Below are 144179 nucleotides of genomic sequence, written 5' to 3' on the forward strand. Positions count from 1 at the left end.
CAGGAAATGAACGCGTGCCATATTTTAAGCAGGCATGTTGTTTAACGCTGAAAATTAAAAATATCACAGGCCTACTATTACGAGGCGAGGAATATTTTGCCTCTTCAACATGTTAGTATGTTAAATACAAATTCCAATTTTCCTTTACATTTTCTTTCTAGTTTCCGTTTCCCTAAAATAATCGAAGACTTAGTTTTAGGGCCGATATATTTGAGATCCAACATTGACACAGCTGTTAAGTCTGGTTATATATTGTAACTCATAATAATACATCGGTTTACTTCAGTTTAGACTTGGTTGTCGTCATATCCAATTCTTAATCTCCTGAAATAGTTATTTTTCCAACTTCCTAGTTAGGAAATCGTCCAAAAGAACACCTACTTCACGTCAAAAGTCACAGCGAAACAAACTTAATAACCAGTTAAATACAATATGTTATTCAATAAACTTGAGAAATTCATTAGAAGATTTAAAAAATTAATTGTCCCAGCTGTAGTTGATATAAAAAATTTGCAAAAATTTATTTTGGTTCTGTTAAAATTAACTTACGTTTAACTGAGTTTTAAGGTTATAAAAAACCAGAAGGATTTTATAGAGATGTCTATTATTTGTAAGCTAAAACAATATGAAAAAATCAATGGCTAGATTTATCTATTTTTAAAGTTCAAGCTTTTAGGGTTAGTATTATATCCTGTTCAACGTCGTCAGATATGTACAATTGGTTATTGTTATAGTATATCATCTCAAACCACAGTTTTTTGTATTAAATACTTTAAATTACACAGTTATATATAAAACCAAAATCAATTTGATTAAATTTAATATAAATAAAAATCAGTATTTGACACGTTAACAACAACGAAGCTTAAAAATAAAACCAATGTAATAAAGTATTCTATTAAGATAGGCTTAAAGAAAGTTTAAATTAATTGCAGTATGTTTTTTTTCATTTTTTATAATTAAAGTTATGTTTAAAAGCCAGCCTCGACTATATCAAAAGGTAGATTTTTTAAGGGTGTTATTTTTAACTAGCGAGAAATCTATCTTAATTTAGAATTTTTTATAAAATCCATGGAATAAATAACTTATTAAAATATGAAAATAAAGAGTGACACGCATGGATCTAATTAAATTTATTGGGGTGAATAGAATCTAATACTTTAAACACTGAGATTTTCACCCGAAAATGTTTGCCAACAACATAACATTAAAAACGACAACAAACTATTTAAATACATCAATCATACACTGTAAATATAATCTGAAAGCATGCACAAAATTCCAAATTATTAACTATTACAACAAAAGAAATTACTGAAGAGAAGACCCAACTCTTTTTCTCTATTGCTGTTTTTAATACAGATATTGGTTATTGATCATTCCGCAACATTTCGCATCCTCAAACCCATTATTAAGATTAATCGGTTTGATAGTAGCATTATTAATCTAAACAGATTCTACGAAACGGCGTTTAAACAAATTACCCTCTTTATACAAAATTTCCGGTTCTTCAAAAATCAACATGCAATCATTATTAGAACTCCAAATATGTACAGCCAGGCCATTTTCAATATTTCCTGTTTTTATACAATATTTATGGCCCTCAAATCTTTTCCATAATGGGCGCTTTGTTTCAGTTATACACCACTGATCGATTATCTAATATGTAAATATTATGTCTTTTTGGTTAGCAAGCCCGTCCGAAAATACGTTTTATATTTACACCACCTCTATTAATTAGAGTAACATTTATAATAATAATCAGCTAAGCTAATACCCAAGGCACCACCTTAGGCCTAAGTCATCAAGTGACATTAATGTTTTCCTTGCAATCTAGACACTTTTTAACTTACATTTTCAAAATACGGTAACACTAGTGTGGGATTCATTTCCTTATTCGTGGGTATACAATTTTTATTAATTTTCTCATAAAAAATATTTTCTACTACTTAAGATAGGTAACCTGAATTTATTAGTTGATCTTTAATCACGTTCTTATCACTTATAGGGTTGTCCGAAATAGACTCTATTCTATGTTTAAGGACTTCACAACACATATTTTCATTGGTTTTATTATATTTACAGTGTATGATTGATGTATTTATTTAGTTTGTGATCGTTTTTAATGTTTAGTTGGGTTGAAAGCTCAGTTTTTAAAGTATTGGGTTTTACTGACCCCAAATAAATTTAATTTGATCCATGCGTGTCTCTCTTAATTTTCAAATCAAAATTTTAGTTAAATCTATATAGATGCTTTGACGCCATCTCTCGGTGGCAATGGAAAATTACATACAAAATACCGAAAGTATAAAGCATTTTCAAAATTATTTTTGTTACAATATATTTATAGTATGTACGTATTGCAATAGCCATGCAAAGGGGTAACGCTGCTTCTATTTTAAGCACGTTTCCTCCGGGAGCTTCGTTGGCGGTCTACATAGATCCTCTATTTTAATGTAATTTTCTTTTTTAAGTTAAAATAAAGTGTATATACTTGAATGAATAAGGGTATTTGAAATAACTTCATACAAAAAAAAACATTACTTAACACACTGAAAGCAGAATAATTTATATGGAATATTATTTATTTATTAATTACATTAGGTTCTTATTAAAAATAAAATACAGACACCTTTAAGGCAAGCAAATATAGCTATCATGTTTATACTCAGAAAAGTATTTTCTGTATTTATGTATTGAAGAATCCAAAAATATAAAAACAACGTCTAATGCCTCTTTCACACTACCCGCTTTGTCAGCTGACCTGGTCCATATGACAAGTCAGGCAATATGAACGTTCTACCTGACCTGATTCAAGTCGTCCCGACAAAAATCAGGAAAGGCGATTTCCAATGAGTGAATGGAAATTGACACGCGGCTGACCAACATGATAAAAAAATAATTTGTTTTTGTTTACCGTGCAGGGTCAAAGGCTTGGCTTTGGCATCGAAGAAAGCATCGGCATTCTTTTCGGTATTGGTCCATTTGATCGATAAATATGTGATCGACAGTCGATCATTATACGTTGCAATTGATCGAATCCCATTTGTCATTTGTTTCATAAGATCGAACCTTCAAATGATCGAATACTATTCGATCGAATTCAAAAGTATTTATAGTACCAGTTGCTATGTTTTTATTTTACCGAAAGTCAATATGAAGTGCAGAAGGAATAATGATGGAATAATTCATTGCTTAAGAGCAGAAGGAATAATGATGGAATAATTCATTTCTTTAACCATATTAAGCCACAAAGATGAAGAGATTTTTACTTTATACACTATATTGTAACGACTACTCCGCCACGAGAATTGTGCAGCAACCAATTCCCCGAGGTCCGCGCTCCCGGCCACCAGCCTACACCGCCACGAGGATCGTGCAGCAGCCAATTTCCTGAAGTCCACGCTGCCGGTATAAATAGGAGAGACACAGCCACAATTGGACAAGTCGAGCCGAGCTCTCTCGCCGTTCCAGTTCTACCACAACTCGTTCCCGCTCTGCCGTCAGCCGTCGTTCCCGCTCTGCCGTCCGCCGCCGTTCCCGCTCTGCCGTCAGCCGCCGTTCCAGCTTCGCCGCCAACCGCCGTTGCTGTTTCGCCGCGCCTCTCCGCTCCCGCTCTGCCGCAGCCGTCGACGCCTACCGATGAACGGTACCATCTCCGGCCAAGGACCGTCCAGCCGAATTACAAAGTTTAACTGATTGTAAATAAGTTATTCCGAATAAATAATTTGAATTAAAACCAGTCGTTTCACTGGTGGAGGCGCCGGCTCGAAACCAGTGTAACCATGTCGCTCCCGCTGCCGCCGTTCAAGGGAAAACCGTCCGAAGATATCGACGCCTGGTTAAAAAGATTAAGTCGCATCGCTACATTATCTAAATGGGAAGCAGCTAGTTGGCCAACGTATCTTGCCCTCAACCTCGACGGCATCGCATCTATCTACTGGGATAATATTCTCGATACTAATCCACCTGCAACATGGGACGCCGCCAAGGCCCTCCTTTCGGCCACGTTCGGGAAACCCGTCGATGTTGCCGAGATTGAAAGGCGTCTCTTCACTCGTCGCCAAGGCCCATCGGAACTGTACGAGCTATATTGCGCCGACGTTCTTAATCTATGCAGCAAACTTGGCCGTGTCGTCGATGAACAGGAGAAAATCCGTTGCTTACCTCGTGGACTTATTCCTAATCTTGTTCAAGGGGCGATCCAGTCCGAGCCGGTGACCGTCGACGAACTCAATGCTACCATCAAGTTGCTCATCACCGCCAGAGACGCCGCTGCCCGCAGTCGGGCTGCCGCGAAGCAAGCCCAAGCATCGGCGGAACGTCCTGATGCCACCCGGATGCTCAATTTCCAGCCGAGAAACGTTCAAATGCCGGCTTTACAACAAACGGGCCCCGCTTTACCGTATCACGCTGCTTTACCTGTTCAATACCAGCCACGACCCGCCGCTTCGTATTCTCAACGTCTTGCTTTGATGCCACGCCGACAGCCACAGCAGCAGCATTCCGTACCGACGCCACTGTGACGCTCCGATCAGATGCGCACTCCAGAAGGTCGTCCAGTGTGCTTCAACTGTAACCAGATCGGCCATGTTGCCAAATAGTGCGTGATCCCACAAGCCTTGCCGTTCCACTCTGCGGTTCCGGGAAACTACTCCCAGCGGCCGTAGACGAAGAGGGCACGCCCGCTGACCATTTATCAACCACCTCTTCCAACAACACCTTGATTCGACGACAGTGCCAAGTTAATGGTGCTCCAGCCACAGCGTTAATTGATCCAGGAGCTGCCGTTTCCGCCATCAGCCAGCAGTTCATCGACGCGCGTCCCATGCCGGTGCAGTCTTATCATATGCCGATAAAGTCTGCCAGTGGTCACGTAACTTTCTCGTCGGGTCGGGTACAGGCGGAGATCATTCTCGACGGCAATACGACAACTACTTCAGCTCTCATTCTACCCAATTTACCAGCGGATGTTCTGCTGGGTATTGACTGGTGCCGGCACACTAAACTCGTTTTAGACTTCGATTCTGACGATGTTTTGCATTTTCCGCCCGCAACGCCAGAGCCTGTTTATCCAGATGCAACTTTCCTCGAAGATCTACCAGGCAATCAACCCAACTTCGAAGATGCTCCTGTCGTGGCCTTCCTGGATATCGATTCACCCATGACGCTGAAGCCTTGGTCCGAGATACTTCTCCCTATCAAACTCGCAAAGTCCGTCGACTACGATGATGCTTACTTACGCCTAGCCGCGAACTGAGTCGCAAAACTGGCCTCTCCGCGCCTTATGCCATTCTTCCGTTAAAAGCTGATATCGTCACCGCCGTCGGAAATCTTTCTTTCGAAGATAAGATTATTCAGCCAAAGATGAAAATTGGTACCATTGAAAATTTTTGCCGATCTGTCGCTGCCGTTTCGCAAGTAAATCACATGACTGTTTCCGATCCTGATGCATGGCAACGTTCCACCATAAGCGATACATTGCGAAACACCGAACTAACCACCGTCCAATCAGTCCTGAAAGAATTCGGACATTGTTTCAAGAAAGCCGAAGACCCTCTCCGCCGTTCTCGATTACCACCGCATATCATCGACACGCAGGGCCACCTCCCTGTTCATTTACCACCGAGGCGCACGTCCTTCGCAGAGCGGGACATTATTTGCGAGGAAGTCCGTAAGATGATGCACGACAAAATCATTCGACCACCCTCCAGTCCCTGGTCTGCTCGGGTCCGCCTAGTCGCCAAGAAAGATGGTTCTCCCCGATTTTGTATCGACTTTCGCCGCCGTAACGACCTGACGAAACGGGACGTGTACCCGCTGCCAAGGATTGACGATGCTCTTGATAGACTACACGGTGCTAAATATTTCAGCACAATGGACCTCGCCAAGGGATACTGGCAAATCCCCCTCGCCGAAACGGACAAGGAGAAAACGGCTTTCTGCACGCCGGATGGTCTCTTTGAATTCAATGTCTTGCCGATGGGTCTTGCAAATGCTGCCGCTACATTTCAACGTACTATGGATGTCGTCCTCGCCGGGTTGAAATGGAATACTTGTCTAGTTTATCTTGACGACATCGTGGTATTCTCAGAGACATTCGACACCCATATAGGCCGCCTCCGCCAAGTCGAATTAGCGAAGCCGGTCTCTCGTTGAACGCCGAAAAATGCCGATTTGCATGCAGCTCTATGACGTATCTTGGGCACATCATTTCCGAGAAGGGCGTTATGCCGGATCCAGCGAAGACTAAAGCCGTCGATAACTTCCCATCTCCATCCAATCGTCGCGATTTGCAATCATTCCTGGGGCTTTGCTCATATTATCGCCGCTTTGTCAAGAGTTTTGCGAAGATTGCTCGCCCATTAACAGAACTGACGAGCCCTTCTGCCGTTTTCCAATGGGGTTCATCACAGCAACGAGCATTCGAGGCATTGAAAGAGAAACTCACACAACCACCCATATTGTGCCACTTTGATCCCCAGCTGCCCACCGAAATCCATCCCGACGCATCAAACAAAGGAATCTGAGCTGTCTTATCGCAACGTAAAGATGGGATCGACCATGTCGTAGCCTACGCTAGTCGATCATTAACAAGTCCCGAGATCAACTACAGCACAACGGAGAAGGAATGTTTCGCACTAATTTGGGCCTTGAAACAATTTCGCCCTTAGATATACGGACGACGTGTACTCATTATCACCGACCATCACGCGCTTTGTTGGTTACAATCTCTGAAGGATCCTCATGGGCGTCTAGCTCGATGGTCACTACAAGTACAGGAACAAGATATGGAAATAATCCACCGTAGCGGACGACGCCACTCCAATGCCGATTGTCTCAGCCGACTTGTAGTTGATGAGACGACGGATGCCGGTCCAATAAACTCCTTGTCGATCTGCCCGATGTACCTTCCTTGCAAAAAGCCGATCCAGTTTATGGTCCTATAATTACACATCTTCAAGATCCTTCTTCGTCAGTCTCGGACGCACTCCAGCCCTCGGGCGGCTAAATATATTCTGACTGACGACGTCCTCTATCGCAAAGCCCAGAAACGACCTTTACTGGCTGTTCCAGAAACTCTGCGCACTGATGTCCTCCACGCGGCTCACGATCAGCCTTCAGCCGGCCATATGGGATTTTTCAAGACGTTCCGGCGAATATCAGAACGCTATTACTGGCCGAAGTTACAGAAGTCCGTCGAACGCTACGTCCGCACATGTGCACTTTGTCAGAGCCGTAAATCTCCAACAACCGGCCCGATAGGACGGCTTCAACCTCTACCTTGCCCGGAACAACCATTCGAACGAGTCGGGATGGACTTTCTGGGGCCTTTCCCTCAATCACGGCAAGGCAACACCTTCATATTGGTCTGCACAGACTACCTAACGAAGTGGGCCGAAATCATTTTTCATAGACCAAGTCGTTTTTCGCCATGGTTGCCCGAAAGAACTTTTAACAGACAGAGGAACTCAGTTCATGGCAAAGTTGACGGCAGAAATTCTCCGTCAGGTTGGGACTCGGCACCTTCGCACCACCGCGTATCACCCACAGACGAATGGTCTCACTGAACGCCTGAACAAAACGTTGGCCGACATGCTGTCCATGTACGTCGACGAAGATCACCGTAATTGGGATGATGCGATACCTGGCGTCACGTTCGCCTACAACACAGCAGTTCAAGAGTCAACGAGAGCCAGCCCATTTTCACTCGTCTACGGTCGCGACCCGTTCACCCCATTAGATCGCACTTTACCGATAGCCGAAGTTCTTCCATCCGTTGAAACTACCGTTCAAGAAGCTCGAGACATCGCACGTATTAACGCCGAAGCAGCGCAAATACGCCAAGCCGCCCATTACGACGACCGCCGACATGACGACGCCTTCACTCCAGGGCAATGGGTTTACGTACAGAAGCCGACTAGGAAGAGAGGCCGTGCCGAGAAGCTCCTACATCAATTCCACGGACCGTATCAAATTATTCGACGTTGTGGTCCAGTTACCGTTTCCGTCGAAACAATCCTGGTCGCCGCCGTCCCATCGAAACCATCCATGTGTCACGGATGAAGCCAGCATATTTGCGGGATACCGATGACAACAGACCCGGGTCGGGTCTTCTGGAGAGGGGGAGTAATGTAACGACTACTCCGCCACGAGGATTGTGCAGCAACCAATTCCCCGAGGTCCGCGCTCCCGGCCACCAGCCTACACCGCCACGAGGATCGTGCAGCAGCCAATTCCCCGAAGTCCGCGCTGCCGGTATAAATAGGAGAGACACATCCACAATTGGACAAGTCGAGCCGAGTTCTTTCGCCGTTCCAGTTCTACCACACCTCGTTCCCGCTCTGCCGTCAGCCGTCGTTCCCGCTCTGCCGTCCGCCGCCGTTCCCGCTCTGCCGTCCGCCGCCGTTCCCGCTCTGCCGTCCGCCGCCGTTCCCGCTCTGCCGTCAGCTGCCGTTCCAGCTTCGCCGCGCCTCTCCGCTCCCGCTCTGCCGCAGCCGTCGACGCCTACTGATGAACGGTACCATCTCCGGCCAAGGACCGTCCAGCCGAATTACAAAGTTTAACTGATTGTAAATAAGTTATCCCGAATAAATACTTTGAATTAAAACCAGTTGTTTCAATATGATGGAATTGTTTATGACATCGACGATAACGGCCCGTTGTTTTTGATATATATAAATAGGGTCAGGTCAGGTTAGGTTGATGTACGCGCGCCGTAGGCGCGTATGTACCGTTGTATACGAGGGGTCTGACCTCATTCACGGCCCTTCTATTGCTAAAAATTAGGTACAGCGTTCGTTTTTTTAATAGGTCTTTCTATTAATTATGTCCGAGATAATATTTTGTTTTCTACGTCACTGCGCTCAGGTTTTTTTCTGTATATTATTTTTTTAATTTTTGTTGTTAAATTGTAAACAAATTAATTAATTTATTAAATTTGAATATGCATATTTCTGTTGTTTGTTTTAGTTTCTTATTATGGAAAAGTACTATGGTTATCTTTCTTTAGTCCAGTTTAAAGAAATAATTATTATTCATAGAGTCTACTGTATCTCATTCTGACTAGATGTTGCCTTTTCGATTTACTCCCAAAAACTAGTAGTTTTGCCCTACAGTAGCGTTCGATCATTTGGGAATCGATCAAATAGATTCAAACCTTCTTTTCCTTTTTGAATAAATGTTTTCATCCTTAAGATAATCGTTAGAGTTTCGTTACGGAGTTCGCGTTAGCCTAACGAGAAAAGTATGGAATATGACCCCAGGGATCGAATCTAGCTTCTCGTCCTGCGAAGCGAAAGAGCTTACCACTCTCCCACCCACCGCGCGATATACTCCATTAATGAAATTGTCGGCCGAAATAGGCACCAGGAAACCGGCAGCTTTCTTGGTTCAAAGTTTCAAACTTTTTAGGCAATTTTAGTGAATATTATGGATGTTAAAGAGGCTGAAATATTCTTCGAAAATTTCTACCCCGTTTATCGAAAACTGGACTGGTTGTCAAAAATGTTACTTTACATGTACAACGATAATAATAGAAAGAGTGTTAGTTTAGATTATCAAAGCCAAGGATAAATAAGCTACTACTGATTTGGATATGAACAATCTCCGGACCAGTTTGGAAGGGAAAATTGACACAAAAGATCGAATTTCACAAAGATAAGAACTATCAGAAAATTTACATTTGTAAAGTTTTATTTTTATTATCCCGTGTCTCTTGAAGAAATAGAACGGTTTTGAATATATATTTCGTTTAGTTGAAAGCGAAACTTTTGGCACTCAATGTGCTGCTAAATCTGTTAAGATGTTTCCCCAACTTGTCTTTGAGAAGTTTTGCAACGGTACACTATGGGTAAGGAATAATAATAATTATGTATCCTTATAAATTTCCAAATCCTATAATAGTAATGTTTATTAAGACATTTTAGTAATATAGCGATTTTTAAACCATTTTCTATTTGAATTTAATTTTTTTTGTATAAATATTCTGCTTTACGAATAATGAACCTGATTTTACAAAATATTTTATCGACAGAGGAGGCCGTTTGGAGTTATTATTCACAACGCGTTGCAGGTTTGGAGCAGATTTACGGTCGTGAAAATTATTGTAGTAGTAGAAACGGGGAGCTGTTAGCAGCAATGTCGTATTGGTGACTAGTCGAGGAATACGCGATGTTCTTTTAGTTTAAAAACTATTCGGTATTGTTTTAAACAGTTTTTAAAATGGCTAACGTTCTGCAAAACATCTGTAATTCGACGTTTTGGGTAAGATTGCGTATTTAAACTTTTTATTTTATAGTCGTAGAAACAATAATAAGACTAAAACTACTAAGAGTTATTTCAAAATCTTTTTTTAATTTTATCAGACTTCTTTATATAAACGAAATCTCTCGGGTTAATAAGAATTTTTTTCCAAAACGCATGTTGATATAAACATGTTAGCTTAATTAGATAAATACTTTAAGCCATAGTTGACATTTTACCCCGATATTTTAATTTCGTGACATGACTTAAGGATTTTCTAAGAAATTTAAACATTTCTCAAACTAGACTTACATATTAAACTTATTATTTACCATGGTGAATATTAGTAGAAATTATGTTTAATTCAGAGAAAACGGCATGGTATTAGAAGATAAAACTTATTTTATACAAGACGTTTCGAGCCGAGGCTCTTCTTCAGTCGTTCGAAACGTCTTGTATAAAATAAGTTTTATCTTCTAATACCATGCCGTTTTCTCTGAATTAAACATAATTTCTACTAACTTACATGTTTTTTCAAAAAGATTTAAAAAAAGGTATTTCCATTAAAAAGTAACGAAAATTTGTTTAGATAAAATATTTTTTGGCCGAGTGCTTCTTAATATTATGTTATAAATTGGCTCTCATATATAACTAGAAAGGGCTTTTTCTCTTACCCATACGATAATGTTAAAAACATAAGACTAGAATAAGTACATCCCTAAACTGCTTGTTTTGTGAAACGTATCATTAAGTTGTGTATTTCTTTGACCGTGGAATATGGTTTATAACGTTGCAAATGTCACTACGCAGTTTTGTTTCTACAATTTACCCGTACTTTGAAGTAGTAACGACGTCAAAACATGTGCACATCCAAGGGTAGTCGGCGTATTCGCTCCCATTGAAATGGGCCCTGTTGATGTCTCAAAGGAAACCTAGCCACTAATTAGGTTAATTGTATTAACTATAAAATTACTATATAAAAAATTGGACAACACATTAAAGTAGATATAAAACGTCTGCTAACCAAGAACACGGCGGAAAATTGTGTAAAAGGGAAGCGCCGTTACCGCGTTGCACTGCAATTGAGATCCGTTGGGTAAAGTATTCGGTTGCGCAGGGCTCGCCTGATACTCCGCGAAATCTTTGCCCTATAAGGTGAACCAAGGCACGGCCGCCTTTCCAAAAAGAGCTGAGAGTCTCGATATTCACGGCCTTCAACCCAGTATATATGACATCCTTCTCCGTTTCAGCCTGGGTTGCTAACTAGAGAGTGGCGTTGGAAGAAGAAGCTTAATAAGATGGCGCTAGAGGGTCGGTACAAGTAAAATCCCAAACGAGAGATTTCCCGACGGACCAAGGGACGAGCGACATTCCGTCGGGTCACTTTCCATCATCGTTTTAAAATTACATTGACCGCACTGTGACGGGAGTGCCGGCCCGAGCTCTTTTTGCAGCTCAACCCATGAGTGCGGTGGGAATCAACGGCATTTCTGAATACGCACGTGTGTGGGAAACATATTTGGGCACCTAGCCGAATACCGACGGCGATACGAAACGAGTCGTTGTCCAAATGGGTACCGAGACATGGCGATGGAAGAGCGTTCAAACAAGCGCCAGACTCCTTGGATTTTACCGACAGCAGGCGTGGCTAGACAGTAGACAGTAGACATGGCGTGGTCGGACAAACGCGCGATAGTTTGGTCAGCCCTAGGATTCTCACACGCACTTTGATATATCCTAACGTCAGTAAACAGAGCTGTGGACCCCGAGCAAAGATGCCACTGGTCGAGGGTGGCGCGAAAGACAGGGTCGACAGGATCCGCGAAAATGGGGGGAGGAGGTCACGCAGCGGAGCTGGTAAAAGATAACAAGAAAGCTGGGAGGGTAAGCTTCGACGCGTATCCCAGCCCTGCTCCGGACACGGGTAGAGATGACAGCCCATGGTTCCTCTTCCATCAGCGTTTTAGTGACGTGCTGAAACGCCATACGGAGAGTGTTGTCGAATGCCTAAATACCAGCCTCGCATTTCTAGATTGGGGCGCAGCGAAGAAGGTACGAAAGCTTTGGAATTGCCATGGAATTTCTCAGCAAGAAACTTTTCCGCAATGGCCTCTTCTGAGAGTGGCGCACCCAAAAGCGTGAAGCTGGCATGAGCGATGATTTTAACTCAAGGGGCCGCCGCGTCGAACATAAAAGTTAGGTGAGCTTCATCGAAGGCGCCCGAATTAAGGATTAGAAGCTCGCATTTAGATGAATTCAGCTCGAGGCCTATATCAGCGGGAAGTTCTTGGAGGAGAGTCAAGTCACGAAGTACGATGTCCGGACGGTAACCGAGGGTGGAGTCGTCAAGATACCAAATGTTGAGTTCGGAAGAGATACGAGAGGCCACCTTTTGAGCTATGAGACAAAATAGTGCCGGATCTAGAGGGTCGTCTTGTTGGGCACCACGCTCGGAAGATATTACGGAGTTATCGAAGGTGAGGAAGGATGCGTTCATATAGCATTGGCGTAGGAAAAGATAGAGTTGCGGCGAATGATGTTGAACCAGCATGCGGGTAATTGGCATAGCGGTGAGCGGCATGAGCTGCTGTCTAGGCTCCACCTCGAGTGCCGAAACCCAACTGCGTAGGTCGAAAGACGGGACCGATATTTGGTATGACTTAGGAGCAGGCCACCTTGGCGACCAGACGACGAAGCGTACAACCCACAGCTATATGCCGAACCCCGCCGTCTATCTTCAGTAGAGTGCACAAACTAGCGCCATACAAAACCGGGCAGAGTTCAGAAGGGACCTGACCACTAAGAGATATATTTAAGGAGAAATAAAAATGAGACGTCCTCATTGGATGACATTTTCGTAATAACATATATCTATTTGAATTTCCAGAACAAGATTGGTACCAACCAGCGTGATTTTAATTTTATTATTTTGTGTAATTATCATTTTTTGAAACCAAATTTCTTTATTCACGTTGATTATTTTTCTGCCTGAAATCATTAAACTTGACGTGAAAACTCATGATACATTTTAAATTTCAGAATTACAATTTAACATCCCCTGTAGCATTAGGGTGTCGGTCAAGAGTCGGATATGGGTCTAAAAGTCGTTTTCAGGTCGCCGACTGTATGCCGACTCAAATTGTTCAATTTTATTAAACCCCAAAAATTACAAATTTCCATTTTGAGACTTTATAAAGTCGGCAAGTCGACTTTAATGTACAGTCGATATGCCGACTTGATAAGGACCACACAAGTATTTTTTTCATATTTTTAAAATAATTGTATTTTATTGTATAATTATACTTGAAGTTAATTTTTACTAATTATGATTAATTAATTTTTAGAAATTAATTTGCATAAGAAGTTACTTCCCCTGTAGCAAATTAGAGTCGGGCCGACGTCGGCAAAAGGTACTAAACACTAAAGTCGGCCGACCTTTGGATTGAGGGTCGAAATGTCGTAGGGGTAAAATGGTAAAACGTCGACTCTTTAACGCCAATTAGCCTAATAGACCTAAGAACCGACTCCGAAACGACGTCGGGCCGACTTTATATTAATGCTTATTTCCGACCCAAAACTGATCTCATTATTAGATTTTCGAATACAAATAAGTTTGAAGAAGAAATAAAAGTGAAAAAAAATTCATCATCATCAAATAGTCAGAAAATAATTAAAATATCCCCTTTCCTAAATAAATATGGTCGGTTTCATAAAGTTAATGTCGAATCCAATAATTAAATGTAAGGTCTATTTTAAGTTGGATAATGGTCGGCATACCGACTATAAATAGTCCCAAAAAAGGATTTACGGTTTTAGTGTCGAAAAACGTTTCGACGTTTTTAGGTCGGCATTTGGTCGTCGACTATAAACCATTGAATTGGGAATAATACTGGTAGAATTAAAATTACGATTCCAGTTGCCATGGTTACGCGGGACCTAAAATGATAAGACTGTACGAAATTCATCTTTATAATTAGGTGGTAGCGCCATCTATATTTTGTAAAGTTATATGGCTAAAAATAAATAATGATTAGCTAACTCACCGTAACTTTAGTTAAAAAGAATCGTGTTGACAGAATAAAATTGTTTTTAAACAACTTCAAGGGTTTGTTTGTTACGAGAAATCATAGATTTCAATTTCGCAAAAAAAAAAATCAATTGCAATAGTTGCCACCAATAGAGACAGATGCCCCCACGGTAGAACGATAAAGTTGATAAAGTCTCCTTATGGAACGAAATTGGTTCCGCCCCAGCCAGATTTAGTTGTACCTCTATTTATTCCCAGCTCAATGCTATAAATCGACTTTTTAACCGTACCCCGACTCTAAACCAAAGACTAAATAGATTGGCGTGATCAATGGCTCAACCTGCATTCGATAGCAGACGGCGACGCTGGTCAAAATTTTCCCCGCGCTTCAGAGTGTTGCTAGTGGCGCCTCTAACGGCTGGTCAAAGGCTTCTCCCGTGTTTCGAAAGTGTTAATAGGTTTTTTGTATGGAGACGCCTGTCTAGTAAGCGAAGCGTATATAGTCTTTGCTCTAAACCAACTTCATGTGTTACAGGGGTTTGCGATTTACGATATTATTTCAAAATATTAATTCCTGATTTTTATTGATATTGATTAATTATACTCTAAATAGATTAAAAAATTTAAAATGTATTAATAAATAGGCTTATTGATACGAGCACAAACGTTTTTCAAACGCTTCATAGTTTAAAAAATTCAAAAGCACGAGTTAATACTTTCGCAGCGCCATCTCCGGACTAGCAGCATGTTAGAAGTTTATTGGCGAACTCGCTTGATATGAGAGGTGTAATTGTTGACTTGTGCGCTTAATTTTATATTCTAAATTAATGGAAAAATCATTGAAATCTTGAGAAATACATTAAATCTAAACTAACAAAGTAAGTTTTTCAATAATATATCTATATAATATAATATCTATATCAATTAATTATAGCTTTGTGAACAATGTTTTGCATGAGCTGTTAGGCCTTGGCAATTACAAGGTCATGTGTTTTATAAATAACATATAAAATAGACTACAACATCAAAAGATAATGATATTTGATAAAAGTATTTGAATTGTAATTGTGTTTACGTATTAAAATCTAGAAGCTTAATTAAAATGTTTCTTTTCTATATCACTACTATATTAATTCTATGTACTTCGCCAAAAGATTTTCAGACTTGTATATTGTTTGGATTAGTTCTATTAATATAAATAGCTAATTTTTATTGAAAATTATTATCGATTCAATCTCAGCTAAATTACTGTTAAGGCATCAAATTGGTATTAAGTGGGAGTTCCGAAGAGCGATTTAATTTGACGTCGGCACAACGTCGTTTCACAGTCGGAATTGTATGTTTATGAAGTCGGCTCATAGTCATTTCTGAGTCGGCCCATAGTCCTTTCTGAGTCGGCCCATAGTCCTTTCTGAGTCGGCCCATAGTCCTTTCTGAGTCGGCCCATAGTCCTTTCTGAGTCGGCCCATAGTCCTTTCTGAGTCGGCCCATAGTCCTTTCTGAGTCGGCCCATAGTCCTTTCTGAGTCGGCCCATAGTCCTTTCTGAGTCGGCCCATAGTCATTTCTGAGTCGGCCCATAGTCATTTCTGAGTCGGTTCATAGTCATTTCTGAGTCGGCCCATAGTCCTTTCTGAGTCGGTCCATAGTCCTTTCTGAGTAGGACATACATCGGAAGTGAGTCGAATTTTTTTGTCGATCGACGGTCGGCCGACTACTTTTCTACTAGGACATTTCGACCTTTCAGAGTGGGGTGGCCCGACAGTAGGTCGACCTTTCTGTTTTAAGACACTAGCCGACGTCGGCCCGACTCTTAAATGCTACAGGGGATGGTACACAAACAATCCCGATTTCACGCCGTGTTTTCAAAACACTGTGTTGGCTTGGGTTCCATGTTTTTTTCTGTGGCTTTTTATCGTTTTCGAAGTTCTGTCATTCAGGAAGTCATTTAGTATGGACATACCTTGGTCCTACCTTAATCTAACCAAAATGGTAAGTAAAAACGTAGAAATCATTTTAAAATATGTAATTTGTTTTAGTATTCGACATTCGAATCTCAGATAGCAATTAAAAGTTTATGTAATAGTATGAAATAGTTTATGAAGTTAAACTTACGTCAGATATGATTTTATTTTCATATATAGTGTAGATATTATTACTGTCGGAATTCAGAAATATTGGGGAACGTGTTTATTAACATCAATGTATTTTGTAATAAATTTGTGTTAATAAGTATATAAAAATCAATATATTATGTAAGAATTTTATTTATAATAATTTATTTAATATTATTTTAATATAAAATACCGTCTTGGCCAGGAATTGAACCCGGATCATAATCATAGCTGGCGGATCATTAACAGATGAGTCATTCATTGTCACATCTTCAAATTGAAAATAAATATTATCATGGAGAAATAACAGGATAAGTTTAAACTTTCCAAGCTATTTAGCATCTACTTTCAAAATTAATTTACTTAGCCCAAAGGCTGAGTCGGCCCTCCTGTTATTTTTCCATGGACCAACTCTTCTGAGGAGAGGTAATATTACGTCCTTGGCCGATTCGTTCAATCTTAAAACCTTCCAGTGGTAATTTTGCTTAGTTACACCAAAAATTAGGATTGAAATGACTGTAGTAATATCCTACGGAAACTTGTTGCATCTCATTTATCCTCAATTGCACTCCGTGACAGTAGAGTAAATTTGGTTCTTGAAAACTTCAATTAATTTTTATCTATTTTGGGCTCCTTCTTTAAAAAAGTTGATGACACTCTTTGGTACTCTCACATTTTGAAATTATAATATTTTTCATTTTTAGGGAATAACAACTGTCGTTATAGCTTTAAGTGTTGTCAAAATAGCCTTCAAGACACGCCTTGAAAAGATATCAGCGGAAGTTTTGGCAGAATTAGTCAAATGCGCAACATATGTAAGTACAAATTTCAATTGTATATCGTTGTACAAATTCCATCTAAAATCTTTTTTTTGGCGTCTCGTTAGTTGTTAAAACAATAAAAATAATTACTTAAATACTAAAAAGTTTGCCATACTTAAACTAACAAGAACTTACCAGAAATTTCAAAATTCACAAAGAGATAAAGTATAATGTGAATTCATTTTGCTCAAGCATTTCAAAATATTGATATATAATTTGAAAAGAACATGTTCTAAAATTTCGTACTGGTATGGCACGCCAAACAGGACAAAATTGAGTTCATTTCTTGTGATAAACTTTTTTGTCTTGTGAGAAACATTTTTGTCTTGGGAGAAACATATTTTGTCTTGGGAGAAACATTTTTGTCTTGGGAGAAACATTTTTTGGTCTTGGGAGAAACTTTTTTGGGTCTTGTGAGAAACTTTTTTGGGTCTTGTGAGAAACTTTTTTGGGTCTTGTGAGAAACTTTTTTGGGTCTTGGGAGAAACTTTTTTGGGTCTTGTGAGAAACATTTTTTGGTCTTGGGAGAAACTTTTTTGGGTCTTGGGAGAAACATTTTTTGGTCTTGGGAGAAACTTTTTTGGGTCTTGTGAGAAACTTTTTTGGGTCTTGGGAGAAACTTTTTTGGGTCTTGTGAGAAACATTTTTTGGTCTTGGGAGAAACTTTTTTGGGTCTTGTGAGAAACTTTTTTGTCTTGGGAGAATCATTTTTTGTCTTGGGAGAAACATATTTTGTCTTGTGAGAAACTTTTTTGTCTTGGGAGAAACATTTTTTGTCTTGGGAGAAACACTTTATGGTCTTGGGAGAAACTTTTTTTCGTCTTGTGAGGAACATTTTTTGGTCTTGGGAGAAACACTTTATGGTCTTGGGAGAAACTTTTTTGGGTCTTGTGAGAAACATTTTTTGGTCTTGGGATAAACTTTTTTTCGTCGTGGGAGAAACTTTTTTTCGTCTTAGGAGATAACTTGAATTTGCTGGGATAAAATCATTTCGGGCCGCACGGAGAAAGAGAGGGAAGCCGCGTGGAGAGAACGTTAGTAGCCGCACGGGGCGAGAAAGCGTAGCGCATGCGTTGAAACATTTATCTCCTCTTGGAGAACTTTTTGGCGTCGCGTCTTGTAAAACTTTTTCGCCTCTTGGATAACTTTTTAAGGCCTCTCCCCTCCCCTCTCTCGAAAATAAGGCGGTAAATTTGAATTTTAGGATTTCTCTTATCGTACTAAATATTATTCACGTTATATTATTAGTAATTAAAATATTTAAATCCATAGCAAATAATTAATGTTACTAAGTTCGGGTTAAATATTGAATTAATTTAAACGATTAAATATAGTTCTTATAATCAAATCGCGATTAATTGTAAAAGTTTCAATAAATAATTACAAAAAGTACACAAGACCACACCGAAGGTAAGTTAATTTCGATGATTAAGTTTGCACACTTGGTCGGTTAAAAACGATTAAATCATGATTAAAATGATTAAATGAACTAAATCGTGACAAAATCAAGTTAGTTATTCAATTGTTTAAATCTCGATTAAGCGGATTACATTTCGATTAAGCCGATTAAATCTCGATTAAACCGATTAAATCTGATTAACTCACGATTAATTATATTGCTATACTCCTGCCATTTTGAATAGACAGCTATGGGCCTGTTGCAAAAGCCCTAGCGAAAGTGCTAACCAATAGAATTTAACAAATGCGATTCTAGCAAAGCAGACTGTTGCAACAGGTCCTAAGCATCAGAATCTTTTCACAGACGTTATTCCGCCGCAAGGTGGGCGGAATGGTTTTCAAAAACAAAATTAATTTTTAGATGGAGGAGAACTCGCGACGGAACGATCTAAATTATACACTACACTAAATAATATCCAAACGCTTCTAGATAGCGAAAAAACACGAAAACATCAAATTATATCTTAAAACAAAAATCAATAAGTAGTAAAATTAGTTGGTGGAATTTAAAATTATTAGCATAATACACATTTAAACCAAACTTTCATATTTTGATAAAATAGTGGGATATATAAAATAAGTGATTTATCAAAATACATATCTTAATCTACATTAATAAGTGTAATCAGAAGCCTATAATAAGAGAAACCTCTAACTCCCTATACCACCAACGTAAAACTTTTGAAACGTCTTGTTTTCGACAATGAGCAAAGAAGGTTAACGCGGCCTAGGATTAGCAAATCTCGTGAACGCTACATTTAGTCTTTGTAGCGAAAAAGTAGTTTGCTCTCCAAATCTGAAACGTATCCTTGGTTTAAAATTTTAAACGAAAAAGACGGGCAAGGCTTAACGTTTTTCAAAACTTATTGATAAAATTATAGGGTGATATCGCCTTCAGAATTACGACTATTGTTAATTAGTATGAATATTTATTATTGCAAATAATAGTTCTAACATTTATTACCTTTATAATGGATAAATTACCAAGTTCAATCAAAACGAGGCGAGTCTCAACATTTAAAATCCCTAGCAAAATCCTATTAACTTCAGATTTCAAGTGATTTCAATATTTATTTGATTAAAGTTACTAATGCTACTAAATTTACGTTGATTGCACAACCGAAGTCCCTCGGTATGAATATATCGAAAGGACTATATTTTCTGGCCACATATCGGCTTAACAAATCTGTATCCCTCCGTATACCTCTAGTTCGAAAACGAGAATTTTGAGCGAGTTAGAGGCTTCTCTTATTATAGGCTTCTGGTGTAATTGACCTGGGGGCGGCTATAATCATTGAGGTATATACATTTCAATATCGAAAACATTTATACAAAACGTTCATACTTCGATTCGCAGAATACGTATGATTAAAACATCAAGAAATTAACATTTCAATCTACTTTAATAAGCGTAATTAACAAGATAAAAATTGGCCGGGGGGTGCCTATATTTAATGAAATATATGCATTTCAAATATCGAAAAATGTGTTGGTTATTTCTGTTAGAGATCGCTGTATCCTAGGATTTTTATTTTATATTTTCTAGCAGTCCTGCCTTTGCATCTCATGCTAATAAACGCATATTCTATTGTTCCTAACTTGATTAGACTTTTACTTCTTATTTCCAGTTATAATAATTTCCCTTGCAACAAAATGGGGGGGGGTTACACTGATAATAGAAAAGGTTCATTTGAAAGTTCAATTTAAAAAAAGTTTCAGTATTGAACAAATTAAGGTCCATATTATACATACAACAGGGCCGTCTTTCCCATTGGGCAAAAAGGACACAACCTTAGGCAGGAGCGGATCCAGGCCATCAAGTAAGGAGGGGCGATCATGGGCATTCAAAAGTCCTCTGCTATTTCTTCACAAATTTAGTTGGCAAGTATTAAAGTAGATGGCGCTATCGTTTCTAAGCTCGAAGCCTATATTGAGCGTGAAAATGTAACGTGGAGCTCTCATTTTCGTTTGCTTAAACGAAGTACTTTCTACAACTAGAAAGTCTAGTATACTCTAGTATCTATAAATATATTTCAATAACTTCAAAAATTGTTATGTTTTTTCAAGTATAAACCATCGGACGGTCATTGTTCAAAAAAGGGGTAATTAAAGTTCAAAAATTAACTATCGGAGGTTCCTACTCCAACCAAGGTTCAAAGGGAGTTCAAAAATTAATCATACCCTAGCAGCGCAAAGAAATCGGCCCGACGGTGTCATTTTTCCGTCGGTCCTACTTGCCCAAAAGCCGTCCACTATCTGCTCGAAATATGACCGTCAGCCGACTGCACGTTTAATAGTCCAGATTTAGCCGTCCGCGGTGTACTACCCTAGTAGCAAAAAAGTGCTAGCTCAGCCAAAGAGTATAAAAACTACGTAACCTAGAGATATAATAACGGTCGAAAGCAGTAAAGGAAGTTGTAGCAACCGGGGGGGAAGGCACTCAGTGAATTTGCACTTCAAATTTCGGTACCGCAGCGCCACTACGGCACGGCAGTATTTAGTACAATAAATAATAAAACCGTAGAAAAATGGCAGTTACGGTGTTGCGGAGGTGCTAAATTTGGCATTTTGGATATTTAATTGTCTAATATCTGTCAATTCAAAAAAGTGACAGTAATTGGTTACTGTTTCGTGATTTTTTTAGTTAGAATTTGTGGATTCGTTGTTTCGGTGTTTATTTTCAAAAAGTGAAGAATAAGGCGTTTGTTCTCTAACGTTGCCAAGTCCTAAAGGTAATCAATTCCTTAAGGAATTTTCAAGAATGTTGAACTAAATTAAAATGATTGCCACTTAAAACTGCCGTAGTGGCGCTGCGGTACCGAAATTTGAAGTGCAAATTCACTGAGTGACTTCCCCCCCGGTTGCTACAACTTCCTTTACTGCTTTCGACCGTCATTATATCTCTAGGTTACGTAGTTTTTATACTCTTTGGCTCAGCGCTGTCGAAAAGGCACCGGAGATTACTGCCGGCCAACTGTGAATTAGAGTGGGAGGCATGAAGTACCCGGCCAACACCACGTTTTAGTGATAGCTATCTTTAGGCGGCCCAGCACTCATCCGATCTGTAGCCACCATTAATAGGACCAGTTTGCCTACACAATTTCACATGCCACGCTTTATAAGCACGCGTATGTTAAAAATAACTAAAACACTAAACTAACAAGGAGACGACCCGAGGTGTAACACACCGATTTCGTTCAAACTCGGGAGTTTGGTAGACTTTCATGTAACTTGAAAAACCCTAAAGGGAAATCTCTCCATAGGTAACCGTTTCGCCATGGCAACCAGAAATGTTTTTGACAACACAAAATGGCAATTTTCCCATTGAAAATAACATGGGAATCTGACCAAATTTAAGGGTACCCCCTGTCACAATTTTGAAAAAATAAAAAAAAATTGAAAATGCTAAAAAATAAAAAATTTAATATGGAGAAGCTGAAGAGGGGAATCAGCGATTGTGCTGCCTTGGCAGACAAAGTTAGTGTTAGAGCTTCAAAGCTCAACAACCCTAGGGTTATCCTTTATGGTGTTGATGAGGACATCGTAAAGGAAGAAATTGTTGCTAAGCTTATAAGCAACAATAAGCTCTCCTGCAAGGAGACGGATATTGTCCCTAAGTTCTCGCTGAGGAACAGGAAGGGTGGTGTTAACTGGGTGCTGGAGGGGCCTCCAGCCCTGCTTAATTCGTGGAAGGCGAAAAAGAAGCTCAATTTGGGCTACTCTGTGGTTGGAGTCAAAAGTTATGTGTATCTTCCAAGATGCTTTAAGTGCATGAAGATTGGACACATAGAAGGTGGGTGCATTGAGAATAGAAGGTATTGTTCCCTATGCTCAGAGGATCACAGCTACAAGGATTGTAAGAGTGATCTTAAAACTTGCAGAAACTGTGCCCTGAGTAATAGGGACAAGAATACCAAACACAACACTGCGCATTCAGCCCTGGATGGCCAGTGTCCTGTGTATAAGAAGGAGTTGGAGTTTCTAAAGAGTAGAACCAACTATGGAGGTGAGTAGGAAGCTAAGCTGTCTGCAGGTCAACTTAGGCAAGGGCAAAACTGCAACCTCTGCGCTTAGGCAGTCTTGCCAGGAAGGCTCTATAGACATTGCCTTACTACAGGAACCATATGCAATTAACGGTCGGGTAATAGGTTTACCCATGGGAACAAGGATCGTATGTTCCCAGGACAATCCAAAGGCAGCTGTAGCTGTCTTCAACCCTCAGGCACAAGTGATCGTGCTCTACGAAGACTCTCACATGGTTGTGGTGGACGTGCTTTTGGGGAATCTAAGCTTATGCCTGTTCTCCATTTACATACCACCAAATGATGACATTGAATTCCATATCGATAAGATTGCGAATCAATTGGAAGTACAGAGTGGAAAAAAGGTTATCTCGTGTGGTGACTTTAACGCCCATCACGCGCTTTGGGGATCAAAGCATCACGATGAGAGGGGTAGGTTGTTAATCGACTTGTTCAACTCGTTTGATTTGAATGTCGAGAACGATCCGGGTAGCGGCCCGACGTTCTGGACCGTTAATGGTAAGAGTTGGGTGGATCTTACGGTATCCAGTATGGCAATTGCGAGTAGAGTAATTGAATGGCGTGTCAGCAACGAGGAAACATGCAGTGATCACAAATACATTTTCTTTGAAATTGGTGATCTTGTCCTGGAGAATGACTCGAATGCAATTCGTGTCAAGGATATCGATCTTGAAAGGTTACAAGATATTATCGTGCCTGACTTGGAGAGGTTGATGGAGTCTCCACTCAACAATGAGGTTGAGGTCGAGGCATGCGCGGTGGAGATTAATAATCTCATTATTGAGCGTTCGAAAGAATGTTCAAGGTTGCGTAAGAATAAGGGGTACAAGTCCACTCCCTGGTGGACGAGCGAACTCAGTGAGAAGAGGAAGGAGTTACGAACGCTCAGGAGGAGGTTCCAAAGAACCAGGGACCATGCAGCCCGGGAGGCGCTAAAGGTCGAGTACCGTCGTGAGTCAAAAAGCTATAAAGCACTTATAGCGGACTCAAAGCTTAAGTCCTGGCAGGATTTCTGCACTAGGGTTTCAAGGGAGGATCCTTTCTCCCTACCCTATAAGTTGGCCACAAAGAAGGTCAAATGTAAGAATGCATTAAATTGCATCAAGAAACCGAATGGTTCTTTGACCTCAGGTATTGAGGAGACGTGGTCTACTCTGATGGATACTCTTTTTAAAGAGGACTCCTTAAATGATGATGAGGAGGTTCATACGACAATAAGGGAGTCATTGCACGAAGACTTCATGAGTCAGAATGATGAGCCATTTACGAGTGATGAGGTCTTGGAGACTATCAACTCTTTTAAGAAGGGCAAGGCTCCTGGTGAGGATGGTATCACCATCGAGCTCTTCAAGATATTTTTCTTAGCTTGCCCAGCGTTGTTTGTCAGGCTTTTCAACACTTGCCTCAGTATGGGATACTTCCCAAAACTTTGGAAGGTTGCTAAGTTAGTTTTTCTTTATAAAGAAGGCAGAGACAGGCAGGACGCTAAGGCCTACAGGCCAATCTCGCTTCTTCCGGTGGTAGGGAAGGTGCTTGATAAGCTGTTGTCAAGAAGGTTGTATTACTTTCTCCACAGCAACAAATTGCTTAGCGATAAGCAATTTGGGTTTAGACATAGTCGATCCACGACTCACTGTCTAACCAATATGGTGAACCAAATCAGGGATAACAAAGAAAATAATTGTCACACCAGTCTGATATCTCTAGATATCGAGGGTGCTTTTGACAATGTGTGGATTCCAGGAATCCTACACGGTTTAAGGAACTTTAAGTGTCCGAAGAACATATATGAGACATATGTTAACTATCTAAAGGATAGAGTTGCAGTGGTGAGGGCAGGTAGTACCTGTGTACGGAGAGTACTGACCCGCGGCTGCCCTCAGGGTTCATGCAGTGGACCTCTGCTATTCAATGTGGTTATGGATAGCGCACTGAGGATTGAGTATCCAGAGGATTCTCTAATCCAAGCCTTCGCGGATGACTTGCAGTCATTATTTTGGGGCACGTCCAGGCGTGCTCTCGAAACCACGGGTAAGGTGATCGTGGATAAATTGACTAAGTGGAGCCAAGTCTATAAGCTGAGTTTTTCCATTAAAAAGTCGGCGGCTATCACCTTCGCCGCAAAATCCATAATGAAAAGGCTCCCAATCTATAAGATGGGAGCCGTCAACATTGCAAATGTTGACAAGTTGAAAGTTGTCGGTGTCACCATCGACAGCAAGCTTTCCTTTCTTCCTCATCTCGAGGAAGTAAGTGTCCGGGTGACGAAGCTGGTGCAAAGCATTGCTTGTTTTGCAAAGGTTGAGTGGGGCCTCGACCATAAAGCGTTAAGGACTATCTACAATGGGTGTATTGTGAGAGTAGTGGCTTACGCTTGCGGTGCTTGGTGGAAGAGCACGCAAAATAGTGTGATGGTGAGGAAGTTGAGCTCAATTCAGAGAATTGCGGCCCTTCGTATTACTTGTGCTTACCGGACTGTCTCGAGCGATGCGCTGCGGATCCTTGCTGGTATTCAACCGTTAGACCTGGTGGTGAGTCAGGAAGCTGCTGTGTTCAGGTCCTTTTCTTTTAGGGAAGACAGTAAGCATTGTGGGGTGGAGTTACGTGGTGGTAACTACCTCTACCCAGGCGACCCATGGGAGGACCACCCAGCGGTCAGTAGCAGTATAAACATCACAGAGCAACTACCCAATGGCAATGGGATAGAGGTGTTTACTGACGGTTCGTTATCCGGTCGGGGTGCCGGAGTGGCATTTGCTGTGTACAGAGATGGTGTGGAAGTGTACAATGAGGTCACTCGCATTAATGGTAAGGTGGATGCGTTTTCTCTTGAGCTGTTAGCAATACACGAGGGTATTTGCTGGTTAAGGACGCATGGTCAACGTCCTGGTGATGGTGCAACGGTTTTTACAGATTGTCTTTTTGCTATTAACGCATTAAGCAATCATAAAAACAATCATGGTTTATGCCATGATATCCGTAAGGTGTTAAAACGGATGGAGACTCAAGTCAACTTTACTTGGATAAAGTCGCACACTGGGTGTGTAGGGAATGAAAGGGCTGACTTTCTTGCAAAATCAGCAACCGATCTTCCCGAGGAGAAGGAGATGAAGCCAACTAAGTTGGTGATTAAAAGGTGGCTCAATGAGGTGACGACTCAAAGGTGGCAGGAGTCATGGGATGAGAGTGAGAAGGGAAAGGTAACTAAGAGGTACTTTCCTAAGGTCAATGGTAGCTTCAATACGAATTACTATTTGACGCAAATCCTAAGTGGACATGGTAAGTTCCCACTCTACCTGTTCAACTTGGGTCATATTGCATCGCCCAAATGCATATGCGGTGCTCTGGAAGCAGACTCAGAGCACTATGTTCGTAATTGTCCTAGAACGAACCATTTGTTAAGGAGACCAATCCGCGAGAATGGTCTCCACAATCTGGATAACGAAACGATCAACGATCTTGAACGCGTAATGCGTTATATCGTTGTGAATTTTGACGAACTCACGAGTGAGTCGTGAGTAGGAGATGCAGGTATACGGGTGTATACCGTTGTGTGTATGTATTTTAGGAAGCATTTCCTATCTTTGTATACAGGTCGACGGCTCGGCCGGGACAGATGATGAGTAACCCCTGTAATGCTTTGGCGGTGCACGGGGTATATAAATACAACAATCTGATGTCACAATTTTGAAAAAATAAAAAAAAATTGAAAATGCTAAAAAATAAAAAATTTAAATAAAAAATAATGAAAAGTTCGAAATTTATCAAAATTGTGACAGGGGGTATCCTCAAAATTGGTCAAATTCCCATGTCATTTTCAATGGGAAAATTTCCATTTTGTGTTGGCAAAACGGTTGCCTATGGAGAAATTTCCCTTTAGAGTTTTTCAAGTTACATGAAGGTCTACCAAACCCCCGAGTTTGAACCAAATCGGTGTGTTACACCTCGGGTCGTCTCCTTTGTAAGTGTCGCTATGATAAAAGAGTAAGAAAAACACTATAATCCCCGTTACGTGGTTTTCCCTGGACACTTCACAGGCTGCTTTTCATTTTACGCTTTTGTTCCGTAGCAACTATAATTCGCCATTATCTCATAAGCGCGCCCTGCCTTCGACTTCAGGGGCAAATAAAACGTCACGTGACCACGGAATCTCCACGTGTATTTAAACAAGCCAGCGTGCGTTTTTCTAACGGTCTATTAGCGATTTAAACAGTAAGTATTTAAAAACCCTTTACACAGAGCATAATATAAAATGTATAAATATTTCTCGAGAGAGCAAACAATATTTTTATTTTTAATAGTTCCAAAAATCGCGAAAAAGAGGGCAACCGTGTTTCGCGAGTCATCACTTGTCTTGCCACTAAAGAGTAAATTTTTACCCCCGAACGTGGGTCTTCTCCCTAGTTCAGTAATTCGTCCATGGTGAAACCCATTGAGAAAAGATTCGTAAATAATTCACAAACTATTTACTTAATAAATAAATATAAAAAATGTAAACCAAAAAAATATACTGTATATCATACAATTAACAATCCCTATAAATAAATTTAAGTTCGTTTTTGGAAATTTCACATCATACAAATCAATAATATTCAAGGTCATAATTGTTTATGTAATATGATTTCGAACAACATTTTGACTAAAACTTCTTAAATATAGCCGCTCCAGGACAATTCTTTGCTTATGAATAAAGAATTAAATGAGAATTACTTTGAATTTAATTCTTGATGGGTTTCACCAGACGGATTTTGAGAAATCACGTATTTATTATGACCACCTATTATTTCGAAATATGGACGTTTTGTATAAATGTGTGCGATACTGAAATGCATAGCCCCTAGGCCAATTTTTGTCTTATAAATTACGCTTATTTATGTAAATTAAGATGTTAAATTTTTGATGGGTTTCACCAGGCGGATTTTGGGAAACCACGTAGCCTATTTAATATTTTATCGAAAGAACGACATTTTGTTTAAATGTGTAATATGTTAATCATTTTAAATTCCACCAACTAATTTTAATTACTAATTGCTTTTAATCTTAAGATATAATTTACTTGATCGTGGTTTTCGTGTTTTTTCGCTATCTAGAAGCGTTTGGATATTATTTAGTATAGTGTATAATTTAGATCGTTCCGTCGCGAGTTCTCCTCCATCTAAAAATTAATTTTGTTTTTGAAAACCATTCCGCCCACCTTGCGGCGGAATAACGTCTGTGAAAAGATTCTGATGCTTAGGACCTGTTGCAACAGTCTGCTTTGCTAGAATCGCATTTGTTAAATTCTATTGGTTAGCACTTTCGCTAGGGCTTTTGCAACAGGCCCATAGCTGTCTATTCAAAATGGCCGGAGTATAGCAATATAATTAATCGTGAGTTAATCAGATTTAATCGGTTTAATCGAGATTTAATCGGCTTAATCGAAATGTAATCCGCTTAATCGAGATTTAAACAATTGAATAACTAACTTGATTTTGTCACGATTTAGTTCATTTAATCATTTTAATCATGATTTAATCGTTTTTAACCGACCAAGTGTGCAAACTTAATCATCGAAATTAACTTACCTTCGGTGTGGTCTTGTGTACTTTTTGTAATTATTTATTGAAACTTTTACAATAAATCGCGATTTGATTATAAGAACTATATTTAATCGTTTAAATTAATTCAATATTTAACCCGAACTTAGTAACATTAATTATTTGCTATGGATTTAAATATTTTAATTACTAATAATATAACGTGAATAATATTTAGTACGATAAGAGAAATCCTAAAATTCAAATTTACCGCCTTATTTTCGAGAGAGGGGAGGGGAGAGGCCTTAAAAAGTTATCCAAGAGGCGAAAAAGTTTTACAAGACGCGACGCCAAAAAGTTCTCCAAGAGGAGATAAATGTTTCAACGCATGCGCTACGCTTTCTCGCCCCGTGCGGCTACTAACGTTCTCTCCACGCGGCTTCCCTCTCTTTCTCCGTGCGGCCCGAAATGATTTTATCCCAGCAAATTCAAGTTATCTCCTAAGACGAAAAAAAGTTTCTCCCACGACGAAAAAAAGTTTCTCCCAAGACCAAAAAATGTTTCTCACAAGACCCAAAAAAGTTTCTCCCAAGACCATAAAGTGTTTCTCCCAAGACCAAAAAATGTTTCTACCAAGACGAAAAAATGTTTCTCCCAAGACGAAAAAATGTTTCTCCCAAGACCATAAAGTGTTTCTCCCAAGACGAAAAAATGTTTCTCCCAAGACGAAAAAAAGTTTCTCTCAAGACCAAAAAATGTTTCTCACAAGACCCAAAAAAGTTTCTCCCAAGACCATAAAGTGTTTCTCCCAAGACCAAAAAATGTTTCTACCAAGACGAAAAAATGTTTCTCCCAAGACCATAAAGTGTTTCTCCCAAGACGAAAAAAAGTTTCTCCCAAGACCATAAAGTGTTTCTCCCAAGACCAAAAAATGTTTCTCACAAGACCCAAAAAAGTTTCTCCCAAGACCAAAAAAATTTTTCTCACAAGACCCAAAAAAGTTTCTCCCAAGACCATAAAGTGTTTCTCCCAAGACAAAAAATGTTTCTCCCAAGACAAAAAAGTTTCTCCCAAGACAAAAAAGTTTCTCACAAGACAAAATATGTTTCTCCCAAGACAAAAAATGATTCTCCCAAGACAAAAAAGTTTCTCACAAGACCCAAAAAAGTTTCTCCCAAGACCAAAAAATGTTTCTCCCAAGACAAAAATGTTTCTCCCAAAACAAAAAAGTTTCTCCCAAGACAAAATATGTTTCTCCCAAGACAAAAATGTTTCTCACAAGACAAAAAAGTTTCTCACAAGAAATGAACTCAATTTTGTCCTGTTTGGCGTGCCATATACTGGAGATAATTTGAAAAGAATTTTATAAATCTCAGAAAATAGGTGTAATTTTGGTAAAACTCGAATACCTAATGAAAAGTGAAGCATGGCCTGAAAAACAAATTAAGGAAAACACTAGTATGTGCACAATTAAGTTAAAGGGACTTTCAAGGAAGGTGTAAAGGGTCTATTATTATTTTTATTTTCATTAGTCATCTGATTGGTTAAAAGGCTTTTAATATCCCTGTTTATTCCACTATCCGCTTAAGCGATAAGAGAAATCAGATGAATAAGAAACTTTGATTAGTCGAGAAAATCGTTTTTGGTGTTATAGACACGTGCAAAAGTAATCAGGTTAACCCGAGACTTGATTTCATCGTTGTTAAATTTTATTCAACCCTTTCTGGCACTTCTTGGTATTTGACCATCTACAGCTATTCCAAAGCAAGTGACAGATCAGTTTGGTTTTTGAAAAGTACGAAACAATATGGAAAAGCCAAACTGTTACTTAAGCTTCTGAAAATCGCCGAGCTTAATTTTTAATATGCACCGTATATAAATGTCGTGTTTAAAATTGTATTAGCTATTTTGAGTTTACCTACACTTTGAGATTCTCAAATATGAAGATCGGGTTTATTATTTTATCACAAATAGACTTGTAAAATTATATAAAACTTTTGATGTTCAAGAAATAATTTACATCGAATGTTTGAATTTTCTTTAAAACATGATATGATTTTGTAGCGAGATAATGATTGGAGAGTGTTTAAGGATACTTTACCAATTCTACATGAAAGTGCATTTCAAAGCTTTGGTTAAAGAAAATTTTATTTTTAATAAGGTAAACATAAATAATGATTGTTTGTAGTCCTAAATAAGGCTTTTGAAACAACAAGATAGAGTTGGAATAAAATAAAGAAATCCCCATGTTTGAAAAAAAGGGATAATATATTTCCAAACCCTCTCGGAAAATTCTAAATATATTGATAAACGAATGAAAAATCCATGGCGAAAAATAATAAAAAAAATTATTTTATTTAAAAAAATAAATAAATTGATAATTTAGAAAGCATTTTGAAAAGTTAAAATTTATTTTAATGAAATACATAAATTTGGTATTTTAGTATTTCGTATCACGTGTCCCCCGTCCCGCATCACGCATCAGGCGTCACACGTCACATTTCATATTTATGTGGAATTCAGAAGATTAATGGAATTTCACAAGACAATTGATCAATTACAAAAGCTATTCACATATGTTTATTTGATGGCATATTTTGCTAATTGTATTCGATGTTTTATTTTTTAATGATCTAAAAACAATTTGCATTTAGTTACAACATTTAACTGTAAGATATTTTTTATTATTATTAAATTATTTAAAAATACTGAAAATGGCGGCGACGCAAACGTCTGACTGTTGAGGACTTAGATCATATTTTTCTTAAGCCAAAACATCCCCCAGTGCCAATTTTCAGCTTATTAGCCAATATGTTGGATTTAAAATTTTAAGTTCCTAGCATAAGGCCTATAAAGAACTTTAGTTACGAAACATTTTAGGGTTGAAAAACTATTTCAATCACCATGGCAAAACAAAGAACAAACACTGCCCTTTTTAATATTTTATCGTTATATATTATATCTCTGCCGAGCTTCAACAAGCGCGATAAAAGTCACATTGAAATATCAGTTAAGTGATGATAATAAAGAACTGAACGGGAACGCGATATAAATGGAAAATGAGCGAACATGATGTATCTGCGCACTAATTTGGAAATCGTCCAAGAGAGTTTATATTTATAAGTATTGTTCATATTGGAATCATGATAATTTACGGTTTATGAAAATATTTTATTTGTAATATATCTTTATATTGAACCCTTCCTTTTTACTATTAATCGACTCGTTAAAAACATGTTTTACTTTTAAGGTTTTAGTGTTGATATTGCATTTTTTGGGAAAGAAATATGGAGTTCGACGTTCAGGAATTCAAATTATATTTTGGTGTTTTTCATTAATATCCGTACTCATCACGTTAAGATCTTTCTTGATGACACACGACTATGTGGTAAGTACCGGTAGATGCCCATATTAATAGTTTTAATCACATAAAATATTAGATTCATATTTATTGCAATTGTTTTTATTTAGCCATGCGCAGCCTCTGTTAAAATCTATAAGGTCTTGAACAGTTGTTTAGATTGAAATTGACCACGCTCTTTGCTTTAATTACTGATATCTGTGTGTACATTCTATTAAGGATTCTGGGTACGATGAAAACCAATACGATTACAATCTTCAACAGAATTTCCCAATTAAAAATTTAAATGACAGTTTGGTTTAAAATATATTTGGGTACCCAAAAGCACGGGTCCTAAAAGATGCTATGGCGCTTTTATGCCAAGACCTTGAATTTAAGATTGTATAATTCAATTTTCCACAACTTTTCCACATTGGTGTCGGAAAAAATGTTTTTAAGAAGAACTGAAAAGATACTTTTTCAATGTTAAATTAAATTTTTGGGCGCATTAGTACTGTGAAGGAATCTAAGCTATCTTAAGTCATAAGGAGGACTAATATACTAAAACAGAGGCGTATTATACAGGCTAATCGAATTATTTTAATGACATAAGGAATGTTCTTCTCTTTTAAAATGATGTTTGAAAATACTAGTTGTCCACTTAGTTAATTAAGATTTGGGTTTCATAGAATAAGACTAACCAAACTTTATAAGTTTTTGTAAGATTTTAAAAATTTCGATTAGATTGTATTTTGTGATAAAGAAAACCGTGGAAAGTGTTAATATATTAGTTCTGAGCACGGGAAAAAAATACCGGATTTTACGGATAAGTATGTCACTTATTTTAGGGCGTGTTCTTTAGGTCATTGAGTCAAAAATGTCCGAAGAACGTGGGTCCTAAAATGCTTTGAAACAGTTTAAGGCCCACCAAAACCCGGCCCAGATCAAAGATATAGCCAGTAATGTATAGTTCGGTGTCCTGTCTTGAACTCAATAGTTATAAACACCAAAACAAACGCCAAAATTGCATTAGTGAACTAGCAGAAGTGCGCTAAATCCAACAAAGATTTTGTTAATGCCAAGTTCCATTATTTTAAAGAATCGAGTTTAAACGACACATGTTTAAAATTTTTTGAAACAAGCAACTTGCACGAGGCGAATATGAATTCAAAGTATTTTACCCGAATGAATCCTGGGATAGTGTTTCTTTTTTAGAAAGCGCACGAAAACGAAATACGAGTGTTAAAGAAGGTGAATGGCACATGCAAATAATTTCAATTCCTTCCATTTAGTAAGATTTCATTTGATTTTAATGGCGAAACAATATGTCATTAATAGACTAGTATTAAGTGTCGTTCGTCTTTCATTGGATTAAATAACACTTAGATGAAGTTTTTAAAGAATTGACATAAATGTAAATTATTTAAAATTGAATTAATAAATGCAAAATTATTTTATTTAAAACATTAAAAAAATTGTTCAAAATGGAAACCTCCGGCTCTAAAACAAGAAATGATTCAGAACACTTTCATAGATACCAACTGTGTTGCAAATAGTTTCAAATTCGTCAATTACCCATTGGCTCCAGTCACCATTGTCCCGAACTTCAGTCTTGTATACTGAGTAATTAGAGGCTTGCACCGCCATTAAACGTCACGGCCACCGATAATTTTGAACGCGCCAATCGCACCGCCACCGATTGTTCGAAAATTGGAGCAGGCCGCCGCCGCCGCCATCGCCGCCGTTTCTTTTTTTCTTTATACACTTTCATTTTTGGTTTTTTAAGCTCGGTTTTCATTTACGCGAAAATAATTGCATTTGAACACCACGTCGAACGTCAAATTTTGGTTTTCGGATTTCGGTCGACACAGAGTAATAGCATTTTCACTTACATTGTTAGCGTCAATATATTCCAGCATTGATATCTGGACTATAGAGAGTCACTAATATAACCAAGGCTTATCCACATTTCAATTATCTTTTTATTTAAATGTTGCTTGGTTTATCGATATGTTTTCTAAAATTGCATTATAATAATTAGTGGCGGACTGGGTCTAATATTTTTTGGTTGCTAGGAGACTAAGGGTCCTAGCCTTAACAACTATAACGCTACCATGTTTACGGAGGCCCACTTCATGAACGGTCCATGGGATCCACGCCATCGTGCAGGTTATCTCATTGGCCAATCCGTGACTGATAATAATTTTTTACTTTAATTCAATAAATGAAGCATTTGTTATACTGCATTTTAGACGTCCAATACGTTTATAAAATCACATCAAAATACCTTAAATTATATTTAAATGGAAAATAACATATCGAAATAGCAATATGTATGTTCACCGTGCGATGATAACCTTCGGCAGCAAAAATGATATTATTCGTAACTTAGATTTATTTCTACTTGTAAGGCTCAGAGCGTCAGTGGCGTAGCCAGAAATTCGTCAAAGGGCGTCCAAGAATGTTAATATTAAGAGGGGTGTCGAGAAGGGGGTGTCAATTTAGTATAGTCAAGGTAGGCCCAGGGGGTTGACATTGAACCCTTCTTGTCTACGCCACTGCAGAGCGTTATCGTGGAGCACGACCAAAAAAATAAAAAGCCAATATCGAGCCTTCAACTGAATTTCGACCCGGCACAACTGCGAATAATTTTGGTTGTAATTTGACGTCAGTCCACAGTCCAGTGACCTACCTCGGAAGGACCATGGACTGATCAATGTACTTCGCATATTAAAACAAACGTTTTACAAATTGAGCCAGTCCAATGTGTTTTCCATACATTTGTATTTTCCCTCCCCTCACCCCTTTTCCTTCTTCCACGGTTATCATTAGTTAGTTAGTTCCCATCTCCGCCACCAGAGCGCACATTTAACAATCGCCCGAAGCAAATATTCGGGAACGGGGCGTCCCTGTGCGAAGTACATTAATAAGTCCATGGAAGGACTAGTACGAGTTGGTATTTGACCTTGCCATTCTGGTCGCATGTTTTTTAAACTGTCGCTACAAGAAATAGCTCTTAAATTTATACAAACGCCAGTGTACGCCGCCGCCGCTGGTCATTTTGGCCACGCCGAAGACGCCTAAATGGCGGCGTAAGCCGCTGCCGCCGTCGTATATTGGGTCAAACGCCGCCGCCGACCCATATAAAATCGGCGCAGGCCTCTACTGAGTAATAATCAGCTAGGCCCTACCTTAGGCCCAAATCGTCAAGCTACTTTAAATGCCTTTAAACAGGTGGCCGGGTTCAATATGTAGGAGGGTGGTGGCATGCCCTTCATGCATAAAAAAAGAGGAAACCGAAAATCTCTGAGGAAATCCCATTTATTCAGTGGAGTGAAAACTTGCAAACTCAACGCAGAATAAGTGTTTCCAAGTTTTCACCCAGTGCCACATTCTGAAATTGAACCTGGCTCCTCTTGCTGCGAGGCGAAAGTGCTAACCACTCCATAACCCCATAAGAGGAAAACGTACCATGGGTTTAAATCGGGAGATCGTGCTGACCTCACAACTGGTCCTTCACGCCCAATCGACCCCAAAGAAAAAAGAGTTCTTGCGCCGCGCCTAAACTGGAGTGGAGAGACCACATGAGCCTTCTCGTTTCTATTGGCACGTCTTCGATTAGTATACCTGACCAATTGAACTGGGTGGAAGAAAAAAAACCAAGTATATGGTTAACAAAAATATCACACAGACCAATTAGGCATAGCTGCACTTGATGAGATCTAAAATAGCCCCTTGGGGTGTTTTCTTGAATGTTCTGGTGACTGTTGTGCAAATTGAGTATACCGTCATGGGAAATTGGCTTGTTGGGCTGTTAACACAAAACTCGACCTTTGTCAACTTACAACAGGGAAAATACAACTCATCCAGTATAGTGTGCGTCGTTCAGAGCTTGAAACCTTTCAAGGTGGTACGTGTGAGATTGATGACCAAATAGAATTCGGACAACCATAACGTGATTAATATACAATTGTCTCCCAACTCGCCAGGTACTTGTTCCTGGATCATTGTTCTCAATGGTAAGAACCTTAAGTAATTACTATTTAAATTCAGGTCGCTTAAGTTATTTACTTAATTTAAAGGTTAGAAGAGCCATATTTATCAAAAACTAGTTTAACTAAATTGGTAAAGGAAACTGTTCCTCAATGTCTTCTGATACGTTGTGCACTCTCTTACGAGTTGGTCCTGGTTGAATTTGTCCGTGTTCTCTCAAACGTCTGTCAACAGCGGCAATGTATCGATCTGGTAACGGTTTTTGAGGGGACTGTACTCGGAACAATCTTAGGGCTTCTAATATTTTACCAAGAGCGCACTGGCACATTAGGTACTTGGAAATAGTAAAATGCGCCAAACGTTTCTTAAATTTTGATACAAAATTATGAATTTTCGCTACAGCGCTTTATTTTGCTCTTTTAAAAGCACTCTACCTTTAATAGTAAAGAACAAAGTCTAAAGGGCCTAACTGACTTCCTGAAAAGCAAATAACAAAATCATTTTAATCCTCCTGACCTTGTGCGTTCCGAGGGGATAAAGTTAGATAATGTCTACACAACTTGTCATAAATCTCAATTATTACAGCTTTGGAAAAACGTTCCGTGTGGTATTGTTTGTGTAATTGTTTTCTTTCGCCTAGGCTTAATCGTCACACTTTACGCAAATTATCAAACTGTATCCGTACCATTCCGTGTCTTCAACAGTTCCCTCAAATCTAGTATTTCTATCTCGTATGCAGGGCCACCGAGAGTGGGCTCGGGCCCCGGTAAAATATATATAATCTCTTGGTCCCAAAAGCGCCGTTTTAACTGGAGATATATTTACTTTAAGAAGACAACCAAGTGGGTTTAAACACGGAGCCCCGAGGCTTCACTGCCCCAGGGTATTTGTACCGGCTTCCCCCATCTCTTGACGGGCCTGCTCGTAGGTTTTCAAAAATAAGAAGCACTTTACCAGCGTCAATCACGGTAAATAATTTGAATTGGCCATTCAACTCGTCCAAGTTGCTTATTTACAACTGGCCATGTTTAACAGTGTCGATTGTAACGGGATTTTTTTTATCCCATTAATAATTTATTGATGCTCCGGGTACTCGCATAACTGACACTATTGGGGTTAGCGAGTTAATAACTTTTACTTGGCTTAACTTCGAAGGAAATAAAACTATTCATTGAGAATTGCCATAGGTAAAATTTAATAGTTGACTCCAGTAATTAATTTCATTAAACAAAACAAGAAATGGCACAAAGGCCGTGAAAAGGTAATACACTGTAATACATAACAAATTAACCCGTAGAGTTAATGTCAGAGGCATATAAAAATGGTAACTTGACCAAAATAATAAAATAGAATAATTATTAAAACTACACTAACAATGTTCTACGCCCGAAGGCCATTGAAAGTTTTTGGGAGCTGTATTATCGGCTTATACCCGATTACGCACCGCTAAACATAGTTTGTGGTTAACGCGGAAGTAGCGACGAATCGCCATTATGAGTTAAAATTATACTCAAGTGAAATAAAAGGCAGCGTCCAACGAGGTAGTCCGTCGAGATGGAGGATCGTTGGTTCCTGTTATCGCGGACCGCACATAGTTAGAGTTGGCGGAGAGGAACCGCTAACGAGAAGCACCGGTGAACATTTCGATGTCTTTATTTTAACTTTATTTTGGAGCGGTTGGTCGGTCTCTCTTGGAGAGAGAAACTCCAACTTCAGTTCTAGTTGTCGTTCGTTCTCGTTCGGTTTCTCTAAATCACTGATTTCCGGTTTTAATCAAAAGGGGGCCGTGACCTATTTCATCCGGGTCGGATATAGTGTCACTTGGACCCAATAACCTCTTGGCATCCATATTTGAATTGCCTAATAGGCCGAGGTGGGATGTGCCAAGTCTAATGACCAAGGGGGCACTTAGTCTTGATTACCCCCAGGGTAAGAGGTCGGGACACTTTCGCTGGAAGTCGGTAAGGCCCGCACACCTCGCGCAAGATCCAAGGTCAGAGACCATAAATAAAAATAAATAACCACTTTAATTTTGACACATTCAATTTTTAAAAGCAATATAACAAAAAAATACTTTAACATGAAAGCATCGATACCGATGCACACATTTCTGGTTTTATGGCAATTCTCAATTCTTGGAATAAGAGTTCGAAATGAATAATGAAACTATGAAACTTTATGGGACTAACATTTGGGAACGGGCGGCTTATGACATTGCCTCAAAATAAAAAAAGAGGAAGAACTATCGGACCAAGGACAAAAAAGGGGTCGGGTAATAGACTATGCGCACTAGTCTTCAAAACCAATTTAGGGACGACTCTGCTACAGTGCCTGGGGGAACCTTCGGGGAGGCCAATTGAGAATATAACAATCGTCAGAAAGAACGGCCAGCATTCAAACTCAGGAAAGATATTTTAAACGAAACTTAAGGGGGGAGAAGCGTGAGAGCAATTTATTACAAAACTTAATATTTGGGCATTACACGATTAAACTCGATTCCTTGAAATAATATAACTTGGCAATTATAAAATCATTGTAGGACTAGCAGGTCTTTTGGCAGTGTTATATTGTGTTTATCGCTTCACTGTTAAAAACAAAGTAATAAATGGAAACCATTATGTTCAAGGCAGAATACCGATTTTTACATTATTGGCAATTTCATTGTTTTGGGGCAGGGTGATTGTGGGCCTAAAACTCTGAAACAAAGCATTTTAGGTCACATGTCCATAGGACATGTTTGACATACTATCATCCAAGGAACACGGCCTAAAATTCTAGATATACTCATGCGTAACATCCTGTATAGTTTAAATGAATGCTGTGATAAGAGAATTTTCTAAATAAAAATTTAAAATATATTATTTTACAGTAAATAAAATTAATCGATAAATGTTTATTTATCTTAATACATAAATGTTTTATTTATACTTACGGAGAATGAATTTGTTGGGACGATCCATCATGGCTTATTTTCCCACCGGCCTGAAAGGGGGAAGGAAAAATTTCATCAAAGTGTGCTTCAGTCGGAAACTTGAGTTTTAGAGAACCAAAGAAAAAATGGTCTGATCTTATTAGGGTAAACAAATTTACTCTTCGATCAGGAAAAGGTTTTAGCCGACGCCCAATTTTGATTAGATAATATAATTTAAGACGATTTCAAAAGTAAATACTAAGATCATAATATAAACTAAATATTTTGAATTTATCTTAAGTGAATAATGTTAACTTCTATGAGTTGTGTTTTATCCATACCAAAGAGCTTACTGATACTTTCTTGCAATTGTTTTGAGAAGAGGATCTTTGGGAGAAAGTCTTTTCTTTTGAATAGTTATCAAAAACACTTTTTGACAGATCAACACTATCAAATTATAACTGTCGTCACAGGAAATTAAACGAGCACCGCTACAAAGTATGTTGATTAGGTCCTGTCGATATCAGAGTATGATTGTGGACAGAGCAATTGATATCCATCTAGTTAGAAAGAAAATCTTGGCGTTGTTGAGAACAGCTGGTGATCTATGTAGAGCGAATACAGGTTGTTTGAAAAGGTTAAGCAAAACTTTTACGGAGTTGAAGGGGTGAGTTGAGAAGTATGCCGGTTTTTTCCCATTTTGATTCGATGAGTTAAAAGAGCGCCATTTAACTTCAAAATGTGGCCTACTAGCCCCTGGAAGTAGACTGACACAAGCACAAAACTAAGCAGCAGGTAAATGCGAACACTAGGGATTGGGTTGGTGTGATAGGTAGAAAATGACTTTGTAAACAAATCAAGGTAACCAGCGTAAATAAAGTAAACTTAAATACTATTGAAAGTCCCCGCTGCTTGGTTTTGTGTTTATTGCAGCCTACTTCCAGTAGCTAGCAGACTACACTTTAAAGCTCTCTGGCGCTCTTTTAACTCGTCGTAGGAAAATGGGCATACTTCTCAACTCACCCCTACAACTCCGTAAAATTTTGCTAAACTATTTGTAACACCCTATATACATGTAGATCAATTATATAAGTACAAGAAGGTGCATATCTTTCAGAGGTTTGGTTTTTAGAATTTATAAAGGAACTGGTAGCGATAATCATGTGATTTCAAATGAAATTACATTCCTTTCTAGGATTTTACGGATGAGCCATTTGATTTAATTTTTCACATTGTTCAACTTGCTTCTATAGTTCTTCTTTTCTTTTTATCATTACTAAACGATAAAGAAGCCAGGTATTTAAAGCCCATCGAGCAGGATGGAAACTATCTTCAACCAAAGGTATTACTTTTCTTCATTCCTGAATATGAATAGAAATGTTTAAATTATACATTTTTGTAATATAAATGTTGAAAGGGGTTTTCAACTTAACCTGCTTTTCCAAGAACTAAATATGATACTTTTAGATGCTTGTGTCAGGTGAATTATAGTCTAGAAAAATCATTAAATATTTTAAAAACTTCAAACAATTCATACCCTAAAATTTAATGGAAATCATTAAAATGTTTAAAAAATATTACATTATGGTGAAAGATTTATTAAGATTATCTGGAGAGTTTAGAATAAGGGTCTATTTAAAATTTTCATCAATCCCCTCTTCCGTTTCTCCAAATCGGATTAAAATAATATTTCTTAAAATCATCACTTCGGCTTCTTCCGTGGAAGATATTTTATAAGCAAATTTTGAGCATATTTCCGAAGGGTAGTGTGGACACCAGAATAAAACTCGTGAAAATTAGCAGTAATATAAAATTCGGCGGTGCACTTTTTGCCCTATATTAAACCTCATACATGATACTTCAGATTATCCCACATTTCAAGCGTAGTTCAGGCTATTCAAGTAGTTCCGGTTGAGCATAGGTTCAATTGGGTTAGGTTTGGTGGCTGCCGCAAGCTTAGGCTGGACATGCATCAGATTTAGGGCCCAGTGTACCGGTAAGATTTAAACCACACCACCGGAGGTCCGTCATCATTATGCCCTACACCAGCGTCCGCAAGCCCGGACAGGTGTAAAAACCAGCATGGGTCGACCATCAGTGGGAATAAGAGCGTATGCTCTGGCAACGCCAGCCGACACCCCACCTAGAAAGGTAGGGAGCCAAGCCCTTTGGAAAGAGCACCTAAAGGGGAACGGCGGGCACACAGCAGCCCGCATAACCCGGCACAGCTGGCACCGGATATCCCGGCGGAGCTCCAAAAGGCCGGGAGGAGGGTCCGCCGTGCCCTCATACGGAGGCCCGCAGCCCCACAGCAGGCAACCCAATCCGCCGAGGCAGCCAGTTTGCCCGCCCACCCTCCGTTAGCCTGGGCCGAAGCTCCGTTACCAGCCCACACCGGACCGAAGTCGGAGGTGGAGATAGGACCATTTGGACAGAGCTAACATCTCCCAGTGCGCCACCGCCCGTGATGGGTTACAAGAGCCGGACCCCGACTCCCCGGTAAAGCCACCAGTTATTGCACACTCCGACCCCTCGTGGGCCCGCAAGCTTAGGCTGGGTAAGGTAAGATGGCTGCCGCCGGATTAAGCTAAGCAGATTCCATTTTTCCATCTTAATCGAACGGCCGAGAAGCTACGATTCGCTGTTAAACTGGAAATATATTTCTATGATAGTTAGTCGATCAACGATATTTCACTGAGGAAAACATCCAAATCATTGGTAATAACAGCGCGACAGGACCTTTATCGTACGCTCGCAGTTCCCGTGGATGCTAGATAAGATTATTTAATAAAAAACCCACAAACAACCCTTTTTCCAGGAAAAATGGCTTAATACGCAATATTTACGTCATCGCTTAATATACAATATTTACGTCATCAGAAGCCGCGCAAATGGAAACTTGGGAAATGGGAGCCGCAAAAATGGGAGCCGCGAAAATGGGATTTGTGCAAATGGGAGCCGCAAAAATGGGAACTGTGCAAATGGAAGCCGAAAAATGGGAACTGTGCAAATGGGAGCCGTGAAAATGGGAACTGCGCATTCGAACCACAATGTGGCCACGCATCAGAATTTAATGTTACAGAAAACATTCCAATGGACTTTTCGCGGAGCTAATATCTGTTAGAGTTGGATAGACAAAAGTTTAGTTTGATAACTCAGTCATTTGCGAGGCGAGACACATGGGTGGGGCATACGTGTTTAGGAATTTCAGCATGGCTTTTCTAGCTTCATCAGATCTAATAATTGGCTGTTGATGAACAATCGTAACTAGAAAAAACACATTCTAGATAACAATTTATCACGATAAAAACCACCTTTTACCTATACTCCTAACAAAGACGTAAAATACTTTCTGGCCAGTAAAATGAGTCTTTCTTTTCTGTTCCGAATCTTTTATTTATGTAGCACTGTGTCCAAATGTGTCATACTTATGTTTATTGTTTTACTCACGGTGTTGTTATATAGTACTTTTATTTTTAATATTTTATAAATTTGCAGAATGCACCTTCATTTCAAGACATTCATCTTATGTCACAAGTAACCTATACTTGGTTAAATAGGTAAATGTAATTTCTTTTTTCTTATAGTGTAATTAAATATTAGTCTATTCCAATTTTTGTTTTTTAAAAAGAGTATATTTTAAAACACGTAAACAAAAGATTTTATATAAATAATGAATAATTATGTGGCAAAAATGGTCGAAACAATTATTTGGCCGCTCAGGATAGAGAAAGAAATATTTTCCAGCAAAATAACTGTATTCCTTTAAGCGTGCGCCCTTGTTAAATATTAATTAATTTATGTAAATTCTACTTTAAAATAGAAACATCACTTAAGTCCCACTAGCAAAGTAGTTTTTATTAATATTTTGTGAAAATAAAAAAATGTTTTTACATGTATGAATTTGTTAAAGAAAAGTATTCGAAAAGACTAGTGTTATTTGCGTGAAACAAATACAGGGATTTTCTAAGTACATTTCGGAAAAAATAGTGACGTGCAAATAAATCGTATTAAGGCTTCCTAAAAATATTTTCTTTGAAAAAGAATGGTTTGTGAAGAATTAAAAATCCAAAAGAAATAAAAATGTTACAACGATCGCTTTGTTTTTATCCGTGAAATGGTGAATGCTTCCGGGGTTCGGGGGAAAAATGCATTTCATTCCAGCCTGCGAAGATATATATTCATTATACTTTATTTAATACTAAGTTCCAAATCCAAATATTTTTCAACCAAATAATAGTTGTTGTACTTGAAGTAATTATATAAAAAGTAGTTAGGTTTTTTTATAATCGTTCAAATTAGAAAAATTGTGTTTTGCTATAGTGCCTGAGCAAAACTTCCACAGGTAATGGTAAATATTTTGGAGTCTGTTTATTTATATTATTTTGGTAAGTAAAGGTACCTTATAGCCATATTGCCCTTTACAGTGGAGTCCCTGGTTTTTTGGCTCCTGGAATTTATGTTAAGTAAATCTTTATAGCCGATTTCAACTTCACCCGTAATGGCGGGCCACTTTAAGTAGTATCGGTCATCCGCAATTTTTCGTAAGTGCCTGAGCGAAATGTTGATATTTTGGGGCCATCCTAGAAATTGCTCATTAGATTAAAGCCGTTTCAATAGATGGGCAATAAACATTTATCCTGAGCTTTATGACTGTTTGGGCCCTGGGGGCGCCCGTTAATAAGGGCCCTTCGTTTCTTAGAAAACACTGAGTGACAAATAAGCTACGTTCGCGGTAGAAAATGGTTTGAATCAATAATAATAAAATTTAAATTCTAAAAATTTAAATTAACGGCACTTGTACATTAAAATAGAATAAAAAAGGGAGAAAAAGCCAATATATGTACAAAAATTATAGTTTATTTAAACTAGACGACTAGTTTCGCTACCCATTCGGGTACATATAGTGGCTTTTTCTTCCTTTTTTATTCTATGGTTTGAATCAGTTTAAAAGATTGAGCCTGGTTTACGCAACTCCTTAGAAACGTTTTGATTCAATTTGAATCGATAACGAACGAAGTGTGAACGCGGCTATATAAACGTAGGGAAATAGGTTAAATGAAATCGTTCTTGCTCGCTTGACCTTAAGTTTCCCTTTAATTTGGCTCCTAAGTTATCAGCAGCGCTTAAATGATAAGTATAAACGATACGTGGATACACGGATTATGTTAGGTATGGAAAGCTTTGGTTACTAAATTGCAGAAAAATCGAACGATTTTGTGCCGTTTTGGAATTTTTTTTTCACCGGTAGGTGTCACGCAAAATGTTTCAATAGAAAAGTTGTAGGGCATAGTCGAAAGTGTAAAAATAATTTTGGTTCGGTTGAAAAAGACCTATTTTTCACTGAGTTTGGAGGTCGGGGGAAAAACAAGGTGTGCTAGCCAGCAATAGCCTTTAACGAATTGTAGGTAACATGCATTTCAGTTATAATATTTCGAAAAATAAACAAATAATAATTAGCCCAAGTGACAAATGTTTTTTAATGACTTCTACAAAATGTTTTCAAAAATGCCACCTTCTGATGCAATGCACAAATATGCACGATGTTGCATATTGCGAAATGCTCCCCGAACCATTTCTGGAGTCAGCCGGCGAAATGCTTCGATGATTCTTTGTCGTAAATCTTCAACGCTCGTCACAGGTGTTTGGTATACGTAGTCCTTTACGAATCCCCAAAGAAAAAGGTCGAGTGGTGTTAGATCAGGGGATCTTGCAGGCCAACGAACAGGACCAGTTCTTCCGATCCATCTTCCAGGAAACTCGTCGTTTAGATATGCAACCACGTCACGATATTGGTGAGGTGGCACCCCATCTTGCTGGAACCAGATGCGTCTGTACTCGGCCAGAGGAATGTCTTCCAACACGTTGGATATTTCATTTTGAAGGAACTCCAAGTAGTTTTGACCGTTCAGACGATTTGGCAGGAAGAACGGGCCAATAATTCTGTCACCTAACAGACCAGCCCACACATTTAAGCGAAACTGCACTTGGTGGTGGTGAGGAAATCCCCAGTGTGGATTCTCGTAGTCCCACATATGTTGGTTTTGACGGTTGAAAGGCCCATCTCTTCCGAATGAACATTCGTCGGACATCAGTAGTTGATCGTGAAAATCCTGGTGTGCGTCAGCCATGTGGCAAAACCAATTGCAAAAGTTGAGTCGGCGCTGTCTATCACCGTCATGCAGTCCTTGGTGAAGTGTTGCTCGAAAAGGATAAAAATGGTGTCTTCTGAGTGTTTTCCAAACGTATTTTCGATCCAACCCTTGGTCAAAGCTGGCAGTCCTGACGCTCGCTCGAGGATAGGCGACGAAGTAGACAAGTATGTTGTTTTCCATGTCGATGTCCTGGAGACCACGACCACGAAACCTCGGATTGATATTACCCCAGTTGTCGAAGTCGCGGACCACTCTAAAGACTTGGTCTACAATTGGGAAATCTTCGTCTAAATAACTGACTTACTAGAGTAGCATTACGACGACCTTCTCCGTAAAATAATTCTAGCATATGAGCGCGCTGATCTCGAGTGTAAAGAGGAATACTGGACAACAATCGGCCAAGCTGAGATAATGTTTTAACTTTGAAATGTAAACGCTTTAAATACTACTCGGACAATTGATATTTCACGTTAAAAAACAACAAAAGAAAAATAAGCGTAATTTATGGTCTACAAATCTTGGATTGATGATCTTACTCGTAACCACGTCGAAATGGAAGACGCGGTCTTTGTCTTCTCTGTCTAATTAGGTGTTGAACGTAATAACTTTCTTCCCTAAAATAAATGTACATGTGTGTTGTGATTATGTACGATTGTTTACGTTAAAGGCTATTGTCTGCTAGTACAACTTGTTTTTCCCCCGACCTCCAAACTCAGTGAAAAATAGGTCTTTTTCAACTGGATCAAAATTATTTTTACACTTTCGACTATGCCCTACAACTTTTCTATTGAAACATTTTGCGTGACACCTACCGGTGAAAAAATAAATTTTCCAAAACAGCACAAAATCGTTCGATTTTTCTGAAATTTAGTAACCAAAGCCTTCCATACCTATCAAATAAACCCTGAAAATTTCAGAACCCTAGCATAAATACATTTTGAGAAAAATGGCCTGATCGAGCAAATTGAGACACCCTGTATAGGAAAAGAAAACCATTCGTGGTCACAAATTCAATTTGACAAATAGGGACCGAGATATTTGGCCATTGAATACACAAACGTCGATACACAATTTTATATATTTATTCTATATTTCTTATTAAAAATATGAAAACCATCACACTGATCTGCTAATATCACCAGTGCGTCGTGAAAAAATAAAAAATTACTTTTAGAAAAGCTATTCTAAGATAAGGTTTTAATCTTAACATTCAGTTTCATCCATTCCATATGAAAGCAATTCATCAATTATAAATTTTGTTTTCAAATGAATAACATATAAATATATGTAAGTATATATACTCCCAATAGTTTATTGAAGAAAGGATTTAACAATCAACTTAGCATTTCTGATTTGCCAATTTTGAAAGCGGATTTAAGGGCAGAACGAAACAGTTCACTTCTCGAGAAATATCTCTATCCAACTTCACTCTCCAGAGAGAATCATAAGTAAGTTTACGTTTATTTATTTAAAAATATGTTATCTTAAGTCTCCATAGTCAGTTACATCATGATTTTATTAAGTCACAGTTACTCGCTACAGACTTAAATTTGAGATTTTTAAAAACTATTAAACTCAAGGCAAGCGTCACAATTAATTAAACTAAATAATTTTAATTTAAGGGATGACAAAAAGTATGGTTTGATTAGCGGTTTTTACGCATCACGACAACTACTTTTGGTTAATCCATCTTCAAAACTGTCGATTTAAAATTGGCCATCAGCAGTTGTCCCAATAAAGAAAGCCGATTATATTCCCCGATAGCATATGTTTATGATTTTGTAGAAGGCTCACTTGGCCCTTGATAACGCAACACGCTAGTTGATTTTTGGCACGCTCTCGTTTTCTCGGCATATGCCTTTAAATGAAGCTGGGATCCCTGGCCTTTGCAAATGGTTTATTTTCCTATCAAGTGCGAACGGGCCTCTGGTCTTACTCCTAGTTATTGTCGAGCCGAATCTTAATTAATGTATTTTCCAACTCAAAAATGACTTCACTTGTTGTTAATAAATTAGTCATCTCGAATTCTTGAAAATCGAGCTCTAAGCAAAAGAAATTCTAATTTTCCCTCTTTTAATACCCGCATTTTTGAGAGGGAAAATTAAGTTATTCAACATGATCTTCCCGAAACACAATAGGTAAAAACAAGAAAAATGGTCTGATGGAATTTGTAAATAACATCAATTTAAACCAGAGAATATTTAAAAAAAATAATTTGTATTAGATAAATATCTAATAGAATTTTTTTTGAAATTCATTACAGGGGATAAGTCCATAAAGAAAAGGGATAATTAAGCTTAACCCTAAACAAATTTGAAAAACCTACTAATAGCTCGTACCGATAGGTCTTCGAGCAAACAAAAACGCGAAACTCTGACTTATTCGCGAATTTTATCATCCTTTACATTGCAGTCCATAGGTGGTTCCTTTTAACTTAACATTACGTAAATTCATTACAGTTGGCCTTGAACGTTAAACGTGTATTGATGATAAAAGTTTCGCCTTTTTCACAGCAGAAGTGGTCTAAGCTCGGTTTAACAGTCTTTCTCGATCTACTTTTTATCGAAGCATACACCTTTGATGTTCACTAACTTCACGTCATTAAGAGCAAATAACTCAGATTATTTGGTTCTGGACCAAAAAGGTTTCTAAAGCACAATTTAAATTTAGTAGCAAATAAATTGTCTGACTATATTTTGGACCAGAAATGAATGAGTTTAATAAAATAAATTCAAATTAAAAGTATTCAACTAACAGGTTTGACTTTGTAATAACATTCTTCCATTTAAAAAAATGGGGCTTAAAACCAAAATGACATAAATGCAAATTGCTCGGTTAGTTTTTAAGAGTCCGTTAGTTGAGAGATCTTTGTAGCTATTTAAGTACAGTCATTTACAATTTTGACCTCGAAAATGGAAGACCGACAGCCCAGTTTACGAACCTGATGAGTACTCTGACCAATTAAGAATTCGAAGGTAAAATCGAATAATAGCTTATAAGGAAATGTATATTATTTTCGTGGTTTTTTAAACACACCCTACTTTATGATTACTACAATTTTATTCAATTTGAAACAAACCGTTCAATAAATTTATATTAAGTATCATCACCTTCTATATTCTTTAGAAAATTTAAACCAGAAGAGCGAATGGATTTTCTTAAAGAGCCGCCTCAACGGAAAATTGATGTAAAATCTGCGCTCATAAAGGCTTTTGGGTTGGGGTTGATTTTGAGGCTTATGTCTCAACCTGTTGCGAGCTTACTAACTTTCGTATCTCCATTTATTATCAAGTACGTATTGTTGTATAAAAGTATTTGTATAGAAATAAAATTATCATACAAATTTGATTTAATTTGAAAATGTTTAAAGATGGTTAACCAAATTCAATAAAATGTCCCCCTATAGCCGAAGTTAATATTGTAATATCGAGGGGTGTGTAAAGCCCTGTATTTTGTCGTGTCATTTACTATGTTAATCAAAATGGTTAATGAGTTATATCAAAACGTGGCGGTTGTATTCCTGGATCATTAATAAATTCTACTGCTTGAAATACTCGCGTGAGTTTGACAGAGTAAACAATTTAATTATTTTAGATCATTATTTTTAAGGATTCTGATTGAGTTTTCAACTAACGATGAGCCACTTTGGAAAGGCGTGCTGTACGCTTTCATTCTCTTTGTCGTTGACATAATGATAGTATTTATTCAAGAATATCGATTTTTAAGCACACTTAATGCTACCACTCGCCTTCGAACATCACTGTCAACTGTTCTTTATAAAAAAGTGCGTATTATATTTATAACCATTTTATATTTTAAAAACTAGATTTTATTATTTATATCTCAAATGCCACACTTTCATAAATTTCCCAGAACAGAGTGCCTCTTTTTATCTTTTATTATAATTTGGTTGATATCCTTCCCGCGGGGCCATTATTATTAACGATTTAACAACCAAACTAAACAAAATTATCAAAAATTCTTGAAAGCAAACTTCACAAAAACTATAAATGACAAAGCTTCACAACAGAGAATTTTCTCCGAGTTCACGAAAGCCTTTTCTCTGTCGTCTCTGTTAAAAAGTCGTGATTTACCGCGAAAATAGGACTGTCCTATTGGTTATAAAGTGGGCGGGGCGTAATTATGGCTTGAATTATTTTGGCTACATCTTATTTTGCTAGATCTCGCTAATTGACCTAGCCGATGGGCTAAAAATTTTGCTAGGATTTTTTCTCGTATACTTATGGATCGTACGTTACACATCATTCTCAGCTTAATACTCGCGGGTACTTTTACTTTTGGTTGTACGCTACAGAGTCATTCTTATGCATATGTTACTTATGATTTTACGTTACTTCGCTGTTTTTCTCGTGTGCTTTCGTGGCGTCGTCTGTTTAACGAAGATGCATTTTAGTCTCCGTCGCGTTTATCGAAGATTTTAATTCAATTTATCGACGATGGATAAAAATTATTGTTGCGGGTTTTGTTCTAAAGAATTTAATACTAGATCGTCTTTAACCAGTCATTTGAAAAGAGTTCATACCTCAATAATATCTAACAGTTTAGGAAGGACTAATAAAAATTATATGTACAGAATCATGTCTTAAAAATTTAGCATTTTCCGCTATTAGCGGACTTCTTCAATTTCAAATTTATATTGTAGCTAAATTTCTATTTCAAGGGTGAAAATGTCTAGAAAATAAAGTCGGTAAACTGTGAGTTTGTGACAGTGTAGGGAAGACTAAATTGCTATAATATTTACAGATATTATGAAAATATAAAATAATTTTTAATATATTGCATTTTCCACTATTAGCGACTTAGTCAATTTCAAACAAATTTAGGAAAGTTTTAAATACAGGGTTGGACATTTTGTAAAATAGATTAGTAAACTGTGACAGTTAAAGACTAAAAAATGAAAATTTACAGATATTTTAACATCATTATCACAGTTTTAAATAGTACATCTACACTAGCCTATTAGCGTCTTCATCAATTTCAAAACTAAATATAGCAAATAGTTTTTAGAGTTTTAAATTTTATTGACATGAACTTATTAAAGTCAAAAATTATCACATTTCGTAAAGTTAGTAAACATCAGATTTGGTTGATCCTTTGATACGAATAAGAAAATCGGCTATGATACTATAATAAACAGAAAAATAAAGTTGAATATTCATGAGAAAATTTTAATGATGTTTAAGATATTAACACGTCAAGTTCTTATACATTCAAGATAAAAACGTGTTTTTAAAAAATCGTTTATATAACCACAAAAAGCAGACGACGTCACGAAAGCAGACGAGAAAAACAGCGAATCAGAGATGCGTACAGGATCGGGATTGAGACACTCGTTCTGTAACACAGCTTTCAATAGTGTCTACTTTTTGAAATTTTTACCTATGATTTAACATAAAAACACGGCTCACAGCTTCATAAAGTGCCCTTTATATGTATACAGTTTTTCGTTACACAGCTTTATTTAGCGTCACACTTATGGATATTGTAACTTATGATTGTCCTTGCATGTTACGAGTTATTGCTTTGGCAGGCAGATACAACATAAAATCTTCCACCTAATTCTAAGCTATCTGCTTCTCAAAACGTTGCAACGTTTCTAAACAAATCCTTTGTTGGTTTCAGTTTCGTTTTAAGCCCTAGTTATTAAAGTAGGACCCCCAAACCAGGCGCTTCAAAGGCGGGGAGTAGTTTAAATAAAGTCATAATTATAATTTTACGAAACGTAATCAATAGCCTGAAATTTGAGAGATCGTCGTTCAAATTATTTGAATTCTTTCAAGGATTCCAACTGTATTTCGGAAAGTTTCACCAAGGATTCTATATTTTTAGAAGGATAGGAAGTGACTTGGTTCCCCTGTATAAACGGCCTGGAGGGAAGAGCGTTTAGTTTTACAAAAGAGTGACGTCACTTTTACCGCTTTTACTCACCCCCAAGGCCAAATCGTTCGACGGCGAAATGGGCTTTGGCGCCTTCACGGTAGCGATATTTGACCTTGGCTGGATAATTTTTGGAAAGAGCTAATGCGCAGTCGCGCGTTTTCTTCCCGGCGCGAAAAGCGCCATCACTTCCTATCCTTCTAAAAATATAGAATCTTTGGTCTCACATCAAATTTTCGTTGACGCAGGACGTCAACGTACCAAACTACAGCCTTGTAAACTAAGTCTTAAAGATAGCCCCAGAGTAATCAGTCACGTGTTTAAAAATCGGGAGATAAAGCTGGCCACACAAATGGTCCACCACGACTTATCAACCTTAAAGGAAAAGTCGCGTCAAGATAAGCTTAAACGACACGGTTTAAATGGGGTAGAACTTCATCGTGTAAAAACCGCATCCGATTTCTCGTTTCTAACGGCATGTCTTCGAGAAGCTCCGGTAAATTATCTTGCTGAAATTGTAATTATCCCGAAATATTTAACCGAGGAGCCGAGGAGGACGGAAAAAGGACTCACTAAATGGTCACCAACAACACCACATCAAACATTTAGGTTAAACTGCACTCGATGACATCTAACACTAGTCGCGTGGCGATTATCTTGACTTCACTGGTGAGTGTTCTTCAAGAAGAGTACGGAAAAAAATTTACTTTATCGGCTGTTAACCGAATACTACAAAACGAGATAATTTGCCAACAAACCACTCAGAAAAGTCAACTCGCCCAGGATAGTCTGCGTCGTTCAGAGCTCGAAACGTTTGAAGGTGATACGGCTGAGACTGATGAATACCCATGATTTGCCAAACCATAACGTGATTTACACCTAATTATCTCCCAACTCGCAGGGTTCTTTTTCCAGGATCAATTTCGGCAATAGTAAGAACTTAAGTAATAATGGTTTAAATCAACTTTGGTTTAGTAATTAACTTGGTACAAGTACCTGTTCCTCAAGGGCTTCTGAAACGTTTTGCACTCTCTCACTAGTTTGTCCTAGTTAAATTTGTCGATAAAGCGCGTTATTTTGTTCTTTAAAAAGTACCCTACCTTTAATAGTACAGAACAAATTCTAAAAGGCCTAACTGACTTTCTTTAAGGCAAATAACGAAACTATTTTTATCCTCTTGACCTAATGCGTTCAGAGGAGATAATGCCACACAAATTGTGTCAAATCTCATAAATTACAGTTTATAGGAAAATAACGTTCCGTGTGCATGTATTGTGAGAATATTTTTTCCTTCGCCTAAGCTTAATCGTAACACTTTACGCAAATCAAACTGAATCAGTACCATTCCGTGTCTACAACAGTTTCCTTTGTATTAATTGACATTCAAAAAACCATTGTAGGATAACGCACACTGCGACTAGTTTAATAACGCACTTTTGGCATTTGTTATTGTGGTAATCGCTTTAACGTCAATAAACAAATAGAAACTAATGGGTTCAAGGCAAAACATCGAACTTCAAATCAACAGCTATTTGTTTGTTTTGGGCCCGGTATTTTTTGGGCTAAAACTCTGAAACAAAGCTTTTTAGGACCTATGTTCATTGAATATTTTTCACTCATTAGGACCCAAAGAACACGCCCGTATATTTATGACCTACTTATCCCTGTTTAGTTTAGAATTTTGAAAATAAAAATCTAACTTATGATTTTCCATAAACCCTTAAATTATATATGTATCTCAGCTGGCTCTATCTATTTAAGTAGGTGTTTTAGGGGTGGTAAAAAACAATCAGTAAATTCGTTGTACAGTAACTAGTTGCGTGACGACCCTTGGGCTACTTCGTCACCGTTGCGGATGTGTCCACACTGTACCGTTCCTGAAACGGAAGTTCTGCGCAAGACCTGGATATAAATTAGTTGAACTAACGATGTGAGGAAAACAAATTAAGACCTTAGTGGTGGTAGCCGGCTCGATTTAATCACAGAGCACATCTAATTGGAAGCAATTTGAAAATATCATTTTGTCTTAACGAAACCACATTTAATGGTATTTTCCTCATTTAATAGAAACAGTGTTAGGTATTTTAAGAGTCGGCAATTAATCTATAAGTAGGGAACGCACCCTGATAAAGAAAAGTCGAAATACCGAACTTTTCAATTTTTAACACGAAACCAATAAACACTTTTAAGGTCCTCTTTTTGTCGTGGACATGCACCCAACGGTTCGACAACAGTCCTCCCCTTAACCAACTCCCGCGTGCTACAGGTAGAACGTAAAGACGAACCATTTATCAAAACAAAAAATATATACAGATTGTATAAATACTTTTTACTAAATTATCTATTGATTAACACAAACCTTAATGCAACCTACATTAAGTATAAATAATAGTGACCAAATTCGCCAAAAGAGCCTGCACCCTAGGTTTAATCGATATGTTTTACCAATGAGCTGCAGAAACCACGACTTACCTCTCACTTGAATTGTAAAATGGCTTTTGAGGGATATTTGTTATGAAGTTGTAATGAATAGTCACATTTAAATTGGTCATTTAAAGTATTAAATTTCGCTGTTTCTTTATGTCTATGCGAAAAATTTGCGGAAATTATATTGAATAGAGGTTTTACGCGCTTATTAGCATTACTTTTACCTAATTAACGCCTTTAAACAAGTTAGCTTAGTGAAAGTGAAACTAATGAATTTGTTATGCAATTTTGTTTTTTTTCTAGATATTTCGACTGTCATTCGCGGGAAAACGGCATCTCTCAACTGGCACAATGCTCAACTGCGTTTCAATCGACGTACAACAATTTAGAAATTTTATAATACTGTCTTTTTCGATCGTAACAGCACCTGTAGTGATAGCAGTCGGAAGTTATCTTTTGTGGGATTTATTAGGGATATCGGCTTTGATTGGTGTTCTAATAATTACGATTTCACTTCCTCTCAATATATTTTTAACCAAGATATATAAAAAATACCAGGTGATATTTTTTGTTTTTCATATATTTGATGTTTCTTAACAATCGTGACAGAAAAGAAGCCGTGTATACTCATTTTAATTTATGTTTATAGCAAGAGCTCATGAACTGGAAAGATAAACGCCTGAAAATAATGAACGAAATATTGACTGGAGTGAGAGTTCTAAAATTTTACGCGTGGGAAAATTCATATCAGTCTTTAGTGGAAAATCTAAGGAATCGAGAGGCGCTGCTTTTAAAAAAATTAGCATTAATCCAAGCGATCAACTCTTCATTATGGCACATCATCCCCGCTTTGGTAATTTTTATTTAACTTATAATTTTGATAATTGGGAGTTAAAGTACGGCACTTTAAGGAATGAACTGCGTTTTGCCGATTACGATTTTTACCTCTCCGAGGGGACTATGTCCCCTAGGAGGGGTTATACAACCACCGGGTCTGTCTGTCAGGCCTGCGAAAGCGTTCGCATTTTCGGTGCAAAGTGTAATCACTGCGTACGCAGTTTCTCGAAGGGTTGGCAAAACCACCGTGTGACGGTGAGCGTTAACGGATTGATTTGTGGTTGGATTTGGTTGGTCTTTTTTCGTCAACGCTTACCGGATATTTCGTTATTGTTATGTTGTAGGTCTTGAATGTTGAGTTCGTGTTGTGATTGTTGTGGATGTTGAGTTCGTGTTATGACGGTTGTGAGTGTTGAGTTGGTGTTATGATGGTTGTGCATGTTGAGTCTGTTGTGTTTGTATGGGCGTTTTCTCTCCAACTTCTTCTTAATGACTTTGGGACGGACCGAGTGCTGAGTGTTATGCTACCTCTCAACGTCCAATGGCAGGGTTTCCACCAGTTGTACACGGTATTCGTCTTAGTATCATTTTGCGATTTTTTGGCGCCGGCCGGGAATCGAACCCGGGTCTGCCTCGTGAAAGAGATGTACTCTATGAACTCAGCCACCAACGCTTGTTAATTTACGGTGTTTTTTTTTAAAACAGCTTTGGCAAATGTCCTTTACAAAGTTATAACGTTAGGTACTATAATTTATTTTACATCATTTTAAATATATATAAATTATATTAATCTTATATTTAATTAAATATTTATAAATTATATTAATCTTAAATTTAATTAAATATTTATAAATTATATTTATCTTATATTTAATTAAATATTTATAAATGATATTAATCTTATATTTAATTAAATATTTATAGATTTAATTAATCTTATATTTATTTAAATATTTTAGTATTTTAATGTAAAATTGGATCGCGATCAGGAATTGAACTCGGGTCACATTGTTACAATGCGGATAGTTCACCGCCGAGCCATTGACTTCCTTAGGGAAAATATTCAAGTAAAGGAACAATTATGATTATGAACCAAACGGATTAATACAATATCTGTATATATTGTTTATTGAATGATAATTAATCAAAACTCCCGCGGAAACTATATCAAAGTAATAATATAGCGCCACCGTATGGAGAACTATCAATCAAACCAGGTAAAAAATATAATCTCTTCTATTTTCGAACTTTAGTCAAATCTTGACGGGTCTAAAAAACGCCAAATTAACGTATATAAAGCCGTTGCCGTCAATAAAGAAGATTTAGTCTTTCTTAGTTCTTGGCTGTCAGACGAACTACTACAGGACGGGGTTTTGGTGTCGGTCAAAAGTTATGAGGTAACTTTGCGGTTTTAATTAGTATGTTCGGTCTTCGGTCAAGAAAAGAGTTAAATTGTGTTTCGCGTTTGGATCGTGAGTGAATGGACAGTGCGTGTTTAAGACTGAAAGTGTTGAAGTAATTGTGAACTAACTCAAGTCAGCTGTAAGATAAAATTGATTGTTTTTATTTTTTGAATTGGAATAACCTAATTATACCCTTGAAATTATCAACTGAACCTGTGAGGCTAATTAAGTAGATTGGAAGTAATTAGTAGCGAACAGCCTTCAGCTGTTAATTAAGGCAAGAGTTTATAGTAAGGTAGTTTGAATTTAGTTAAAATTACTCAGTATAATTTATGATATTTACTTAAGTGTAAGTATGTTTTGGTTTATTTTTCAATCACGATGAACTAAGACAAATCTAGTCTTAGACACTTGAGAACCAGTTCTGTACAATTACGTAGGAGGGATATATATTGTTGGGTTATTGATGAAAGTTAAATCTAGAACGTTTCCATAGACTGTTTTGAATAAAAATAAACATTTATAATTTCGCATAATTCTGGTTGCCATTTTATTTTCTAATCACTCGCCCACAACATTACAGTTCTGGCAATCCCGAATCAACTAAATTTTTGATATAACGGCGACGGGAAATTTTTATCGTAAATTTATCGCGCGGCCTTAGGGAATATTCTTTTAACTATCGTTTAATTAAAATCGGCCCGATTCCGTTAAAATTATAAACCAAAAAGCGAGCGGTCGTTATAATACCCTCTGTAGATATTTCTTTCATTAAAATTTGCTTTGTATTGTCACGCTTATAATTTACGAGACGTTTGTTGAAAATAGAAATGGTTTTTATTTACACTTTATTTACAGAATGGTTTAATTGAAATAAGTCAAGAGCGCGGCGGTGAAACGGGGTTTCTCTCGTTAGGGATAATTTCCTCACGAGGCGCAGCTTTTACAGCTATATAATCCCCGTGAAGGAAATTGGCGTCCAGGGCGAGCTTTTGCAGCCTTTCCTCCAGATCACCAAACCTGTAGTAGGCTGGACTTTTCAGTCTTAAGATCCCACTACAGGCGGCCGAGAGATACTCTAAAAACCTCACCGAAGCGCGGCTTTTATACCCGCCGGAGTTGACAACAGCGCTACTAGTGGTAGCGTCTGACGCTTGTGGCTTGCCTGACAGTCTTATGATTGTGAATGATTAATGTGTGGTCCGTCCGCGACAGCTCCCCCTTAAGGAAAAAGCCGTCCCGGCGTAGATGATGGAAACTGAAAGAAAATTAATGGTTAATGATGGAGCCCGAGGTGATCTCCTTCAGAATGCGGCGACGAGTAGTCTGAACATCGATAGGAGCGTCGATACTCGTGAATCCCCGAAGGTAGCGGTCAACCCAAGTGCAAACGTAAATTCCACTGTCCGCACTGTGTTGCGGCACAACTAAGGATGAGATCCGTAGAGAGAAAGAGTCTGCATCGAAATCCAAAATTCCACGGAGAGCAGCCTCGGTGGTCAGATACTGTTTGAGTAAATCCAGCGTTTTGGTGATTAGGTGCGATCGTAGAGTCCCAATAGATTATGGTGGAGCGGGAAAAATCGACAAGCACTAGAGCCCAGTGGTGGTGGTCATAATAAGGTATGATCGAAAATTGGTACCCAAAGAACTCCGGTTCCGAGGAAGTGAAATGCACCGCCTCAGAAGGTGGATTTGTGGTTAAAAAGGTAGAAAACGACACGGGATAGGAGAAAGCTGTGTTGGCTGGTTCGACGGAAAGACGATTCTGCATGAAAAAATTCATCACCGATGCTGTTTGAGCGTATGTCGACAGATCGTGGGAGTCCATGGGTGGTATCTTTAGGCAGGCCAATTCGCTTGGCGTAAGAGAAATTCCGAATTTCTCCTGACCCAGAGTTTGAGTAGAGTTCTGGCGGGAAATGTGATGAACGACGGCGGCCGCCGACGGTGAAGGTGGCGGAAACGCTAATGCCGACGGACGGCGTTGAAGACGGCGTTCATTCCGTCGATTCTGTTTCTCCACAAGGCGAAGAACGGATGGATGAAGAGGTTCCTGTACTTTGAGAGCCTTTGTCTTAGCCTGATATCGATGGCGGCGTTGTTGATGGGATGGTTTCATCGTAAACAGTTTTGTTTAGTTTCGTCTTTTTTGTTTTTGTTTATTTGTAGTGAGCGTGTCTGTGGTTCCGGACTGAAGGAGCGAGAAGTGAAAAATAGATTTGGCGCCAATTTTCTCGTTACAACAACAAATGCGTGGCAGCCGTGAACTTCCATTGGTCAAAACGTAAAGCGATCGGGGCTTACTCGTTGGCGACTCGAGCGACGAAGTTCCTTTTGGCTAGACGCGGGCGAGTCCATCTGAGAAGGTAGTTTCGGGGGTGTACGTGTACAATAGGAATTAGATCGAGGGGATTTGTTGAGCTCAGTCGGGGGATCGTCGAATGATTAACGGATGATCTTGGGGTTTGGTTGAAAAGAAACCCGTAAGGTGGCAGAAGGTGTTTGGAGCTTTAAAAAATCTTTTCGCGGGAAATATGGTTTTAGGCGCTCCACAGACACAAGGTCAGTTTTTGTTCCTTCGGAGTTGCGTATTTCGTAATTATTGGTGGCAGTTTGGCGAATTATTTGATATGGTCCGGCATATGGACTCAGCAATTTTTCGCAAAGTCCTGGAACTCGGCGAGGAGATTTGAGATAGACCAAGTCACCCTGTTGATACGTGTATTCTCGGCGTGTCTTATCAAAGCGTTCCTTGTCCTTTTGTTGAGCTATGGCGTGACGAGAGGCTGCTAAATCCCGAGCGCGTTGAGCGTACAGGATGTTCTCAAATCCAAACTGGCTTTTAACGGTGGTGGCTATTAACTGCAAAGTAGCATCGAGGCGAAGGTCGGCTTCGTAACCATGAAGAAGAAAAAATGGAGTGTATTTCGTCACGGCATGTAAAGAGGTGTTATAAGCGAACACTAAAAATGGCAGGAAACGGTCCCAATCGCGATGATTGCTGGAAACGTATTGGGCCATCATGTCAGCCAGAGTTTTGTTGAATCGTTCTGTCTGGCCGTTCGTACGGGGGTGGTACGCGGTAGTTCGTCGGTGTTCGATGGTAAAAAGCTTGTTGATTTCTTCCACAAGTTTATTTACATTTTCTGTCCCTCTATCCGTGATTAGTTCACGTGGGGCGCCGTAGTGCAGAATTACATCTTTAGTGAGAAATTGAGCAGTTTCTTCTGCGGTACCTCGTGGGATTGCCTTGGCGACCACGGTTCGAGTGCAATAGTCTGTGCATACCAAAACGTGAACGTTACCATCGTGGGATTGTGGGAAGGGCCCCAGTTTGTCAAGTCCAACGCGCGCGAAGGGTTTGCTGGTTGGCGGTATCGGTTGTAGAAGTCCGGCTGGTTTGAAGGGGTAGGTTTTTTGTTTTTGGCAAGAGTCACACGACTGGACATAGCTGGTGACGTGAGCCAACATTTTCGGCCAGAAAAACCGATTTCGAACACGCTCCCAGGTACGTTGGAGCCCCAAGTGACCACAGGTGACATCGTCGTGAAGGGCGAAGAGAACTGCGGTCCGAATTTCCTTAGGGGCAACTAGAACCAATTTGATTTCGTTTTCTGTTCTGATCTTGCGGTACAGGAGATCGTCCATCATCTCGAAACAACGTGCGGCGCGTATGAGTGGTTTCGGAGCTCTCACAGGGTGGCTTTCCAAGAACTCAATGATAGCCGCCGTGTACTGATCTTTGCGCTGTAGTGCAGCAATGTCAAACTGGTTGAGGTCCAGATTATCGGGGGTCGTTGCGGATGAAGTGAGCAAGGTAGCGTGTATTTGTGGCGCTGGTTCAAACGGTGCCCGTGATAGAGCGTCAGCGTCGAGATGTTTACGTCCATCTTTGTACTTTATAACTGGATTGTATTCTTGCAATGTGAGCGACCAACGGGCCAAACGACCGTTTGGATTTTTGACCGAAGTAAGCCAACAAAGACCGTGGTGATCGGTGACGACTGAGAGTGAACGTCCGTAAAAGTATGGACGAAATTTTTTAACCCCAAAGATAATTGCGAGGCATTCTCTTTCGGTTGGGCTATAATTACGTTCAGCGGAATTGAGAAGGCGACTTGTGTACGCAACAACCCTTTCTTGTCCTTTTATTCGCTGCTTAAGAATAGCCGAAATACCATAAGCTGAGGCGTCAGTGTGGATTTCAAACGGTTCTTCCCAACGAGGATGTTGAACAATGGGGAAGGAGATTAAATGATTACGCAGCAGCTGGAAGGAATCGTCTTCGGCTGTACCCCATTCGAATACTTTGTCTTTTTTGGTAAGTTCGGTGAGTGGTCGAGCTATCTGGGCGAAGTCTTTGATGAATCGCCGGTAGTACCCTGAAAGGCCAAGAAACTGCTGAACTTGTTTGACGGTTTTTGGCGTTGGGAACTTGGCTACGGCTTCGAGATTGCGGGGATCTGGGGAAATTCCATTGCCGTCGATGACGTGTCCAAGGTAAACAATGCGCGGTTTTGCAAATGAACATTTTGTAGGTTTTATCTTGAGATTCGCCGTGCGGAGGCAAGTGAGGACTTGATCGAGATGAGACAGATGGGATGTAAAATCTCGAGAAAACACTACAATGTCGTCAAGGTAGGCCATGGTGATTTTCCACATGAGGCTACCAAGAGTTTTATACATGAGGCGCTGGAATGTTGCGGGCGCATTGCAGAGCCCCATACCAAGGACATTGAACTCTTATTGGCCGTCGGGTGTTACAAAGGCGGTTTTCTCTCTGTCAGCTTCGTCGATTTCGACCTGGAAGTAACCAGAGGCCAAATCTAATGTTGTGAATAGGGATGCCCCGGCCAGGCGATCCAGGGTGTCATCGATCCGTGGAAGAGGGTGAACGTCCTTTTTGGTCACCAGGTTTAATTTTCTCCAGTCGACGCAAAAACGCCAAGAGCCATCACGCTTCTTGATAAGGACAACTGGTGAAGCCCATGGACTACAAGATTCACGGATAGTTCCGTTGGCGAGCAATTTGTCGACCTCTCCCTGCAAGACTTCACGTTCCTTCAATGACTTTCGGTACGGATGTGAGCGAACTGGGGACGCATCACCAGTGTGAATTTGATGGTGAATCAGAGACGTACGGCCTAAGTCGCCTTCGAACTTTGAAAAAACAGTGGAGTGTGTACGAAGAAGGTTTATTAATTGCTGGCGGTGAGTTTCAGGTAATTTTGTGCCAATGTCCAGATGGGGAGGAAGGTCGCAAGTTTCGTTGGTAGAATCGGAGGAATCCAGATAACGGAGGTAGATGATATCATGGGCTCGAGCGAGTGTGGCATTTCGGTTGAGAATAATGGGCCGGTGATGTGGGTTAGCGACACGAACTAAAGCACGCCCATTGCGAAAGTTAGCGAGAGTCTTGCAAACTAAGAGGCCGTAGCGATTAAAAGTAGTTGATAAAGGCTCAACCATCAGCGTTCCAGATGCAACAGCAACTGAGACTTCGAGCGGCATTTCGGAATGGGCGGGAACAGTGACGTCCCGAGTGTTTCGAACGAGATGAGAGTGTTCGAAGATGACATCAGGAAGTGGAAAGTCCTCGTTCCCGATGATGACCGAGCGGGTACGGAAACTGATTTCGACCTCGTTTGTGTCGCAAAGCTCTAATCCAAGTAGCAAGTCATAGTCGAAGTTTTGTATCAGCAAAGCCTCAATGCGATGAGTTGTGGTGCCGATAGTGACATCCAGAGTGGTAGCACCCAAGGGTTAAATCAATGAGCCATCTGCAACACGTAGTTGAAGCGAACCGGCGGTTCGAATAGGAAGACCCAGAGTACGCGCTAAAGTTGGGTTGATGATGTTCTTAGTGCTTCCGGAATCTATTATTACTTGGATTTTGGTGTTGCTGACGGTAGCATTGAGGGATACTAATTTGTTGGCAGGGCTTAGCAGTAGAGGGAAAGAGACTGGACTGGACGGTGGAATACCCTCTACTACTACCGTCGAAAGTCGTTTCCCTGGTAGCGAGAATGAGGATGAGGGGATGGACTGCGTCCGCGATTCAAAGAGGAAGATGATTGACTTTGTTGAAAAGGAGATGGAGAACGAGGTCGAATGGTGTTGGTTTCTGGGCGATACGGCGAACGACTACGGGTATCCCGATTTGGAGTGGTCTCGCGGCAGTAAGAGGCAAAATGGTCACGCCGACCGCAGTTATAACAGGATATAGTACTGTCTCGGCGCTGGGTTTGGGGACTAGGCTCTCGCTGATGGCGACCGAGTTGAAGACGTTCCATGTCACGACGGAGTTCTCGAACTTCTCGACGAAGGGCATCGAAGTCACTTCCCGTAGATGGTTGAAGAAGCGTAGTTGCAATGGGTGATGATTCGAGTTTGGCAGTCCTGGTGGCAAGCGTGGTCAGTATTTCCAGTATTTTACCCTCGGTCGGGCTAGGTGAAGCTTGTGACGGGAGGGAACTGACGGTACGGAGTTTATCCAGGAAGTCAGACGCGGACGTGGGATTCATCAGGATGAGTTTATCTTTCAAGTCGGGAAGAAGGCCGTTAAGAAGGAAATTGACTTTTTCCGACTCGGGCATGGTAGGGTTGGCTAGAGAACATAAGCTGATAGCTTGCCTATAATACTGTACGGGATCACCGCCTGGCAACTGACGGTGAGCCAATAAGTCGGTGAAAACGGCGCGGGATGATCGACCAAATTCACTGACTAAAGCGTCTTTCCATTGAGTCCAGGTAGTGCGAGGTGCAGCGGTGTGGCTACGAATCTGTGCAGAATACCAAGGCAAAGCGGTACCGATTAGAATGGATGTCAAAAGAGCTAAACGGTCAGCATCGGTTTTTCCTACAGTCCTTTCTTCAAAAACCGTAATGAAATCATGGACGTCCTGCGTAGCTGGATCGAATTTTGGAGTGTTTTGGTGGAGGTTTAACGCAGAGAGGGCGGCTGAAACTGCCGCGGCGATGTCGGCAGCTGTGGCCATGGCTGGAGAAGATGGTGATCGATGATTGCGAGTTGGTAGGACGAGACCCAAAAAATCTGGCTCCAAATGAAGAGCCCGACGAGAAAAACGACGAGGCTTTGGGTCGCGCGGAAGCGGCGTAGCCGGGAGAGCGTGAGATGCACCGGTCGACGCGTCGAGCAGCCGAGGCGAGACCGGGAGGTAATACTCCGTATCAGCAGATGAAAATGAGTGCGTCGGCGAGGGTGAAGGGCCTTTGCTCATAAGCCAGTAGAGTAACGGTATACGGGAACGAAACCGGCGCCTCCACCAGTTGTCACGCTTATAATTTACGAGACGTTTGTTGAAAATAGAAATGGTTTTTATTTACACTTTATTTACAGAATGGTTTAATTGAAATAAGTCAAGAGCGCGGCGGTGAAACGGGGTTTCTCTCGTTAGGGATAATTTCCTCACGAGGCGCAGCTTTTACAGCTATATAATCCCCGTGAAGGAAATTGGCGTCCAGGGCGAGCTTTTGCAGCCTTTCCTCCAGATCACCAAACCTGTAGTAGGCTGGACTTTTCAGTCTTAAGATCCCACTACAGGCGGCCGAGAGATACTCTAAAAACCTCACCGAAGCGCGGCTTTTATACCCGCCGGAGTTGACAACAGCGCTACTAGTGGTAGCGTCTGACGCTTGTGGCTTGCCTGACAGTCTTATGATTGTGAATGATTAATGTGTGGTCCGTCCGCGACAGTATTATATTCAACTGACAAACTTGTACTGTAAAAAGGGTTGAATTCAATTGTGCATTGATATAGTACGTCTAACTCACTGTTGTAACTACTTAACTAATGATATTCTGAATAAATTAAAATTGGTCATTTCGTCTCAATTATTTTAATTAAAATTTTATACCGGGCGGGATAGAACTGGGATAACATTTTTAACAAATTACTCTAAATTGCGGAGATATATCTTTAAGGGTTATCTCGAGAAATTAATACCACTAGGGACAATTCTTCCGAGGAGAGGTATATTTTGGCTTGCCAACTTGTTCAATATCATTTGAGCAATCTTTTTCTTAATATTGCTTAACAAATATTGTTTCAAACAGATTTGCGCAAGAAAATATAATGAAACACACAGTATAACTGATTTATTTTAATACCTGACCCAATATCTTCTTGAAAATGTGGGGATATTTCAGTTCCCGAGTAATAAGTGGTATTTGGATTAAATTGAATCTTCGATGAATTAATAAATCTTAACGAGCTCCGTAGAGGATTCACCCTAAAACTGCGTAATATTCAATAAGACAAACTACTAAAGAGCACGCGGTCTTTTTTATAGCTCAATGTAGCCCAAGGGCGTGGTCGGTTGTTAATCTTCCAATAAGCGAGGGTTTTGGTAGGAAAGGAGTTTTATTTTACTAGTAAAATACGAATAATATTTAAAAAACTTACAACGGAAACATAGTAATTATTTGCAGATAGACTTGTTAAAAATTAAATTCATGCCCCATTTTTTTGTATATAAAATAATTAACATGTGTCTAATTGTGTACGTTTAAAATTGTTATTAAGTGTATAATTGTGATTTGTGTAAATTTATTAACTTGTGTATTTTATTCTTGTAATTGTATTTATTTAGTTTTATATTTTTCGAGTTTCATTTCATTGTTATAATTTGTATTTTTGGCACTAACTGCCATATTGTTGGGGTCCTAATCCCTTCCGACGTCACGAGTTTGGAATGTTTGGGGAAATTTTGAATGGGTCTTGACCAATGGGAGTGGGGAGTGGGGAGTAGCCTCGCTGCCCAAGATCCGGGTTTTTGTGGAAAAATTGGCCTCGTTTTTCTGGCCGTTGAAGAGGCAGTTGTAATTTTGAAAGAAGGAAGAGCGGCGGTTAAAAATTCTTTAGCTACCTTTATTTTGTGCGCCTTTGTTCGGTAGTTAGAGGTTTTGAAAATAAATGGTTTTGGTTTGAATTAACTTAACGTGTTCATCATTTCAATTCTTGATCACCCCTTAAGAGTCTCTCGTTTTTCAGTCGGCGAGTGACTTTAGTGTACTTTATTAATTGCTCTCCCCCCCTGTTGCGTTTAAGCTTTTTCGCAACATTTTTTGGTGCCTGGAAACCCGGGAACGGTGATCGAGTGACGAAGTGGTGAGTCGAACGTGCGGTTAAATTAATTTGTGAAGCGGTATTAATATTAGTTAGAGCTATGTCGAGTGAAGAGAAAAAACTAGCGCGCCTAGTTAGCCAGCGGGGCTCGGTAAAAACGTGGATAACTAAAACATTAGACAAGGTCGAGGCGAGTTTGAAGTTAGCGGAACCGGACGTAAACTCGCTAGAAGATTGGATCGGAGTTTTGAACGCGAAAGAAAAGGATCTTTTAGCCTACGACAAAGAAATTCAAGAATTCATGGAAGGCGAAAAACTGGAAGCGGAATTAGAGGTGACAATGATGTACAACGAGCGGCTTATCATCGTGCGGAATCAGGCCATTCGATACGTGCAGCGGCACCAATCGTTTCATCAGTCGGCGTACCAGCGAGGTCCCCCGGATCTCAGGCGCGAGGAGGACAACCAGTCTATAAGGAGCGTGACGACGGCGACCGTTCCTACGGTGCGCCTCCCGAAATTGGAGATACCACGGTACGACGGAGACTACCTCAAGTGGCAAGCCTTCTGGGGACAATTCAAAACGGCGATCCACTCCAGAAAGGAAATTGAAAAATTAGATAAGTTTGTTTTTCTTAGAAGTTATTTAGAAGGGAAGGCCGCTAGGGCCATAGCGGGGTTAGCAACCACGGAAAACAATTATGACGCGGCAATCGAGCTTCTTCAGGATAGATTCGGGAGACCGGAACTTATTATTGGTAAACATAAGAACAATCTCATTCAATTAAAACCAGTTACGAACTCAAATGACATTCAGGCTTTAAAAGATTTGTATGATTCTTGCGAGGTAGAGGTACGAAGCCTAGAGGCGTTGGATGTAAATGTTGATAGTTACGGTAGTTTTTTAGTGCATATTATCGGCGGGTTACTACCCGAAGACATTGTATTAGCTTTTGGCAGAAGTCAGGTTCATAAGCGATCAGAATGGGAATACAGAGATTTATTGAATTATGTACAAACAGAAATTACGTGTATGGAAAGAGCGCGCTCCCTTAAAAGAACCGAACCTCAATCTAAAATTGTCCGGGATAGACCAAATTATCAAAGTAGTAACTATGGTTCTAAACCAGCGAGATATAATAATAATAACAGGAGCGGGCTGCCAACGGCAGCGTCTTTAAGTGTAGGGGTCACTCATAAAATTCCTAATGTCAGAAATTGCCCTTTTTGTGACAGCGCGGATCATCCCCCACACCTGTGCGAGAAAAGTGTTACGGAACGTAGGGAAGTTATTTTAAACAAGCGGTTATGTTTTATATGTTTAAAAGGTGGTCATATGGCGGCTAGTTGCCATCAAAAATGGCGTAGATGTAGATTTTGCGGGTTAAAACACCACCAGGCGGTATGCGTCAGCAACGAAAATAGTGCTCCTAAACAACCCGAATCGTTCGTGAGACAGCCGGCCAACCCCACGGGGGGAGCGGCCGTAACAAGCGCGTGCGTCGAACGTCCCAAGAAAATGGTACTACTACAAACAGCGCGAGTGTTAGTCACCGACACGCGAGGAGAAAAATTAAAGTCGCGCGTGTTTTTTGACAGCGGTAGTCAAGTTAGTTTCATCAGCGAGAGTCTGTCACGAAAGCTCAATCTCGAGGTCCTCGGCGAAGAGACCGTGGACGTGCATCGGTTCGAAGGCGGATCGCCCATTCGGTACAGGCGAAAAATCGTGCGGGTAAATTTGAGCAACCCCCGTCATCCTGAAAAGCGGTTTTCTATCGTCGCGTTGGAAGCGCGAAACATCTGTAACGCGACATTCAATTCGCCGCCACCAGACGTCATCGAAGAAATGGCCAAGCGCGGTCTACAACTCGCGGATGCGGACGAATCGGCTTTCGGAGTTCAAGAAGACGCTCCCATCGAAATTTTAATCGGCACGGATTACCTCTGGTACATCATCAACGACCAAGAGACGGAAAGATTAGGACCGGGTCTCGTCGCGTCAAATTCCCTCTTCGGATGGACAATCAACGGTCCGACTAACTCTACAGCGCCTTCTATCGGAGTCAATTGCGTAACGGTAATGCGGGTCGGTATCGACGAAGGTCAACTCTCCTCTCAACTACGATCGTTCTGGGAGTTAGACGCCCTCGGTATCGTCGACAAATCAACTAATCAATCGGAAGAAAATGAACAAACAATGCTGGCCTTCGAGAAATCAATCGCCTTTAAAGATGGCAGATATCAGGTGGCTCTTCCTTGGAGAGACAACGTAGGAAAATTGGGTGACAACTTCGAAGTAGCCGGTCGTTGGACGCGGAATCTACTCACGAAACTGAAGGCGAACCCGAGCGTATTTGAAAATTACAATGGAGTCATGGCGGAGCAGATCAAATCCGGAATCGTGGAAAAGGTCCCAGACAACGAATTGGTACCTCCAGCGGGGAGGCCAGCGTATTACCTTCCACACAGAGCGGTACTACGGGAGGGAAGCCTTACAACCAAGCTCCGGATCGTTTACGACCCGACCAGTTTTGCGAAAGGAACGCTTTCGTTAAATGACTGCGTGAAATCGGGACCAAACCTCCTACCGAATATGTTCACAATCTTGGTCAGATTTCGGGAGAAGAAAATTGCGGTGATAGCCGACGTCGAGAAGGCTTTCCATCAAATAAGCATCGCGCCGGAAGATCGGGACGCGCTCCGATTTTTATGGATTGGATTGGAAGCGGATGAAGATAAACAAAAGCTCGAGATCTATCGGCTAAAAAGGGTGCCCTTCGGGGTGAATGCGAGCCCCTTTCTACTTTCAGCCACCATCAGGCATCACGTCCAGGGCTATAAGGAGAAGTATCCTACCACGAGCGAAGCGATTCTCAACGAATTATACATGGACGATTTTTTATCTGGTTCGGATAACGTCGAGAATGCCTATAAACTGTCAAGCGAAGCCGGGACAATTTTTTCGGAAGCTGGTATGACGCTACGGAAATGGAGGAGCAACTCCGCGGACTTACTAGAACGGCTTGGCGTTAAGAAAGAGAATAACAAGGACCCCCAAGAAAGTTCAGGCAAAGTGCTGGGCCTCTCGTGGAACGAAAATAATGACGTTTTGCATTTTGATCACAGCGCGCTTACGGCATTTCTGGTTGATCGGAAGAGTACTAAAAGATGGGTCCTGAAAGCGGTAGCGCGAGTATTCGACCCTCTGGGGTTCCTGACGCCTTTCGTCATGAAGGCTAAATTTATTTTCCAAGAACTTTGGACGGAGAAGAGCGAAGGGGATCTAAAACAGAAACGGGCCATCGCGTGGGATGACGAACTGCCACCGGAATTGTCCGAAAGATACAACAATTGGTGCGAGGACCTCCAAAATCTTCAACTAATTAAGATTCAGCGCCACATTTTTGAAGGAAAACGTAAAGAAGTAGCCCCGGAGCTACACGTATTCGTTGACGCGAGCGAAAAAGGCTACGGAGCGGTCGCCTACGTTCGGTACCGGGAGCCCAGCGGGAGAGTTCGTACCACCCTCATCGCCTCGAAGGGCCGAGTCGCGCCACTGGAAAAGAAATTAACCCTGCCTCGGCTGGAATTGATGGGCGCCCTTATTGGATCTCGTCTCGCAAACGCGCTAATACCAACATTTTCCGAGAAATTAGAACACATACGGTTTTACACGGATTCGACGATAGTACTGAGGTGGATCAGAGGACCACCGAAAGAATTTTTACCATTCGTCGCGAATCGCGTAAAAGAAATTCATCAACTAACGGATCCTCTAAATTGGAGACATTGCGAAGGAAAAACTAACCCGGCGGACTTGCCGACTAGAGGAAAGTCCTTAGTGGAGTTATCTAAAAGTCAACTTTGGTGGTTCGGACCAGATTGGTTCGTAAGCGGCGGAGAACTCACTTCGGGAATTCAGAGCGGCAGAGTGGATACCAAACTAGCGGAAATAGAGCTGAGGGCGGCCTACAGGGATGCGATCCAAGCCGTTTGCGTCATTCAAAATTCTATTGGTCCAGTACTGGAACTGGCCAGGTACAGCGAGTTAAAAGTGGTTCTGAGAATCACGGCTTGGATAAGGCGATTTGTAAAAATTATCACGGGGAAACGATCGAAAGAACCACTGTCGCCCATAGAAGCGGAAGAGATGATCGAGGCGGAGGAATACTGGGTTCGAGTCGTCCAAGAACAATCGTACGCGGGTGAAATGGCTAATTTGACAAATCAGAAAATGGTTCCGAGATAGTCGTCACTTCTAACTCTCCAGCCGCAGCTTGACGAGAAAGGAATTATGCGCGTAGGAGGCCGCTTGACGGGAGACAATTTCACCTACGCGGAGAAGCATCCTCGTATTTTGGCGCCAACTCATCGCTTCTCCGAGCTCCTGGTCAAGCATCATCACGAGCGGTTGATGCACGGCGGAGTAAATAGCACATTGGTCGAAATAAGGGAAAGTTATTGGATTCCCCGGGCCAGACAGCTGATTAAAGGGGTCATACACGTTTGTCCCGTATGCAAGAAGTTCAAGGCCAAGCCTTCCAGCGTCGTCATGGCGCCCCTACCGGCAACAAGGACTACTCCGGGGCCACCATTTGAAGTGACTGGAACGGATTTCGCGGGTCCTCTCTATTCGAAGGACATGGACAAATGTTACGTGGCGCTTTTCACGTGCGCGGTAACGCGCGCGGTACACTTAGAACTGGTGTCGGATTTATCGACGGAAAAATTTCTACTCGCCTTCAGGCGTTTCATTTCGCGGCGCGGAATTATTCGGGTTATGTACAGCGATAACGCGATGACTTTCAAAAGAGCGGACGCCGATCTTGCCAAATTGTTTGAAAATATCAGGAGTCCGGAAGTAATAAATTTTTTCGGTGTTCACAAAATTTCGTGGAGGTACATCGCCGATCGCGCCGCCTGGTGGGGTGGGTTTTGGGAGCGACTCGTTCGCTCTGTTAAGGTAGCTCTCAGAAATGTGCTTGGGAAATCTAGATTAAATTTTGAAGAAATTCAAACGGTACTAACCGAAATTGAAGCGACCATTAATTCTCGCCCACTCACTTTTGTTTACGGGGACGCCAAGGAGCCAATACCTTTAACCCCCGCCCATTTCTTAGTCGGTCAGAGGTTGACCGTACTACCTTCTCAGGTTTTCGGGAAAAATGAACGGTTAAATCCCAAAGAGGAACAATTAAAAATTCGGTTAAAACACAGTCAAAGTTTGTTGGATCAATTTTGGACAAAGTGGAAGAGTAATTATATGTTGGAACTGCCTTCCGCGCACAATGTTAAAAAATGTAAACCTACGAAAGAATTGAAAATTGGTGATTTTGTTTTAATTGAGGAGCCTAAGCTTCCTCGCCTAATGTGGAGATATGGTATAGTGGATGAGTTTGGTAAAGGAATTAGATCGTGCATTGTAAGATTACCAAATGGCACTAAGATTAGACGGCCTGTGCAAATGTTATACCATATAGAGTATTAATATTTAATTTTCTTATTTTTCTTGACCATTCTGGTCAAGGGCGGGAGTCTGTTAAAAATTAAATTCATGCCCCATTTTTTTGTATATAAAATAATTAACATGTGTCTAATTGTGTACGTTTAAAATTGTTATTAAGTGTATAATTGTGATTTGTGTAAATTTATTAACTTGTGTATTTTATTCTTGTAATTGTATTTATTTAGTTTTATATTTTTCGAGTTTCATTTCATTGTTATAATTTGTATTTTTGGCACTTACTGCCATATTGTTGGGGTCCTAATCCCTTCCGACGTCACGAGTTTGGAATGTTTGGGGAAATTTTGAATGGGTCTTGACCAATGGGAGTGGGGAGTGGGGAGTAGCCTCGCTGCCCAAGATCCGGGTTTTTGTGGAAAAATTGGCCTCGTTTTTCTGGCCGTTGAAGAGGCAGTTGTAATTTTGAAAGAAGGAAGAGCGGCGGTTAAAAATTCTTTAGCTACCTTTATTTTGTGCGCCTTTGTTCGGTAGTTAGAGGTTTTGAAAATAAATGGTTTTGGTTTGAATTAACTTAACGTGTTCATCATTTCAATTCTTGATCACCCCTTAAGAGTCTCTCGTTTTTCAGTCGGCGAGTGACTTTAGTGTACTTTATTAATTGCTCTCCCCCCCTTTTGCGTTTAAGCTTTTTCGCAACAAGACTAGCCAAAGCTTGAGCGCTGTCCATTTCCAAAAATGCAATGTATTATCAAAGCGAACAAAATATTTTATTTTCTTTTACATACGATGCTTCAAAAACTACGTCATATTTTTCAAGGGTTTTTCTTAAAAAATAAAGTACTCATGTATCTCAAAACGATAATATTTTGTGTCGAAGCTTTCTGAAGCCGTTTGTCTAAAATTTATATTTTTTAACTATAGTTATTTACGTTAAAAACCTTTTTAAGACGCCTCAAAAATCACGTAACGCTACGGGAAATGATTTTTTAACTGCGATTGTGTAGCTCACCAGGTGATTCAAAATTCCGCCACTAGAGGTCTCTATCGCATGCAATAGCATATATAGTTTTTATCATATAGTTCATTACAAAACAGTACTATATGTCAGGTTGGTGGAACTGGATATTTTGGCTAAATCCATGAAGGGATTTTGGAATATTCTTCCGACCAGGAATAAAATCATCATACAGACACTTTAAACGTGTTTGGAGTTCTCCCAGCATGGTTATAAATCCCAGTAGCAGAAGGATTCTTTTTTTTTTCAAATCAGTTTCTATGGAACCATGGCACCTCAATGACGAAATGTTTTCACAACGCGAAGTTATTTGACTTTTACCCTTATGTTTTAACAGTTTTATGGTATACATAAAACCACCCATAGGAAGCTTTGGAAGTCTTTTCTCGTTGCTTATAATTTTGGTCTCCATGCTACTTCTAAATTATTAATAATTTCAATCTAGGTTTATAAAGCAACCAGAAAAATATCTTTCTTCTCGATAAGGCTTTTTTTCTCCTGTTCGACTATTTTAACCGAGGCTTTTTACCGCTTTCCATAAGAGGGGTCCGTTCTTCCTTTATGGCTCACTTTAATGCGATATTGATATATTCTCGACAAGCAACGTGACTATTCGTATTTATTTAAATTTATTGCATTTTAATGTACGGTTATCTTTGGGCTGGCTTATATGCAGTCGGCGTGATAACACGTAAATCAGCGACTTGGGAAGCCGAAACTCAGCCACACCAGACCCTTAAACCTAGATTACGAAGGTTCCGCGTCCAGTTGTGGAAAGTAAAATGAGATAAACTAAACATTACAACTTGTTTCTAGCGACAGTGTGACCGAGGCTTAAATGCAACCAACGCTGTCAATAACTCATTCATGGAAAGAGCCTTATTTAGGATTTCTTCCGAACAGAACCTTTTCAATTTTGCATTCGAATTAGAATTTTCAATTATTTCTTTTGTCTTTCTTAGGGTCCTTTCGTATCTTTCACCATTTATTTGTCATTGAACGATTCAACAGATTTAACCCCAGCAACCACTTTTGTTTCTTTGCAATTATTTGCAACTTTCAATTATACTCTTCGAAACATACCTGATCTGTTCAACGCCGCATTTTTGGTAAGGATAAAAAACTTTGTATCCTTAAATAACAAAATAATGTGATTTGATATTATTCCAGAGTCGAGTATCTGTCGATAGAATTAATACGGTTTTAAATGCCGAAGAAAGACGTGCATATATAACACTCGGAAATGTTAATTCGAAATCAGGTAAGGATACTTAACGTTTAATTTTGTTATTTTAAAAATTAAGGCAACTCACAAAATACCTTAAAATCAAACTTTGCGAAATATAGCTAGTCAAAATTGTATAAAAGATCAGTTACTGCATGTATTTAAAATCATTGTTGATTTACACGAAGCTTTCGGACCGCAGTCCTTCTTCAGCCAAACAATTTTAACAATAAAATATATTCAGGCCTGTTTATAACTTTGCTTTATTTGCAAATACTTTAAAGTATATAATAGCCCCAAGGTTAGATTATATATAATGTCTAATATGAACTTTAAACCAATTAAAATTAATCCTTCCCCTGGCTGTGTCATTTGAATTTTACTTCGGTTTCAGAAATAAAATAAAATACTACGCGAACTACGTCGATTGTCATTTCGTTATTTCTGTTTAATTTCATTAGATCATTAGCGAATAAAAGTTAATATTTATTCCAACTTTTCAACTTTAACTAAATAATTATTATTTTATTGATTGATGAAAGTGATGAAGTGATTTAACTTAATTTAATGGAAACTCGTTAAAAGCCTAAAACTCGTTGATAATTTTAAAACTCGTTAAGGGCTCGAAGCTTAGAAAAGGGGTTATTTTAAAACTCGTTAACACGGTAGATTTTCAAACTCGAACTTGATAAGAAATTTTTTGAAAACTCGAACTCGACTCAGTAGTCAAAAATTGATACTCGCACATCCCTATCTTTTATTTTAAATTATAAATTTTAGGCAAAATATTCCATGTGAGGCAGAGCAAAGGGACAGCTATTAAATAAAAAGTGCTTTTAAAAAAGCAGTTGGAAGTTCGATTTAAGGGGTAGTTCGAATCTATGAAGGCACAGATATTGGAAAATTTTTATAATTAATGAATTATTTTTTGGATTTATTTTAAAAATAAAAATATATTTCTAAAATAATTTCCATCGATGTTTCCTCACCCATTATATATTTTAAAACCCTTTCCTTAAATTTGAGCCTTGAAACTCTAACAGTAAACTGAGAAAATTTTAAATTGTAAAGGATTACGTGTAAAATTACAGCATTTAAATTGCTGAAACTCATTATAGAAACTAAACTAGGAAAAAAGTCACCAATAAAAGAGATTTGCCGTTCATTGTGAACCCAAAGTTTCGGCTGAATGACTTATTTCAGTTCAACTAGGCCTTCTTTGAGAGTCCCTCTAAAAATTCAAACAGGCTAGTGCAGTGTAACTGCACACATTTCATCAGGCCTTTCTAGAAAGAAATGTGGCCATTTGATTGTAACTCTAATATCACTTTTGTTTACTACCAGCGGGTTCTTGACTTGTGAGGATCTTCAGTTTTTCATGATGCATGCCATATTAAATACTGATGTATAATTCTACTTTAAACCACAATGTAACGTTGTTTCTTAGTCTGCAGGGAAACCAAAGCCAACTTACCCTGAGTCGCTACAATTGTATCCTTAACTCCTGGGAGTGATGCATACCCTTCGTTACTCGGGGTTGCGATTGCTGCTGTCTAGGGGTTAAGCTTACTTTTAAAATTATTAACTACGGTAATAAGGATTGCCAAACTTTAATTGAACTCAAATATAACAGTACCTAGATAACAACTATGTACTAACCCGGAATACAAAACAACTAAACTAAATAAAACACCTGACTAACCATTATACATCACACTAACAACTACAGATACACAAATACACTTTAAACATCCAAAACGAACTATTTGCACTGTAAAACCGAGATAAAACTATATTTACACACCTCCCACACTCCTAGCCCACCTTCATCATTGACAAATAAACAAATACACATAAATACTTAAGTTCAGCGAAGGTCCAACTTCTGTGCTTGATTCTCTCATGCCGTCACCATGGACACCGGACGGACGCCACGCACCAGCGCTTCATTACGCGAGCTTTTTGCAGCTTCGCCGCGCCGACTCTCCCGTTGCGTTTTGCCGCGAACCACCTTGGTCTTCCGATTTTCGGATTGCGACGGAGATCACGACACTATGGGATTTTTCCCGCGCACTTGTTCAATCAAATCATGCGGGACTCTTTTCTCGGCCTTCTCCGTCGTTTTCGGTGCCAACACCTCAGTTTTGTTTAGAGCCAATGTCAATCAAAACACTTGACCATCGCCCCGACCGAATGGGAACCAAGGGGCTGATCTTCCCTTTGCCCAATTGGCGAACAGGGGTGACCCCTCGCGCGGAATGCTCGTGACGATGGGTTTTCTGGGAAAACCCGGGAATATGGGCCACGCACGATTTATGGCCCTAATAAAGCAATTAAGTGGAGCTAGGAGCGGAGTTTCTCCTTAAAACCCGACAATAACAAAAATACACTAAACAACAATGGACACTAGAAAATATTTTAACAGTAGCTTGGCAATCCTTATTTTCTTGGGAGCAATGTAAAAATTGGAAAGAATGACTATGATAAATTAAGAACGAGGGCTTTTAGAAGGGATTGACAATTCATCGATGTGTATTTTAAGAAGGGGAGAAATGAAAGCAGCTACCGCCAATTCCGAAGTAAAAGATAAGGACACGGTATAATAGGTAGAGCGACCCCTAGGCCTACAGAGTCACCTCCTCCTAGAAACGGCCCTTTTGACAAAGGCGTTGAAGAGAGTGATCGTAAATCCAAGACCAATTACTGCACCTAGCGACCAGCGCGAGCTTAGTAATTGGCCACACACGTAGGACTACTTTCCCAACTAAAACTAAATTGAATTTTACCGAAAATATAGTACCAAAAGCAAATAAATATTCGGGAACTAAATATAGCGTTACAACTCCCTCCTGACAAGCGTCGAACGTCCCCGTGAGACCATATTTGAGATCAGCCTCAATGAGAAAAACAAAATATATAATGCAGCAAGTCAGGAAGAAATCGACCATGGTTTATCCCAAACAGCGAAATGTTAAAAAAAAGGGGTGTAATATATGCCTACAGATGGCCAAAATCACAAGCGTAAAAACAGCGAACTAACAGAAACTACAGCTCCGAGGAAAAAAAACAATTCAAACAAGTATGAGACTATAACTATACTATGTGCAAATTAAAGCAAAAAAAATTGAGATATCTCGCTATGTACAGGCGCCCAGGGGGGGGGGGGGGTGGAAATACTCATACAAAATTACGAAACACGAAACCAACGAAGAGTAGGGGTCATGGTATACCACAAAAACAAACCTTACCTATCTCAATGCAATTTTAACCCATATTAATGGGTAACGAGCCAAACGTACAACAGCCGGCTCTTTGCTGTAGATGCTTAATGCAACCCACATGGTACCACAGAAATTAAAAACAACTAACTCAACTAACCACAAATATCTGACACAAGCAACTTTTCCAAAACAGATGAAAACTTAATTTTCATTTAAAAAAAGTACACCAAGCTAAGGGTGACTAACGGGACCCACAGATAGCTCGACCTTCGGCATTGCGGGGTCTTAAACTGCGACCACCGCGTCGCTGGGGTTCCTCATTTTTATCGTTATCTAACGGTGCGTCGGTTAGATTTAAGTCTTTAGCCTTTAACTGAAACTCAGTGCGCGCAACGAACGGTTTTAACTGAGAGACGTGATATGTGCCTTTTAATGGCTTTTCATTCATCAGCTCTAGCCCATACGTTAGCTTACTAAACTTTTTCCCTATACGGTAGGGTCCATCAAACCGCGGGGCTAACTTTTTCGAGTGATTTTCCGCCGCATTGGATAGGAAATGCGTCATACGCAAAACTAAATCGCCCTCCTTAAACTCCACGTCCCTATGACGCTTATCGAAAGAACGTTTTTGTCGCTCTTGGGACTTTTTCATGTTACTTCTCGCAATGTCCAGGGCTTTCTTAACTCGGGGTAAGAGATTCATACCGTAACATTTGACCTTATCCTCATCTAAAAAGTCATCGGGACTGTTCTCGGACTCGGTTACCAAATCGAGCGGGGTTCTAACCTCCCGGCCAAACATCAAAACGGAGGGACTATAACCAGTAGACTCCTGGATGGCCGATCTTATAGCCAACGCGTGCTGTTGTAAATTTACATCCCAGTCTCTATGATCACTCGTGACGAAGGAGGCAATTTGCGTACCAATAGTCCTATTAAACCGCTCGGTTATGTTACTCTGGGGGTGGTACAGTGACGTGAACCGTTGCGTCACCTTCATCTGTTGCATCACGCTTTTGAATATTTTCGAAACAAACTGGGGCCCATTGTCGCTTAACACTTTAGCGGGTAGACCGTACCTACAGAAAACGTCGTCAACCAAATGTTTCACTATGGGGCGGGTGGTAGCCTGCCGCAGGGGAAAAATCTCAACCCATTTGGTCAAATAGTCGGTAACCACTAAAATGTAGCGAAAACCACGCCTACTGCGAGGATAGGGACCTTTAATATCGATAGAAATACACTCCCATGGTTCCGTCGTACTATTCGATTTCATCAACCCTGCCGGTAATTGTGGCGAAACTTTATGAGCCTGACACACCGCGCATGACCTACAATAACCGTAAACATCTTTTGTTAAACCCTGCCACGTAAACTGCTTTTGAATTCTCGCGAGAGTTTTCTTAACTCCAAAATGACCGGAAGCCGGAATATCATGGCTTACGTGTAAAATTCTAGCCTTCAGAGAATCGGGTGCTATAACTTTGTAAGTATCGCAATCTTTGCCTTTTCCTACATCCTGGTAAACTACTTTATTTCTAATATCACACTTCGGGGCCACTTTTTCAATCCATTCTTTAACTGAGGAGTCCTCTGGCATTACATTATCGTCTAAATACAAAATCAAGGCACCGATCTTTGGGTCATTCGTTTGGGCATCTATTAATTCCTGTTTTTTATACAGAACGCAGCGTTGGGGGGCGGGGGCGCTAGCTATCGCCGCGACTTGACCAGCCTCGGGGGGTAAACATTCGGGGATTCTCGAGAGCGCGTCGGCGACGGCATTATCCTTTCCCGGGACGTGATGAATGGAAAAATCAAACGCCTGGAGGCGGCTGTTCCACCTGGCGAACTTGCCAGTGGGGTCAGGGGCGGTGAGGAGCCATTTCAGACTACTGTGATCGGTATAGATCTCAAACTTCGCTCCTACTATATATGGCCTAAACTTTTCAACGGCGTAAACGACCCCCAAGCATTCCCGTTCGGTGGTGGAGTATTTTCTCTCAGCGGGACTAAGGGACTGAGAAGCATATTGTATCACGTAGCTTTTTTTTCCTATTACCTGTGACAAGACACAGCCGAGACCCTCGCCAGACGCATCACAGTGAATCACGAAAGGATAATTGTAATCGGGGGACGACAATAAAGGAGCGGTGACTAACTTATCTTTCAAGACATTGAAAGAGTGTACCTGGGCTTTACCCCACGACCAACCCACGTCGTTTTGCAGCAAACTATTAAGCAGCGCAGCTATCTTTGAAAAATTCTCAATGAACCGCCGATAGTAAGAAGCCATCCCCAAAAACCTTCTTAATTGGCGAACATTGCGCGGAGTTGGAAACTCCCGCATTGTGGCCGTTTTCTCCGGGTCTACCGACACTCCCGACGATGACACAATGTGCCCTAAAATTTTACTTTCGGGTTTGCAAAAGTGGGTTTTGGACGCTTTAATTTTTAAGCCTGCCCTCATGAGTCTGTCAAACACTTCGGCTAAAACCTGGATATGGCTGTTAAAATCCGCGGAAGCAACTATAATGTCGTCCAGATATGCGCAGACTCCATGCTGAGTTAAGTCCATAAATAAACTATTGACCATACGTTGAAACGTACTTGGCGCTCCCGTGAGCCCGAACATTAACACCTTGGGGCGAAATAGCCCACGATGGGTCACGAAAGCCGCCACGTCTCGGTCACCTTCAAACAATGGGACCTGATGGTAACCACTGCGCATATCTAGAGTCGTTATGTATTTTGGGCAGAGCATCGAATCGAGAATACCGTCGATTCTGGGGAACGGATATTTGTCCTTGCGAGTCAAACCATTCAGAACTTTATAATCAGTGCACATTCGGGGGGCACCATCGTGCTTTTTCACTATAACAACGGGCGCGGCCCACGGTGAACTGCACGGCTCGATTTGATCTTGCTCGAGCATTTCATCTATCAGCTCATCAATAACCTGCCGTTTGGCGGGGGGATAACGGAAGGGGGCCGGCACCCTTTTTCAACTTCTATATAATGCTGGGCACAGTTTGTTCTCCCTGGCCGTGTAGAGAATATGCTTTCATATTTCATAACTAGATTTTCCAACTTTATTTTATCTTCGCCTACCAGGGGGCATTCATCTAACGCGTGCCTAATGCCGTCATAATCGGTAAAATCATTCACAAAATCGGCTGTCAGGAGGGGACCAATAGCGGAACATCCACGGGGAAGGTTAATCACCTTGTTACTAAACTGAAACTTTTCAACACAACTATCACCAAACGAATAATTACCTTTCCCATAGTCAACAACCATAGCAACTTCACCTAGCAAGTCCCGTCCCAAAATGCACGAAAAAGCTAAGTTATCAGCATAAACGCCCTGAAAATTTAAATTATTTTTCGGTAAACTAAACGGAACCGTAACCAAACCCTGGGTAGACATCAAAGTCGAGTCTGGTTGACATAATGCGATGTTATGGTTAGTAGTGGGGTATCCCTGGGCTTCTAAAAGGGGTTTGAAAGCACTGTTAATTATGGTATGGGACGACCCAGGGTCTACCAACGCCGCGCACGGAAGTGTCCCAATAAAAATATGAATGAAATCTTGGCCGCCTGTCAACAGAGACGGACCCCTCATACAATGACTTTCCGCGCGCTTCCCCGACCTATCACTATCTATTGCTGAGATGCGGACGAGCCCGCGGGGCTTCTTTTTGGGGTGTCCGCTCGCCCGTTTCCCGAATTACTCCCACCCCCTCTTCTCTTCGTGCAAAACAGAGCTTTATGGCCGACTTCGTTACAGTTATAGCAAGTCATGTTAGGGTTAAAGTATACGCCATCCTTAAAGAAGGTCGAGGGGTCTGGCGCCGCGGGGGGGATTAACTGCGGGGCGAACTCTCCTACTACAATTCCGAGAAAGATGGCCGGACTGGCCGCCGGTGTAACAGCGTAAGCCGGAGTCACTAGGACGTGCGGGGGGGGGGGGGGGTGAGTCCCATACCACGTATTATTGAAAGGGTGGTTCCTAGGCGGCAGTTGGTACCCAGATCCAGAAGTGTGAGCCATCGGGGATAAACGTTCAACCGCTTCCACACTGTCTATCAAATCTCTTAAGTTATTGAAAACCTTGGTCGTCAAATGAATTTTTAATTCAGGCCTCAAATTACGAAACACTAATCTAGCTTGTTCCGCCGGACACAGGGGAACGTTTAGCTGCCCAAAACAAACCTGCATACGGGATGTAAACGAATTCACACCCTCATTGAGACCTTGTTTCATATCGGCTACTTTATCCTTAACGTAGTTATCGTTAGCCGCCCTTTCGAAAGTACCGCGCATCTTTCCCTCAAATTCATTCCAACTACTAAACGTGGGCTCCGAATGGAACCAGTCCGCTGCCGGGCCGGTTAACATATTAGGCATCCAACGATGGATAAAGACATGCTCGGGGTCATTGGTTGTGGCCATTACCTGTCGAGCTCTACGCAGAAAATCTTTGGGCCCTGGATCCGAAGCATTCCCCGCATAAGTAGGGGGTGGTAAGGGGTTAGTCCACACGAAGGATGAACTGGCCGACGGCATCGAATTAATTTGGAAGGGGGGGAAATATTGTTGCCCTACCGGGAGAGAGGACTGTAGTAGCTGTTGCAAAAGGGCGTTAAAACTATTAGGAGCAGCGGGGTAACAGTAGCACTGGCAGCAAAGGGATTATTAATACCAACGACAGGGGGAAGGTTATTACAAGGAACAGTGTGAGGATAAGGAATATTACTATGTCCCATTGGCAGATGATTACTAACAACAAGGGGAGGGTTGTTAAAAACAGGAGGGGAAGAATAATTACTAATACCAACGGACGAAATACTACCACCACTAGCAAGAGTATTACTAACAACAGTAGCTGCCGAACTACCGACAACGCACAGGGGGGCATGACCAACAGAAGTTGATGGGGGGGGTAATAGAAGGGGAAACACTGACAACACTAGCAACATTAGGAGGCGGGGACGGCGCAGCGGGTTGCATCCCCGCTATAACGCCCTGTATAGCAACTTGAGCCGCCGATAGAGAATTTAATTGCGCCATTATACGATCCAAAACATCTGAGCTTATTGACACCATCTGAGCGCCCCCCGCTGGAACTTGGCAACCTCCCGGAGAAGGGGAGCTAGCAACAACCGCAACACTACCACTACTTTGAGCATTAATAGCATTCACCAAACCCGAACTGGGGGTAAGCGGAAGTGGACCATTATTTCCTGACATACTCTGAGTGTTACCAGTAGCCAACTGACTATTACCGGTCAGAACAGGAGAAGCCGGACGAGAGGAGGTAGGGGTACGCGTCAAACCCATGGTTAAATCGAGGGACGAAACTGACACGTCCGTTATACTATCAAAATGATTAAATGTTCTAAAACAATCGACCCCTAGGCCTACAGAGTCACCTCCTCCTAAAAACGGCCTTTTTGACAAAGGCGTTGAAGAGAGTGATCGTAAATCCAAGACCAATTACTGCACCCAGCGACCAGCGCGAGCTTAGTAATTGGCCACACACGTAGGACCACTTTCCCAACTAAAACTAAATTGAATTTTACCGAAAATATAGTACCAAAAGCAAAGAAATATTCGGGAACTAAATATAGCGTTACAACAAGTTTAAAATAATAAGTTCAGACTTAGTCTTTGGATAGATAGAATTTAGTACATGTCTTTATAAATCCATAGTAGTAGTTTGAAACACGAAACCGCAGAATCCGGTACGATAGCCTGCATAGGGTTTTCACATTTGATATCTAAAAAGTTCCCCTTGCGATAATTTCTTTAAATGAAAAAACCCGTTTTTCGCATTTTTATGCCTCACTCCTAATACTCATTATTACCCTGCTTTCCGCGTATCTTTTATTATGATGTAGCAGTGCGCTGACAATAAGTAAAGGAAAAATGATAATGTCGGACAGTGATTAGGGGACTCAATGAAACTTGATTGAAAGGTTTTTATGTTTAGATTTAAGCTGAACAAATAATGTAAAACAACGGTAAATCAAAAATGGGATTTCTTACACAAATCCTTGGGATACCTGGCGGCCATGGCGGTTGATACAACTTTTTTGAAAATTGGGTTGGTAAAATAAAATAAAGAAAAACTTGCTTTATGCGCTAAAATTTACGTAGATTTAATACAATTTATTGGGAAAGTAACTCCAAACTATACTGGCGTGGCAAAGGTAAAAATCGGTTAAGATACAGTTATGGGTCGGGGTTCGGTTTTAATACTGGTCGGAATAAAGGGATATTGTTTGGGACAAGCGACACGGGATGTCTCCTTTTAAGAGTTGTGAATTACCTCATGTTTTGAAAAAATTAGGTCAGAAGCATTGATCAATGTTTGTCGTGTTGTAAAATTATTTTTCTTTAATTATATTTCCTTAATAACTGTGAATTTCTTTTTCAGCGGTTGAAATAATTGGAGGTTCGTTCAGTTGGGAAACTGAGCTCAATCCTGTTCTTAAAAACATAGATTTAAATTTTCCAAAAGGTGTTTTGGTAGCGGTTATTGGAAACGTCGGCTCAGGAAAATCTTCCCTTTTATCAACAATTCTTGGAGATATGGTGAAAGTTTCGGGAGAAGTACATGTTCAGGTAGTTAATATATTACATTAAAATGGACTCCTTTTAGCAGAATGTTGTTAGATATGTATCATTAATAGGGAATCAGAATCGGATTAGCTATAAGATTGGTTCGATTCTTTTAAAACGTGATAACGAAATGGACGAATCTACAATTAAAAAACTAAACTTCATTTTAAGGAGTATTAATCCATGCTTGTTTGTTATACAGTTTACTTTATAGATAAAACACAATCACCACCCATTAGAGGTCGGCGTTCAAATAAAAATTAACCGTTTATTTGGATAATATCCATAAACCAAAATTATCCAAAAAACAATGAGTTATCTTTGGCCTTTTCCCATATTAAATCGTTTCTAACCATGGATAATATGCATGGATAAACGGTTAACCGCAATTTTTATGATTAATCGAAATTTTGCCAGTTAATTTATTTGCTCCGCCGATCTCTACCACACATCATCTAAGATCATCAAATTTTTTCTATCAGCCTAATATGCTTTCTTTTCAATACGCACAGCTATCTTATAAATAATATTATGATATTTTATTAGTACATAAGAAATATATTTTGTGAAAACTTGTGGCTGGTTATAATAATGTATATTTTTTTGGAAATACATAAAATCTTGCTAAATTTATGTGAACAATGACGTTTTCAATGTTTGATCACGCTGTCCTTAGTAAAATTTGACGTCGAATATACCTGATAACATTTCGCCATTTAAGTTGGGGATTTTCATAATTGACGTTTTGCAGATGTAAATAAACCACTCACAAGGAGATAAAGCGAAGTGTAACCCAACGATTTTGTTTAAACACGAGGGATTGGTAGACCTTCATGTAACTTAATTATTCAATGGGCATCCGTTTTGCCATGGATACAAATAATGGAATTTATAGACGAATAAAATAAAAATTAATCAACGTTTGATAAATTTTAACAAAATTGGTGAAAATGAACCAAAATGGCTAAAATTGGAAATATGTAATATAAATTTTAAAAATGTACAAACATTGAACGAATATATTACGAAATTGTTTGAAATAATCTATTTTTTAAGTTTTGTAAAAAAGGATTTTATTTTAAACAATTTTTAGATATTTTGTCAATATTATAATTTCAATTTTTTTTCCTCTCCAACTTTGGTCAAGGTTCACCAAACTGGCATATATCTATATCTCTCTAGATCTATCTATATATACGTAAGATTTTGTTATTTTGTAAACTGATTCTTCATTTTAGGGCTCCGTAGCTTATGTCCCTCAACAACCGTGGATTCAAAATCAAACACTCAAAAAAAACGTTATTTTTCATGACCATTATGAGCCTCAAAAATATGAACGAATCATCGAAGCTTGCGCGCTGAAGGACGACATAGACACATTGCCAGCCTTTGACGAAACTGAAATTGGGGAGAAAGTAAATATTTAAAATTGAAAAATATCAGGAAAATAATGGGGCAAATTTTATATTTGTTGGGAGGATAAATTTAAACTTCTGGAAATAACACCTTTCCTTTTAAGTGATTGTTTACGCTTCCGAAGGGCATCAATTTAAGTGGTGGTCAGAAGCAGAGAGTGAGCTTAGCCAGGGCACTCTACTTGGACAGAGACATTTACTTGTTGGACGACCCTCTCGCCGCTGTGGACTCCGAAACGGCAAAGCATATCTTCGCGAATGTGATCGGACCGAACGGATTACTGAAAGATAAGGTATATTTCCACTGTCAACGAGACCTAGAGGTTCCTAATGCCATTTTAAACGTTCTTAAAATAGGCAAAAAGAAACTTCGTATTGGGTGGCAAATACATGGTTGGAGGAAGTATCTTTTTATTCCTAGGTGTTTTAAATGTATGGGTATTGGACACGTTATGGCATCCTGCGATCATATCAATAACCATGTCTGTTCTCTTTGGGGATCCGAGGAACATAAGTTCACGGATTGTACTAATGTCATTAGAGCTTGTGTTAATTGTGTCAGAAGCAACAGTGATAAAAAGACTAACGTCAACTCGGAGCACTCCTCTCTGGACAACCTCTGTCCACTTTACATGGGGGAACTGCAATATTTGTGATAGAGAACCGATTTTAGAACTTAGCCCAATGGACAGTAAGATCAGACTGGTCCAAATTAATCTTGGCAAAGGGGAGGTTGCCACATCTACTTTAAGGCAGACTTGTCAGGAGGGCGGTGTTGACATCGCAATTATTCAGGAGCCTCATGTGGTAGACAATAGGTTGGTGGGTCTCCCACTCTCATCCAGGGTGGTGTGCTCCGACGAGAACCCAAGGACAGCTATTGCCATCTTCAATGCGAGGCTTCTTGTAATTAATCTTCTCAATAATGACAACATTACAAATGTAGGTCTTAAGGCGGGGGATATAACCTCTCTCCAGTCGGAGCGTTTTGGTGATTAGATGGAAAGTAATCAAATGATGTTAATAGTCCGGTGTTATACGCTCCCACCGAAAATGATTATAAAAGGGGAAAGGGAAAGGGGAGGTTGTGGAATCTCAGACGAAAAAACAGTATGATCTCAATCAAAATTATCTTTATTTAATCCTTTTTAACAAAATACACTCTTAAAAATAATATAATGGGGACATAAACCAAAATAATGAAATAACACGAGAGGACCTGGCAAAATCTTAAAGGGAACTTACTCTTTTCTTTCGGTTCTCGGCCTTAGTGACTGATAGCTCGGGAACTCGCAGGTAAAATGGAAATCTACGTAGGGTTAGGGGGCTTGATTGCTTTGTTTGGTTGGGTCTTAGAAGGGAAACTCTAGATTTGGGTTGATTTTGTCAGGTTGAAGATGGGGGACTTTACTTGACTCGCTATTTGACCCAGTGAATTTTGAGAAGGAAACTTAGGAGAATCTACTACTTATCAATTGTCCTTTTGTCCGGCGTCTTCGTTTCTTTCTTTGGAGAGGAGGGGAGGAGGGCTTTCTTCTCTTCTTTCGCGCGGGGGTCTCGTTCTCACAGTCCGATGGGGGGGGGGCACAAACAGTCACAACACTTCGTTCAAACGCTCGCGAAAGGGTTGCACGTTCCCCGAACGGCAAGGGATGAATCAAGGCAGCAGATCGCAGCGGCTCCCAGAGCCCTCTTTCTCTCCTGATTCACGATGCGTCGCTTGACTCGAAGTTGCAATGGAAGGCTGGTGACTCTTTCTCTGGAATTTGACGATTCTGCTGTAGTCTCTTCGGTTTACGGGGTTCCGGGTTACGGGATTTCCGGATTACGCAAGTAGGCTCCCAACAGTCTTCGTCGGGATAACTCTTTCGGACTAGAACGGGACTCTCGAACTCTGGATTGGATTTACGACTCTCACTCTCTTGGGATGTGGATTAGCCTTCTTTCTGGATTCATTGATTTTTGAAGCTGGATACGTCTGGGGACCCGCTGGATGTCATCAGGGATTGACGTTTAAAATTCTAGGGGACCTCTTAATTTCATTTAGACTTCGCTAAAGTTTCTAAGTTTGGGGTAAAGTTTAAAGTTTTTAAGTGAAGGGTCGGGCCATGGCGGAGCAGAGCTTTCGCCTGCGAGTCTCTTGGGGTTTCCTTCTGGTTTCTTTTTTGTTTCTAGGGTGCGGGGCCTTTTCTATACCCTCGGTCTTGTCAATCATTTCTTAATGGTGGTGCTCTCTTTGGGCATTGGGTCCCTAGGACGTAGGGAGGTGGCTTACGCCTTTGACAATGTTTTTTTGGGGTCTACGTGACTTGACGAATTTGAGGTCGGTGGGGAGTTGGGGGTCCTTTCGTCCTATCGCGTCTTTGGTAACCTTGACCTTGTTTCTGAGGGATCCAATGCACAATTTATACTATGGCTATTTTTAGAAGTGTATGATAGTTTCAAGGTTTTTTGCGAGGGGCTCTCTCAAACTGACAATAAAAACTCTCCTCCGTGTCTCCTTCTATTGAATTCTTTGGAGCCTAGGCTTAACACTGAAATCTACATGACTTTACATTTAACTTTCATATTTGACTAAAACTTAATAGGGATCACACTTAAATTACATTTCTAATCTTGGGCCATCAGGTAATATAGTTCCTTAGGGACTTTATACTTTAGAAATGACTAGGGGGCCAACCTTTATTATATACATGACTTAAACTTAAATTTGTACTTAAAATAGTTAACATTTCTTAGATTTAGATATTTCCATATTAAAACAGGAGGGGTACTTTATCTAGTTTATTTATAACAAGTTGGCAAGCCCAAATATACCTCTCCTCGGTAGAATTGTCCCTAGTGGTATTAATTTCTCGAGATAACCCTTAAAGATATATCTCCGCAATTTAGAGTTATTTGTTAAAAATATTAACCCATTTCTATCCCGCCCGGTATAAAATTTTAATTATAATTAAAATAATTGAGACGAAACGACCAATTTTAATTTATTCAGAATATCATAAGTTAAGTAGTTACAACAGTAAGTTAGACGTACTATAACAATGCACAATTGAATTAAACCCTTTTACAGAACAAGTTTATCAGTTAAATATAATACGAAGCAAATTTTAATGAAAGAAATATCTACAGAGGCTTTTTGGAATTACTCGCTTACGAAATACTTGCCGCATCTTTAACGCTCATTTTATTTCAACACTCGCCCTTGATGAAGATACCGTAGATATCTGGTAGTGGACGACTCGTTCACTTCCTGTTGACGTTGTGACGCATACCACATGAAAAAGACCAATGCCGTCCAATTTCCAATATCATATAATGACTCGCACACCCAAGAAATCATTGACTGCGTTAGAAATCGTAGATATCCAAATATCCACACCAAATGTATTTACAAGAAGCAAAAACCTTACCATCAACAAAGCACAGAGAGCCACTTGACTAACCGCCACCTCTTAAAGCAATTAACGTTAAATTATCTCCTTTGCATTAACAGAACTATATATAGGTCGTTAAGAAAGTGGACCACCCACAGGGTCTACCCTTTAACCCTCTAATCTCGGCTGACTGCGCTAAAACAAGATTTAACCTTTAAAAAATACCAGATTAGGCCTTCATAAATTCATTAATAAAAAAAGACTTTATTACCTATTATGCTTACGATGCCTGTCTTAATTTCAGTGAATCTAAGCAGCTATCGGTGGTTCTGTGGTAGAGCGCTCGACTGCCAAGCCGAATGGTCTGGGTTCGAAACTTGGGTGGCGCATTTGTTTTTAATCAATAGAGAAACGCTAAATTAGAATTTATTCGATGCAATAATTTCAATTTCAATTCTATTTCAATTAAACCAAAATTTCGTACTCTATTAAATACGCTTCCGATAAAGCTGAAGGTCTAATTTTCAATAAGGCGTAACAAGTGTCGGTGGTTCTGTGGTAGAACGTCCGCCTGTCAATCAGGAGGTCTCGGGTTCAAATCCCGCCCGATGCGATCGCAAATTGATACTAAGACGAATACCGTGTACAACTGGTGGAAACCCTGCCATTGGACGTTGAGAGGTAGCATTACACTCAGCACTCGGTCCGTCCCAAAGTCATTAAGAAGAAGTTGGAGAGAAAACGCCCATATAAACACAACAGACTCAACATGCACATCCATCAGAACACAAACACAACAAATTGAACACTCACAACCTACGCATAAACATTACAAAAACCGTAATACACCAAACCGTCACGACGGTGAGCGAAAAAACACCATCCAAACCAAACCGCAAATGCATCCGTTAACGCTCACCGTCACACGGTGGTTTTGCCAACCCTTTGAGAAACTGCGTACGCAGTGATTACACTTTGCACCGAAAATGCGAACGCGTTCGCAGTCCTGACAGACAGACACACCCACAGACCCACCCACAGACCCACCCACAGACCCACAGACAGACACGGTCGTTGTATAACCCCTCCTAGGGGACTTTGTCCCCTCGGAGAGGTAAAAATAGAATTATTGCGAAGGAAACTAATTTATTATAGCGATATTACGTTAGTTACGTCAGCTCAACCTTAAACACATACTGACGAAAGTTCGAGGGGACATTCATACAGACTTACTTCGCGAGGAGTACGCAAAAATTAGAAACACTCGGGGACTTTACATAAAATATAAAATAGATTGAAAATAAAAAAATATTACATAACAAGACAAGGGGGCACCACTGAGGCGGTTACAGGGATTTATCTTTTTTAGTGTTCTCCATTTATATACCTCCTCCTCCGTCGGAGGTCTTGGAAGAACACTTAAATTTTATTTCTGATAAAATTAGAAACTTTGCTGGCCGTAGAATGATAATTGGCGGTGATTTCAATTCTCATCATAATCTCTGGGGTTCAAGGGACAATTGTCCTAGAGGTGTTACCTGTGTTGCCTTTGTCGGGTCTCTAGATCTGTTCGTGTTAAATGATCCTGGCTCAGATCCCACTTTATATAGTAACAATGGAAATAGTTGAATAGACTTGACGCTGGCCACTATGAATATTTTTAATATGGTCACCGGCTCGGAAGTGTCTGACAACATTACCATTAGTGACCATAATTTCATTTTCCTTAATATATCCGTAACGGATACTGTCCAAGGTAATAATTACATTAATTTAGAGGATCTGGACTTGGATTGTTTTCGTGACCAGATCGCAGTGCCTCTTGAGGTAAAATTTGTCTCTAGTGATCAGATCGATGATGTTGCATCCTCTATTGAGGAAATTTTCAAGAATGCAAGTGAGGTTAGCAGGAAGCGTAGTGCCAAGGCCAAGACATATAACTCGGCTCCCTGGTGGAACGAGGGTCTTGGCATAAAATATCCCTGGACATAGAGGGGGCTTTTGACAACGTTTGGGTTCCGGGGGTCCTTTCAAGACTCCGGCAAGTTGCTTGCCCAAATAAATTGTATTTTTTATAAAAAAAAGTTTCTTAAGTAACAGAACTGCTTCGATTGATGTAGGCGGTAGTGTTCTCATTAAGTCACTTACCAATGGGGTATCCACAGGGTTCTTGTAGTGGACCTCTTCTCTTCAATTTAGTTATCGATGGCGCTCTTAGTCGGGTTAACCCGGCTGCGAGTGCTATTCAGGACTTTGCAGATGACCTACACGCGATGGTCTGGAGTTCCTAGAGGCGTGGCCTTGAGGTTCTTGGTAATTAAATTCTGGATACTCTCAATCAGTGGAGTTTAATTAATTAATTAAATGACTGCGCTAGGAAAACCGTTGCAATCACCTTTGCGAAAACAAATTGTAAGTGAGGAAGCAACCATCCTTAGGTCTTTTTACAAACAGATGTGCGCTAAACACTGTGATTACAATGTAATCGGTAGAAATGGTCTCTACTCGAGCGACCCTTGGGCAAGGCACCCAGCCTATCGTGTAGAGATTTTAATGCAGGTTTAGAGATCTTCTCCGAAGGCTCGCTATCGGAGAGTGCCGCTTCTGCGGCATTTGTGGTCTTCTTTAATGGATTGTAACTCGTGTTAAAGACATTTCATCTAGACTTGAGTTAAAATCCTAGTATTAATTTGATTGAGCTTTACTCCATAGTGGAGATCATTAAGTGGTTCTAGGGAGCGACCCCACGATGAAGAGGTATCAATCTTAAGTGATAGATTATCTTCTCTACGAGCAATTGGAAATCTTTCCAACCTTAATGGAATGTGTACTAACATAAGGGATTCGATTAAAAATCATGGCGCTAGAATCACCCTTAACTGGGTTAAAGCACACAGTGGGATTCTAGGTAACGAGAGAGCGGATGCGCTGGCCAAGAGTGCATTAACGAATTAGGTGATCCATTCTATTATACCCGATAAGGGTAGCATTAAAATTATTTTAAGGGCATTACCAAGAGGCATTGGCAGAGTAGTTGGAGCGACAGCAATAAAGGCAATGTTACAAGGAATTTTATTCCTAACGTGGGCGACAATGCGATCAACCCTAACCATTTCTCAACGCCAGTTCTCAGTGGTCACGGAAAGTTTCCTAGCTATTTGCATAGTTTAGGACATGTGCTCAGTCCTGCCTATGTTTGTGGGTCAGACACAGGCAATTCTGAGTACTATTTATTTAATTGTCCCCTCACTCTCTATCTGGTACCTAGAGGCAACCTTAGAGATATGTAGCTTGCAGAAAAGATAAATGTATTTGTGAAATTAAGCGTTTCATAACTAGTAATTTCCAGGACATATGTCTTGGTTGAATGCTGGTTATTTTTATCGTTTTTATTAATACTCGCCGTTTTAGCTGTTTTTAACCTTTTACCCTTGTTTCAGGGTTTTATACATTTTCTTGTGTTGTGGTTTTACTTTTTAATTTAAAAAGAAAATGCGTGATGCGTGATGATGAACAGTGTGATTTAATACAAATTATTTTGTAGAACTTGGGGTACCCCCAGTAGTGCCTAGCGGAACTGCGGGTAAATAAATACTATAATCTGATGTCAAAGAGACCTTAAGTGTGGGTCGGCATATAACGTTTTGACTCTCAACTTTAGTCTCAAAAGTATTTAAAAAACCCTAGCTAAAATAAAATAAGTTAGATCCAAACGAAAGCGAGTCATAACCAGAAAGGTTGAAATATTTTTGATAAAATAATTAAACTTTCGATAAGATCAAATTATATTCGGAAAGAAAACCAATATTTTTAATGTAATATCTTGTTCAGGATTACAAGAAACGTTTTCTTTAATAAGATAAGTCGAAATATAAATACATAAAAGTAAAACAGATTTGTTTGTAAATAAATATTTTATAGCTTAACTTTAATAAGCTAGAATTATTTAATTAAATTAAATTTAAGTTTTCCATTATTGGAAATTTTTATAAAAAATAAAGCACTTAAATTGTATTCCTCTATTGTTATTAATGAATTGTTGAATAAAAATTTAGTAAGCGTTTAAAAAATAATGCTGGTTTAATTCGCATAAAATATGAAATAAATTGAAATTCATTGAATTATTTATCTAAACTTATTCGAGGAGTAATTTTAGGAAAAAAGTATCCTCTGATTCTCTTTTACTTTTATCAAAAATAATTCTAAAATTTTATATAATTAATATGAACGTCAGTTGCCAAGTTGAGCATGGAAATCCTTTTAAATTAAGTTATATGTTAATTTTTATAATTAATTTTTTTGGAAAGTTTTCTAAGGAATATAATTTTTTGCAGACTAAAATTGATTTTTTTACAGATTTCATAGAATTAAAAAAATCCATAAATAACTAATCAGTGTGAATCAATTAAAGAAAGTTAATAGCTTTAAAAATATAAAATAAATTCATCGTATAATCTTTTTGATGAACCGGCATACTTATCTATTATCTAAGCTTCACAGCCGTAGCAACGTTAATTTTTTCTAGCAATGTAGTTAATAATTTAGTATTATTAATGAATAAAATATTTTTTTCTGATGAGAGATTTAACTTTTTACCTAGCAGATAACGGATCGAAATTTTTCCTTGGTATAGCACGCTTTAGGGTTTTTAGGTAATTGAAATACTTAATTTAAACAAAAAGGGATTAAGAGGAAACAAAATACTAACATGCTCAAATATTGATCATGTGGTTATACCTGACATTTCTATTTGCGATTAAATAATTATATCAACATTGCATCAGATTAAGTAATTATTGATTCCCTGTTCGTTGTGTCCAATTTTTGATGAAATCTGTAACAAATAAAGTTAATCAACATTTGATAAAAATCAGATCCACCATTTCGGAAATGATTCTATAAAGAATTATTTAATAATTATCTCTCTGTTCAAACTTTCGCAATTTAGTTTTTTGTGCCTTTTTTTAACCTCCCTGAATGTAAATGAACCTGGACGGTTCTGGTCTTCCAGCAACGTCTCAAACGGTTGTCTTCCCTCAAAGCGCCTGATTGAGTGCACATTTTATCAAACTCGAAAAACCTTAAAGCTACCAACATAATCCTTCTCATAATCGTGTTAATTCAAAGCGAAATTAAAATATAAATACCTTCGTGGAAGATATATCGTTTTTTTAATTGGTGTCATGTAACCAATACACGCGTGGGATTTTAAGTGAACATTTTGGAAAGAATTCATATAGCACTATTTTCATAATGGGAGTTACCGGATAATTTAGTGTCACTGGGTATTATTTAAAAAAAGAATAAAACATTTAATGATTTGGTTAATTCGAAAAATTTATCAGTTCATTTTGAGCTTTCCGTCCCACTGATAAAATATTTGGCGCATTTAACTGAAAAATATGCGGGGCGTGTCATGCAGGCCCTTTTCCATTCAAGTTTTATTAAAAAAAACATTTGAAATTTATTTCACAGACGAGAGTGTTAGTCACTCACAACTTGGCCATTTTATCTTATGTCGATGTAGTTTACGTCATAGAGAATGGAACTGTAATTGGAAATGGCCCGTCGGAAGTTATATCAAGAAATGAACTAAGCTACGCGTCTTTGACGGAAAATTGTTCACAATCATCACATGAAAACATTGTTACAACGGATACTAGAAAATCAGTCAGGAATATTACAAAAGGGTAAGTATGGTTATTCCGAATATCAAAGATTTTGCCATGTTCACTTTAGATGTCCTGATTATCAATTCATTAATTACATCTATAAATAAATCCAAAAATGTAAGTTTTAACCCGTCCAAGTCTTATCGTTTATTTAAGACGTCTCCTATTTTATTTGAAAACAAATTTACCTACGCAACTGAACATTCGCATCCTCCTCCACACACATTACTGTCTCAATTATCAAGGTATGCGAAGACTTAATATACATAAACAATTTTTAGGCCTATAGCAATAATGATATATAATAGCGATCGAATAAGTCTTAAGTCCCAAATAACAGACTAGTTTCAAAACTGTTGATTTTATCGTTGGCCGCATCATGAGCTACGAGGCGTTTAAAACAATTATAAAGGCAGTTACTCGTGTTGTCGATGTTAAACATAATAATAATAAATATCAACTGAGGAAAGTTTCGGAATAGCAGACGGATTTTTTAAAGCAATTTTAAATGATATTTAGCTTAGGTCTGTTTTTAAGTCAGATTTCTGAAACGCATTGATTTATCAACAATATTATTTTATTTTAATTAAAAGCGATAAACTTATCTCTGAAAACATTTGGCCAGCCACAATTCAGTAATAGCTGCCCTTTCTATTACTAGAATTAATAACTGGAGTTGATATAAATAATTTATCATTTTCAACACTACACCAAAATGTTTTAAAGCCATATATTACGTTTACAATTACTATAGGATTTTAATCCTCATTTAGGCTTAAAGCGTTTTTATCATCAACGGGCCCTTTATATCAAGTTTAACTTAAGTTTTTAAACATCGTAACGTAACTAAATTATCTTTATAAATTTCTAGGTGTCTTTTCACACCAAAAACCTTCAATGAATCTGCTCTGTAACTGCGCATGCGCCAAAGTTATATCAAATAGACCTACTGATCGGTGTTACTGCGGTGAAACCAAGAATTACATTTTTTAACATTATTTTCAAAATGGTAGAATTTCAATGGACTGTCTTTTTTCAATTTTTTGTTTGTATGGTTTGACTAAAATGGTTATCACTTGCGAATTGTTTTATACACTCTTTAGATTCATCTTATTATTTTAAAATGAAGCAAAAATAATTTTTATAAAAAAATAAAATGGTAAAAATAATCTTAACTGAATATAATATTTGAATTCTTTAGGAAAAGCGACATAAAAACTAATGAAAGAATGATTTGGAATCGATATTCATCTAGTAGAAATATTTTGGTTGGCAGGAATCTGATTGAAAATGAAAAAACAAGTCAACGCATTGTAAGTTCTTAAGTAAAAAACATTTGACGTTATGAAAATTCAAAGGATAAACTTAAAGCTCCGTTAAACAGAAGCTTAAGGGCCCGTTCCAGAGACGTTTTCAAAAGTCTCGTTTAAAAACAAGACTCGCGATTTAACGAAACCGATTTACCGAGACCTAGACTAGAGTTATAAAAACGCGTTCCAGAGTCATTTTAATAAGACTTCGTAAACTCCCGCTCTTGTTATTTCGCCTTTTTTTTTAATAAGCTCCGCCCCCGTCCGGAGCCAATAAAAACGCCGGAAAATATCGGCGGTAAGCGGGTCACTTCAATCGCTCAGTTAAGCCTTAGCGTTATCTGTGATTTATTTCTTGTAAACAGTAGCAATTTTCGAGTTTCGACTACGTAATCTCGGCTATTTATCAGTTATTTTATTGTATTTATTAAATTTTATTTATAAATTTACAATTTTTGGTGGTTATTTACATTTGTTTTTATATAATATTTGCATTTAGTTATTTATTTATTTAAAAATGGGGTTAGCAAAGAAGCAGAGCTAAGGGCGAAGTTTAACTCAGGTTGAATGAAAGGCAAAAGGAAGCAATTGTTGCTGGGCTTGAAGCTAGAATGTGTTTGGTCAACGGAGTTATGGGAGTAGTGAAAGCCTACAAAAACATAGTAAAAGCGTGGAAAGAGATGGCAAAAGAAGTGTCAGCCGTTGGTAAGGGGACAAAAAGAACTCGCCTACAAATTAGAACAAAATGGTCTTTCTTAAAAATCATCGTAAAGACACTGGCCCAAGATATCATAATGATCAGAAAATCAACTGGAGATTAGCTGACACCACTTGAGAATAGAGTGGTGAAACTAATTGGCGAAACTATGATTCGTGGTATAGCAGGTGTTGAAAATCGCATTGGTACTATAGCAATGAAGAAACAAGTACATTAAACTCTACTTTATTTACTTTAAATATAAAATTTGAATTGTTAAATATACATTACAATTTGAAACAATATAAATAAAGCCCCGTACCTTCTACAAGAGCTAGCAGTTTCAAATACCACCAGCGAGAACAAGTGGTTTTTTTATTGGTATATGCCAAGTACGGGGCGTTTTCACATTACTCCTAAGAATACTCCACCGAGTGAGGTCGGTAGTGCTCCCCTTAATTTGGCTTCAAAGAGACGTGGTAAAATATTTCTATTAAGTAGAGGATATCATAATTTAATTAGGATTTCCATATTGATGACAACACAACGGCAACAAAGATGGACAATGCAATATATTGCCAATAAAATGGGAATATTTAGATGTATTACTTACTAGCAGATATAGCTCAAGTTACATTTTTTAAATAGACGCAAGGGCTGAAAACCCACTTCCAAATCCACCTAGGCCAACATTAATGGAAAAATCCAAAAGTGTTTTATGTATTGTTAACGTTGCTCTTTTCCTACATTCTCTGAAAAATAGATTGCCATTAATTAAGATATAATTATTAATTTGGTATACCTGTTAAAGGTGACAAAAGAAGCTATAAAAAACATCATACCTGTGTCCTCCAAACCTATTGCTGCTAGCAGTGCTGAAACATTAGACCATGTTGCTCTGTCTGTAGTAAATTAAAATAATCCAGAATGATTGAATGGGCTTTAGGAACTGATTCGAAACGAAATGCGCAATTTTCTCTCTCCTTTTCCAGTCATTTGGACAATACCAATAAAATTCTGGTTACCATACTCAACTCTTTTGTTCGGGCTGAAAAGGAAATTGAAAATTTTATTTCAGTGATCTCGTCTTATAAACGAATAATTAATAACCCTGAAACGTAATTACATTTACCAGCAGTATGTCTACTACTTTAAAATTAATTTAATGAATATTACTTATTACCTTTTCTCTAGCTTTCAGATGTAAAACTTTCCACAACAATAAAACTTAAGTTATTTCTTTATTGTTGTCAGCTGACCCTTCGTCCAACGGAGCTGTCTCCATCTTCATGCAGGTTTTTTCACTTAATATCAGTTTGGCGGTAGATTTGAATTTCATTTGGATATTTTTCAAAGTTGGTTATCACCTTCCGGTAATTTTTTACCCATAAAAGTAGTTAGGGGCTCGATAAACATTTCATTAAGTATATTTGGCAGTTTTATCATTGGGTATCAGGTAAAAAGGGAGATGTGTTCCCCATTATCTTTAAATGATAGCTACAATAATAAATAAATACTTCTATTTTAAGAATTGAAATAATTTTTATTTTTATAAGTTGAGACAAACACTCAACTTAACAGTTTTGTGTCGATAACAATTTTCCGTCTTTCCAAAACAAATACAGCACATGATTATGAGGATCTATAATAAGAATATTTTATAATACAATTGCTCCCAGAGCCACATTTTAAATATATCAAAGCGAAAAGATCGTTCTTTCTTCTTTTCGTTTTGATATTAAATAAAATTAATGATAAAGGAATTCTTACCTGCGTAGCAAAATCTATGGGGTGTCTGCAATTCGGGCCTTGGCCATTCCCATGTGTAGCTCAATAAACGCGGTTTCAGGTAAATGTTTGATTGGTAGTGCCAAAAATCCTTTTTTTATATTCAATTCATAGTATTGGGTCACTCGCGATACATTATTTTCAGCGGGACATCTGTTTCGATATTGTTTACACCTTGTTTTATCATGTTAGCTGGAAGAAACTCCGCCGCCATTTTTTCACTATTTTCGCCTCCGAACGCGTAAACGAGAGCTCCGGAGCTCTCGTCTAGCTCTCGTTGAAAAACAAAACTTTTTGTCTCGTTCAAATGTCTCTGGAACGCGTTTTTGAAAAAGTTTCGTTAATTAACAAGACACGCCCCCTTTTTCGTTAGTTAACGAGAATTTTTCGTCTCTGGAACGGGCCCTTACTCGCTATTGAGTTACAGAATTGATGTTACTTTCAATAAAATCTTTGTTCCTAGATTGATACTTTAAATCTGATTTGGCAATAATAATATTTTAAATTTACAAATTTAGTTTTTACCAAACTTAACTCAAATGCACGAAATTTGGAAGAAATGGTCGAATTCGGTTATTTCGGGTAAATGCAACTAACATTTTGTTGTAACAAATATATTAAGGAAAATTTCAATTAAAGTGATAAATGCTAAAAAGTATGGTTAATATGCTAGAGATAAAGTTTTTTTAAATTGTGGTATAATAAAACAATTGGGAAAATAAAGCTTAAATTGGATAAATGCAAAAAGAGGGTAAATGTAGGAAAATATAAGAAAAGGCAATTAAATTTTCTTAAATGCGAACAAAATTGAGTGAATGCGAATAAATTGGCTTAGTACGAATTCGTTTGGGTAAGTGAAGGAAATTTGGATATAAAAACAATTGGCTTTATTGAAATTAAATTCGTTAATTATGGTAAAATTGGGTAAATCCAGGGATATTTGAAGAAATGCAATTATTTTTGTGTAAACAAATTGGGTAAATGTGGACAAATTTGGGTTAGTATAGGGACATTTTCCAAAATCCAAATAAATTAGGAAACTACAATTTAATTTGGTTAATTCGAAAAAGTTGAGTTAATGAGAATAAGTTTGGTAAATTTATTTAAATTTGGATAAATATATATAATTTCACTAAATATAAGGATATGTGGGTTATTGCGAATAAATATGGGGAATATGTAGGTAAATCTGTGTATAAAAGGGAAATTTTGATGAATGTGATTTAACTGGATAAAATGCGAATAAATTTGGGTGGGTACGAAGAAAACCAGGAACACTTGATCATAGATTTGAAATTGGGTACAAAAATTGGTTATTAAGAAGTGAGCGTTTTGAAGCGTATTTAAAAGTTATAACCCCTGAACCGAATAATTTGGTACGTTTCTAACGCAATGAAGGAATTGTGGTACTGAGTAGTTCTTCGCTGGAACTGGTTCATTAGATGTGGGAGATCTTTTATATTGCCTAACCGGACTGAAACAATTAGGTTAATTTTTGTTTACGGTGGTGATTGCAGAATAATTGGAAAACATTTATAGTAGAAGATTTAATTAATCTAACATTTAAAATACGTAAGTGAAAACATGATTTTGTCCCATTTGGAAGCCGACAAATTTAGCAGTTTTTTTTTGTAGGCGGAATTAATTGATTGTGAGCTTTTTTGCCCTCTTTAGTATCGACAAAACCTAACTTTTTTCCTGCGCCTTTTGCCTTTTGCGGATAAAAACCCTACTCTGAAAATCAGGGTAGAGCCCAGGAAACGAGCTATTGTCGAAGATATCATTTTGCCAAGCGTTGAAGTGGAAAATACTCACTACCAACACATATCCAAGAAAAAAGATTTTTGAAATTATTCACTACATTAAAATTTTACACAGCTAACAAAACATAAATTCACACTTTGAAATAATATACACCAAAAAATACAACTGATAAAAATTTTAAAATTTTCTAAACACCCATTACCCCAACCTCGAGAAAGCATTCAAAGCCCTTTAAGAAGTAAAACCCTCTACAGGTGCTTAATATAAGTTTTCTAAAACCACCATCTTAGCATAGTGATATATAAACATCATGTTTGTCGATTTTAAAATACTACTTTAAAATTTAAAAAAAATAAATTTTGATGTTATGGAGCTCGTCAAATTTGGACAATGAGAAAAATGTAGAGCGACGTCGAAAACATAAGAATAACGTTTGGTCGTTGAAAACACTATCATTTTACACGCGTTTAAAAATTTACTTAATGGGTAAACAAAATAATTGGAAAAATCAAAAACTAGAATCTTTTGGATGCAGTGGAAGTCGTAAGACAATATTATTTTTAGGATGAACTAAATATTTTTATTTATTTAATGCAAGATTCCAAATTTCTAACTCATTTAAATGCTATATTACAATAGAACATTTTCGTTCAGTAAATACTCGGGGAACCTACAAGATATCACTTATCTAATTTCGGGGATATTGTTTTTGGACTTTCCGTTATTTTTCATTAAATTTAACTTAAATAAATAAAAATTATATTTAGTTCATAATACAAATAATAGTGTCTTACGACTTCCACTGCATCCAAAAGATTCTAGTTTTTGATTTTTCCAATTATTTTGTTTACCCGTTAAATCAATTTTCAAACGCCTGTAATTTCGTGAAAAATGATTTTGTTTTCAATGACCAAACGTTATTCTTATGTTTTCGACGTCGCTCTACATTTTTCTCATTGGCCAAATTTGACGAGCTCCAATACATCAAAATTTAATTTTCCAAAATTTAAAAATATTATTTTAAAATCGATAAACATGATGTACAACAATGGCCCCCGGTACTGACAATTCAAAAAAAAATCAAAATTCTAACTACAACGGTTATTGCGAAAAATCACTTTTTCGATTAAAAATGAACACCCTATATTATTTTTCAGATCAAACAATAAATATTTAAAATTAAAATACGATGTTAATATATATATTAACAACGTATTTTAATTTTAAATATTTTTCTGAAAATAATTTGTTTTCGATTGTTGTTTAAAGAACTACAAATACATGTACTCATATGCGAATATTTTGTATCAAAGATATTGTTAAGATCAAAAAAATATTATATCCTGTATTTAAATTTACTCTTTTACTCTAAAAGAATAATAACGTGAAGCTCGCAAGTTGTTGACTGCAGTAATAACGTAATCAAAATGTGATTCTAATATAAGCCATTTTCTTTAAAATTTTTCATGGTTGTACAAAGGATATTAAAAGTAACACACGTATTAGTAGACAAGTGATGTGCTCTGAAGAAATAAGTTCATTTTATTACGTATATGGGAATATAATTAGAGACCTTGCTTATTTTATTTCACTAATTTTATGGTGTGTAAACACCTCGCTCATAGTTTGATTTCACGACTTTTATGGCTGTAAAGGCCTTGCTCATAGTTTGATTTCATGACTTTTACACGCTGTAAAGGCCTTGCTCATAGTTTGATTTCATGACTTTTATGGGCTGTTATGACCCTGCCCATAGTTTGATTTCCGAATTTTATGGGCTGTATTGACCTTGCCCATAGTTTGATTTCACCACTTTTATGGGCTGAAAGAACCTTGCTCATAGTTTGATTTCCCGAGTTTTATGGGCTGTAAAGTCCTTATTCATAGATTGATTAAATGATTTTGTGGGCTGTAAATACGTTGCTCATAGTTTGATTTCACGTCTTTTATGGGATAGAGTAATATAGGACGCGATATATTTGTTTAAAGGAACTAACCATTTTTTACCATATGTATTCTAAGGGTTGGGTTCATGGAGGAAAAACGTACTTGGACCAAATTACTCGGTTATAACATTTTTAAACTTATGATCAATTATTCCTGGTTTTCTTCACATGTACCCAAAAGTATTTGTTAATACCCAATTTGCCTGCTTTTATCCCAATTTACACCCACTCACCCAAATATATTTGCGATTTTCCAAATTTCCTTGTTTTTGGTCAAATTTACTCGCACTTACACAAATTTACTAACCGTTTTCCCGCATATATTTCCTCATTTTCCAAAAATTCCCAATTTTTACTAAACTAATTAACTTAATTTATTCGCAATTAACCAATTTATTCACATTTAGACAATTTGGTTCGCATTTTACAAATTGGATTAGCATTACCCAAATGTAATTGTATTTTCTTAATTTATTTTCATTTTTAAAACTTCCGGCTAATACTTACTTAAATTTATTTACATTGAAAAATGTATCCGCATTTATTCAATTTTACCTACATTAACCAATTTCATTTAAACTAGCCAAATTTTTAAATATTCCCAAATTTCCCTACATTTACCATATTTAACCTAAATTTACCCAATTTCATTTCAATTAGACAATTTTTTTTAATTATACCAAATTTTCCAAATACTTGGCATATTTACCTTACTTTATTGGTATCGAAATTTTGCTTAATAAATTCTTTTTACAAAATATTAGTCAAATTTACGCAAAATGATCTGAATTCGACCAATACTTCATAATTTAGTTCATTTGAGAATTTCTTATAAAAACCAAAGTTGGAAATTTTTTAAATTATAAACACCTGAAAGCGAGCCAGGTTAATTACTGTAACGAAAATTTTAAACTGAGTTGTCAAAACCAATTCCAGTTGCCATGAGCCCATGGCAATCAGGAGTTCATTGTAATTTTTCCTTTGGAAAATTTTCAAATTTCATGAAGGTCTACTAGATCCCTGAGTTTGAACTAAATCGGTGAGAATCACCTCGGGTCGTCTCCTTGTAAGTTAGAACCTACTTTCCACATCTTGATACTTATTATACCGTAAATAATTACTTAATTAAAATTACTGATATTAAAAAGACAAAATTATACGCGGTTTATCCATTGTGCTCTTTCATATTTGATCATACCGCTCAAATTTACCAAAACATGCTATAATAATAATAATAATCGCTGACTTCTTTTAACAGTCTACACTTTCAGTTTTAAAACAATTTTTCAAACTGATTGGAATCAAATGGTGCTTCGTCATAATAATTGGAGTTGCAATTGCGCAGTATCTCTCAATCGCTTCGAAGTATTGGTTGGCGGGCTGGAGTGATAGCTTAAATTCAGTTGCCATTGAAGCTGGAAATATCACAAAAAACGAACTTAAATCAAGTCAATCAGGATATTTAATTTTTGGAATTTTTACTTTTGGGCAGTGCATGTTAATACCTGCAATGTCATTTGTTTTGTTGCTCTCTTTCTTAAGAGGGTCGTTTAAAATGCACCACAAATTGCTCAAATCCGTTTTAAGATCGCCCTTACGTTTCTTCGATACCACACCAGTTGGGCGAATTCTGAATAGATTTTCCAGCGACGTACAAGACGCTGACCAGAACATTCCTTCGGATGCCAATTTTGTATGCTTCGCTGCGTTTCTTTTGCTGGGATATGTTATAGCAATCGTTTGCGAAGTTCCATTATTTATTTTGGGATTTTTCCTCTGTTTTATACCTTTTCTATTTGTACAGGTAAAGTTTTTTTTATTTTAACAATATTTTTACAAAACATTTTTAAATACTCAGTAAGGTCCACAACGATCGGATATTTTGAATTTATAATTCTTCTTTAAATGGATATTATTGTGACTTAAGAATAAAATGGGAATAGAAATTGCTAGGGGTGTGCCAACACCATTTTTTTTATTAAATTGAATATTAAGTATTGCTCAGCCCAATTTGGATTTCAGATTTGTGCAATTGCATATTCTACTCCTAGCAGAGGTTACAAGATATGCCCTGGTGCTTGAAGGGGTTTTACCTGAATTAATCGGTTTCCCCTTACCAAAAGAACTACATGAGGATAATGGTAATATTTAGAGTAGGAAAAGCTACAGGTTAGCGTGGAATTAATGGGAGTCAACGTACTGTACAACGCCACTTGATTTAAAGCCATTTTTAAGTCGCTAGCTAACTTAAACCCGATTCATTTAAGTAAATTTCCATATGCGTTTTTATGATATTATTCCTCATTTGTATTTAAAAAGAAAGTAATAATCTGCCAACTTCAGACATTAAACAGTAATCAAAGCTAGTTTAGCCTCACGTAGCGACTTTATTATGAAGTTCTTTCTACATAATTCTTCACTTATCAAGCAATAATTATATGACTAATGAACACGATAAAATTAAAATCGGGACCGTCTTTTGCAGAGATATTTTATGAGATCAAACGGACAATTGAAGAGGCTGCTGTCTTCCACAAACTCGCCACTGTATTCGCAATTCTCCGATTCATTGGCTGGCGTCGGAATCGTCAGGTCACTTGACGCAATTGACATATTCACGACAAAAGCCATTTCGCTCATCAACGAAAAAGAGACACTAAGTTACAGTGTAGAGTCCACTCAAAAGTAAGTACGTATTAATATTTAATACGCCGAGTGACTTATAGGTGGGTGAATGCGCGAGATGTGTCGCGTTGAGGCCTACAAAGGGGCTACAACAGTAATGTCATGGCGTATGTATAAAAGGGTACCAATTTTCCCATTTTGCGGTGGGGCTAATCTTTCTATCTGTAGCACTGATAATATTAATAGAGATATAACCACGTAAAAATAGAACGTGTCAATGTTCGTAGCAAATGAAGAATAGTTTATTTTTTAAGGTGGTTGAGTTTGCGAATAAGTCTATTAGGAAACTGTTTGCTGTTTTTTGCCGCTTTAAGTAGCGTTTTTGCAAAGGGAAGCCTTTCAGCTGGAAGGATTGGATATATTTTAAACAACGCAAATTTAGTAAGAATTATAATTCGATACTATTAAATCAATTCATAAAGCCATATATTTTGAAAATGTTGTTTGGGTAAATATTTGCAACTCTTTATAGATAAATGGCTTGATTTTTGTCACTGTCCTTCGAGCGAGTTATTTAGAAACAAGCTTTGTGTCAATCGAGAGAATTATCGAATATTTATCTTTGACACCCGAGGTAAATTTAACCAAAAGCATTATCGGAGTTTATACAGGGTGTCTTTTTTTAATCTGACTGAGCATTTTTCTCAAAAACCGCAAGAGCTAGAGTTATTGGAACATTTTTCACGTTTTTCAAAAAAAAAATTTGGCGGGAAAGTGCTGGACCAAAAATTCCAATAATAAAGTTTTAAAATAGGTTTTTGTATGTGATTTGTTCAAATGTAAAAATCTCAGGCCTACTTATAAAACCGTTTCTTTTGCTTTTACGCAAAGGTTGCTTGTCAAGTAATATTTAAAACGAAATCTTTCATTTTTAACCATTCTCTAGCATTTATTGAGTCTAATCAACAACTTTGCCACTTATTCTCGTGAGCAGGGCGCTTTTAAGATAGATTTAGTTTAGGGGATGCCAATCGTAACGCTCATATAGTAAGTGAAATGTTAAGTATTCGCTTTGCTGACAGTAAACCAGGCCACAAAACTTATCTCGGAGCTGTTTGATACTTCGATAAATACGGATAGGTCAATAGCAGGTTCCGCGGAAACGGTCATCATTAACCTCAACATGGAAGAAATCGTTCTAACCTACTTTGCTGAGTACACTCGAGCAAGTATTAGAGGTGCACGCGACGATTTAAGGTTATCAAGGAACTACGTTTGGAGAACTCTTCACAGTCACTGCTTTATTTCGAATCGAGCTACCCTCTACCAAACTCGAAGGAGATATGAAACGACGAAATGATTTGGCTAGTGAACATTTATGACACAAATTCCATCACTCATCTTCTGGTGACCGACGACTTTTCCCTTGGGAGATATGGCCGTTTCAACCACCAAAACAACCACATGAGGAGTAATTCAAATCCGCTCTAGGGTTTCCCTTACCAAAATCAACAACAATAAAAATTGAATGTTTTGGCGGGTTTGATCGGAGATAAGGGTTGTCGGCCCATTTTTCCTTGCCAATCGTAGTAATAGACATAATTGCTTGGCACTTTTGCAGAACGAAGAAGCAGACTTGTTAAATGACATTCCGTTAGATTATTACATACAACTATGGTAACAACATGACAGTACACCACCCAATCAACCTCGATCTTTTTTGGAGCATCTTTAAAACGAGTTGCCTCCGCAATAGATTGGAAGAAATGGTCCAGTTCGATGGCCTCCGAGATTTCCTGCCTAATGCCGATGAACTTTCACTGATGGGGTTTTATCAAAGAAAGAGTTTACGAGACGCCCGTTGCGAGCATAAATGATTTACACTATAAATAATTGCAGTTTTCGCACTTCTCACTATTGATATGATCACTGGCTCGTTTCGAGAGATGCTACACTAGCCAAAACTTGCATCGTGGCCAAAAGAGATATCACTGAACCTTACGTATAAATGTTCTGCTTTTATTGTACGAATTAACTTTAAAAATGAACCTAATTTAAGACTTTTTTAAAACAAAACTAGCTATTGCCCCATGTGGTTAACTTCTTTTTCAGTGCTCTACACTTTTCTATTTTGAATCGTTTGTCTAGCACCTTCCTGCCATAACATATTTCAAAATGTAAAAATGTTTATAATTTTCTTTCAATTTGGATTATACGCACTTCCGTGCTTGACATAGTTCCCTAAAATAACTATAACTCTTGTAGTTTCTGAGAAACATGTCCAATTAGAGCAAAAAAGGCACACTGTATATGAAGTTATCTCAGCTATAAACCACTATTAAATAAATTATTATTTATGTTCTACAAAATTACATTTTCAATAATAGGCTGCTTGGAAAACAGCGGAAAGAAAATTGTCAAAGTCTTGGCCTAACGAAGGAAAAATTGTGTTTTGGAAATACTCGACAAGATATCGAGAAGGCCTAGATTTGGTCTTAAAGGATCTTTCTTTTGTTATAGAACCAAAACAAAAGGTGGGTTATTATTGTGAAAGGTCATCTTTTGTGAATCTCATTAAATTGATATAGACAAAAAGAAAGCTAACAACAAACTGGTAATTCCACGACAGATTTTAAAACCTTGGGAACTCTTTATTTTAAGATTGCCCTGAAAACTTCACCCTGGGGTTATTTTTGTCAAACAACAGGATTCTGAAATTTTCGGGAAGATCCGTCCGGTAGTTTCCTAGTTACGCTATTGCCATTTTTTGTGAAATCACCTTGACCCCATATAGCGAAGGAGCGATTTCTTAGCCGTATTTTATCAAAAGCGTACGGGGCATCATTTTACGAGTAAAAAGGGTTAAAATCTTTACTTTTCATTGTGAATCCGCATTTAGAATTACGTACAGAAAAAAAATCTTTTCAATTTTTTGAACTTTGACCTTAAATAGGGCCATTTTATTTTTCTGAAACAGATATTTTTTCGAGTTCCCCGTTTTGATTTAGTTTAAAACAAAATTTTAACTAGGTACAAGTTTTAGTTTTCAGATAAAAAATAAAAACCACTACCATGTGGCCGTATAAAAGTCAAAATATGTTTTGATTTTTAACTAGTGGATACATATTTATTTATTTAGCTAAATACTTTCAATGAACTTCATTTACTTTTACCGCATCTTTATCTTTAACGCAGTACTTCTTTCTTACCAAGAAAGACCATTGTATTTTGCATAAGTTATTTTCAATTGGAACCCAACAACGGTCTTGTTTATTGAGCTAATAGAAACTATTAAGTCTTCCAGCAGGGTACATAAATGAAACCATTAAATCTTATAATTCCGTATAGATGTATCTAATATTCTTCCGATGCGAAACTCTCCATCATAGCTAAGATCTTTTCTTTCGCGTTATTCGCAACTTCAGATACGTTTTTAAAGAGTTCGCGGTCTTCCATTTCCGAGAGAATGACAGCATCAGTTATTATTGAATTATGACGGTTTATAAAACAACACAATTTTGAGTCATAAAATGGAAGATAAAGTGAAAGGACATGGCACACTTTCTATGGGATTTGGCTTTCTACGGATTTCCGTGAAATTGAAATATATTGTTAAGCTTAGTTAAAGGAGCAAAATTGTCCACGGGCACTTTTCCCTAGCACCAACGGATTTTCCAGTATCAACGATTAAAGTTTGGTCACTTGTAGTTGGGTCTGGGATTTGCCATACCATTGTTTATAGTCTTGAAACTAATCAACCTTTAGCACGCTTAAAGTTGCGCAGTTGCAATGGTAAACGCGTTATCGATGTACCTATAGAGACCCGGGTTCGAATCTCCGAAAAACTTTTGAGATTTTTTGTATTATAAAAACAATTAAATAATACCTATGTGGCTTCTGTGCGTAGGTTTAAACAATATTAAAAATTAAAATACGACATCCTTGCGTAGTATTAACCAAAATCCTAATAATCATAATAATAATAATACAACTGTTCTTGTAGGTTTAACTAAAACATAATTACAAAATAATACGAAATCTGTGCGTAGGTATGACCAAAATCATAATAATTATAACAATTTTTTGTATTATAAAAACAATTAAATAATACCTATGTGGCTTCTGTGCGTAGGTTTAAGCAATATGGTACACCCTTGTACTGGAAAATCCGTTGGCGCTAGGGAAAAGTGCCCGTGGACAATTTTGCTCCTTTAACTAAGCTTAACAATATATTTCAATTTCACGGAAATCCGTAGAAAGCCAAATCCCATAGAAAGTGTGCCATGTCCTTTGACTGTTTGCAATATATTTCCGTATTATGTATTTTAACAAAACAATTCATATTTTTAATTGAAAACGAATACCTTGAGATTTTGATTGATTTGGATTAAAACCAGTTGCATAATTCAAATAAGAATAGAGTTTTTGATGGGTTAAGCGTCAATAAATTTATTAAAATGATAAGATGGCCAATATCAGATTTTTAGTTCGACTTCTCTCGCTCTCTACTAACAATATGAAACGATCTTATAGGTTGGTGTTGTCGGAAGAACCGGAGCTGGCAAATCGTCTCTGACGCTCGCACTATTCCGCATGATCGAAGCAGTTAGCGGCGAAATCATCATCGATGGCGTGGACATCAGTCAGATTGGCCTTCACGACCTCCGATCGCGCATAGCTATCATTCCGCAAGATCCGGTTCTGTTTTCGGGGACGCTTCGAATGAATCTGGATCCCTTCGATATATACAGCGAGGATGAATTGTGGAATGCCCTCGAGTTTGTTAACCTCAAGCACTTTGTTCAGGCTTCTGGCAAGGGCTTATTGCACGAAATTAACGAAGGAGGATCGAATATGAGGTTAAACCAATTTGACGTTTTAATCAAATCAAACTGATCTCTAAAATTATATTAATATTTTATTTAACCACGTGGAAATTTTAGCAACTAGGCAACAAATAATAGAATGAACTGGATTACATGTTTCGTCGTTGTTGCTATGGACGTTTTTTAAATTTTCCGTTTTGTGGACTTTAAACTGTTCTCGCTTAGAAGCCCGTCCATCGTCCAAGTTTCCAGCTTGTTGAGTTAGTCACATATGGATCATAGCATTAACGCCAATCCGCGATTTTAAGACACAATCTATTGAAACAATTCAAATTTGATAGACAGTGAAATTAATATAAATGACACAAATAAATTAAGGCATAACCGGAGATATAAAATTTAAGGACTGACTAATTAAAATATAAATTTGTCCTTCGGAAAGCAATTATCTAAATTCACGTTGCTTGATTATAACATTTGCAACTCTCTTATTTCGTGGCACGCTTTCTTAACGGCAACTAACACAGATCATAGTGGTTTCTTATTTATCACGTGTGATGTACTTTTTAAAGTATGTTCATGGAAAACTTAGCTTTCATCTTAAAATGCAAATCGTCTCGAAGACCTGAAGTAAAAAGCCCAGATATAAACAAGAAATGGGCTCTTGAAGGGATACGGCCCGAAAACAACGGAGGAAGAGACAGACAAAGAAGCGACTGTTAAAATATATATGATGGCAGGTTGGCGGGGCTACTGCGGGTCTGAACTCATCACGCCTCTAAAATGTTACCTAAATAAATCTTACACATATCTTAATTTTTCGTCCTTTAACTTTTACATGAACGAGTAAGAAATGAGCGTCGCTATACTTTGTCCGTTCTATTCAAACTCTCTAGAAATTGTGCACCTAACATTATCAGCGGACATTTGATTTTAATGAAAAATATTTGGGATTAAATTCTTATAAGATTTTCTAAAGAAACCAAAGCTAACTAATGTTAAATCTCTTGCCAAATATTTATATCGTACTCATAACATTACACGAGCCGGTCGCGAGAGTAAAATTGATAAGACAAAATTTCCTTTTCTAAATAGCCTGGGTCAGCGTCAACTGGTTTGTTTGGCGAGAGCTCTTCTGAGGAGAACCAAAATTTTGGTATTGGACGAGGCCACAGCCTCTGTGGACCCAGAGACTGACGAACTTCTGCAAGTCACGATTCGGAAAGAATTCCAGTTTTGCACAGTCATTACTATCGCCCACAGAATCAATACCATCATGGATTACGACAAGTAATATTAAGTTATTTGCTTTTCTAACCTAATCTCACTTCTTTCCAGCTTTTACGTTAAACTTGCACCAAACATTTCGCAAGTGTGACGTGCTCTATGGCGCTCATTTAGGTTACTTATCTCTGAGATCGGAATTTATATGTTTATGATAAAGGTGTTTTAAATTTCAGGATCCGACCAATTTTTTATTAATATTAATATATTTAAATTACGAGAATGTCAGGGCTATTTTTATTAAATTTAAAATTTTAATTAATAACATTTTAGGGAAAAACATTTTCCAAAAACAATAAAATATTTTAAATTTATTTAAAAAAATCCAAATGTGTAGGTTGCGCCATATTTAAGAAAAATGGAACAAACGGGTATTTTGTAACACGCAATATTTGGAACAAGAAAGGGAAATTATAATATATGGTTGTCCTCGATTTGTCGAATTACAATTATCATCTGTAGGCGAACATGATACATGTACCGATTTGAGCTAATAAGCTAGAAAATTACTATTTCAAATATTTATTGAAAATTCCAGCTGTTTTGCTACCAGAATTTTATAAGGCTTGTAATATTTTAAAAAACGCGGTAATTTAAATATCTATCTTTAGGTCATATCGTCTTTAAAGGGACAAAGAACATTTTATTAGTTAAAAATTTAAAGGAAAGCAACGAAATTCCATACCATACCAATAATTAATTCGGGGCTAACCAAGATTGTGTAACTGGCCAAATAACGTTGTGATCGGAATACCCGAATGAATTATCGGTCTAGAAGAAGAGAAAGCCTGCGATCAAAGAAAGAAATATGGTAACGCCAGGGAATTCAGAGGGCATGGATTTTCATACAAGGAAAAGATGCTCGCATATTATCTCCTCACCTGAATACTTTCTAACATTAAAAATTGATCAATTTTAATGATAATCAATCTAAAATTATTTTGCTCAGCCGTTCTTCTCGCAGCTGCCTTTTTCAAAACTTTATCGCAGGAATTCGCCATACCGAAAATACTGTTGGATTTCCCAAAAACATTATATGTTTATAGAATAAAATTATTAAATAGACGGAACTTCATGTAGCCCTTTTTGTAATTTGTTTAAGGATTAAGTAAAAGCTTACCAATAAAATGTATATAAGGTGATACAAAACTCGACATAAATCCCCGAAACGTTTTCTTCGTAAGAAATTGATTAGTTATGCACACTAGTTTAATAAAGTTATTAAAAATTTAATTATACTCAAAATTATCATTTGTATTTTTTAAAGAAATTTCGAGTTCCTTTTTATTCAAAATCCTTATTATTTTCACCACATGCGCAGAGTTCAGTAAATTTTATAATTATATCAGCAGCACCATTTTTGTTTCTTTCAAGTGCTCTAATAGTGTCTGGCGCAGAAAATTTTGACTTTTTAGGGCAAGCACCCATCAATTTCATCTCAGCCTGCATCAAAGTTTTTCGGTTACGATTTTTCTAACATTTGTGAGGCTACATGTAGGAAAATTAGCTTAAGCTGATGTCGATCAAACATAAGCTATTTAATCCCGCTCTTTAAAAAACAACCTTCTTCAATATCTTACGTATAAAATGAGGTCTTTATTGGTAAATGTTTTTACTCATACATTTCAAATGAAAAGGGCTCAATGTTTTAACCCGTGTGCCAAAAGAAGGCCCATTTTTAAATCATGTTCTTCACCATGACCCCTTAATGACAATAGAATTATATGAAAAAACTTTCGCAATCCTAACGCAACCTTTGCCAGACTATTAAGTGACTTGGTTAAAAACCTAGCATAAGCTGCTCCAATTTTCTAATTAAAAGCAATAGTGATATCAATAAAAGTAATTAATATACTTCATCTCCCCCTGATTTTGAAACCTATGTCTAAACATTAATTATCTATCAAGGGCTATAACCAGGAAATATAATATGTATATAATTTAAATGTAAAAAGATCCATTGCTGGATCGCCTGTAACCCACAACCATTTTCTCTGTTTCAGTTTAAATAAGAATATTTGGATCGTAAGATTTTCTACAGCTGACATAGTTAGTTGGAGTAGTACTCGCCTTAAAGTTTGAGCAGTGATTCGCGTATTACCATATCTACATCATAATATACGTGGGCAACCATATTTATAATTTTTCGCTTTATTGAAATTGGTAAAATTAAAACATAAGCTAAATATGGTTTATATAGTCTTTCTTTACTTCCTTTATTGAAAGATGAGACTTTTCAGATCTCTCAAGTTATGTCGTTAAATTTGTTTTGCACCCTGACAACGTTTCAAATATCTGATTTGGTTTGGACGTGGGTACTTGATATTTTACTTAATTTTGCTAAATCACAAGTATGAAAGTAATCATAAACAATATTATTCTAGAGTGTTGGTTTTGGACCAAGGATCAATCATAGAATATGATCAGCCTAATCTTCTTCTACAAGACCTTAACTCAGTGTTCCGAAAAATAGCCATCGACGCTGGACTCATTGACCAGTAAATGATTTACGAATTGGATAGTCATAAATAAATATAAAAATAAATAAATGAATTAAAAATTGCTGACTTTTAATTTGTAACTCTAATTCTTAGTAACTTTGTATAAATCGATCTAATGTTTATAAAATATTTTAAATTTCGACTTTAGCCAAACGTTGAAATATCTCATAAAAAATTAAAAACATGTTTAACTAATCGTGAAGAAGTAACTTAAGAAATTAAAAAAAAAGAAATAGAAGAGGTCATAATTTTTGTGGAAAATTAAATATTTGATAGTTCACTTCCTTAAGCTATAAAGAAAATAAAGATATAACAAACAATGTAATGTGAAAACCACTTTTTTAATGGACCTTAGCTGTTGCGTAAAGACAAATACACAAACACGAAAATATTTCCAGTCTAGCAGTGGCCTTGCTCCCTTTTCTTGTTCTCATAGACAAAAAATATTAATAAATTAAGATTTCCTTCTTTTGGCTCATATTCGTGCAAGCCTTCGACAGATCTCTTAAAAAAGGTGTTCATATTTTATAAATAGCAATGACCTTATTTTCTTTATTCGAACACACGTGTAAGAATATAGGTCGTTTGGGGAATTCCCATAAAACCTACTTACAAAATATCAATGTATTCATTATCGGCCAAAAGGCTTTGCGAGGCCATGTTTAATGTCACTATGCAACGCCTACATTTAATATCATTCTTAAAAATAGTAAAGCTTAAGCGAAACTATTCAAATAAGGCCGATTAACAACGTTTTTTCGCGTTAGCTCAGTAGTTTTGGTGTTCGCAAACTAAAGCCGCTCTCATTGCTTGGAACTTTACAATTGCATTCAAGATTGGAAATAAGATAGCAAAATCATTTTACACTAAATGCTCCACTGTTTATTTAAAAGTGCTGAAATCACGGGGAGGCTATTCTGTAAACATTCGAAATCTCAAGGTAGAAGTATATTCGATGACGATTTCGAATTTTTCCAGTTTTATCGAGAAAAAAATTTAAGATTTACTTATTCTGTAAAGAGTTTCGATACGAGCGTCATCGATCTTCGATTCCTAGCTAAAATTTGAAAGCTTTCAAACTTCCGGTTCGATTGAAGCAATGGGAATTGTTTCATTTGGAAGCAGACGATGGGATGTTATTTATTTATTTTTCAGGGGCCGTTTTAATTTGTTTCGAACGGTGTATATCTAATTTGAAATTTTTGACGTAAAAATATGGCTGTCAATAACACTCGTCGGCAATCGAGAAATTCACTAAATCAACAAAGGAACAATCGTAGAATTTATGCAACAAAATAGAAATTTCATAAAAATTTCAGCGCTGGTTTAACAAGTAGAAACCTTCATAAAATGATGGAACATTTGACCCAATTGCTCAATAGCGACGGAACAGGCCCAACTAAAACTAAAGATAAATGTAAAAAAGTAAATTAAAGCTTATTACATTATATTTGTTTGAATTAAATTTATTCAAGGTTCTAGCCGATTGGAAGAGCAAAAGCAGCACTTGCAAAACGATATATGGGTAAGACTGGTGGAGGTGCACTCTTCGGAATGCACAATGGATCATGGCGCCTGTTGGTCACTCCCGAAATGATCCATCGTTCATTCCGAAGTATGCTTCATCGCGCAGAAACATGTATTGAACCATTCTAGTAATTTCTTCGTTAGATGTGATTCAAAATCTTTTGATTGATTGGATAGAACCGGTTTCTCTTTCTCTCATTCTTTAAACTACCCTTAGGCCTGCTACGGCAAACTTGTTTTTTTCTGACCTCATTATCTAGGGATGAAATCGGTAGTTTTCGATCGAACCAACGTTATTTTTAGGTTTTCAACTAGGGTTGACAATTTTTCCTACCACCTATCGGTCAAAAAATTAATTTTGAAAAAGATCAAAATGTTATTCGATTTTCTTCAAATTTAAACGTTTCCAGTACTCATACCCTGAAAGTTTCAAAATTATATCTCAAATAGGTTTTGAGAAAAATGCCTGGTCAAAGCAAATTGGGCCACCCTGTATATTGTGATAGGGAACACTTTTCTAATTCAATACAAGTTTCTACCTTTAATGGTTTACGAGAAATATTTTAAATGACCTTGAATACATGGTTCAAAGTCATTAAAATTTTTATCTTGTCAAATAAACCCTACAAACTTTATATACTTAAAATTTCAGTATCGTACCCAAAAATCATTTTGAGTTATTAGCTCTGTTTAGATTTTTTAGTAAACACCCTGTAGTTTGTTTGCTACTCTAGTCCGTGTTTGAGTTGCTTCTTCGGCGATTTTAACTAATATGCATGGTGATATAAAAATAGTGGTAGGAGTAATGAGTAAAGTCAATTTTGAAGCGGAGAGATTATATGACATTTTGTCATATTGTATTGAGTATTGTTTCAAAGTTCAGTAATAATCTATTACAAAATTATAATTTCAATTTGTTAATTAATATAATTATTCATACAATAATTGAATAACAACTCGTTGAGAAAACTCATTAATATCAATTTGAAGACCACTTAGAATTTCACTCCTACCACCATTTTTATGAATCGTGTACTTTAGTATACGAGTCATTATAGGCTGGTGTTTTCTATGTGAGGGTGTGTGTGTTGGCACGAGACAGATACTTGGAGCCAGGTGCAAGATTCAATCCCATCTAGTAAAGACTGACCCTATACGTTGGGACAATTTCGGGTCCCCACTTGCAGTAATCGTTAGAATTAGTAAAGTAGGCAAACTATTACTCTAATAAAAATTTCACGAAAGTCCCCACATATGACCTACTTGCACTTTTTACATTAAAATTGGGGAAAAGTCCTGGACGTAGATATGGGAACCAAATAATCGATTTTATTTACAAATGCCATTGATAGATGGGGTCAGGTATTAGGTCCCCACTTATGGGGCCCCAGATATTTAATACACTTATATCCCCATCGTAACGACATATTTGAAGACATACAGAAGAATCTGGGAAGTAGATATTTTTAATAGATATTTTTGAAGGCTAACATTCCATATCCGATAGGCTGGGGTTATTCGTAGAATTTATTTTTCCCCTTTCAACTTTCTCGCGGTAATGAATCCTCGACCTAGTTTTCCAGAAGTCAGTTTTATGGCATCCCGATTGTTGACGCTGGCCGTGGGCAGCCGGGGGGTCGTAAGAAACTTTTTCTAGCTCTCACTTCAAAGTGGTCCGCATGTGCTTTTAAAGAAAAGAGAACGAGCCACTGGTAGGGAGTGTCCGGGAAGCCTTGTGGCCAAAGGCAGCCTTAGGTCCCCCTGCGTTACTATCTCGCTTCTATTCTCTCGCCTTTCGGCATAGCAAGTATTTTCCCTCAGTCGCGATTCTTCCGATAGATTCAAAATAAGTTAACCCACTCCCCCTCCCTAACTTTTATTGCAGAGTGCCATATTGGGGTTGCCATTACCCAGTTCGGAGAAATTCTCCATTGTATCTGTTTTGTTGTGAAACACTATTTTAAGATGTGATTTATGCCTGGTGTCTTGTTGGCACCAGGATTTTACGTTATTTTAAATGTTGATATATGGTGAACGATACGAGTGTCCCTTTGAGATGTTCCGACGGTTGGTACGGAAATATGATAATTAGCGTCTTGACGCCTATGTCCCTGATTGGATAAGCCCATCGAACGATTTTGAAAAGGAGGTCACCGATCGGGGCCTTTGAAAAATGACCTCACGGATCACGTGAAAAGGGCTTTGATAAAAGCACGAACTCTGGTGATGGTAGATAAGAGACTGCTGGCCGGTGAGCGAAAGCTTTGAGCTCCCGGAAGATAAATAAAAAAGTGCGACAGACTTGAGTTTTAACTTGTTCTCGCCCCGAAGCCGGGCAGCTCCTTTCCTGAGCTTGAGTTCGGAAATGAAAAAGGGTCGTGGCCGTGATATAAACACGGTATAGTAGCTTTAAGTAGCCGACCGTAGAAGCGCGACTGAGTCACAAAACGTGTGCCAAAGTGTGTGACGCGAACTGTGCGTGAGAACGCGACCGTCAAGCCGAGGAGAGCCGAATTCACTGGATCCAGCCCTGGATTCGAAAACTTAAGTATTATTAACAACTAGTTAACGGTGACAATTATCCCGTAAACCAGCCGCTCGCAAGGGAGTGAAATGTTTAAAGTTTCTAAATGGTTGATTTATGTTTTCAATGTGTTAGTATTATTAGTGTATAGTATTTCGCATGACTGTTATTGATTTAAATGTGTAATTAAAGTTATCGTTTACTAATTAAAATAATGGCAACCCTTAGTATTCAATTTAAGCTCATACCCTAGACAACAATTAGTCTTGCTAATCTCCCTGGTAACGCATTGGGTAATGTAGGTTTGGCCATGGGGTGTCCTTAAGGTTGGCAAAAGTTAATTATTGCCTACAAGAAAAAGCCTGACACCATGAACAAAGAAATTACGGATCTTACTTTTACATTTCAGACAATGTTGCAGATTTTTTAAAAATAAACGGCAAGCGCGCTCTCCTTCAATTTCTCACGCGCCTTATTTCAAAAAGATCTATAGTTAATTTCCAGATAATACAGGGTGTTTGTTTAAATATCAGCTTTTCAAATCTACAAGCTTAAAACGTAAATAAAATTGCGGTTATTATGAAAATGAAACTAAATTCATTTTAATTTTAGATCTGATTATTTTTTTGGGCTCGCTGGAGCACTGTGCATTCCCATCACAAACTGACCATTTTGACCACTCTCAAACCTAACTGACCATTTTCTTATATTTCGCAGACGTAAAGTATCGTCTGCTTCATGTTCTGCTACATATTGATTGAAAGTTTATTTAAAAGCAATATTTTTGTAATATTAAACTATAAATTTAAACTTTTTAAGTGGGCTTTATTGCGGGTTTCTTTGAGTGTTTTATTTCAATTCGAACCCTGGTTTATGTTGAATATTTGTTTCTATATGAACAACCCCTACACGTCAAGATAAATAACCGTACGCAAATTGGTTTTTAAAAAAATCGATTGACGAAATGAAAAGTATAAAATATGAGCCATAGTTTATCGAATTTTAGTCGACATTTGATTGGTTAAATTTTTAGTCAACAATTGGTCAGATTTTAATCAAACCCTAGGAATTCTTCTGCCTGTCCGCCTTGAATTTTTCTTACCTGCAACACTCCCCTTGCATTTAAACTTCCCGCAAAACATGATTTTGGCGAAGATTGAGCGTCGTGCCTGCTACTGCGACCGGGACATTTTCTGCCTGCCTGTTGGCACCCCGCTGAGTTTGGGACGGGGATGCTCGCTCGTCTATTCTTTTCAACCTCTCCCTCTTTGCCGGACCGCCGGCGATTATAATACTACTACCTTCGCCTTACTGCCAAGTGTAAAACACCGAATGCGTAGAATTTCAGTTATTGAACTCGTACCTCCTGTCACAATGGGATAAAGCTTCACTACCCTCGCCTTCGTTATATATATATGTATATATTTGTGTACATGCAGTAGCGGCACTAAGGTTTTTTTCACAGGTGGGCTAGTTATTTGGTGGCCCTTACAACTTTAGTGAATAGTGAACCATTATACATTTTCCAGGAAGCGAGAAGAGCAAGGTCGTTTTATTGGTTGGAAATAAAACTTCGAAAAACTACAGCTGAAAAAATTCGATATACTTATAACATTAGCTTTTTAATATGGCGTTGTGTGGTATTTCAAATGCTGGTACAAATTGTGTGCGTAGAAGGCTCTCGGATGGAAGTGTTAAAACCTACAAGTATCAAACTTAAGCCAGAAAAACCATATCGATATATTTTAGAAAGAAATGTTTTGTAGAAAAATGGAACAAAGCAAAAATAATATCAAAAAAATCCTCGGCTGAAATCATTGACAAATCGATAGATTTGATTATTGAAAAGGAAAATAGCGATTCTGAAAATCAACACCTTCCAAAAGTAGGAAACAGCAGAATTCGAAACAATGAAACCTCAATTGAAAAAATATAACCCTTACGTTCCACTCCAAATACGCTTAGAAACACTCTGTCCCTGCTGACTATTGACGCGAGTAATACCTAATTCGCACTACGAAGTCCGTTTCACGTAGGGGGGTGAATTCACCTCGCCAAGTGAGACGGATTTGCGTTCGCACTCTTTCTGTTTTATTCCCGTCCGTTGGTCAAGAAAGAGTTACAACCACCGTTCGCACAAGGTTTTTTTCCTCAGTTCAAATTCTAACTAATTTTGTTAATAAAACACAAATGTTATTTAATCAAATAATTATAATTCAAATTCTATATAATTTTGTTATTAAAACACGAATTTTATCTAATTTTGTTATTAAATTTCAAATTTTATTTAATAAAAAAATTCAAATTCTACCAAATTTTTTTATTAAAAAACAAATTTTATTTAATCAAATAATTATAATTCAAATTCTATATAATTTTGTTAATAAACACCTATTGTATTTAAATAAATAAAATTCAAATTCTATCTAATTTTGTTATTAAAACACAAATGTTATTTAATCAAACAATTAAAATTCAAATTCTACCTAATTTTTTTATTAAAACACAAATTTTATTTAAACAAATAATTATAATTCAAATTCTATATAATTTTGTTATTAAAACACCCATTGCATTTAAATAAATAAAATAAAAATTCTACCTAATTTTGTTATTAAAACACAAATTTATTAAATCAAATAATTAAAATTCAAATTCTACCTAATTTTGTTATTAAAACACAAATTTTATTAAATCAAATAATTATTATTTTAATTCTATATAATTTTGTTATTAAAACACAAACATTATTTAATCAAATAATTAAAATAAAAAATCGTTTATCGGAACAAAAGCGGCTCACGATATTACATATGGAAACGGAGATCCCCTCTCCGACTATTGTTCGCACCTACAAAATTGACGACGGGAGTTACCCCATGGCGAGAAACGGAGGTCCAAGGACGCTCGTTTCCCATCTCCGTCTCCGTCACTTCGACTATCGTTCGCCACTACGTGAATTGGGTATTATACCCAATTCGCACTAGGAAGTGAAATATTTATAAATTTGTCATGGCACTTTGCGAAGGTAGTATTACTCCCCGCCATTCCCTGCGGGGAGGGGGGGGGCTAGGCTCGGCCAAAACGGCGGCGCCCAGCGAAATTCCGCAGAAAAGAGTGAGCAAGTGATCTCCTTGGAAAGCCAGCGGGATGCAAACAGTCCGGCATAAAATGTCCGAGTGACGTCACTCGACCCTCTCGAAAAAAACGGTTGTGCGCAAAGTGTTGAGGAATAAGATAATTTCAAGGGAGACAGGCTGAAGAAAAAATCTTTGCCTGCCCAGTTGATGATGGCGCTACCAAGTTGTCGTGTGGTTTTAACAGGTTTGCTTATGTTCCGCGACAGTTTAAAACTAGCGTGACGCGGAGAAGAGCGAGAGAGATAATCGTATTAGTGGCGAGAGCAGGAGGGTCAGCGCGAGCCCAAAGTGAATAGAGGGGTCGGAAGGGGTAGACACATACCCGCCTGAACCGTTTTTTCGGGATTCGAAGTGAAACTAGGCCTTTAATAAACTGGATTTCAAAGAAAAAATTATTATAAATCATTTCCATACGGCATTTCTGAAAGTCATTTTATAAGAACAAAACCATGCAAATTTATTATGTAAGTAGTATCCTCCGGTGGAACAAAAACCGTACTTATAATTAAAAACCCACGTTTCAAACGAAGAACCTTCGCCAGTTTATTTCCAGGGGTACAGGCAGAATAAAACATGGGCCTTTAAAAATATTACCCACGATATCACCATCTATACTTAAAAATATAGTGTAAAAGCTAAATATTAGCGCGCGTCTAACTCTTCGTCCGACATTTGAATTCTATCATATTTGTTTCCTATAAGGGTTTCCCTGTCGACATAGTAGGTGAATTATAAGCCAAATACGGGCGCATGTTAACTAGTAGAAGCTTTATCCCATTGTGACAGGAGGTACGAGTTCACTAACTCAAATTCTACGCATTCGGTGTTTTACACTTGGCAGTAAGGCGAAGGTAGTAGTATTATAATAGCCGGCGGTCCGGCGAAGAGGGAGAGGTTTAAATTAATAGACGAGCGAACATCCCCGTCCCAAATTCAGCGGGGTGCCAACAGGCAGGCAGAAAATGTCCCGGTCGCAGAAGCAGGCACGAAGCTCAATCTTCGCCAAAATCTTGTTTTGCGGGAAGTGTAAATGCAAGGGGAGTGTTGCACGTAAGAAAAATTCAAGGCGGATAGGCAGAAGAAATCCTATGCCTTTAAGGATAACCGACAATAACAACAAAGACAGTTAAAATTTCACGGAAGTTACAATAAATGTTTTTTTACTCATTTCACTTTTAATGAACAACTAAATCTTGTGTGAAAGCGTGTCACTCAAAAACAAGAGCATATTGAAACAATTATTCACTCTACAGTTTTCTAATTTGTACTAATAAATATTTCTTTTATATTATATGGAATTGAAAAATTTATACTTTACCAAAAACTATTCCAAACGAGAGTTATCCAAAGGAAGTGCACAACAAAGGAGGAAACCCATAATTAAATAGTGGCCTATTTTCCTGTTCTTTTAAATGAGACTCATTATAGTTGCAGACTACAGAACAAGTTGGCAAGCCGAAATATACCTCTCCTCGGAAGAATTGTCCCTAGTGATATCTCCGCAATTAAGAGTTATTTACTAAAAACGTTATCCCGGTTCAATCCCGCCAATATAAAATTTTAGTTTTAATGAAAATAATTGAGACGAAACAACCGAGTATATTTTATTCAGAATAATATAAATTAAGTAGTTACAACAGCGAGTTAGACGAACTAAAACAATGTACAAATTAATTTAACCCTATTTACAGAACAAGTTTATCATTTAAATATAATACGAAGCAAATTTTAATGAAAGAAATCTCTACAGAGGGTAGAGATAAGTGAGTCTGTCTACCGATAAGGGGCCCCTGCGGGCGGGGGAAACGGGGGTGAAACAGGCCCCTGTGGGGGCCCCATTTTGCGTACATTTTCGACAGGTCAAAAGGTCAATAGGTTAGCTGATTTACAATGTTACCCTGGGTCAATAGGTTATCTATGGTAGTGACACGATGTTATGCAAACAGCCATTAAATGGGCCCGTCATAGTTAATATCTGGCGTGGTAACCCATTTTAGGTCAAAAGGTTAGCTGATTTACGAGGCTAGATAATTAACGATGTTACCCTTGGTCAATAGGTTATCTGCCCCTACGGCGGTGTGGACAACGATGTTATGCAAACAGCCGTTAAATAGGGTGAAACAGGCCCCTGTAGGGGCCCCATTTGCGGCAATATTCGGCGGGGTTCAATAGGTTAGATGATTTACCCTGGGTCAATAGGTTATCTCCCCCTATGGCGGTGTGGACAAAGATGTTATGCAAACAGCCGTTAAATAGGGGAAACGGGGGTGAAACAGGCCCCTGTAGGGGCCCCATTTTCCGTACATTTTCGGCAGGTCAGAAAGTTAGCTGATTTACGAGGTTATACCACCTCATAAAACCTGGGTCAATAGGTTAGATGATGTCGCTATGGCGGTGTGGGCTGACACGATGTTAGGCAAACAGCCTACCCTTCATAGTGAATGTCTGCCCCCCTGTCTTTCGAGTTGGTTGGTTTTCGCCGACAAACACTTTCGGGCCCCTAAGGGTAGAGTAAAATAGCGGGCGGTCATCGGTAAAAGTGTTTTGGAAAAAAGAGCAGAGTTTATACAAATTATAAGGTTTTATTTATACATTCAAAGTTACAGTACATTAAGCGGATGAAAACGTTTAAAGATAAAACAATTTATTTTTAATATAATTATGGTTGGTAGATACCATAGTAAACAAATTGTAAAAGTTAAATACACAAAACATATTTTGGTTGGCCACTGTTTCTTTAAAATCGTCAATAATTTTAAATGCTGTTACGTAATTGGACGCATAGCGGACAACGGTATCATACCTTTCATGTTCATCCGATAGAAAAAAATTGTTGGGTGCACATGGTTCTTTATACAATATTTCGTAAATTTTACGATAATTATCGGTTATAACGTAACCCATTAATTCAAAGAGATTTTGGTTCACTTTAAGGAGTTGAATGTGCGAATTAATGAAATATTTGAGTCTGTCCAATTCTCGAGTTTCCGGCGCTTTGATTACGACCGACGCTTCGGATATCGTACTTTGCAAGGTTAATTCTTTTTGGTCAGACATGGCGGCGGTCACTAGCGCGTCTGATAACGGGAACGGTGATCGAAAGGGCAGCCTTTGGGGATCATTTATTTGTTCCCAGTGCCCGTATAAATCGTCCCAGGCGCGCGAAGACATTTCAAAGACCTGGTGTGTGATTTTATTGCATAGTGCTACAGATATTTCGAGCTCAGACGTAAAACCCGTAGTAACGAAAAGCTCGGATGAAAGTGAATACCGAGGGTTACTTTCCGCTGAGTCGGATCAAATTTAGACATTTTAGTGGGCCCAGGAACGTTATCTACACAGCTTCGTTTAGACATGATGCTCGAGAAACGGTTTGTAGTGTACTGCCGATGGATGACGGGGATGAATAATAATAATTTGATGACGTAATCAGGATGACGTAATGGGTTGACTCAATGACTCACGCGATAAGTCAAATTTTGCGGTGTTATGTGTATAGCGACGGCCATATTGGTAAACCAAAGAGATAGAAATTCTACATGTCCCATTAAAAGTAAAATCAACGCGATTAGTAATGCGTTTTTAGGATTGTTCGCGATAAGGCGAGTAACGGGAAAGGCGGGATCGTCCTTATTCGGTAGGGCTGATGGAATCATCTGACATGATGTTATGCAAACAGCCAGTAGCTATAAACCCGAGTAATGGGCCCCCTACGGCATCTGTCAAACACTTTTCTCCACGTGCGAGTGGTGTTATGAAATAAATCCAAATAGTTCAATGGGTCGAGCCTTTTGTGTATCTATTCATAACTCTTTTCACCGACAAACACTTTCCCCGTGTAACATTATTTTCAAACACTTTTACGATGCGCAAAGCTATCCGTCTTACGGAATATCGGCCCTAAGCGGTAAAGGGTAGATAGAGGATGGCCCTTGCCCCCCCCCCCCCCCGCGCGTAAAATAGACACAGTGGGTGTCCCCTCTCTCGCTAGCTAAAAGTGTCGTTTTTACATCAGGTGTGGATTCTTCGCGCTAAAATGGTTATAACAAACGATTGTTCCCACCAAAAATGTAAAATCCATCTCCGCTGTTCTCGGATGAGGACGTAGCCATTTAAGTTTTTATCAATTTTTATATTTTTAGCTTGGTGATGTATTCCAAAATTAAATGGTAACCACGTATGCGTAACAATTTCAAGATGCAAGATACTCGAGAATGGTAAAATAGTCTATATTTAAAGTTAAAATGCGAAAACTATATTTGTATAGTCGAAATTTATTTTAACGTATTAAAATAAAAATTCATCTTTCTGACAAGAGTCTTACCCATCATACATACACCATCTAATCTGGAATCTATGTTTAACAATTGGAGGAATTCGTGTTTACGATAGGCTCTTTTTTAACGTTACTTAGTACATTAATTGAGTATTTTGAAATATTTTAATATCGGAAATTTTTTTTGATGTATTAAAAGTAGAGTTAAGATGCTTTTATAGTATTTTCTATGTATTAGCATATCTGAACTTGCGGTTCAATTTTGGGTACATGGACCACTTACACGCTAATGATATTAAAATGAAGTTTAAAAATATTTCCATTTGAACGATTCTATCTTATGGATTTAAATAGTTCTAACAATAGTTCAACTACAACATTTGAGAAAGACACTTTTCCCATTGTGAAAGTGGAATACAAAATAAGAATGACTTCAATTTAAAACGCACTTTAAATTTAAGTATAGACTATTTTACCATTCTCGAGTAACACTTTTTTTTTCTTTAAAAGCTGAAGAAATATTAGAAACGACATCAGTGATCAATTAATTGTTTCCGAGTATGACAGACGATTTTTGATATTAAAGAGTCATTTTTCAAAAGTAAGATTGTTTTCGGTTATTTTTTTTAAAGCTAGCTTAGAAATCACATTATTTTTATATATAATTATTTAGTTGTAATGTTAATTCTTAATTACTGGTAGCCTTCACTAGAAACTATTATAAGAATTATATATGAATTTATAACCAAGCGTGTATTTACCGCTAGTGAATGCAATATCAGTCGAAGAATTGAAGAAAGACGGAATCACGTCATTATTAAGAACTGGTGACTACTTCTGTAAATATTGTGACGGTTCAGTTTTTCATGTTCCAACTGTCGGAGGGCTAGCATGGTACTGTGACGGATTCTCAATCTGTTTGAAGTACCGTAAAGCTGTTTATTTCCAATCAAAAAGAATTCTAAGTATAAGAATTCCTCCAGGTGTATTAAAAGCGTTACCACGCATATATTTGTGTTTAAATTGTGATATGTTGGGCACTAAGAGAGCAGCCAATTTGTCATATTGCGAAGTAACTGGTGGATGTTGTGTGTTTTTCTATTATTTTTCCACCTATATTTGGCGTATTGAAAGCTATTTTAACGTATTGAACGTAGAGTCAGGGGTTTTTATAGTATTTTACTACCTATATTTACATTTTGGAAAGCTATTTAAACGTATTGAGCGTACAGAGTATTTTGCATTATTTATGGTAATAAAAGGTAATTATTGTAGAAAATAAAAGATATTTTAATTAAAACATTTCGGTGATCTATTCCAAAATTAAATGGTAACCCCGTATGCGTAACAATTTCAATATGCAAGATACTCGAGAATGGTAAAATAGTCTATATTTAAAGTTAAAATGCGAAAACTATATTTGTAGTGTTCAATTTAAATGAAAATTACTTCAGCTTTTAAATAAGATTTTTTCTGTATCTACCCTATATCATTTACATATTATTTTTTTATTCTAATTTAACCATAACTTTAAAAACGTTGCACGTCTGAATAGCTGTGTAGAGTACTATTAACAGAGATAAATATTTCTGGGTTCAGTTAATGTGATGATTCGAGTGAAAAATTTGCATATGTTAAAGTTATTGGATTGAAGGAAACTTCAGTGTTTTCAGAGTGATAATTAAGGGAAGTTGCCGTTTCAATATAGTTGAAAATTATCTTTTCAAGTCTGTGTCCACCCATTGATTATGTTAGGAAGTGAAAAAATTTCATTTAGCAAGCTTTCCTTAAATTTCGGTATCTACCCTGTATCATTTAAAAGCTCAAGCATTGTTTTTATCAAGTTATTCTCAAAAATATCTTAAAACAAGCTTCCCTAAGTCTGACTAGCTCTGTAGGGTAATAATAAAATAGCTAAATATTTTTTGGGTTTAATAATTGTGATGCTTAGTGAAAATTTTCCATATATTACAGTATTAGGTTGGCTAATTATTTTTTTCACCTGCTACCATTCTCAACGGGTGAACATAGAATAACAAAGATAATTGTCCAATATATTTAAAGCCAACTTTCCTTACATTTCACTATGAAAACACTGAAGCTTCTTTCAATGCGATAACTTTATTACATGCATTTTTTTTTTCAGAATTACGATTATTGAATCGAAAAAAAATATGTGACCACCTTAGAATTACCCAACACAGGTATTCAGAAGAGATGGTGTTCAATTTAAAAAAATTACTTTTTTTTGGATCCACCCTATATCAGTTACATAAAAAACCTGAAATTATTTAATTTTTTTCAATTCTAATTTAACCATCACTTTAATAACGGTAACTTCCCTTAAATTTCAAACTGAAAACACTAAAGTTTCATGCAATCCAATAACTTTGACTTTTGAAAATTTTTCACTCAGAATCATCACATTAAATGGGAGCCACTCTGTATCGTAAAATTAAAAACTCAAGCATTGTTTTTATCAAGTTAATTTTAAACATATCTTAAAACACGCTTCCCTTAGTCTGACTAGCTCTGTAGGTTAATAATAAAATAGCTAAATATTTTTTGGGAGTCAATAATTTTGATTCTGAGTGAAATATTTGTATATATTACAGTATTAGTTTGGCTAATTATTTTTTTTTCATCTGCTACCATACTCAATGGGTGAACATAGAATAACAAGGGTAATTTTCCATTATATTTAAAACCAACTTTCCTTACATTTCACTATGAAAACACTGAAGCTTCTTTCAATGCGATAACTTAATGACATGCAATTTTTTTGCCCAGAATTACAATAATTGAATCGAAAAATTATCCAACTCGGCTTATTACGCGGATAATACAGAAATATAAATTACTTGATCAAAATGTTTTACGAATAATTTTGAGAGCTTTATCTATTGAATAAAAGTTAACCATCCCCAACCTCAAGGGTGGTATCGCGCTTAGATAGAAGACCCGATATGTTCGCGAATTCCGACAACGACCATAATTTCAAACTATATTTTTTATTTCTTTCTTTTATTTTGTTTAATTATATATATTTAAAATTGAAGCTGAAAAAAATTTTAAAATGACTTTGGTTTCCCATAAGCCATGCTACCCTCCCCACCTCGCCGTCTTGCGCGCGTGCGCTGATTTCCCCTGGGGGGACGCGGTCTGGGGGCGCGTCGCGGTTAATTTAAAAATCAAATGAAAACATAGATTTAAGTGTTTTGCGCGGTTAATTTGAATTTGAAACATGGATTTGAGTGTTTTGACGTCATAGAATATTCGTTGTTAAAGTAACGTAGAATGGAAATATTTTTAAACTTTATTTTAATATCATTGTAGTACTTAAATATGCTTGGCACTTGACCCTATATCACGAGTATTTCTTAAAACGACTATACATATAAACTACTTTTAACGCGGCAAAATACAATTCCGATATTCAAATATTTAAAAATACTTAATGAAAAGAGACTTTAACCGTTTTTAAAATTCACAATATATTTATGCCATCCCGATTCTCTTTGAGCTACGGAATAATATTTCTGGGTTTAAACCCCCCAAAATGACGCAAATGACTCACTAAAGATGACGTAATCTACACCATGAAACGTAAAGATTACGTAGATGCGTTGTGGTTTTCATAAGCCAGCCGCTATGGGAAAGAGGAAGATTTCTCCGCTTAGGGTACCCAAGAAATGCTGGATATGCGCGGAAATATACCGGTCCGTGAGAGGTTTCAAACAACATTTAATGACTCATTTATCGTGTAATACAATGAAAGAAGATTCGGATCTGGCGTGTGATTGTGATGCGAGTGAATCTCTCCATTACACGGAGGCCGAGGAAATGTCAGATGATAAAATTATCGATTATCTTAACGAACTTATTGGGGAATGTAAAAAGCGCGGTGCCACAATGGAATCAACCGAGTCAACTACATCTAACCTGCCAGCCGAATTAAAAATGCCGACTGAAAAGGAAATGGCTGCTCTGATTTATTTTCAATAATATTGTAAAACTAATCAAATTCATAATATTAAAACCGCTGTAAAGAAAATGTGAATAAACGTTTTTATATTGAATACATTGTTATTTTTAAAGGTGACCGTATAAAGTAAATTTTACATTTGGGTAAATTGACACTTAATATTTTTAAAATTCTAAAATACGTTTATAATATTTTTCCAACGTGGGCGAATGAATGGACACAATGAACTATTAATTACGTAATCTAAAAAATGACGCGAGCAATGAGAAATAACGAGTCGGATTTATAAGATAATAAAAAATATTTATTTTTACAAAAAAATTTTATAATATAATATTACAAAAATTATTTTTCTTTTACGAGTCAAAAAAAAATATTATAGTGTGATACAAAAAAATTAAAATGGACATCGTATTTGGTTGTCTATTTCAGCGCGGTTCTGGGTAATCCAGTCGGCGAAAAGTAGACTTCGTTCCAAAGAACACGGTTGTCGGGTGTTTAGAGTTTGATGTCTCAATAGACATTTCACTGGCGGGGGCGTATCAAAAGTCGCAGCTCGGGGACAGTCAAAAGTTTCCAAATTGTATATGGCGGTCTCAATATAATCGGCTAAAAATTTACACTTTACGTCTCCTTTTGTAAAAATCATATCAGCACTCTATACAGCTGATATAAGGCAGGCGGGTAGTTTATAATAGGGGAGATACCCCACGGTCCAGCAAATACCGTGAAGGTTCCTAGACACCCAGCCGTTTTGTCTTTTAATGGCGTTCGGAAGTTGTTGTACTGGATAGGGTTGTTCGAAAGTCCAAGCTTGAACGGCGGGAGGGGTCGATACTGTTGATATAGCTAGTTCCTTCACGACAATGTCGGGGGGCTCTCCGCCGGAGCGCGAGGCGGATTTTCCTAGTAGAAAGTCAAATTCGACAACGGCCATTCTCGCCATGCCACCGACACGATACTGAGGGTTTGGTTATGAATAAAACGGGGTATAGTCGCGCGACGGGAATTTATACTCCGTTTATGATGACGTAACACTAGCCTTTGAGAAAAAACGCGCGCGGCTAAAGAACAGTAGCCTCCACTATGTATGCATAAATATTTTTTCGTCCCAAAGTTTTACCATCGTACTGTCAGACTTGTAAAAATCCCATGAAGAAGGAGGAACAGTTCCTCCGAAACGTTCGATTTTTTAAATAAATATATTGTGAATTTTAAAAACGATTAAAGTCTCTTTTCACTAAGTATTTTTAAATATTTGAATATCGGAATTGTATTTTGCCGCGTTAAAAGTAGAGTTTAGATGTATAGTCGTTTTAAGAAATACTCGTGATATAGGGTCAAGTGCCAAGCATATTTAAGTACTACAATGATATTAAAATAAAGTTTAAAAATATTTCCATTCTACGTTACTTTAACAACGAATATTCTATGACGTCAAAACACTCAAATCCATGTTTCAAATTCAAATTAACCGCGCAAAACACTTAAATCTATGTTTTCATTTGATTTTTAAATTAACCGCAACGCGCCCCCAGACCGCGTCCCCCCCAGGGGAAATCAGCGCACGCGCGCAAGACGGTGAGGTGGGGAGGGTAGCATGTCTTATGGGAAACCAAAGTCATTTTAAAATTTGTTTCAGCTTCAATTTTAAATATATATAATTAAACAAAATAAAAGAAAGAAATAAAAAATATAAAAAACATAGTTTGAAATTATGGTCGCTGTCGGAATTCGCGAACATATCGGGTCTTCTATCTAAGCGCGATACCACCCTTGAGGTTGGGGATGGTTAACTTTTATTCAATAGATAAAGCTCTCAAAATTATTCGTAAAACGTTATGATCAAGTAATTTATATTTCTGTATTATCCGCGTAATAAGCCGAGTTGGATAATTTTTCGATTCAATTATTGTAATTCTGGGCAAAAAAAATTGCATGTCATTAAGTTATCGCATTGAAAGAAGCTTCAGTGTTTTCATAGTGAAATGTAAGGAAAGTTGGTTTTAAATATAATGGAAAATTACCCTTGTATTCTATGTTCACCCATTGAGTATGGTAGCAGATGAAAAAAAAATTAATTACCCAAACTAATACTGTAATATATGCAAATATTTCACTCGGAATCAAAATTATTGACTCCCAAAAAATATTTAGCTATTTTATTATTAACCTACAGAGCTAGTCAGACTTAAAATTAACTTGATAAAAACAATGCTTGAGTTTTCAATTTTACGATACAGAGTGGCTCCCATTTAATGTGATGATTCTGAGCGAAAATTTTTCAAAAGTCAAAGTTATTGGATTGCATGAAACTTTAGTGTTTTCAGTTTGAAATTTAAGGGAAGTTACCGTTATTAAAGTGATGGTTAAATTAGAATTGAAAAAAATTAAATAATTTCAGGTTTTATATAACTGATATAGGTTGGATCCAAAAAAAGTAATTTTTTTAAATTGAACACCATCTCTTCTGAATACCTGTGTTGGGTAATTCTAAGGTGGTCACATATTTTTTTCGATTCAATAATCGTTATTCTGGAGAAAAAAAATGCATGTAATAAAGTTATCGCATTGAAAGAAGCTTCAGTGTTTTCATAGTGAAATGTAAGGAAAGTTGGCTTTAAATATATTGGACAATTATCTTTGTTATTGTATGTTCACCCGTTGAGAATGGTAGCAGGTGAAAAAAATAATTAGCCAACCTAATACTGTAATATATGGAAAATTTTCACTAAGCATCACAATTATTAAACCCAAAAAATATTTATCTATTTTATTATTACCCTACAGAGCTAGTCAGACTTAGGGAAGCTTGTTTTAGGATATTTTTGAAATTAACTTGATAAAAACAATGCTTGAGCTTTTAAATGATACAGGGTGGATACCGAAATTTAAGGAAAGCTTGCTAAATGAAATTTTTTCACTTCCTAACATAATCAATGGGTGGACACAGACTTAAAAATATAATTTTCAACTATATTGTACGGCAACTTCCCTTAATTATCACTCTGAAAACACTGAAGTTTCCTTCAATCCAATAACTTTAACATATGCAAATTTTTCACTCGAATCATCACATTAACTGAACCCAGAAATATTTATCTCTGTTAATAGTACTCTACACAGCTATTCAGACGTGCAACGTTTTTAAAGTTATGGTTAAATAAGAATAAAAAAATAATATGTAAATGATATAGGGTAGATACAGAAAAAAATCTTATTTAAAAGCTGAAGTAATTTTCTTTTAAATTGAACACTACAAATATAGTTTTCGCATTTTAACTTTAAATATAGACAATTTTACCATTCTCGAGTATCTTGCATATTGAAATTGTTACGCATACGGGGTTACCATTTCATTTTGGAATAGATCACCGAAATGTTTTAATTAAAATATCTTTTATTTTCTACAATAATTACCTTTTATTACCATAAATAATGCAAAATACTCTGTACGCTCAATACGTTTAAATAGCTTTCCAAAATGTAAATATAGGTAGTAAAATACTATAAAAACCCCTGACTCTACGTTGAATACGTTAAAATAGCTTTCAATACGCCAAATATAGGTGGAAAAATAATAGAAAAACACACACATACTATTATTATTTTTTAATTTTTGGAAATACACAACATCCACCAGTTACTTCGCAATATGACAAATTGGCTGCTCTCTTAGTGCCCAACATATCACAATTTAAACACAAATATATGCGTGGTAACGCTTTTAATACACCTGGAGGAATTCTTATACTTAGAATTCTTTTTGATTGGAAATAAACAGCTTTACGGTACTTCAAACAGATTGAGAATCCGTCACAGTACCATGCTAGCCCTCCGACAGTTGGAACATGAAAAACTGAACCGTCACAATATTTACAGAAGTAGTCACCAGTTCTTAATAATGACGTGATTCCGTCTTTCTTCAATTCTTCGACTGATATTGCATTCACTAGCGGTAAATACACGCTTGGTTATAAATTCATATATAATTCTTATAATAGTTTCTAGTGAAGGCTACCAGTAATTAAGAATTAACATTACAACTAAATAATTATATATAAAAATAATGTGATTTCTAAGCTAGCTTTCAAAAAAAATAACCGAAAACAATCTTAGTTTTGAAAAATGACTCTTTAATATCAAAAATCGTCTGTCATACTCGGAAACAATTAATTGATCACTGATGTCGTTTCTAATATTTCTTCAGCTTTTAAAGAAAAAAAAAGAGTTACTCGAGAATGGTAAAATAGTCTATACTTAAATTTAAAGTGCGTTTTAAATTGAAGTGATTCTTATTTTGTATTCCACTTTCACAATGGGAAAAGTGTCTTTCTCAAATGTTGTAGTTGAACTATTGTTAGAACTATTTAAATCCATAAGATAGAATCGTTCAGTACTTTTCGGATATAAAAAGAGGGAATCGTTCAAATGGAAATATTTTTAAACTTCATTTTAATATCATTAGCGTGTAAGTGGTCCATGTACCCAAAATTGAACCGCAAGTTCAGATATGCTAATACATAGAAAATACTATAAAAGCATCTTAACTCTACTTTTAATACATCAAAAAAATTTCCGATATTAAAATATTTCAAAATACTCAATTAATGTACTAAGTTACGTTAAAAAAGAGCCTATCGTAAACACGAATTCCTCCAATTGTTAAACATAGATTCCAGATTAGATGGTGTATGTATGATGGGTAAGACTCTTGTCAGAAAGATGAATTTTTATTTTAATACGTTAAAATAAATTTCGACTATACAAATATAGTTTTCGCATTTTAACTTTAAATATAGACTATTTTACCATTCTCGAGTATCTTGCATCTTGAAATTGTTACGCATACGTGGTTACCATTTAATTTTGGAATACATCACCAAGCTAAAAATATAAAAATTGATAAAAACTTAAATGGCTACGTCCTCATCCGAGAACAGCGGAGATGGATATTACATTTTTGGTGGGAACAATCGTTTGTTATAACCATTTTAGCGCGAAGAATCCACACCTGATGTAAAAACGACACATTTAGCTAGCGAGAGAGGGGACACCCGCTGTGTCTATTTTACGCGCGGGGGGCAAGGGCCATCCTTTATCTACCCTTTACCCCTTAGGGCCGATATTCCGTAAGACGGATAGCTTTGCGCATCGTAAAAGTGTTGGAAAAAATTGTTTCACGGGGAAAGTGTTTGTCGGTGAAAATAGTTATGAATAGATACACAAAAGGCTCAACCCATTGAACTATTTGGATTTATTTCATAACACCACTCGCACGTGGAGAAAAGTGTTTGACAGATGCCGTAGGGGGCCCATTACTCGGGTTTATAGCTACTGGCTGTTTGCATAACATCATGTCAGATGATTCCACCAGCCCTACCGAATAGGGACGATCCCGCCTCTCCCGTTACTCGCCTTATCGCGAACAATCCTAAAAACGCATTGCTAATCGCGTTGATTTTACTTTTAATGGGACTTGTAGAATTTCTATCTCTTTGGTTTACCAATATGGCCGTCGCTATACACATAACACCGCAAAATTGGACTAATCGCGTGAGTCATTGAGTCAACCCATTACGTCATCCTGATTACGTTATTAAATTATTATCGCTATATAAGGGATTCATCCCCGTCATCCATCGGCAGTACACTACAAACCGTTTCTCGAGCATCATGTCTAAACGAAGCTGTGTAGATAACGTTCCTGGGCCCACTAAAATGTCTAAATTTCATCCGACTCAGCGGAAAGTTAATCCTCGGTATTCACTTTCATCCGAGCTTTTCGTTACTACGGGTTTTACGTCTGAGCTCGATATATCTGTAGCTCTATGCAATAAAATCACACACCAGGTCTTTGAAATGTCTTTGCGCGCCTGGGACGATTTATACGGGCACTGGGAACAAATAAATGATCCCCAAAGGCTGCCCTTTCGATCACCGTTCCCGTTATCAGACGCGCTAGTGACCGCCGCAATGTCTGACCAAAAAGAATTAACCTTGCAAAGTACGATATCCGAAGCGTCGGTCGTAATCAAAGCGCCGGAAACTCGAGAATTGGACAGAATCAAATATTTCATTAATTCGCACATTCAACTCCTTAAAGTGAACCAAAAACTCTTTGAATTAATGGGTTACGTTATAACCGATAATTATCGTAAAATTTACGAAATATTGTATAAAGAACCATGTGCACCCAACAATTTATTTCTATCGGATGAACATGAAAGGTATGATACCGTTGTCCGCTATGCGTCAAATTACGTAACAGCATTTAAAATTATTGACGATTTTAAAGAAACCGTGGCTAACCAAAATATGTTTTGTGTATTTAACTTTTACAATTTGTTTACTATGGTATCTACCAACCATAAATATATTAAAAATAAATTGTTTTATCTTTAAACGTTTTCATCCGCTTAATGTACTGTAACTTTGAATGTATAAATAAAACCTTATAATTTGTATACACTCTGCTCTTTTTTTCCAAAACACTTTTACCGATGACCGCAAGCTATTTTACGCTACCCTTAGGGGCCCGAAAGTGTTTGTCGGCGAAAACCAACCAACTCGAAAGACAGGGGGCAGACATTCACTATGACGGGTAGGCTGTTTGCATAACATCGTGTCAGTCCACACCGCCATAGCGACATCATCTAACCTATTGACCCAGGTTTTATGAGGTGGTATAACCTCGTAAATCAGCTAACCTTTTGACCTGCCCTATTTAACGGCTGTTTGCATAACATCGTTGTCCACACCGCCATAGGGGGAGATAACCTATTGACCCAGGGTAAATCATCTAACCTATTGACCCCCGCCGAATATTGCCGCAAATGGGGCCCCTACAGGGGCCTGTTTCACCCTATTTAACGGCTGTTTGCATAACATCGTTGTCCACACCGCCGTAGGGGCAGATAACCTATTGACCCAGGGTAACATCGTAAATCATCTAACCTCGTAAATCAGCTAACCTTTTGACCTAAAATGGGTTACCACGCCAGATATTAACTATGACGGGCCCATTTAACGGCTGTTTGCATAACATCGTGTCACCACCATAGATAACCTATTGACCCAGGGTGACATTGTAAATCAGCTAACCTATTTACCTTTTGCCCTGGCGAAAATGTACGCAAAATGGGGCCCCTACAGGGGCCTGTTTCACCCCCGTTTCCCCCGCCCGCAGGGGCCCCTTATCGTTAGACAGACTTACTTATCTCTGAGGGTATTTGTATTTTTCTCGCTTACGAAATACTTGCCGCATCTTTAACGCTCATTTTATTTCAACACTCGCCCTTGATTAAGATACCGTAGAATAGCTATATTCGACGTCTGGTAGTAGACGACTCGTAGATTTCCTGTTGACGTTGTGATGCATACCGCGTGAAAAAGACCAATACCGTTCAATTTCCAATATCATATAATGACTCGCACACCCAGAAAATCAATGACTGCATTAGGAATCGTAGATGTTCAAATATCCACACCAATAGAAAATGAATTCACAAAGCACAGAAAGCCCCTTGACTAAACGACAGCTCGTATATCAATAAATGACCGTAGACGGAATAGTTAGGGCTCTTTATAAATAAAACAAACGAACCCAATTGATGAACTGCATTAAACATTTTAATCAGTCATAAATTAACTATTACCCTTGAAACCAAAGACTATATAAAGCTACGCTTACATAGACTGGAATCTTAACGTTGTAGAAAGGGTAGCAAAAAACTGCGACTACTTGTTGATTTTAGTGGCGCCATCTACGTTAAAGTTAGTTTCAATTTCCGACACATTGCTACTTCAGATCGGAAACCTCGTAACTCCAAAAATCACGTTTTGAGAAAATCGCCTTAAAGTTTATAAAAGAAAAGGGTTTCTATGTGTAATTTGAGTATATGACTTTTTAGGGTGAAATTAGTAGTCATTTAAAAAGTAGGCCACTGGCCAGAAAATTATTTTTTTGCACAATTCTTTGTTTTAATTATCACCTTATAATAATGAAGTTTTTAGTTTCATTTATTTTCCAGACTGAATATTTCGATACAATATAAAAACAATAAAATTATTCACTGGGGGATTGACAGCATTAACCAATTTTGATGACACGATTATAGTTTTTTTTCCTTCCTTGAAAGTCATAAATACTAAAAACTTTACATTCCTATGATCATAAAACGAAAATTAAAAAAGAAAAATTTTTAAATAGAAAAGTCTTTTCACACATTACCTGTTATAGGCTCTTTGACATATGCGAGGGGTTATGATTCCAATTGAACCACACATTTTCCCAACCAAAGTGGCTTCAGTCCTGTTCAAATAAAAGGTTCCGGAACAAGCAATTTCTTCCAGACAAACAGAAATATTAAACAATAATAACCAGAGGTAATACTTTTTAATCTTACCAGTGTACATTCCATTTTTATGTTAGGAGCTCACAACAAACTGCGCCTGATTAAATGGTAGGCAATCACTGCTGAAATGACAGTTTAACAACTAAGGTGCATAACTTTTAGGAGTTTTTTTTTGGAGCTTTCTGTTTCATTTTATTTAAGGCTTTTTTCTTCTCCTTTTCTTCGATATTCTCTTGGTTTAAAAACTTTACAGCGTAATAAATTCTTATTCTCAAGTACACATTGAAGATTTCCTTTTTAAAGCCTATGCAAATAGACTTATTTTTAACACTTTGTGCTATCATTTTAAGCAAATCCAAAATTCCAGTATTATGCATGTTGTTGTTAATTTCAACTATGAATTTTTTTTTCTATTTGCAACATTAATTGCAATACTTCATCGGAAGGTGAAGTTAAGCCACCAAAGTCTCCCTTTTTATAGTAAAATGCTTTCAAATGAGTAAATTATTGAGACTGTTTCAAAGTTCTGCGATTCAGTCAAAAATTTTCAAATATCTCCATCAAGTTCGCAATTATGTTTGCCCCTGACCTTCCGAATTACACTCCCAACTATGTACGACAAAGTCTGCATGTCTAACGATGTGCCGAACCCATTCGCTCTTTTTTCTACATGTATTGCTTTGGGACCCGAAACTCTTCTTTTTCATCTCTTATATTGATATTGATTACTTTTGGTGTTACTGTTGAAGCTTTTAAAGTTTTCAATGTTATTAAAGTTTCCAAAAAATCTACCTCGCAGTTAGCATTGTTGTTGTTTGACATAAATGCCTGCGTAAATAGCTTTCTAAAAGAATCAACAAATTGTTTTGCATTTGGGTTCTGTCGATTCCCTCCTGCTTGTCTTGCCGCCTAGTAAAAAAATATTTAACTCCCTCCATCAACAGATCATTCCACAATGCTATAATTGAGGATATTGTTAACAACCAGCCATCTACACAATATATTTTAACTTTGGGTGGTGTGTTAAACTTGATTGTTTTCAGCATTTCCAATGATTCAGTCAGCGTTGCCAGATGTGGGGAATTTTTGGTCATCATTCGCCGGAGAGCTTTAGTTGAATTATATTTACTGCGTCAAATAATTTATCCATTGCAAAGATAAATTCTGCGGTATATGCACTTTCTACAGCAAGTTGACCTGAAATGGAAGAAAATTCACGGATTTGATAAGAAAATAGCTAGACTCCAATTTTATTTAAGATTTTACGCACCACTTGGAATACAACTGGAAATACCAGGTGCAACAGTATGGCTGAATACTTGCGCAGCATCTGGAACTCTCATTTTTGAATACGATGTGGGATGTATGTGTCTTTTTTTTTCAATTTTGGTGCAATCCGAACTGGTCTATTTTTGTCTAATTGGTGAAATTTATCAACGTAATGAAATCTGACATTTTTCCCTTTGACCTCCAATAAATATTTTCGATAGTTGTTCCTCATACTTTTAAGTAGGTGTGGTAGGTCAAATATGCAATATATTTTAGTTGACTTGTAATAAAAAAATGGGTGTGAAGAGGAAACTCCTAAACGATTAAACAGACTTCTGTTGCTTGGTCCTTGATCAGCGACAACTGCCCTAACTTTGACACCAATCTGAGTTAGCTTCTCAATATGAGTTTCCAAGAGATTTCTTAGCTTTGCAGCCATTGCAAAAGAATAAGAAATCATTTTGTTTCCAAGGCTGGAACATTCCACATGCCATAAAAACCAAGGCTTCATTGGCAATAATTTTTTCTCTGCTATTTTCTCCTCGATCAACGAATCCTTCCACTTGATCTTCAGTTAAATTATAGGAAATCGATTCAGTCAGAGCTATCTAATCCAAACATATAACGCAGTTTTTATTCTGTTCTTTCATTTTTGAAATTTGAATTTCGAGCGCATTGAAAACAGAAACATTTATGCCCGGACGTATGATGACCTCAGAGAGCCATAGATTTAGAGATCTTGGACTTGGTAACGCAAAACGTTTGCTTAGCTGTTTGTAAGCTTTGGGGCTTTGATAAAATATTGCTAAAGCTCTCTGTTTATCAAAGTCTGAATATCGCCTTCCCCTTCGGGATCGTCCTGCTAAGTTTAATTGGCATTTGAAAAACTTCAGTTGTTCGTCATCGAGGAAATCACCAGCTTCTGTAATTATTTTTTTAATTTTTGCTTGGCGAGTTTTGGCTTGATTTATTTTCAGTTTCCTGATCTTTTCTCTTGATTTGTACAGTTGCACATTTTTAGATCTTAATTTTTTCTTTAATAGTATCTTTCTTGTTTGATTTATTCTGCGATACGTTGCTCAAGCTTGGCCAAATGTTGTTTGATTTCAAGATTGGGCTAGCATTTGAGGAAAATGTAGCGTCAAATGAATCTACCAAACATTAAATAGTAAATAAATTATCCACATTTTAAAGATACTTGGGACTATTTGTACTTACCCGTAGTTGAATTAAAAATCTTTTCGCTAAAGCACTTCTGATTAACCTCATTGCTTTCAAAGTATCCTTGATAATCCATGTTTATTTTGCTGGACGATTCTCCAAGGTTAATTTAGTTCAAGTCAAATACTCCTTAAAAAGTTGAAAATAGATTTTTAACATAAGAAAATATATACATATATAAATTTAGGAGTTACCGGGTCTTCATCCATAAAACGTTGGATGTTAGACAAAACTCATGTTCTATCAAATATTCATTTATTAAACTCTTTAGTTTATTATTCTCCAAAGAAGTAAGCGATTAATGAAAATTAATTAGTAGATATATATTAAAATTAAATTGATTAATCTTACCATCTCTGCTATCTGATTTATCACCTAATGCATTGGTTTGAATAATTTTTGTCGCAATATTAATGGTTGGGAAGTTCTCTTCTAATGATTCTGAAGGTATTGTATCTACAAAAATAACTATTTCATACAAATACGCCTTTTTGTAGATACTGTATCAAAAAAGCTTAAAGAAACTCACCATTGAGTTCAATATTCACTTTCGAAGTGGGGTTCTCTAGGATATCTTTATCTTCTAATAATTCTGAAGACAGAGTATCTATAACATAAAAATCTTTTTAATTCAAATACAACTTATGATCAAATGCTCGCCATTAAAATCAATTTTCCTTTTTCTTAGATGTTCAACTTCCCTATTCAACTTCTGTCTAGTTTTTGGGGTTTCCACTCTTTGATTAGAGAGATTACTAGGCCCAGCTTCTAGAAATATACACATATTAATACATAAATTATTCTATTTTGCTATAATAACTATTAATTTTAAGATATATTTTCTATAATCAATATTAAATCCTTACCATCTCTGCATTTGCTGGTTACAGGAAATACCGTACCTGATTTATCTTCTAATGCATTCGTTTGAATAATTTGCGTTGCGATATTAATGGTTAGTGAGTTCACATCTAATGTTCATGAATTAATGGTATCTACAAAAATAACTATTTAATACAAATCCGCTTTTTCATACACAATTTGTCGCATACATTTTCACTATTGAAATCAATTTCTACTTGTGAAGATTCGAGTTTGATGACAACAGCAAAACAGCCGCACATAAAAGTTAATACAAAATAAAGTAATCCCACATTTTTATTGAAACTTAACCCCATTAAAAAAAACCTTTGGCTGAGAAAATATTCCAAGAGGAGCCAAGATGTTAATTCTAAAGAAAAATCCAACATAAGCACAAAGAAACTCACCATTGAAAGCAATTTTTACTTTTGAAGTGGGGTTCTCTATAATATCTATATATTCCAATAACTCTGAAGACCAAGTATCTATAATATTAAAATATATTTAATATGAATACACAGTACAGTAGAAAATACTATCTTAATGTTATTTGAAATTCCCACGCCAAAGCTCATATTGTAAAACAAGGGAAAAGCTAGCGACATCGCCGAAATCTAGAGAATATTATAGCTAACGAGACAAGATAATTTATACAACTAACTACAATTACAAAAACTATTTTACATTATTTGCACGCCTAAAGTAAACATTAAAACACTCACCATTAATATCAATTTTCTTTTTTATTAGATGTTTAACTTCACCACGAGGGGCTGATCACTCCACGTAATCGGTGTACAGAGCCGTACCAAGTCCCTGCCTTTGGCAGTGCTAATCTAAGCGTAATCGGTGTACAGACTTTCTAAGAGTGGTTAGCCCCTCGCTTCAACATTCAACTTCCGTCGAGTTTAAGGGGTTTCCACTCTTTGCTTAAAGAGATTACTAGGCCCAGCTTCTAAAAATATACACATATATTCATAAAAATATTTAATTTTGCTATCATAGCTCCAAACCATTTTCATTTGTAATTTCTGATGGCTTGAAAAGTGTAGGAGCTGCGCTATTTGTGAGCCTTTATCTCCTTTCGGCATTTGGGTTCAAAAAGCATAGCTTTTCAAAATGATCGGAACAGGCACAATAATTTATGGGATTAAATGAATTTTTGGATGAAATATCAACTCTTTTACAGTTTGTTAACCAAACTTCATATCTGAAATAAAAAATTAATCAAATAGTATCTTTCTACAATATCGATGCAAGGCTTAAAAATATTTCTTACTTTTCTTTAATTTTTGGAAGTCTAAAAAAGCAGGTATCTTGGTTTTTTTCCTAGCTTTTTTGCAAGTTGCTACTAAACATTGCTGGGTATTCATTTTCGCATAATTTATTAATAATTATCAAATAACTAAAACAGGGATAGACGGTCCATGGACGGGTCCTCAAACCACGAATTCCGAATTTCTGATTCTTACTGAGCTCAAAACAACAGAAATATGCGCCAAAAAGCCAGAATTCAAAAAATCCTTTTTAGTGCAACTAACTTACAACCAGGGGGTGTAGTGTCGCACTGATCCCGAATGCTCCATAGATCTGTCCAGTCTATGTAAGCGTAGCTTTATATAGTCTTTGCTTGCAACCTATTACGCTAAACACACAATAGAAAAAATGAAAAAATTACAAAAAAACTAACGGGTTCTACCTTTTACCATTTTATACAAGATTTGACCTTTAAATTTTCATACGTAAAATATTTAGACTAACAAGTTCACAAAAATTAAAAAACAAAGTTCAATAAACATTATATACAGATATTGTATTCATCCGTTTAGTAAAAAAAACCCACCTTATCATAATTATTCCTTACGGAAGTTAATGGCTCGGCGGTGAACTAACCGCATTGTAACAAACGACCCGAGTTCAATTCCTGATCACGATCAAATTTTACATCAAAATACTAAAATATTTAATTAAATATAAGTTTAATATAATTTATAAATATTTAATTCAATATAAGTTTAATATAATTTATAAATATTTAATTCAATATAAGTTTAATATAATTTATAAATATTTAATTCCATATAAGATTTAAGTTATTGGTCTTGTATCATTTATTAGTTATTAACTTGTATTTTCTTCAGGCTAAGATAGTGCCTTGGTATTAGCAAAGATTAATTTTATTATTTCTTCAGATGCTTCAACAAAATCTAAAATTTTTCTTTAAACACTGGAATTAAACAAAAAGTGAAATTATGAATCGATGCTGCTTTGTTACGTTTATTTATCTTTAAGTTATCATAGTTAACTAACTTTTATAACCCTTCTTAATTTACCTTTATTCTATTTTTATATCTCAGAGGGAACTATTATCCCTAGGAGGAGTATTACAATTAGCGTGTCTGTCCGTGTGGGTGTATTAACGTAACCGTCAATGTAAGGACCGGTACCTAACTCACTTATGGGGACCTGAGTCATTCGTTGCGGCCAAGAAGGGACAGGTATTTGAGAGGTTAATAAATAGTTTTAAAATGTAAATTAATTCCAATAATTTTTTTGTGTTACACACATACGTAATTTACGAGGTTACCATATACCTTTAAAATTGTGTGATTTTAGAATATCGGCTTCTAGTGACCGACGCTGTATGTATATATCAAAACACACTAAAAAGTACATAACCGTAATGGCAACCACAATTGTTTACTACCCGTGAACCGCGCGATTGCCTTGTAAAAAAACGTTGAAATGTTAACAAAGTGTTCAACACCAATGTGCAAATATCACCTTACGTATTGCTGTTTTTTTATAACCTTTCATTACTAATATTCGAAAACGATGCGCCGAAAAGGTTTTCAAACACTAAAGTATTATTTACATGTATATAGTAAGCAAAAGAGGATCATTTTTTAATAATTATTTTACTAATTAGAAGGATAAACTTTAAACGGTTGTCATTACACTAAAAACACTAAATTTGTAAGGTTTAATTAAATTCACGTTCGGTCTTGGGCGAGTACGGCGCCGTTTTCAATCACTTATACAAATGTGACTATTTTACACATTTTAGTCCAAATTTTATATATGTACTAGACAATGTACTTTTCCACTAAGTTACCATAAAACAAGTTTTACTAAAAATTAATATTTAATCAAATATATTTCACCAACTTACTTCAAAATGGCCGCTATAGGCTGAAAAGGAAACAGCAATACATAAGATGATATTTGTACATAGGTGTTGTACACTTTGTTTAAATTTCAACGTTTTTTTTAATCAAATACGCGGTTTACGGGTAGTAAACAATTGTGGTTGCCATTACGGTTATGTAGTTTTTAGTGTGTTTTGATTTATAAATACAGCGTCGGTCCCTAGAAGCCGATATTCAAAAACTACACAATTTTAAAGGTATACGGTAACCTTGTAAATTACGTATGTGTGTAACACCAAAAATAAAACTTATTGGAATTAATTTACATTTAAAACTATTTATTAACCTCTCAAATACCGGACCCTTCTTGGCCGCAACGAATGACTCAGGTCTACCTATATATCACCTGCTTCAAAACACTTTGCATTAGTTAGGACAAAACTAACCTACGACATGCTATCCTGGGGAGGTTGTGCCGAATATTTCTTAAAAGAAATCGAGAATGTTCAACGGAAATTCATCGAATATTTGCTAGACATCTTGGGCATGGATACTATTAAACTTTTTTCGTGTAAACGTGAGCTGATATTTCTTAAAAAAACCATAGTACAATCACAATGCTCCGATTTAACTACCTCCCTCTTATTTCATGTGCCAATTTAAAACACGCGACAAAACTAAAGTGTTATTTCCTATGTTGCGAATGTAAAATACATGTAATTTATTTTCGCATACTATTGATATTTTTTCATGCAAATTTTCAAATATCGTTAAAATGTAAATATTGCTTATAATCATTGTTTAAATATGAACCTGTATAAAACGATTGTAAAAAATTTGAGTTTTGTCTCCTATATTACCTTTGCAAAACAATTCTAACTTATTTTCGAACACCAATTATTTATTTCGTGCAAATTTCCAAATTTCTTTTAATGTTAATATTGTATGATATGATCTTGTATAAATAGCTCTTTAACACCTTCCATGTACAACTTCTAAAAAACTGTTAAAATGATAATATTGTAAAATTACCATTTAAAGCTACGAACATATGTTAAAACAAACATTAACTATATCACACCTTTCGTGTACAACCTTGTTGGTTAAAATTGTAACTGTTGTTGTATACGTTAATAAAACATTCCATTGCAGTCTTTACTCAGCGTAGCTGAACTTTCTCCTATAATATATGTCCCTTCTTATGAACAATACACGTATATATTTCTTGGAATGTTTTTTCTTATATATAATTTATAATATATATATATATATATATATATATATATATATATATATATAAATTATATTTTCGTGGGTTATAAGTTCAATTCGAATTACGAAACATTAAATATGAATTAGTTACCCATTTGAATTTATAGTTATTGTTCCAAGAGTATGTATAAAATAGTTTTGATTACGGTGTAAAACTAAGAGCCGAAACGATAATCAATTTAAAATGAACGAATTTAAACATATAGAAATATTCAATGAAAAGAAATAGTTTAAAGCACACATTGACACTTATCATACCAAAACTATATTAATGAACATTTACCAATACATTACAATTTTTTTATTTCTTTCCACTAGGTTTACTGTTTAGTAAAATCGTAGACATATTTCTCCAATTATACTTCTTTACTATAATTTTTAAGTAGTACTAAATTATATTTTCAAAAACATTTTCGCGTGAGTACAATACAGCTAGTAATGTTGTTTTACATTTTTTGGTTATACAATGAAATTTTGATTCCTCCTCGTGATCGCTGTGATTTCTAAACAACTTTATCAGGATTATTTTTGGAATTGTGTAACGAAAATTTATATTTCATATGTGCACAGTCTACATCTATGCAAATTTTCTGGCCAAAATAATATCTTGGAATATTTAGATTATTATAGAGTGGGTGAATCTTTTGAATTTTAGTCAAGCATTTCTAACTAAATTGATATCCACCACTGATTACCAAACAGTTTTATTCTTGGTATGCAGCCCATTCACTATAATAAATAATTGATGATCAGTAGATAAATAATTAGGATTCATTTCCACATTTTCAGTGAAGGGAAGAGGCAAACAAACTTCACAACTTCTAACGGCTCTCGTTAATCCAGAATGATTAACGATATTTTTCCCAAAAGTGTATGTAGACGAATAATAGTTTGAAACACTTTTACTTTCTGTATTAGCATTTTCTCAATAAAATTTAATTTAGAAATATCATTTGGCACGGGATCTACTTGAAGGCCATTACGAAAACATTGCGGCGGTATTTTACCCGATTTAAGATACTGCGTACATAACACGCATAATCACTTTTCGTCAAACATAAAACGAACTCCAAGGTTACCTTCTGATTTTGCCATATAATCATCTGCAATATTAACCTTTAAAATATCTGCCACTGTGATTTGAGCCTCTTTGAATTGCCAGGCAGCAATTTAAAGCCTTAAACCTTCGTTGCTATCTAAATTATGTGTTTCAAAACAATATCCCACAAATTTGTGCTTGCTATTCTTAAAAAGGTTTTCAGAACTATCGCAAGGCGAATCATGAAAGTGCAAACGTAACGGGTTAAACAAAATAGTAACAAAATTAATCATCAGACTGTGATTTAATACAAATTATCTTATCTTATCTTAGAAATCTACTAGATTTAAGCTTAAAGAACTTAATTAATAAAATAAATGTGATAAAATGTGGTATGGAAAAAGTAAATAAATAACCTGATAAAATAAGAAACTTAACGTTTAAACTTTACCTTTAATGGTTATCTTATAAAGTTTTATTTTTTACTAATAATTATTAGTACGTTAGTATGTACTGTTAATAAAA

At 37.4% G+C, this 144179-nt stretch overlaps 2 protein-coding genes across 3 annotated transcripts; both read left to right on the forward strand.

Moving 5' to 3' along the window:
* Nucleotides 1–7596: 7596 nt before the first annotated feature.
* On the forward strand, nucleotides 7597–8067 carry LOC149926297 (uncharacterized). Its single transcript, XM_090159310.1, has one exon. It carries the CDS (start codon nucleotides 7597–7599, stop codon nucleotides 8065–8067), a length of 471 nt encoding a protein of 156 aa, XP_090015436.1.
* An 8088-nt stretch (nucleotides 8068–16155) lies between these two features.
* Nucleotides 16156–111140, forward strand: LOC149926298 (ATP-binding cassette sub-family C member 1-like). Of its 2 annotated transcripts, none has more exons than XM_090158528.1 (24): nucleotides 16156–16262; nucleotides 17089–17199; nucleotides 31473–31610; nucleotides 39662–39808; nucleotides 41965–42026; nucleotides 45932–46069; nucleotides 47748–47912; nucleotides 48231–48405; nucleotides 53250–53504; nucleotides 53596–53799; nucleotides 71720–71866; nucleotides 71928–72018; nucleotides 81645–81832; nucleotides 83068–83244; nucleotides 83370–83537; nucleotides 92097–92311; nucleotides 93495–93606; nucleotides 102284–102483; nucleotides 102738–102864; nucleotides 102956–103057; nucleotides 104811–104957; nucleotides 106957–107282; nucleotides 108345–108539; nucleotides 110774–110818. In XM_090158528.1, exons 1-24 carry the CDS (start codon nucleotides 16224–16226, stop codon nucleotides 110793–110795), a joined length of 3651 nt encoding a protein of 1216 aa, XP_090014654.1. In that variant the 5' UTR covers nucleotides 16156–16223; the 3' UTR covers nucleotides 110796–110818. The 2 variants fall into 2 exon arrangements, with proteins under 2 accessions (XP_090014654.1, XP_090014653.1); XM_090158527.1 differs by lacking the exon at nucleotides 110774–110818 and adding an exon at nucleotides 110918–111140 and having other exon boundaries at nucleotides 16157–16262.
* The last annotated feature ends 33039 nt before the right edge of the window (nucleotides 111141–144179 follow it).

The sequence above is a fragment of the Leiobunum rupestre genome, chromosome 9 (genome assembly GCF_980474605.1).
Source record: "Leiobunum rupestre chromosome 9, qqLeiRupe1.1.hap1, whole genome shotgun sequence".
Lineage (NCBI taxonomy): Eukaryota > Metazoa > Arthropoda > Arachnida > Opiliones > Sclerosomatidae > Leiobunum > Leiobunum rupestre.

Excerpts from the sequence above, each read along its gene's own strand:
- LOC149926298 (XM_090158527.1), top strand. The coding sequence starts at position 16,224 with ATGGACATACCTTGGTCCTACCTTAATCTAACCAAAATG. Across the intron at positions 46,070-47,747 it reads CTCTCCAGAGAGAATCATAA|AAAATTTAAACCAGAAGAGC; the intron begins GTAAGTTTACGT and ends TATATTCTTTAG. Across the intron at positions 83,245-83,369 it reads AAACTGAAATTGGGGAGAAA|GGCATCAATTTAAGTGGTGG; the intron begins GTAAATATTTAA and ends ACGCTTCCGAAG.
- LOC149926297 (XM_090159310.1), top strand. The coding sequence starts at position 7,597 with ATGCTGTCCATGTACGTCGACGAAGATCACCGTAATTGGGATGATGCG.